General features: G+C 33.1%; 5 protein-coding genes, 1 long non-coding RNA gene and 3 pseudogenes across 13 annotated transcripts; 4 read left to right on the top strand and 5 right to left on the bottom strand.

Annotated features, from left to right (window-relative positions):
* Positions 1–17,296: 17,296 nt before the first annotated feature.
* Positions 17,297–23,212, bottom strand: LOC106425536 (annotated as a pseudogene).
* Positions 23,213–41,083: 17,871 nt separating this feature from the next.
* LOC106425501 (probable disease resistance protein At4g19520) lies at positions 41,084–47,556 on the top strand. 2 transcript variants are annotated; one of them, XM_048747855.1, is made up of 4 exons: positions 45,257–45,524; positions 45,667–45,963; positions 46,048–46,661; positions 47,057–47,556. In XM_048747855.1, exons 1-3 carry the CDS (start codon positions 45,444–45,446, stop codon positions 46,648–46,650), a joined length of 981 nt encoding a protein of 326 aa, XP_048603812.1. In that variant the 5' UTR covers positions 45,257–45,443; the 3' UTR covers positions 46,651–46,661; positions 47,057–47,556. The 2 variants fall into 2 exon arrangements, with proteins under 2 accessions (XP_048603811.1, XP_048603812.1); XM_048747854.1 differs by lacking the exons at positions 46,048–46,661; positions 47,057–47,556 and adding an exon at positions 41,084–41,721 and having other exon boundaries at positions 44,457–45,524; positions 45,667–45,857.
* An 11,453-nt stretch (positions 47,557–59,009) lies between these two features.
* LOC106381700 (cyclin-T1-5) lies at positions 59,010–62,592 on the top strand. 7 transcript variants are annotated; one of them, XM_013821625.3, is made up of 7 exons: positions 59,010–59,261; positions 59,861–60,089; positions 60,454–60,535; positions 60,721–60,855; positions 60,976–61,151; positions 61,245–61,396; positions 61,498–62,592. In XM_013821625.3, the coding sequence occupies exons 2-7, from the start codon at positions 59,863–59,865 to the stop codon at positions 62,397–62,399; spliced, it is 1,674 nt and encodes a 557-aa protein (XP_013677079.3). In that variant the 5' UTR covers positions 59,010–59,261; positions 59,861–59,862; the 3' UTR covers positions 62,400–62,592. The 7 variants fall into 7 exon arrangements, with proteins under 7 accessions (XP_013677079.3, XP_013677080.3, XP_013677076.3 ...); XM_013821626.3 differs by having other exon boundaries at positions 59,018–59,266; positions 59,852–60,089; XM_013821622.3 differs by having other exon boundaries at positions 59,055–59,261; positions 59,824–60,089.
* Positions 62,593–72,638: 10,046 nt separating this feature from the next.
* LOC125581818 lies at positions 72,639–73,422 on the bottom strand (annotated as a pseudogene).
* Positions 73,423–79,096: 5,674 nt separating this feature from the next.
* LOC125581819 lies at positions 79,097–80,812 on the bottom strand. The gene is made up of 4 exons (XR_007319547.1): positions 80,292–80,812; positions 80,075–80,189; positions 79,665–79,738; positions 79,097–79,488 (listed from the first exon to the last, which is right to left on the bottom strand). It is a non-coding gene; the product is annotated as an uncharacterized LOC125581819 (long non-coding RNA).
* A 2,453-nt stretch (positions 80,813–83,265) lies between these two features.
* Positions 83,266–85,586, bottom strand: LOC111203408 (tubulin alpha-2 chain-like). Its single transcript, XM_022697231.2, has 4 exons — positions 85,325–85,586; positions 84,710–84,944; positions 84,171–84,541; positions 83,266–84,088 (listed from the first exon to the last, which is right to left on the bottom strand). The coding sequence occupies exons 1-4, from the start codon at positions 85,415–85,417 to the stop codon at positions 83,435–83,437; spliced, it is 1,353 nt and encodes a 450-aa protein (XP_022552952.1). The 5' UTR covers positions 85,418–85,586; the 3' UTR covers positions 83,266–83,434.
* Positions 85,587–93,725: 8,139 nt separating this feature from the next.
* On the top strand, positions 93,726–95,241 carry LOC125582419 (agamous-like MADS-box protein AGL62). Its single transcript, XM_048749111.1, has 2 exons — positions 93,726–93,731; positions 94,710–95,241. The coding sequence occupies exons 1-2, from the start codon at positions 93,726–93,728 to the stop codon at positions 95,235–95,237; spliced, it is 534 nt and encodes a 177-aa protein (XP_048605068.1). The 3' UTR covers positions 95,238–95,241.
* Positions 95,242–103,929: 8,688 nt separating this feature from the next.
* On the top strand, positions 103,930–114,089 carry LOC106378370 (DNA-directed RNA polymerase III subunit 2-like). Its single transcript, XM_048747852.1, has 38 exons — positions 103,930–104,964; positions 105,044–105,140; positions 105,223–105,344; positions 105,489–105,581; positions 105,656–105,728; positions 105,815–105,905; positions 105,977–106,029; positions 106,293–106,357; positions 106,478–106,583; positions 106,669–106,779; positions 107,093–107,152; positions 107,472–107,504; positions 107,661–107,711; positions 107,793–107,891; positions 108,228–108,287; positions 108,384–108,476; positions 108,814–108,924; positions 109,017–109,127; positions 109,369–109,485; positions 109,604–109,720; positions 109,804–109,884; positions 110,285–110,389; positions 110,481–110,561; positions 110,653–110,784; positions 110,874–110,918; positions 111,129–111,206; positions 111,274–111,413; positions 111,519–111,609; positions 111,782–111,900; positions 111,987–112,122; positions 112,219–112,349; positions 112,716–112,841; positions 112,957–113,012; positions 113,147–113,217; positions 113,287–113,371; positions 113,436–113,539; positions 113,622–113,750; positions 113,851–114,089. Exons 1-38 carry the CDS (start codon positions 104,939–104,941, stop codon positions 113,899–113,901), a joined length of 3,450 nt encoding a protein of 1,149 aa, XP_048603809.1. The 5' UTR covers positions 103,930–104,938; the 3' UTR covers positions 113,902–114,089.
* Positions 114,090–115,367: 1,278 nt separating this feature from the next.
* Positions 115,368–117,115, bottom strand: LOC106425535 (annotated as a pseudogene).
* Positions 117,116–144,179: the final 27,064 nt, after the last annotated feature.

Here is a 144,179-nt window from a genome sequence, read left to right as displayed (position 1 = left end):
ATTCCGACGAACTTGTCGAGTTCGTCGGAATGTCGTCGGTATTTTCCGACGAAATACCGACGACCTTTCCAATTTTCAATGAAACCCGTTGTCGTCGCTATGTCGTCGGTATATTGCGAGGGATTTCCGACGGACCATTTAAAAAAAAAAAAAAAAAAACTAATCAGAATCTTCTGAATCTTCATCAAACTCCCCAACCTCGGCTTCCGGCTCTGAATGTACGACAGCATCATGTCCAAACACAGTCAAATTCTCAACGAGTTGAACATTTTCCAAATCTTCAACTGCCTGGGCGTTGCTGGTAGACTCTGGTTGCAATGGTTCATCATCATCAGAAGTTCCATCCACTCGTCCTCTTGGGTTGATTTGCGTTACAGTAACCCATGGATCGTCTCTGTACGTCACCCGAGGGTAACTGATGTAGCACACCTATACATATCAATTATACAAAGTATTAGTTCAATATATAACATTAATTAATTATATTGGTAAAAAATTATGAATATATTGACATACCTGATCAGCTTGCGAACCAAGAATGAAGGGATCATAATATTGAAGTTTCCGCCGCGAATGAACTGATGTAACACCAAACGCATCAATCTTCACTCCTCTATCTGGGGTGGTGTCATACCAATCACAATAGAATACTACACAACGCAATCCAACCATTCCAGGAAATTGGATTTCCAATATTTCTTTTATGTTGCCGTAGTAGACATCGTCACCAGAAGAAGATGAAACACCAGCATCATATGTTGTCTTAGAATGACCTTTCCTTGTGAATGCATATCCTCGCGTACAAAATTTAGGATATGATTTGACCACATAGTTTGGTCCCTGCACAAATTCGCGTACCCAATCATCGAACACAAGACCTCTGGCCAAACCATCATTCACCTATAAAAAAAAACATATATGATTGCAAAATTAATTAGTTTATATATATTAAATTTAAACTAATCATTTGCATAGGGTAATAGGATATATGACTCACATAACTACGAAGCCACGCAGCAAATCCGTTATCTCTAAGTTGTCGAAGCTCATCTTCTGTTGCATGCCTGTGAGTCATACGCAACTCCGCCATATATACACTATATACAAAAATATTATCAATATGAAATAAATTTATTGAATATTAATCTAACAATAAATGAATAAATATTTTTACCTCTCATATTGTAGAACATCTTCACAGTTGGTGAGCAAATATGTTTGCAAATGAGCGTTCTCAGTGTCCGTAAGTCTCCGCTTCGTGAATTTTCCACTAAGTCGTCCTATTTCCTTGAACATGCTTGGGACAGTAACATGATATGTTGCTCTCTCCCCTCTATCATCATGCCGAGCAGGTCTTCGGTGTTTTGTTTGCACTTCTGGTGGAAAATAATTTTCAGCAAAGATTGCAGTTTCTTCATTGATCACCTGTGCCACTATAGATCCTTCCACCCTGCTTTGATTTTTGACCATCTTCTTCAGATGATGCATATAACGCTCAAAAATATACATCCATCTGTACTGCACAGGACCACCAAGTTCCAATTCTCTTGCGAGATGAATAGCAAGATGTTCCATTACATCAAAGAATGATGGAGGAAATATCTTCTCAAGGTTGCACATGCTGACTGGTGCGTTTGTCTTCAAATTATTAATTCCCTCTTCAGTCAATACTCTACTGCATAAGTCACGGAAAAAAACACTAATCCCTGCAATTGCTTCATGAACATTACGTGGCAATAATGCTGAAAAGGCAAACGGAAGGAGGCGCTGCATAATTACATGACAATCATGACTCTTCAAGCCAGTAAACTTTCCTTCGCTTCTATCGACGCAGTTCCCCAAATTTGATGCATATCCGTCAGGAAATTTCACTTTCTCTGTAATCCAATCAAAGAACTCTTCTTTTCTAGCACCATCTAGCCGATAAATGGGAAAAGGGGCCGTACCGTTCTCATCAACGTGAAGTTCAGAACGATCACAAATATCGACTAAATCCAACCTTGACTTCAAATTATCCTTCGTTTTACCTTGGATGTTAAGGACTGTGTTCATCAGATTATCGAAGAAGTTCTTCTCAATATGCATGACATCTAAATTATGCCGCAATAGATGACTCTCCCAATATGGTAGATCCCAGAAAATACTCTTTTTGTGCCAGTTATGTAGCTCTCCAACCGCATTGACTCGAATGTTTTCATGTCCACCTACATCTGGCGTCCTTTCTGCATCAAAATACCTAAACTGCTTCAACAAATCTTTCCCACTAACTTCCTCAGGTGGACCATCAAACACCTGCTTGTTCTTCGTAAACGAAGTCTTACTCCTGCGGTATGGATGATCAGGTGGTAGAAATCGTCTGTGACAGTCAAACCAACACGTTTTCCTTCCGTTCTTTAGTTGGAAAGCATCTGTGTCATCTTGACAATATGGACATGATAGCTTCCCATGTGTTGTCCATCCAGATAACATACCATATGCTGGAAAGTCACTTATTGTCCACATAAGTACTGCCCGCATCTGAAAGTTTTCTTTGCGCGAAACATCGTATGTCTCAAAACCATGCGCCCATAGTTGTTGCAACTCATATATTAGTGGTTGAAGAAACACATCTAGTGATCTTTTAGGATGATCTGGCCCGGGGACTAGAATTGAGAGAAACAAAAACTCTCGTCGCATGCACAAGCTCGGCCGTAAGTTGTACGGTGTCACAATAACTGGCCATAGAGAATACTGCCTTCCATGCTTTCCAAATGGGCTGAAACCATCAGTAGATAATCCAAGATAAACATTTCTTCTCTCTTCCGCAAATTCTGGATATGTTGACTGGAAATGTTTCCAAGCCTTTGCATCTGAAGGATGTCTAATCTCACCATTTGTGGAATGCTCTGCATGCCATCTCATTGCTTTTGCTGTGCGCTCACACTGATACAACCTCTTCAATCTTTCCGTCAAAGGCAAATACCACATTCTTTTGAATGGGATCGGAACTCTTCCCCTCGTCTCCTGATAACGAGGTTTCCCACAAAATTTGCATACATTCCGTGTCTCATCCGCTCTCCAGTAGATCATGCAGTTGTCAATACATACATCTATCACTTCATACGGTAGTTGAAGACCTGCAACAAGTTTCTGAACCTCGTAGTATGAACCCGGTGCAAGGTTATCCTCAGGTAGAATACCTTTGACAAAATCAGTAATCGCATCCATACATTCTTCAGCCAAATTATAGTCTGTCTTAATACCCATTAATCTAGTTGCAGATGATAAGACTGAATGACCATCTCTACAATTTTGATACAAAGGTTGTTTTCCTGCATCCAACATGTCAAAAAATCTCCTAGACTCGGGGTTTGGTTCTTCCCCTCTATAATGATCATGTACCATCTGCTCAGTACCTACACCATAATCTATATCCGTTCTAGATTCTTCTAACCTAATATCAGGCTGAGGTTCACTAACAGGCTGAGGTTCGCTAGTACTACCATATTCATAACCAGTTTCCCCATGAAGGTACCAAACTTTATAATTACGTGAAAACCCTTTCATATACAAATGAGTCCAAACATCAAATTCTTTTATAACCTTATTATTATTGCAAGAAGAGCAGGGACATCTTAACATACCACTTTTTGCATCCGGTTGCTGTTGAACAAGCCTCATGAATTCTCCAATCCCTTGAACGTATTCTTCCGTAAGCAAATTGGTGTTCGGATCCAAATGAGGTTTATCCATCCACGAACGATAATAAACTTCTGAAGACATGATTTTCACGGAATTGTTATGACTAAAGAGAATGAAGAGAGAATGAAGTGTGAATGAGTTGAATGAGGAGGGGTTGTATTTATAGGAAATTGCTTACGGACCTCCGACGACTTTCCGACGAAATTCCGACGGATGTAAAGAAGTCCGTCGGAATTCCGTCGGAATTGTCCAATCCCAAACGGCTACACAACGGTCATATGTATTTGTCGGCAACGGTCACATGGTTCGTCGGAATTCCATCGGAAAATACCGATGGAATTCCGACGACTTTGCTGTTAATCGGAATGTCGTCGGAATTTCGTCGGAATATACCGACGAACTTCCGACGACTACAACGGTTACATTTTTTATCGGAATGTCGTCGAAAAGTCGTCGGAAAATTCCGACGGACCATATTTCGTCGGAATTTCGTCGGAAATGGCCGACGGAATTCCGACGACTTATTTTTTTTGGATTTGGTCGGAAATTTGTCAGTATTCCGTCACAAATGTCCGACGACCTTGGTGTCCGTCGGAACCTCCGTCGGAATTCGATGTGTTTTCTTGTAGTGAGATCGGCAATACTAACCACACCCATTATGTTCTATAAAAATAGATGTACGACCCTAGTGTTGATATACACGTTTTAAGACTCAAAACGTTGTAAAATCAATTAGTACCAAAAATCACTACACTTTTACCGACTCCTTTATCAGGTTTTAGATTTCTTTAGGTTTTGTGTTTTGCAAATATATCATTGCTTCTGTCATTAAAGTAAATACTGAAATGTGAACTGTTTTTATAATGTGCACTTGCTACTTTAATCAATCAGTAATATTATGATATTATTTGTCTTACGTTAAAAAAGGTCGTGATTTTTGGATTTAGGTCATTTTCCGAATGTTTATTTGATTATCAAGCATGGCCCTGCTCAACATGTAGTTTTCCTTAATCAAAACTTGTTGGATTCAGTTGAATGATCCGTCCCCTAGTCAGACAAAATTATACTCAACATGTAGTTTTCCTTAATCAAAACTTGTTCACATATAAAATGTTTTATGTGTAATAATAATAAACAAAAAATAAGGTGTTGAATGTTGAAAACAATAGATTTTGTGAATTTGTTTTCACAAATGACATCGGCTATGAACATACACATGTAGTTCCGTGTGTAGACTACGGGGCAGGTATAGACTTTTCTGGTCTTCCAAGTTTAAATGTAGCTTCCCACGACAACATATCAAACAAGATTCTCGTTAATCTTTTGGTAAATCAAGAACCTCCATAGATCGGTTTAGGTCATAATGGACGAAAAACAACAATCACCACAGTATCAAGTGTTCTTAAATTTCCGGGGAGCTCAACTGCGCCATAACTTCATCGACCATCTCCTGAATGCCATGAAAGGATGTGGGATAAATGTCTTCATCGACACAGATGAGAGAAAAGGTAAGGATATCAAAATTCTTTTAAAGAGAATTGAGGAATCAAGAGTGGCGCTGGCTATATTCTCGACCAAGTATACGGAATCATCATGGTGCTTGGACGAGCTTGCTACGATCAAGAAGCGTGTGGATCTAGGCATGCTTGAGGTTAGATATGTATTCTGAGTTCATATTTGTTTTGGACATAAATACACATCGAACAAAATCTTCTTGTCTTGTTTATTAATGTTTTAGTTTTTACTATACTGTAAGGTGCTTCCTATCTTCTACAAGGTGTCTACAGAAAGTGTTAAACAACTTGTGGGAGAGTTTGGCGACCACTTTAGGCGTCGTGAGTGGGAATATCGTTGTGAGAAATCTAAAATTGATGAGATTGTGTCTCTGGTAAGATTGGCCTTACCTTGGATGAGAAAAGGTATACAGTTCTATCTGTAGGGTTTTAATAATTTCAAACGCAAATATTGGATAAAATGTTTGATGATGAAATTTTTTTATGTAAATAGCGTCTTGATATATACAAGTAATTTACTTCCGCGGTTGCAAAATATTACCCAGCATGCGTATTAGAAAACTGTAGTGACATTGACAAATAAATGTTTTAAAGCATTATGCACCAAATTGGAATGTTACGGAAACTTATATAGATTAATAGAAGCACCCATCACAAAATGTTTTCTTTTTTAAGAGCCTAGTCGATCCAACTAATCTCATTTTGTTTTACGTCACTCATGTTGTCAGTTCGGAGAGCAATTTTATCGGATTAATCATCACAAATGTCTTGGAATTGCTAGAAAAAGTTTCATCCAAAGAACAAACCACCAAATCCCAAGTAAAGCTCAAAACAACACAGCCTAGAGAGGCAGTTGGTCTCGGTAAAGGAGGCAACTCATCATCTTACTCAACCAATCTATCAGGTTTCGGGAATATACCATCAGCAAAAACTTGCATTAACCCCTCGTGGCTTGGTTCTTGTTCCAGTTTATCAGGAGGCAACTCATTAGGTCCCAATACCACTGTCGTCTCGGGATTTGGTTCACAATCTCTACAAGTTCCATATAGCATCATCTTTCATCTAGGATGGACAACAGGTCCCAGTGGATTTGGTTCACAACAGTCTCTACAACCCCCGATGCAAGGCATCTATAACATGGGCCAATGTGCAGGTTCAGCTTCTGCCACAGGAAATGCATTAGAAGCCCAGACCAATCAATTAATATGTTTTGGACAGCGACCACAACAACCTTATAGCACGGTTCAATCTAGTCTAGCTCCGAGTGGGCTCCAGAACAACTATAATTCTCGATATGGGCCTGGACAAATAACTTATAGCTCGTCCACATCCTACAATGGAGTTCCAATCTCAAAGCATACCTACGTGTGGAATCCTTCACCAGGGACAACAATGACCCCCACATCCCACTTCCCGCCGATGGACTATGGAAGTTTTGATTATGATTCCGACTAAAAGAACTATCCTTAGCCGTCAGAACGTTCGGTCTAAACTTAGGTATACTCATTTAGCACGTGGTACTATATATCGAGTTTCACGTTTGGTTTTTGCTGATCCTGTATCACATCAATAATGAAAGGAAACCATTTTTGTTGCTAGATTTGATGCACAATTGATTATTATTATTATTATTATTATTATTATTATTAGTGCCAACAGTTGATTTTCTTTCACTAAAGTGTATTTTCCCTACATTTCTTATTTATGAGAAATCGTTGGTATAATCTGAGACCATGTGATTCTTAATCCTATTTTTTGTGGTTCTGTTTCGAATTAGTATAATGGTAAGTTTTGGGGTGTTTCTGGTTTATAGTGTTAAAGTATTTCGTTTTCTTTCCTCACAAAGAAAAGTATTTTTTTTTATTCTTTGGTTATATATTTTTTTTTTTCGACATCAAATGGTTGTTCTAGGTAATCAGACCGGAATAGAACAACCAATAAAATAAAATTCTCTGTGAAAAGCTCTCACGGTCCTAGCTAAAGAGTCTGAAATCTGATTATGCGCTCGTGGAATATGTGTGATCTTGAAGTTCGGAAAGCATATCTGCATAGTCTCTATCCTCTCCAGTTCTGTTGCAAAGCTTGGCCAAACATGAGGCTTCTTAATCATGACAATTAAATCCTTACAATCCGTTCCAAAATTCTGACATGTCGAATGCTGAAGCATGTTCTTCATCGCCCATCGCAGTGCTTCCAGTTCTGAATGCAAGGCAGACTCTCGCCGTATATAGTTTCGTGTCCCCATAAGTTGTACCTTCCCCAAGTTGTCCATCCAGACCGATCCACACCCGCTGAACCGTGATGTGCATGTCCATAACCCATCTATCATGCAAATATTATGCTTAAGACTTGAGGTTCCACTAAACTATGTTCTTGTGGATTCGATGGTACCATCTCGCTTGCATTGAACCAGGCTTGACACTCGCTCTCAGCATACCGAACTAACTCTAATGGATCCATGTCTATCCCTCTAAAGAGCTTATCATTTCTAACCCTCCGGATGTACCAGATTATCCATGGATAAGGGTCCATGTCTAGTTCAGGCTCGAAAATGTTGTTTTTCCTCCAGAAAAGATAATCCATATTTGCATAAAGGCTCGGAACCGAGAAGATGTATGGGCTCGTTGGAGTTGCTGATAAGAATCAAGCTTGTAAAGCTGGCGGGTATTCAAAGATTGCATGTGTGACTGATTATTCTGGTTCTCCGCATCGTGGATAGTAGTTATCACATCTCATATTTCGCCGTATGAGATTCCTCGTTACTGTCATATGACATGTTATCAGTTGCCATATCAGATGACAAATCTTTTGAAGCGCCTTTATCTTCCAAGCGGATGCTTGAAGTTTAGTTATACTTATTTCCAGTACCTCCTTTTCTTCCTCATCCTTCAATAAATTCCAAGCAACCCAATATCCTGATTTAACAGTATACTGTCCATTCTTGGTGTAGTTCCAACAGAATGTATCACGGCGATGAGTTGTGCTTATGGTCATACTCCTTATAAGAGGTATATCAACAGAGGCAATATAATTCTCCAATAGCCCAACATCCCACTCCTTCGATTCTTCATTAATGAGGTCGCTAACTCTCATGTTCGGATGCAAAGCTGGGGCTGTAGGTTGAGCCGGCCTAGCCGGTGTTGTAGGGATCCAAGGATCCTCCCACACCTTGACCTCATATCCAGAATGTACTTTTTGTCAAATCCCCAGGAGAAATAGGTTCCGTGCCGCTGAAATGCTGGTCCACACATAAGATGGACTGCTTACTGACATTGTTCGTAAAGGCGAACTCGATCTATAGTATCTTCCCTTCAGAACTCGAGCTACTAAAGATTCAGGGTATTGAACTAGTCTCCATAGTTGCTTTGCTAGTAAAGCCAAGTTAAACTCATGGATCATACGAAAGCCAATTATGCCCTCCTCCCTTGGTAAGCAAAGTTTTTCCCATTTTTCCGAGTGAATTCTTCACTTTGGGGGGTTTGAACTCCACCAGAATTGTGCAATGACACTTGCGAGGTTTTCACATATCTCTAATGGAAGCAAGAATGTAGACATAACGTATGTCGGTAGAGCTAGCAAGATTGATTTTATCAGAACTTCTTTTCCTCCTTTTGATAGCCATATACCCGTCCATCCATTCACTCGATGCATCAATTTGTCATTGAGAAAAGCAAAGAGTTTGCATTTAGATCCACTGATATCTTCTGGAATTCCTAGGTATGTACCAATTCCTCCTATTATGGATCATATATTGTACTTTTTTACGTTTTGGAGTTTATGCTATTTTGGGCTTTCAAATTTTATCATAAAATGTCCACAACATTATGCACTGCTAATATGCTCATCAAATTAGTCCTTAATGAACTACTCTGCAAATTCAGAAGTGCAATCGTAATATATAGAGTTCAAACCTATATATAGAGATTGAAGATCACTCAATAGATATCAGTTTTCGAATCAAACTAAACAAAGATAAATGTAATATGAATAAAACACAAATAAAACGGTTGTAAGTTCGATTAGGAAGATCACGAAACTTAGGGATATTCTCAGGTAAATCAAAATCGTAGATTAGACGAATTGATAAAGGTTTAACTAAGAACTGTACTTCAACTTATAACACAATATTCAAAATACTAAAATTTCGTTGCAGATATTATCAATGTCAATATTCTAGAATTCAATTTTTTTTTGCAAATTCAACAGTTTAGACCAGCATTAAACACATATTTAATAAGCTCACAACATCCCTAAACCTAATTTCTTTGCAGATATGTATTTTTCTTATCTAAGATTAACTTACAAACTGTAGCTCTGTATTGTGATTTTCTCTTCCGAAGAATACAAATAACACACTATTTATGTTATCGCGATAAGGTCGCTTCTCACAAGTACATGGTTCCAGTTTCCCACAAACTATGCAGAAACACCATTTCCTTTAATCTCACTCAATCATCATCGGCCCAGCTGCCAATTCCCCAGTTCTTCATCGTGTTCCATTATTATCTCCACATACATTGAACACAACCGCTTGCTCACTACTGGATCGACCATCTATTTGCCTGTGGTCTATCGTTAAAGACTCAGATCGACCCTCGTCAGCTGTCCCTCTCTTTTTCCTTTGATCTCACTCAATCATCATCAGCCCAGCTGCCGATTCCCCAATTCTTCATCGTGTTCCATCATTATCTCCACATAAATTGATCACAACCGCTTGCTCACTACTGGATCGACCATCTGTTGTCTCGTGGTCTATTGGCAAAGACTCATATCGACCCTCGTCAGCTGTCCCTCTCTTTTTCTCGACCAAGGCCAATTCTCATTTTTCTCTCTCATTATTCTTTTCTTCTTGTCCAGGCTTATCGTGTTCGCCATTGTCCATGAGAATCTTCATTAAAAAGAGTTGGGCGATTTTCTCTCAGCCAAACTGCTCATAACCCCTCCCCACACTATTTCGTATTTTCACTCAAAGAGATAATCGATCCCGTCATTTATTTGATCATTCCTTAGTCAACTGCCTGATGGTAATTCCATAGTTCAATAACTGTCCATGTTAGTTACCTGATCCAGAAAGTGTTAATCCATCAGTTACTTGACTTGGTAACCGATCCGGATAACTGCTGTAATAACTCCTCTAGTAAATGCTCTAGATTACAGATTCAGAAACTGCTCATCCATCAGTTAACTGATGTGTGTTGTTGGAACAAATAAACAGCAAACAAAACATGATGTAATAATGGACATGTCACGCAATTATTATGCAAGACGATTTTTATAGGTAAGTGATTATCTGTTTTTTAGACGTCATGTATCTATTGTAACCGAGAATGATCTTTTTGAAGATAATTTTCTATTCCATGCGGGTCATTTATTTTTTTCCCCAAGGAAAATTATCATTTTATTTTAAAAAAATATACTCGTTTTAATACATAAACTAGCTGATGAAAGAGCAATCCCCAAACTGATAAAGCTAAACCGATGTTTTACTCTATGATCAATCCGACGTTCATAAAACGAGGAATCAAAGTCTACCTGTAGAAAAACGATCTTCAGACTCAACAAACTCAAGAATGACGAGAATTGTATTAGAAAGTATTACAATGATTATGAATGAATGATTAGTACAAACAACACTTTGTTTTATACTCTGTACATCAAAACAATGACTCTAACGTCTTATTTTGATCGTCCAATCAACCGCTGCCAGCTGTTACTTTCGTAACTCACTAGTAAACGACTCTCAGCAGCTCCACTCTCCAATCATCTGATGCTATATGTACACTTTCATTTAGCTTTAACACAACCCTCCTCTCCAAAGAACCTTGTCCGCAAGGTTTGTATGAAAACTGTGGGTACTTCTTTTTCAAATCAAATAAGTATTCCCACGTTGCTTTTTCTTCCAACTGGTTTGCCCATTTCACTAAAACCATTGTAGCAGCTTGACCACGTCTCTGCACCATTTTCCTTTCCATTATGTACTTAGGCGTCTTGGTCAGTGTCTCATAAGCCACTTAAGGCAAAGTCGTTGTAGTAGATACATCACCAACCAATTTCGTTAACTGAGACACATGAAAAACATGATGTATTTGAGAAATTGTGGGTAGCTGAAGCTTGTAAGTCACTAGACTGAACTTGTCCAAGATCTTGTAAGGTCCATATTATTTAGGTGACAATTTCTATGAAGTTCTGTTGACCACCGACTGTTGTCTATATGGTTGGAGTTTCAAGAACACCCAATCCCCAATCTAACTTTCTCTCACTCCTATGCTTATCTGGTAACAGTTTCATTCGATGTTGAGCGCATAAGAGATGGAACCTAAGTATCAACAACATCTTCCCTCGTTCCTCCAAACTCTTCGCGACTATCTGCACTTTCGACTCACAAGCAAGGTATGGTAAATGGATCGGTGGAGGTTAACCATAAACTACCTCATAACATATTGTATTTGTCGAAATGCGGTAAATTTTGTTGTACCAAAATTCAGCTAATAGCAACCATTTTCTCCATAAATAATTCTTGTCACTGGTCATGCATCACAGCTACGTTTCCAGGCAGCGATTAACCACTTTTGTTTGCCCATCACTCACTCTGAGGATGATATATAAGATGTAGACATATTAAAAGAACACCCCTGAAGCTTAAAAAACTCTTGCTAGAAGTCACCGAGAAACACACAGTCTCTGTCACTCACTATTGAGTGTGGAAACCCATTGTAACTTGAAGACATTATACAGAAACGTTTGAGCTACTGAAGCTGCAGGGTAGGGATGAGTTAAAGCCATAAAATGTGCAACTTTGCTCAGCATGTCAACTACCACCAAGATCATAGATTTTCAAAAATAGATTGGTAACCTATCCATATATCAGGTATAGGCAGTGGTTGCAGTAACCCTGGACTCGCAGATGTATCATAGTTGCAGCTCTGACATACTTTGAAACTCTGTAGATAGCTTTGATCTTTGGCCAACCCCTTCTAGTAAAATAAACTCTTCACCCTCTATATTGAAACATCACGACCAGAGTGGCCTCCCTGACCTGAACCGTGCAACCACTCCAATATATCATTCCACAATGCTACATTCTGAGGAATTACAATCTTGTTTTTCCTTCTTAGAGTATATATCCTGAAACCAAGAATAATGTTTCTTGAACTTAGGATTTCTCTGCAAGCTTGCTATTATTTCATGCAATGCGCTATCATTCTCATACTCTTCTTGAATCCTTTCCAATAAATCACATTCCAGCACCATCATCAGCACCTTAAACTTGAGAAAATACGTCCACAGCTACATTATCTTTCCCTTATTTATATTGGATTTCATAGTCAAATTCCAATAAATTTGGTAATCACTGTTGTTGAATGGGAGTGTTCAACCGTTTCTCTAACAGATACTTGAGACTCCTTTGACATGTCTTAATGATGAAATGGTTCGTTAGGAGATAATGAAGCTATTTTTGAACTGTGTAAACCACTACTAAAAGCTCCTTCTCATAGAGAGAAAGATGCAGTTGTTTTCCCTTAAGATGCCTGAAAATGTAAGCCAGAGGATGCCCATCTTGCATGAACACATCTCTTATTCCCACTCCACAAGAATCTGTTTCAACAATGAACTGTTTGTCGAAACGAGAGAAAGCTAAAACTGGCGCATTACACGGCGTTTCATTCAACTCTTCAAAAGATCCCTATGTTTCTTCATTCCAACTGAAAGCATATTTTTTAGTGAGCACAGTAAGTGGTCTGGCTATTGTCCCAAAATGACGAACAAAACGCATGTAATATCCTGCTAAACCGAGAAATCCCCTCAAAGCCAATAGGTTCTTCGTTATAGGCTAGTCTCTTAATGCTTTTAGATTTGCAAGATCTGTAGACACGCCATTTGCTTGGATAAAATTACCTAAATATTCAACTTTATCTGTAGCGAACTCACACTTGCTCCTCTTAACATACAAGTGATTCAGCCTCATCAACCGAAACACTTCCTTTATATGATATAAGTGCTCTTTAATTGATGAAGTGTAAATCAGAATGTCATTAAAAAAAAATCAAGACAAACTTCCTGAGACATTCTGTAAATACATGATTCATGAGCTCTTACAGAAATGTTGCAGGTGCATTAGTAAGGAAAAATGACATTACTAAGTACTCGTAATGGATCTGTGTGTTTAGAAAGCTGCCTTATGTATATCACTCTCTTCCATACGCACTTGGTGATAGCCAGCTCTCATATCGATTTTTGAATACACATGTGACCCTCCCAACTCATCCATAAGATCCTCTATCAAAGGAATAGGGAATATGTCCTTCACTGTCATCTCATTCAACTTCCTATAGTCCACACACAATCTCCAAGTGTTGTCTTTCTTCTTTACTAACACCACTGGGGAAGCATACGGGCTTGAAATTGGTTGCACTATACCCGCTTTGACCAACTCTTGAATCAACTTGTCAATCTCATTTTTTTTGTAGAGCCGCATACATATACGGTCTCTGATTTACAGAGTTAGATTCTTTTTTTAACATGATCTTATGGTTGTGATCTTTCATGAACAGTGGTAGAGACTGTGGTTCTTCCAAGATATCTTTGAACTGTTCAGTTAACTCCTTGATCTCTTCCACACCCTCTTCAGCGTTCGAGTGTGTATGTACCAAACTCAAAGACATATGTTCTTATGCACTATCTTCATACACGTAGATTATATGAAGCTGAATCTCTTCATCTTTAACTGTCTCTACTCGCTTACCTTTTATTTCTCTCACAGAGTTAGATGAAATTCTATGAAGAGAAAATCTCTTAGCTCCCCACTTAAACTCCATTTCCAGTTTCTGAAAATCCCACGTAATAGAACGAGTCTAGATGGCCATTGAACTCCTAGTACTACATCATGAACACCAAGAGGAATAACCATGAAATATGCTTCAAATTGATGTCCATGAAACCTCCACTTAAACTTCTCAATACGCCCACATACTCCAATTTTAGTACCATCTGCAACTGATGTTTTAGCTTCTCATGCTTCCTTTATTCTACATCTAAACATTTCAGCAATTTTTCTATCCAAGAAATTATGTGTAGATCCCAAGTCAATGAACACATAGAGATTTCTTTTCCCATGCATACCTTGCACTTTCATTGTTTTATAATCACTAATGCATGCAATAGCATGAATTGATATTTTAGCAAACTCTTTGCCTCTATGTTCCCCTTCATCCTGAACTTCTCCTTCCTCGTCTGAAACCTCATCATCCTCCTCACAATCCATAGAGTATAGGTTAGTTTTCTTATGTTTTTGAAAGTGCTCAGGTGTAAATTTCTCATCGCAGTAATAGCATAACCCTTTAGCCTTTCTCTCACTTATCTCAGGTTGGGAAAGAAATGGTTTTAATCTACCATTAGGCTCTCGAGGTTTTGATTGTTCCTCCTTATGCACCGTGAGAACTCCTTTCTGTGAAAAGTTACTCACTTGCGGCTTACTAGTTAACCAATTACTCTTCACTTCACGTCTTGGGTGTGCTTTCTCATACAATCTTCCCAGCACTGAACATTGACAAGTAGACTATGGATTAAACATCCTGACATGCATCTGCGTATCGCAATGCAATCTCGCCAAATAAGCACTCAACAAGTCGACTTCAGACATCTTAAGGTGAGTCCTTATAAGCTCAAACTTCTTGTGTTAATCAGCAATACCTTCTGTCTTCTATAATTTCTTCAACTCCGCCAAAGGATCTTCCATAATCTCCTCAAAACGTTCTTTGAGTCTATTCTTATAATTTCTCCAACTACTCTTTGAGTCTATTCTTATAATTTCTCCAACTACTCAATATGGTCGCTTCTTCATCTTTTTGCATTAAAGCTAATGCCAAGTTTGATGCTTCATCATCGAAAAGCATCGAAGCTATTCCCACTTTCTTTTCCTCTGGTGTATTATTGATTGCAAAGAATTGCTCTGCTTTTCCCAACTGTTCCACTCGTCGAGGCATTCATCTTTTGATTGCTAGCCATCTTCACTAATGTTGCGAGCACTTGACGCATATCTGCATATCTCTGTTCGTCTCTCTCCCTCTGAAACATCATCTCCTTCTCGATTGCATCGAAACGACTCGCAATCACTCCATCTATCTCCCGTGTTGTCGCACCTTTCTGCAACGTTTGCAATCTTGTCTCCACCATTAATTCCGAGGATAGAAAGCTCTGATACCATTTCTAGAGTTAAACCGATGTTTTACTCTATGGTCAATTCAACGTTCATAAAACGAGGAATCAAAGTCTACATGAAGAAGATCTCGAAAAAAGAACGTCTTCAGACTCAGCAAACTCAAGAACAACGAGAATTGTATTAGAAAGTATTACAATGATTCTGAATGAATGATTAGTACAAACAACACTATGTTTATGCTTTGTACATCGAAACAATGACTGTAACGTCTTATTTTGATCATCCAATCAACCGCTGCCAGCTGTTACTTCCGTAACTAACTAGTCAACGACTTTCAATAGCTCCACTCTTCAATCTTCTGCTGCCATCTGTACACTCTCATTTAGCTGTAACACAGACAGTAGAGCCCACAAGAAGGCAGCAGCTAGAACCCACTCCGAAGTTACTTACAGCAACAAAATAACAAGCCTGACTTAAAACTAAACTACTAAACAAGTTAATTTAGCAAATTTAAGCCCAAATAGTATCCAATGATCGGGAATTCTCGTTGTTGTCTATAGCCCGCTACGCGACACGACAATCTCCACATCCTAGCACCACGATTGCAGGTCATTTATTAAATATGAATTCAGTGAAATTACATATAACTCATTTGATGGTGTGTTTAAGATAGCATCGTATTATATTGAAATCGAAACTCGGAAAATTTCTAAAAAAATGTGTTTTATTGATCATAGATGAACCTTTGCGTACATATCCCTCAAAAAGGGATTAATCTGTTCGTAGTTGTTTACTAAAGAATTAAATATTTTCTAAAAGTTAGGGAAAATTTTTCTTAGACATTATTTGCAAAGTAAATTTGACACATGTTCTTTATACAATCAATTTGACTAAATAAATGAAACATGGCATATTAGAAATGATGACATAGCTTATAACTAAATGTGACATGCACAGTTTCATTTAATGGTTATTTTTATTTTTGGTAATAATATTATAATATGGTAGTAAATTATACATCATTATTAAAATAAATCTATTTAAATATGATATTAAATAATAAAATAATAGAAACATATTAGTATTTTATAAATTTCAAAATATTATTTATTTTATATTTATAAATATACAATTTTATTAGTAGAAAAGATTTTTAAATTTTTTTAAAAAATAATTATAAATGTTAAAGAAATTCCCTAGGATAGTTTTTTTTTAAGTTTTTGTCACAAAAATAGTCCTCAGTGAAGAAAATAACCAAAATAAGTTTTATTAAATGGTAAAAATGTATTTTTATCCTAAGGTTAACTAATCTAGACTTAGGGTTTAGAGTTAAGGGGTGAGTTTTTGGGAATAGAGTTTCAAATTTTAAAAAATAAAAAATTAAATTAAAATTTTCAAAGTAAAAAGGGGCTATTTTGGTCATTTTCTTTCTTGAAGGTTATTTTCGTAACAAAAACTTAAAAATGGCTATTTGAGAGAATTCCAATTTTATCATAATATCATTAGTTTATTTTATATATCTACAAAATTTAAAAATATTGTTTTGTTTTACATTTTGATAATTATATAACCTTTTATTAATTTATACATGTATATTTAATATATTTTATCCAAAATAAAAAGGTAAAAAAATCCATCTAAGGTTATAATTTTAAATATATACATATATATGTTCTTAAATATAACTGAAATAAAAAAATTAGATTAAAATATAGGTAAAAAATTATAAAATCTAAAATAATAATAAATTTTTATTTTAAATATAATATAAATTTAAAAAAAATTATTATTACACGTAGTGCAAAAAAACACCTAGTAATTATATAAATTTGAAGTCGGCATATTTTCCTTTTCTCTAAGCTTTCCGTCTTCTTGTTCCTTACCGATTTCCGTTTCTGAGCCAACTTTCATTTGTTACCGATGACAAACCCATCTCCAACACAAACCATAAAATTTAATATTCTATTTTACTACTATGAAATGTAGTCGACTAGTTGTAGGTCTAAAGATCTTGTACAATATGACAAAAAATTATTACAGAAAACGTAATGGCTAGATAATGAAGGGATCCATATGGATTCATGTCTATGATGGAGAGTCTTCATCTCTTTCTCTTTCCTAGGATGAAAGCAGCTCCAGCAGAAATGGAGATCATAAGACAAAGAAGCCCAACAGGTTTTATCATCTGCGCACTTGTGTTTTCTGTTACTCTACCACATTCCTGCACATAGCTATTCCCTTGATCGTCTGAAGATACGCAAGAGTTTGTCTCATCTTGTTCATTAATCTCTGATTCGTCACTTTCTTCTGAATCCTGAGACACCATTGATACATCACCTATTGAGATTGTGTCTCCTTGTTGGTTGATCTCTTTCATCCTTTGAGATTCATCACCATCAGTTAATTCGCTATCGTCCGAATACGCGTGTAACAACATCAACGCACCATTGGTATCGTTATTGTTATTACCTATGGATCTTGTTTCTCTTTGTTGGCTCCTCAAAGCTTCTTCATTATCAATTATTCTGCTTGCTAATACACCCTGGGTGCTGTTATTACTCACTGTGCTTGTTTCTCCTTGTTGATTGATCACTTCCATCTCTGAAGCTTCACCATGGATCCTGTTGACCTCCCAAGAAAAACTTTCAGCTTCATCAGATTCATTGACAAAACTGAAACCACACTTTATCACCTGACAATTCTTCACCAGCTCTCTTGTACTATCTATCACTTCAAATCTAAGAGAAGCCTGATCATCATCACTACAACTATAATCCTTCTTATCATCATCATCTGCTTCCTTTTGTTTCTTGATCTGCAACCAGCTCGTGTATCCAACAAATACGTGGTCTGAGTTGATCGTCCGCGGCCGATTTCCTCCTACCATGCAACTAAACTGCCTCAAAGACCCATCTGAAGTCTTGAACTCACAGGTGCATTTCACTAGGACATGATTGTTTTGGTCTTGGTAATCTGTAAAGGAGACAACTGCACATAGAACTACACCAGTGGTCCCATTGTTACTCCAGTGTCGCGACAGTTCTGGTAGTACTATCACTGATCCGTAGGCTTGGTGACTTAACGATGCATGTACTTCACATCCAGGAAAGCAAGCTCCAACAAAAGATTCCACAACAGAGCCCTGCAAAAGGTATGATACATTAAAGAATCTCAAAACTAACGATTTGGTTATTTTAGAGAAGGAAACTTGAGGGAGAGTGAGACCAAATTGTAGCGATCAAGTGCATCTGACATCAACTGGCTCTTCTTCTGAATGTATGAAATGATACCAGTTTTTGCATCTTCATCAAGTTTGTTGCAGTTTGAGAAAATTAGTGTGGCATGGATTTGATCTGTCAGGACAAGATGGGCAAGTGGGTTTCCCAATGTTGTCAGTGACTCACAGCAAGGTTCTTGCAGAACTTCAAGTCAATATATTTTAGATGGTACAGGTCACCAATGTCAGGTTGCAGGCTTTGGATCTTATCGTTTCCTCTTAAGCTGAGGTGTCTCAACAAGGGGAAGCCTTTGACACCACCATGGTGTGGCCATCTTGAGAGGCCAGGGTTTTGCAATCGCTTTGGCACCTCTTTTATCGATGTTCCATCAAGCAGAAATATCCGCAGCCGTCTCATGTTCTCTTGCAGATCAGGAAAGGTCTCCATCTTTTTACAACCTGAGAGTATTACTTCTTGAAGAGCTTTCATATTTCCAAGACAGCCGGGCACGGTCGCTAGCTTTGTGCAGTCCTTGAGGTTCAACAAGACTAGTTTCTGGAGCTTGATCATAGATGGAGGAAGTGTCTTTATGGATGTTCCATCTAAGTATAATGCTTCTAGTTGTTCTGATATTATCTGAAACTCCTCGAGATTCGAGCAGTCACTGAGGATGAGTGTTTTAAGAGACTCCATATTCATCTCTGTGAGTGATACAAGACTTGAGCAGCCTCTCAGATTCAGGAGAACAAGGCTTGTCAAGTTCTCCATCCTCGCGTCTAATGTTTTCAACTCTTTGCAGCCTTCCAGGTTCAATCTTCGAAGATTTTGGGATCCTAATAAGCCCGACAGGTAGCTAAGGTTGACTGAGTGGCTGAGATCGACCCATGTTAATTTTGATGTATCCTGTCATGAAAATAGATTGGACAAAGAGTTAGAATCAGAAAGGAAGGTCTTGCATTCCCATCATATATAGATCAAGTGTGATGCCAATACCTTAACACCATCCCAAAGCCGTTTAATCTTGCTATAAGGCAGCTTGAGGTCAATAAGATTTTTCGGGTTGAAGTCTTGAGGAAGTTCTTCCCCTGGGAATCTCAGCCAATGGAGATACCTGATCTTTTGTAACGGTAACTTAACTCCATTGGAGAAGTGTAGTTTGTAGCCAGCTTCATTTTCTTGAGGAAAATGAGAGTCATAGATTTTGAGATATCGAAGATTGTCCATCCCATTAAAAGCCTCTTTGCTTAATGCTGTGTCAGTGCCTACTTCAGACATGTCCAAAAACATACCTCTGATACCATTGATAGTGCTTTTCCCCTGTGAACCAGTTTCAAGAAGACAAGTTAGCAAAACGTTTTTAGTTTTAATTATTTATTTTTTTAATACCAGGAGGTTCGGGTCAAAACCCGTAATCCCCAGAACCGAAACCACAACATGTAATATTAGTTTGTCCCAGTAATCACAACCTTTGACACAATGAACAGGATCTTTTTTAGTTGAGGTAAGGACCTCTGGTTAAGTTTCAAGATTAGTTGGTCCTTACCATTTTTTTCTTTAACGCTCGGATAATTTCATGATGGTTACGTAGCCTCTTTTGTTGTTTGGAAGCTAGTTTCTTCCCCAGTGTGTAAAGTAAATTATGCATCTCTACTCGGCCACCAGTGATATCTATCAGGAACTTGTCCGCAAGATCTCTGATCTCGCTACTACCCTTGTCAGGCTCAGAATCGACCAAAGCTGTCACAAACCTGTGATTTTCTGATCTGAAGAAACAAGTGACATCAAGAAATGCTTCCTTTTGTTGCTGGCTAAGACCATCGTAACTCACATTCAACACATTGCTTGGACTCTGTGCGAGTTGAAGTAGCTTGGATTCCCAGTGAGCCGTGTCTCTACCACGAAGCTCCGGTCCAAGTACCTTGAGAGCTAATGGGTTTCCTCTAGCGTAATCCACAAACTCTCTTGATTGCTTCATAAAACTTCCTTCATGGACTTTGTGGTCACCAAAGGCATGATAACAAAAACACTCTAACCCTTCCTTCTCGTTCAATCCTGGGACAACGTAAGTATCACTGACGACATCCTCGACCAATGACTTATCACTTGTCACAATAACAACCTTGCTGCCTTGGCTAATCCACCTTCTGTTTCCGAGAAGATGCTCTAGTTGTTTCTTGTTGCTTACGTTATCCAGGACAAGAAAAACATTGCTATCAAGTAGCTCCGTCTCCACGGATTCATGTGTGGTCTCTTCGGTTATCGTCTTATCTGTCTTCTTCAAAAGCTTTCTCAGGAGTCTAACCCGTAATTCAGTAAGCCCTTCTTCCTTTGAGGTTTTATCAATATCATCGAAAAACATTCTTCGATGAAACTTGTTTTTCCCCTCCTCAAACAACTTGTGTGCGATTGTGGTTTTACCAATACCAGCCATCCCAAGAACTCCAATAATACGAGTTTCCTTGGAAACCACTCCATGCATACCTAACTTCTCTTGTAGCTTTTGTAGACGTTGCGTGATCCCAAATAACTTAACATTTTCCTTTGTCTCAAGCTCTTCTCCTTCTCCTGCAAGTTTGTCCCCGTTAGCGAAGACACCTCCTGCTTCTCACCTTCAGATCTCACCGTAGTATTGACGGAAGCCTTCACCTTCTCCTCTTGTTCGATACTGGTTAACACTTTCTTTACTTCCTTGACGATATGTTCTATGAATTCACAGTCAGTACTGCAAAATAGTGTGATGAAACAAAGAAAATCAGTGACTTGAAAGTAAGTTAACCTATTGGCAGACTACTTGGAAAACACTCTTACTGAATCAAACCCATGATTAATTTGATACACTTTCAAGTTTCTAGTATCTTAGATAACAATGTGGTGGATTAGATATATCTAGATAAATTGTAAAATTTTCTTGAGCTTGTTAATTATGAAAATATGGCAGTTTCAAGCAAGCTTAACAAGTCAGAAATTTTGCCTAAAATGTTTAAAGAGTTCCTTCACATGTTCGTGTACTGTATATCCACTATCTACGACACTAGATATTGGTTTTACATGGGTCAAATAAAATCAAAACCTAGCTCTGCCAGTGTAGTAGATAGTGGATATATAGTATACGAACATGTGAATAAACTGTTTACACATTTTAGGCAAAATTTCTGACTTGTTAAGCTTGCTCGAAACTGTCATATATATGTTCATAATTAACAAGCTCAAGAAAATGTTACAATTTATATAGATATATCTAATCCACCACATTTTTATCTAAGATACTAGAAACTTGTGAATGAACTGTTTACACATTTTAGGCAATATCTAGCTAAGAATGTGTGTGGGATCTGAACTCAAGAAATGGGGTCACAAAGGAACATTTTTCCCATATAAAATCAAAACAGGACCTTAACTTACAAATAACTCAACTATTCCTATTTTTCGAAGTCCAAAAAATTAAAATCGAAACGAGAATACATCTATAAACCAAAAATTTATGTTCTACATATCTGATATTTTAAAAAGAACTGAACTACCTAGTATTTTATTTGAACTATACGAAATTATAGAAATTATCCAATATTTTAGTCTCCATAACCCGAGTTATTCGCTATTTTATAGGAAAGATTGCCTGATATTTTCATTCATCTTATCCAAAGTTATCCAAAATACCAGACCGGATCCAATCTGTATCGGAAAAAATTTCTACGTTTAGTCAGTTCCTGATATTTTATCAGATCGGAACTGAAACCAAAAGAGCAACTGAACATCCACCATCAATTGTTTACACGCTGTTTAATTAAACAATAGGAAAAGAACACTATCCCTTTATCAAAGAAACAATTTCAGAACTACTCTGGACTCTGGAGTCACATCTTTTTCTTTTTGTATCACATTACTGGACAAGAGTCTTACCCGTACTCATCAGATCTCATACCCATATGCCTCGTAAGAATCATCAAAGCTTCCTTCACGTTTTTCTCCCTCTCTTCCACTGTCTCTTCTCCTTCTACTCCTTCTGCTTGTTCGCCAACTTTCCATTTGTCCTTCACATCTGCGACTTGGACATTATAGAAGATCGGGATGACCTTCCTTCTTGACTCTGTTATATCCTTAGTCGTCGTGCGCAGCTCTTTGATGCACCAATTCGACTGCATGTAGTTTTCGGACAAGATGATCAGCACGAGCCGCGACTCTTGGATCCTTTGAAGAAGGATGTCAAGAACTTCACCTTTCGTCTCTTTAGTGTCGACATAGTAATTTACGCACGCCCTTTTTAGCCCGTCTGTAAGGAAGCTTAGGAAGTTTTTTCGCACGTCTGCTCCTCTGAAACTAATGAACACTTGGTGGCCTGTTTTGGCCATGGCAGATCAACTGTTTTTAATTTTGGTGCAAATTTGTGCAGTGTTTTTAGATGAATAAATTTGAGCTATCAGATGCACCATAAGCTCAAAGATGATGAATGGGGTGGGTATATGTCCGATACATATTTAAAATTTTGATAATTATGTTTACTTATTATAGAGTTAATTAAAAGTCAGTGGTGTGGGGTACCATGTGAACAAGACTAGCCCTTATCCGAGAGCCGATCCGAGATCCGATCCGAAAATCCGGATATCTAGAGGAACCGAATCCGGATCCATATAGTAAAATGTTGGATCCGTCAAAGCCTGATCTAGATCCGGATATCTTGATTTTTAAATCCGGATCTGTAAGTTTTATTAATAACTATTTCAAAAATATTAATATCTATATATAAAAACTAATTTTATTTAATATATTTTTATTTTTATAATAGTATATATTAATTTTATGTAAATTTTGTAATATTATACATACAAATAATTAAAAACATTATATATATTAATATTATTTTTTTATTTATTTTAAGGATCCAAATCTGAATACAGATATCTGCCGGATATTACAATTTTTAGAAGGATATCCGACGTCAGAATATCCAAAATCCCCGAATCCGGATAAGGATAGTAAAATTATGGATCTGCCGAATAAGGATTCGGATCCAGATACCTTAAAATTTCATGTATACCCGATTAGTCGCTTTTTTTTAAAACGACTTATCAATAATTATTTATTATTTTACTTAATATATAGATTTGTTCAAGATAGACGATCACACGTGAGGGTTTTCGGTGGTGGTGGACCCAAGAGAAAAATTTATTGGGGTTACAGTATAAATATTTCATCCGTTTCAATTTATCTGCAGTTGCAGGATAAAAATTTTGTTACAAAATAATTGTATTTTTATAATAAGAAATTACCACAAATATTACATTTATAGTACCACTTTCATATTTACACGAACCATTTTTACCTTTATTTTTTTATGAATGGTAAAAGACACTTATACCCGTAGAATTAACTAATATAGACTTAGGGTTTAGAGTTAAGGGTAGGATAAGGTTTTTGAAATGTAAAATTTATGATTCTAATAAATATATAAATAAATATTTAAAAAATATTAAAAAAAATTAAAAAATAGTTTCAAACATGATTTTTGATTTTCAAAAAGAAATTTTGAAAAACAAAAAAACAAAATTTGAAAAGAAAAATTCAAAAAAAAAAATTAAAAAAGTTCGAATTTGAAAAAGTATAATTCGACAACATAAAAAAATTATTATTATTTTTATTTATTTAAAAAATGATTTAATATATATATATATATATATAACAAATGTATAAGGAGATGTTTATTGGTACAACCCCATTGGGGTCTCTTAAACAATATTATATCAATTAACTTAACTTAATTGACGTAGTTGGAAACCTTTAATTTTCTATCCTATATTGGTACAATCCTATTGCGGTCTCTTAACCACATCTCCTTCATATTCATCGTGACTTTGAGCTTCAAACATCTTGTACCAATTCGAGCACTCCTTCCTCGATCACCATCATTTCACAAACTTCAATCTTCACCGTGAACTCCTTTAAACTCTGATTTTTAACAAATCAGAAAACAAAATCTGATCAAAACGACCAGAAGCTTTATTCAATCAATCTGAAACATAGATAAAAGAAAACACTTGAAGAACAGCTCTGGTTCAGATTGAAAACACCACAAAAGTCTGCAACTGTGAAAATGAAACCCAAATTTACAGAGAATATTGTCTAGAGCGTCGATCTTGAGAGGAAGAAGAAATCCATTTTTTTACGTCAAAAGAAAATAAAATAAAAAAACAACATATTTTTTAAACCAATAAATGTTAAACATGTGGCAGTAAAAAACCGTCCCTTATAGTCCTTAAATAAGACACGTTCCTTCCATTTTTCCTATTTTTGATTTATTTTAAATATGTTTTCATCTAAGAGATGAGCTTAAGAGACACCAATAAAGATACTCTAAGAGTCTTTTGCAACTTAACGAAGAAAATATTTTTGAAAATGTTCATTTAGTGATGGTAAAAATGAAAAATGGTGCTTTGAAAGTTGTAAACATAAAATTTCTTCTTATATAATTTTAAGGGAAGTTGCTACAAATACTACATTCATAGTACCACTTTTCATGTTTACACTAATCATTTTTACCTTCACTTTTAATAAAAGGTAAAAGACACTTATATTCATAGGGTTAACTAGTCTAGACTTAGGGTTTAGAGTTGAGGGTAGAGTAAGGTTTTTGGAATGTGAAATTTAGGATTTTAATAAATATATAAATAAATATTTAAAAATATAAAAAAAAATTAAAAATAGTTTCAAACATAATTTTCGATTTTCAAAAAACAATTTTGAAAAACAAAATTCAAAAAAAATTATAAAAAAGTTTGAATTTGAAAAAGTATAATTCGAAAACATAAAAAAATTATTTATTTATATAAATAATGATTTATTATATATATAGGTAATAAGGGTATAAGAGTATTTTGTCACTTAATGAAGAATATATTTTTGAAAATGTTCTTTTATTAGTGATAAAGATGAAAAGTGGTACCTTGAGAGTGGTAAACATAAAATTTCTCCTAATTTTAAAGCAAAATTTATTAATTTTATTTGTTATTCTTTTTTTTTTGAAATATGGTTAGGTATATAGGTAATGATATTTTTGTTTAAAAAGTATACAAAATTAAACATTTTTTAATCTACCTGCACAAACCTAAAACGATTAATAAAATGAAACAGAGAGAATATAATTTTTTCAATTGCCAAAGGGAAAAAAATTCAGGGGTCATTAAAGGGACTCAACACGTGTTCATTGATGCATTTTCTAACCAACTGCGCTAGAATTGTTAGTAAAAATAGCTTACAATCTGGGGGCGGTTAGTAAATGATATGAATGCTTTCCACAACTCCTTTTCTTTCTGCAGCCACTTTAATTTACCAATAGTTCTTTTAAAAAATAATATTAAGCTATATAGACCCAAAGTTAAAATATGAAATAAATTGGTTTTGAAAATCAATTTTTCTTAGCTTTATATTTAATGTTTTGAAAGTTATTGATATAATTCTACAACAATAAAAGGTACAGCTACAACAGAAAACTTATGACATATGTTCTAACGGCGAAAAATAAAAATCACAACTTCTACCAATCAAGCCCTCGGCCTATTAATTTATTGGTGTCAATGGATTTCACTTCTCTTCAAAGGGGTCTGCCATTGGTTTTGGTAAAAATAGATGAAAAACTAAACCCATAAATCTTAACCGAATTGAATTGAACTGAATAAAATAAATCTGGACCGAATCTAATAAGACATAAATATCAAATGGAGACTGTTTTACAGTATTATTAATTTTAAGGTTTATACTAACCGAATCAAAACCCAAATAGATATCTAAAAATTAGAAAAAAAATACCCAATCCGAACTCAATTTTGGAATAAGTACCCTAAATACTTGAACATTTAATGAGTTTCTAAAATAATTATAAATAATTATATAGTACATAAATAATTAATTTAAATATTTAATTTGGTGTATATTTTTGATATTTGGCCAATCTACTGATTTTATATTATGACCATTGCATTTGAAGTTTGATTAAGTATAAGTTTGTTTAAAAAATTTTACAGTTTAAATAATGTTTCTTACGTTTATAGGGTTATTAGTTGTTAATATTATTATTTTTTGTTTCTCTACTTTTAAGAACAGCTTTTGAATAATGTTACAAAACTTTTGTTAGTGCAAATTTTGAAGTTGCCACATTTATAAACTAAAATGTATATTTGTAAATCACAAATAAATATTTGGATCACCAAGACTCAAATAAGAATTAAGCATCAGAACATCAAGAGGAACATCAAGCACCAAATTTAAGAATCTGATGTGAAGGACGAGATGAGTAGAGCAAAAAGATCCCTAGAGCACTGTTCGAGAAATCAGAAAACCACTGGAACCTAACCGCATTTCCATTGTCGCCAAACCAACACCACCGGTCAAAAAGGATTTTGAAAACCTTCCAATCCTCATATGAAGAACATAAAGGAAATAAAAAAACGCAAAAGTGTAGTACCTCTGACACCGCCGGAGAAAGCAGTGTTAAAAGAACCGAAAAATGAAATGAACTAGGGTTAGGGTTTCAATATTTCTATGGAGAATGTAGATAAAATCTCTCTCAACCCATTATATCAAGTAATTGTTTTTTTTAACTTTTCTAAGTAGTAATTATTTAATAATAATTTTCCTATGGAGAACAGAAAAAGGCTTTTACGGATTCGATTCCGGATGTAACTACGATGGGAAAAAAACATTGTGGTGGGAATTTTAAAATAGTCACGAATCGTCCAAAAAAAATATGGTTCAAAAAAATAGTCACGATGGATGATCGTATGTTAATCCATTCATTTAGCGTGTGTGGTTAAAAAATACAAGACTTTTACTGACACGGAAATTTTATAATTGTATAACTTTGATATTATCACAAATGTTTTAAATATATGATTTATATTTTAGTGTTATATATTGTATAACTCTAAATCTTATTGATTACATTTTTATTCGACATTATTAAAATATAATGATTTGTTTTATACATTTTACTTTGTTATTACGTACTAATATATTTTCAAGTTCGGTACAAAACATTCATAATATAAATAATCAAATGGAGAACCTTCGTCAAAATGTTTTTATTAAAAAATATTATACAGTTTGTATATAATACATTTTAAATTTGTATTTAGTTATACTATAGAAAGAATATTTTCTTTAGGATAATTATAACTTCATATTGTATTTAAATATACTTTAGCATCTATTATTTTAGTATCGTGTGGGATTTTATAAAGAAATACATTGTTCATTTTAAGTAATTTAGCCTAATTATTTTAGTATATTTTATACATAGAGCATCTATGATATTATTTTGATAAATTTTATTGATGTATGATATTTATTTATTTAATCATTTTAGATAATATGTTGCTGTGATTTTCAAAATAAATAAATAGATAATAGGGATAATTTGTAAATTTTTCCACTAACAGTTTGGAATTTGAAAATTACACCTTTTAATTTAGTTTTTGAAAACTACACTTTCTTAAATGTGAATTGACTTTTTTACCCAGATTAAATATTTCAATAAAATTAAGATATAAATTCGAAATTAAGAATGATATTATTATAATTATTATGTTTAAGATAAATTTGTATGTTGATTCTCTACAAAATGTTCGTTTCATAAAAGTTATTATCTATCAAGCAAGTTCTAAATGTCTATTCATATATGTGTTTAATTTGTTTGACTTTGAATATGATGTGATCCAACAATACTAAGAAACACTGAATTTTTTTTCCGACAACTTGATTTATATTATTGCATATTATTGCAACAGTGTAGCCCTCATGGAGGAAAGTTAAAATTGGTCTGGGTACATAAAAATTATTAATAAAAGAACAAGCTTGAGGTACATTCAATTTCGAAAGATGATCTCCGTCTTTGTTGCTGTTCCGTGATATCCAAGTGAAGTTGCAAATTTTGAATTTTGATGACCAAAAACAAATGTCTTGTACCCAATTATGAAATCTGAAGTTCTTCTTATTCCCAGTAACGAAATCAAACAACTTTTTGCAGTCCCCTTCAAACATGCCTTCTTGATAACCTTTATTCCATGCATGCTGCATAGCACAAATGAGTGCCTGTAACTCCGCTTCTAAATTGTCTGATGCGTGACCAAACATACTTTGACCTGCGCAGATGTATCTTCCATAACAGTCCCTGAATATCCACATGTTTTCACTTGATTCAGTATACTTTACCAACTTGCATCATAATTGCATTTAATAATACCCTCTGGTTGTTTCTTCCATTCTGAAATTGCTGTACTAACTTGATGATTCTTTGATCATTCTCTTTGTAAAGCTGAACTCTATTCACTTGTTTCGACTAAGAAACACTCATTATCATTTATCGGCTTATTCTTTTTTTTTCTACGTGACATGAGAACCCTATAAACCTGTTTGAACCAATGATTTGTTGTTAGATCAACAAACTTCTTAATGAGATGAGAGGAAGAATATATGAAAATAGAGAAAGAAAAAAAAATTCAAAATTTTTAGAAGGAGACGAGACCTTGTCTTGAGTTTTTTTCCCATATAATAAAAAGTTTAAGATATATTAAAAGATATTGTATAGATTTTTACCAAAAAAAAAAGATATTTTATAGATACTCTAAAGATTTTTAAACAATTTTTTTATTTATAAAACTGTTACTTTAAATATATAATAAATTAAGAATTGAGAGATATTAAAATTGGACAATTTAGTAAATTTATATATACCATAAGTGTATTTTTCCAAAAACTTAAATAATAATGTAGTTTTCAAATTATAATCTCATGTGAGTCTATTTCTCCAAATTTTCCCATGATTTTATATCATTTTAATCTACCGACTTAAAGAAAATTGTACCATTCAGAAATTTATAATTTGAAAAATGCTATACTAATAGTTTAAAATTTGAAAATTACACCTTATTTTTTAATTTTTGTAAACTACACTTTGTTAAATGTGAAAATACATTTTATCCAAGTTAAATATTTGAATAAATAAAATACAAATAAAATACAAATAAAAATTCAAAACTATTAATATTATTATTTATGTTAAAATAAATATATATTTGAGATAAATATGTTATTTTACTATTTAGAATTTTATAATAACAATAGTATTATGAAATTAATAAATAATGATGGTTGTGATTTCATGAAGTTTATCTGCGTAATTTTTTTTAATTTTTTAATCTTCTATAAAGAAGTTGTCTGACATTTTTCAGTCTCTATAGAAAAACTCACGTTTTTTTTTTTAAAAATAACTCACGTTTTTTATACAAACATATTCTTTCTACTCTCCAAAAACTCCAGCTATATGCATCATGTTCTTTAAGTTCTTTTTAAAAAGGAACAAAACAGAACTGTTTTCAGAACAAAAAACAAGTAGAATCAGAAACCTAAATCTGATTTTGAAATCATCAAAAAAATCAATTTGATTTTATAATCTTAAGATAACTATAAAAAGCGAGATGTTATAGTTGTAGAGTTCAAATCTATGTTTGAATAGAAAAAGACAAATATGTGAATGAGAAGAGGAATAGAAAGTATGAAACTTGAGAAAAAAACTTTCAAAAATGGAGAATAAAAGGTCATGGAGAAGAAGATCCAGGAGACATCGTGTGTTTTCTTTTTTAAAATGTAAAAATTTAAGATATAGTTAAAAAGATATTTCGTAGATATTTTTTTTAAAAATCTTGTTCTTTTTGAATATGTTAATTTAAACAGTAAATAAATTATGATGAGACAGTAAATTGATAATAATATTAAATATTCATATAGGATAATTTAGTAAATTCATATATGCAAAAGTATATTTTTCAAAAACTTTAAATAATAGCGTAGTTCTCAAATTAGAATTTCATATAAATGTATTTCTCCAAATTTTCCCTAGATAATATATAGTTGTACTTTAACAAAAAAAATAGTTGAAGAGATAAAATTTTAACATATTTTAACAAAACAATTTTGTAATAAAATTTACATAATTTAGGAATTTTAATCCTTTTAAATGTTGGATGATATTTTAATCATTTTAAACGGTGCATGATATTTTATTTATTTATTAAAATGAAAGTATTTTTTAAAAAAGTGTTAATATACAAATTTAGTACAATTTTAAATTTAATTCATATTACTTCTATTTCAACATAATATAGAATATAATTATTTAATTTATATAAAATAGTATATAATCTTATTTTTTCTGTTTTATAATAAAATTTTATTTAAAATTAATCTATAATAGTATTATATTACTAATTACGAAATAAACCAATGCATTAATTTAAAAATATTTAAAAATTTAATAAGATTTTTTAAAAACATTTCTAAACATATTTCATTATAACTAAAATTACATTTAAATATATATTTAAGATTGATTTATTATTGGTATCTTTATACTTATTAAGATTTTTTAGAAATGATATATATTTAATAGATTAATATAAATAATTAAATAGACGCAGTTAATGAAATGGACCTAGTATGACTTTTTATGGTAAATAAAAAATAATACTTCTCTTTTAATAGAAAATATTATATTTTTTGTTTTTTTATTACCATTTATTTCATGCATGCTTTTAGAAAATAACGTATTATTATTTGATGACATTTTTTGATATTATATTAAGCTAATTCTTTAAATTATAAAATAAACAACATAACTTAATATATATTTTCTTGGATAAATATACTTAATATATATTTGATACTTTTTATTTTGGCTTTCGGTATGGTTGCCTAGAAAATAAGTTATATAAATTTAGGAAAGTACTATTAATCAGTGAAAACAAAACATCTTAGCATATAATATTTCTAACACCCTATAATATTTTAAAATAAATTGAGTTTATTGATTTTTTCACTGGTTACAATTATTGGAAACTGATAATTGCAAAACAAAAAAAAATGATACATTTATAATAGTGATTTATGTGTTTTTTTAATATATGTGTAAATATTAGAAAATCTTATTTGAACAAAATTTAAGTAGGTAGTAAAAAAAATATTTTTGTAGAGATCAAATTTTGGAAGTTTTGATTCGTCTTTTATCTTTTCGAGGCGTTTACTAAAAGATTCAACGATAGGTGTCCATCCAGTCTACTAAAAAAACAAAATATCATCGTCAGCCACATGGTTCACAAGTGGATACAATTAACATTTTTTTTTTTTTTGAAAATTAATACAATTAACATTTGATTTCAATGATTTTGAATGATAAAAAATATTCATCTTTCTTATATTATTTGGTCTATCACAAAATGACTGAGTTAACCGTAATAACATTCTAGATATCTTTTAAAATTCTAATGGCATAATTTAGTAATAGCACATGATAAAAGTTTTTTAAAACCTTCTTTTTTGATAAAAGATTAACCTCATAGAGTGATTCTGTTTTAATAAAAGAGTGATTCTGTTTTAATAAAAGAGATAAGTTTTTTCATGTTTAGCTATACCTATTTTAATCAGGTTTACAATAACAAAAATAAAACTTTAAATTTTTAGTGCATTAGAATATAGTATCTTTTATATGATTAAATCATTTATCCAAAGCAGTATGTATTTTAAGTCACATTCTATGCAATTTTGAGTAAAAATTGTAGTGTGCTCCACTACATCTTACAAAGACAATCAATAAAAACCATTAAATCGTATTTTTTTCGTTTCATTTTAGTTATCGTTTTAGGTTTATGCATATAGACTAAAAAAATTAATTTTGTATATTTTCAAAATAAAAATATCATTACTTATATATTTAACCATATTTCATTCAATCAATGAAAAATTAAATTAAAAAATATTGTTAATAAATTTTGCATTGAAATTATAAAACGATATTTATTTTGAAATAAAAATTTGACTATATAACAATAACTAAACTAAAACGGAGAGACTATTTTTATCAGTTTGAACCATGGAGAAAAAACCATGACGATAACTTCATATATTGGGTTGTTGTTGACTATTGAGTATGATAGGCAAGAGAAGAAGATGATTATTTACTTCCTTTTCAAACAAACAAAGCATTTAATGTAGCAAACAGTCTACTAAATCAATTTTTACATTAAAAATAACAGTCAGTGAATTCACATGCTTCACCTATGCACTATTCTGTCAATGATAGTAATTGTTTAGACAATTAACATGTCAGTGAATTCACATGCTTCACGTATAATCCCTTTGTATTTAATAATGTTTTGGGATAGAGAGTGGATAAACAAACTCATCCAAATTTCTCACCCAAGTCTTTTTCTATATTTTTCAAATCTGACTTTCTTGGCCAATTATCATATTATATAAAAGGGACTAAATCTCTGGTTCCTAAACCTGCCACATGGGCAAAAATATTGTGAGCCAATCAATATGTCATGTCACTACCGTTCTGGGTTTTAACCCAATGAATTGGAAACAGAGTTTTGTTATTTTCATTCTCGGACTGGCCCAAATCACTCACTCACTCAAGTCTAAAAAGCCTAAAGTCACTCTCCCATAACCCTAATCGATATCTTCCTCAGAACAGAAAACTCTTTCGCCGGAGATCACCTCCTCTCTCTTGCAGGCAATCGGCATGGACTGGTTAAAATCTGTCAAGAGCTTTATCTTCACCGTTCATCTCCGTGTTCAAGGTAATGACAATCACCACGAAGGCACAGATTCACTCCGGCTTACTTCTCCACCGATTCATCAACGGCGACGTCTCTTCTCCACTCGCTATGAATCTCGTGCTCAACCATCTTTTCCATGGATTTCTTCAAATCCAAGTACAGATCTTATGATTCCAAGGAGAACCAAGGAGAAGAGCATGAAGCCTTCTTCTTCTTCTTCTTCGTCTCTCTTAGTAAGTTCTTCAGTATATATTTTGATTTTCATCTACGTTCAAAGACAAGTCTTTGTGATGATCTAATAATATTCTCTATACACTTTATCTTCGGTGCATTTTCCATGAAAGCATTGGTTCTGAAAGAGAAGGATGAGATGCTGCGTGGAGGTGGCTAAGGGTCGTTGGCATTTTTACGTTTGTTAACGGTGGTGGTAGCTCCAGAAGATATTTTTTTAGGGGTTTGTTTATACGATCATAAGTAGCCCAGTGACTTTCAAAGTTACTCAACAATAATTCAATAGCTTATTATCACTAGCCCAGTTTACAAAGCAGCTTGATAATTGTAGTTCAGAAGGAAAAGAACTCATCGTCAGTTGGCTAGAGAACATAGAGATTAAATTCTTCTTCTCGGTTTGAAAACTTGAATCTGATGTCTTGGAGGTACCGGTACGAAAGAGAGCCAAAGGTTTCCACACATTAAGCATTGATCTTTATGATTTTCTTTTTCCGAAGTTTTTTTTTTAAGAAGATTAGTTACAGATTATTTAATTTGATTTGTTCGTAATATGTTTCTAAACAATATAAAAAGTAATTTTATTTAGAAAATATAATAAGTTTAGACCTACTTTATATTTTAAAACCAAAAAATTAAATTAATATCTTCTAATGAAAATTCACATATATTAGAACAAAGAAAGTTAAATGACTTAAAATCCTAATAAAACCAAAATTTTAACTCTCCCTTATTATCAGTTTTGAATCAAAAACAATAATATTATTGAAATATTAATATATTACTTTAACCCAAAACTCTAATAAAACAATTATACAAGTTGTAAATTCACTACATTGTTTCATCATAGCAGGTGTTTCTTTTATGTTTGTAGTATTTTGTTTATATTAAATGATGCATTTCGCAGTATTTAAACATAAATTTATATTGAAAATTAATCTCTGAAGTTATAATAAAAATTAACATTTAAAGTTCAAAATTTCCTAATTAAAATAATATATAGGTGGGTCAAAAATTTTCCAATTTCAAAATCTTAGCATCCCTTAAAAATAAAGAAAATAAATACATAAATACATAAAATATATAAACATATATGGAACTATAATTTCTATAAAAATAAATTTGAAAAAGGAAAATAATTTTGCCATGTTGTTGTTTATTTCTAGAGTTTGCCCCGTGACCGTACAAATATTTGCAAAGAAAGGATCAAAAGATCGGAAGGGTTAAAAACATAGTCTACAAAGAAATATACAACGGTCTACCTCACTTACCAGGTAATCCATTATTATTTGCAATACAATACCCAACATTATCCAAAAATACTAAACTCCTTTCTCTCCCTCCCCCAGAATCACGATCAGATGCTCACCGAGATCAGGCTCCCCGGAATCACGAACAACTTTCTATACCATAAGATGCAAGCAACGAGTAAGTATGCCGACCAAAAATCTCCAAACTCAATAATGAAGCTGTACTAACAAATTCTTTTTAACAATAGGTCTGCCCCAATAGAAAGTGCCAGCTCTACAAGATTATTCACTGTATACTTCCCAGATATCGTCTACACCTTAACTTATTTTTATTCTTTTCCGTTATCTACCAAATACTATTCTCTTTGGACAATTACTTGATTCTACTGTCAAACTATTTTGTTTTGAACTGTGTGAACTGACTAACGTTTCTTTTAATTTTAAAATTGTCCACAAAAAAAAAAACATTATTCAACACATGAAGACACTAAAATTTTATGAAAATTTAAAATAAATCAATATGCGGCTACCAATCAAAAATAAAAATTTCTTAATTTGAACATACGCGCGGACACCGACTCTAGTAATATATAATTAGATAATAATATGTACTTTGCACATAATGAGATAATTTATTAAATATTTATAAAATAAATAATGATTTTAAAATATTTTTAAATAATATCAAAAATATGTAAAATATATTTTAATAATTTAATTTAATTAAAATTAAAAAATATTTGATTTTATCAATTTAAATATGATACATGTTTTAAAAATTTCAAAAATTAAAATATTTTATATTTTATATGGTATATTAAAATAAATAGATACTTTTAATTTGAATATCTATTAAATGAAATTTTTATCTATATAGTTTTAAGATTCTTTGTGTTTTGTATCAAAATTTTAAACTATTGATCATAAATTTGAATGTGACACTTTTAACACTTTTAGTAGCTTATAGTAATTTAAAATTTTAAAATATAACATATAAAAAATAAGATTATTTATGATATTGCTAATGTGATTGTTTAATTTATTTTAATAACATAAAACTAAAAGTAATAGAGAATACACGTTTTTTATCAATTCTTTATTATTTAAAATGATTAATTTTCATATATATTTTAATCTTATTTTATTTAAAGAAAAATATATATTTATTTATGTAGATTACTAATTAATTTTATAGTTGATCTAGTGAGAAGTATAATATATATTTATATGGACTAATTTATTTTAAAAAAATTAAAAATCGTTCTAGTGAAGACATGATATATTTCATTTGTTAAAAATATTTTTAATTAATATATACTTATTATAAAAGACCGCATGAATCGATGTAACATGTGAAAGATGAAACCTATCCACAGTAATACCAATGATATTTATAACTCAGCATCTGTTTTATTATTATTTAAGTTTTTCCGTACGGTTAACATTTAGTATTATAAGGCTACATGTTCGGAGTCTTAGCACGTTAGAAGGATATATATATTTTTAACATAAATACTAGATTTTGATCCGTGATTTCAAACATGAATTTATTTTCAACAACATTTTATTATAATAAAAATTATTTTTAGTTTTTGTTTATAGAGATTAATTGTTTTCTTTATATTTAACCAAATTCGATGAAATTGTGTTACTTTAAAAGTTTTACTGAAAATAAAACTACACCGAATTTAATTTTTGGAGTTTTATTAGAGTTGGCATAATAAGCATGTCTTCTGTCAACGATACTTTTGTCTGGGCGACTATAATAATATGTCAGTGAACCCAACATGAATCACCTTTAATCGCTTTGCATTTAATAATGTTTTCGATCGAGAGTGGATACAGAGTCATCTAATTTTCTACCGAATTCTTTTTCTATATTTTACAAATTTGACTTGCTTAGCCAGCTAGGATTTTCTCTTTTTTTTATAACAAAAAGGCTATTCTATTAATTAAGTTTGATATAGTAAGAGTAACAAGACCAGAATAGAACAACCAATAAAATGAAGCTTTCTACAGAAAGATATTGTTGTCCTAGCTAAAGAGTCTAAAATCTGATTTTGTGCTAGTAGAATATGAGTAATCTTGAAGTCCGGAAAACATATCTGCAGAGTCTCTATATTCTTCAGTTAAGTTGCAAATCTTGGCCAAACATGAAGCTTCTTAATCATGGCGATCAAATCTTTATAGTCCGTTTTAAAACTCTGACATCTCGAATATTGCAACATGCTCTCCATCGTGCAGACAATTATAAAATTACACAATTATACAAAGATCGTATGAATTGGTTTAACATGTGCAAGATGAAACTTATCCACAATAGTAGCAATGATATTTATCGCTTAATCATATTCTAATTAGTGCATTTACATTTTCGATTCAATTTTTTTCGAAGTTTGATGATTGGTAAACTTTTTAAGGAAATTTATGCAAAAGTCTTTCTTTTTCAAAATAAGTCTCCAATTTTTTTTACGACATCAAACATAAAGAAGGATAAGATAACTAATACTTTTTTTGAACACGGATAACTAAAACCTTTAATATTACTAGGTGTTTGTCCGCAATTTTACGGGTAGTTATATTATATAAAGAAATATATATTATTTTTAGACTGTTATAATCTTTGAATAATAATAAGAAATTTTAATTTTAATTTTTAATTTCAAATATTTGGATAATCAAAAATTTAAGTATATATTTTTAAAAGATATGTGAGATTTAAAATAGTTCAAAAACATAAATCTTAGTCATTAAAAATTTTTCTCTTACAAAAAAGAATATTATAATTAATTCAGATAATTGGTTGTAGAATTACTTTATATTAGCTGATACTATTTATGAATATATATTATAACCGGATAATATATAAATAATCCGGTTATGATGATAATAATTAGAAACTAAGTTTTGTATCTATAGTTTGAATGTGCATTATAACCGGATAATATATCATGTATCTGAGGTGAGTTAATATAAAAGATTGAATAATATGTATGCATAAGTTTAACCGGATATCCCCTATATATTAATTGAGGAACATTTGAAAAGATGTAACCTCAATTTTGTATTAATTAAAATATGCCCCAATGCATAGGTGACACTCAATTAGGTAGTCAATTACATTCAATTGAAAAATAAGTAGGTCCACATTCAATTTTTATATGTTGTTAGATACATAAGTTGGTCAAACTATATGATATAATGATATGATATGTTATTTTATTTCCTTAAATCAAACCTACGGAATTACCATAAATGACTAATATATATATGACAATTAATGATTTTAATAATAAAGATTTGATAACAATTTATATCTCCTCCATCATTTTTTGTTTAATTTTATATTATTAAAATAAATTAAACAATCAAATTAGCTATAAAAGTAAAATTTAGATTTTTTCATATATGTTATATTTTGAATTTTCAAAAACGACAATAAATGACTAAAACTATTAAAATTATTATGTTAAAAATTAATGATCAATGGTTTAACATTTTTATTATAAGAAGATACACATGATTTTAAAACGATAGGAGTAAAAAATATCATTTAATAATAAAATAAATATATATATATATAGATTAAACACTATATACCATAGGATTACATAAATATTTTAATATTAAAAGTTTCAATGAATTTTCAAGAACATTTATAAATTATAAACTTATTAAAGATTTCAGATTGAAAATTTTGTTATCGATGATTTAAATATTTTGTTATAAAATGATATGAATGATCATAGAACCGTATGATTATAAATTCTTATTTAATAAATAACTATATAAAATATACTATTCTTAGAAAAATAGGTTGGTCCATCTTAACTTATATTAAACTTTTTATTAAACTAACTATCGAATAGATAAACAACGTACCAAAAAATGTTTTGCACTTTCCTTAAATAAAAGCTACGATATTACCTAATATGATTAACATATATGTGAAAATTAATTATTATGAATAATAAATATTTGATAACAATTTTTGTATCTTAGTTCTTTTTAAAAAATTTATATTATTAAAAGATATTAAAAATCACATTAAATATATAATAAAAACATTTATATTTTTTTATATGTTATATTTTGAATTTTTCAAAATGTCTTTAAATTATTAGAAATTTGAAGATCACCACTCTTAAAATTTTGTGATCAATAGATTATTTTTTTTGTCATAATAAGTTACAAATGATCATAAAATTGTATTAATATAAACTTTTATTTAATATTATAAGAAGATACACATGATTTTAAAACTATATGAGTAAAAAATATCATTTAATAATAAAACATATATATATATATACTTATATATATATTAAACTATATACCATAAGATTACATAAATATTTTAATATTAAAACTTTCAATGAATTTTCAAAAACATTTATAAATTATAAACCTATTAAAGATTTCACATTGAAAATTTTTTTATCGATGATTTAAATATTCAGTTATAAAACGATATGAATGATCATAGAAGTGTATGATTATAAATTCTCATTTAATAAATGACTATATAAAATATATTATTCTTAAGAAAATAGGTTGATCCATCTTAACTTACATTATATTTTTTATTAAACTAGCTATCGAATATTCGAATTGATAAATAATCTACCAAATATTGTTTTTGCACTTTCCTTAATTAGAAGCTACGAAATTACCTAATATGATTAACGTATATATAAAAATTAATTATTATGAATAATAAATATTTGATAACAATTTTGGTATCTTAGTTCTTTTTTTTATTTTATATTATTAAAAGATATTAAAAAAATCACATTAAATATATAATAAAAACATTTATATTTTTTCTTATATGTTATTTCAAAACGTCTATATATTATTAGAAATTTGAAGATTCTCAGTCTGAAATATTTGTGATCAATAGATTATTTTTTTTTGTTATAATAAGTTACAAATGATCATAAAATATAACGCATATGAATTTTTATTTAATAAATATTCAAACTAAATAATATATATATATATATATATATATATATATATATATACTAATGATTTAAAGCAACAAGATTGGCTGATCAATTTAGTTGTCCAGTTGAAATCTTTCAAAAGTATGTGAAAGACTAAAGTCAAAGTAAATATGGATTTAGAATAGTAGTTATATTTTACTAACCAAAATACAGAAAAAAACCGAACCGAATCGAAACCAACCCGATATCTGGATTGAACACCCCTAATCCAAATGAAGCCAAACTATTGTTTCATTCTCCAAAATATAATAAAAATAATAACTTAATTCCGCGCAAGGCGCGGATCTTATCCTAGTTACAAAGTAATCCACATGTAACTTGTAACAACCATTCAAAAACATTTGTTTGAGGAGATTTGAAATGTTGGATACCTCCAAATAAAACTGATATTTTTAAAGTATTTCGGATATCAAACAAATCAACAAACAATAACCTTCATAAAACTGGAAAAATAAGATTACACTCTGAATCCAAGCACATGAACAATCCACTCTGAATTGAGGAGATCTTATAGCAACAATAACAACAGTTCTATAGCTTCTCCACTGAGACACTCTCTCTTTTTGATTCGATAAAAGAGATTGCATGTGTCTTCAAACGATTCTAAAGATGGAAAATCTGCAAAAAAAAACAATGAAGAGCAGAACATCATTAGCTAAGAGAGCCTAAAGAAAAGGATTAATAATAAAACGTATAAATCATATGTACCTCCTAAATTTCAAAATTTTAAGCAACTTTTCTACTAATTCCATATTTTTGGAATCATAAAATCAGTCTCCAACAATTCTAACTACGAAAAATCTGCAATAAATCAATTAAGAGCAAGAAATCATCAGGTACTTGATTAGCGTTAAGACGTATAAATCATATACAATATAACTCACAGATTTTGAAACTTTACACAAAACCCCAATCATAATCAATGGTAGACCCAACAAAATATGAAACTAGGTTGAAGAACATAGCCATTTTCTCATTGACTTCCACTTGTTGCAAGGAAAGGAAAAGCGCAAGGTTAGTCAATTACCTTTTTTTTCTCCCGGCGTTGATTGGGGTCGAAAACACCTCCCAGAGAAGATCTTATGAGTGAACAATGACGTTTAGAAGCACTAACCATTAATTCTTTGTGACAATAGTGGGATCTGATTAACAGATATTTAAAAATTAGAAAATCAAGATCTATGAAAATGGTTATACGAACTAAAATCATACACACACAAAAAAAATGAAAATGAAAAACTAGTTTCATTTCGTTAAAAAAAATTGGAAAAAAAAACGTTACAGAAAGAAAGAGTAGAAGGAAGAATGTGCTTTCGTAGAAGCAATAAAAAAAACAGAAAGAAAACATTGAAAGAAATAAAAAAACACGGGTTTGTGTATAAACATATGTGTTAGGTTTATGGATTAACGTAGGGGTAGATATGGAATTAAAATTATCAAATAGTGTTATGGTCATTCATCTAATTAAGGTTGTTTTTATAGGCATCTAGTGCAAAAACTCAAAGAAAAAAGGCGTTGAAGAAGAAATGGCAAGAACTAGCGTCAAGACAACAGTAACAGAGCAAGCAAGACTGTCCCCTTTTTCCAGAGGGTCAAGCCACCACGATGTCTTTATCAGCTCTAGCTGCGACGGCACCCGCGACACCTTCGTTAGCCACCTTTCCGCCGCTTTAAAGCGCGTAAACATCACTGTGATGGAGGAAGATGACAAAAACAAGGTGCCTGAAACCAGACAGTATTTACCCAAGAAGACTAGACTGGGGATAGAGAGATCCAAGATCTGTATTGTTGTTCTCTCTGAGGACTTCGCGTCCTCCAAACATAGCCTGACTACTCTTGCGGAGATTATTGAGTGGCGGCATAGCAAAACAGGAGCCACGGTGGTTCCAGTCTTTTATGGCGTAGATCGCTCCTTAGTGGAGCAACAGATTGGGAAATACGGTGAGGCATTTTCTAAGCACGAGGCATCTGAGCCTAAAGATCGTGTGACCGAATGGAGAAACGCTCTAACGGAAGCAGCAAGCATAAAGGAAGGTCTCCACTCAAATGCCGAATCCAGGTTATGAATCTCCTTAATCTGATAGTCTGAAGTGTTCTAAAATACAGTGTATACGGCCGTATTTACGGCACCCTATACGCTACACGATGAAGAAATGTATACAGTAAAGTATGTTTTAAATTATATAGTCAATTAGCTGGCATATATACAGTAAAACATGACGTATATGCAGTAAAAATACGGATGGGACGATTATACATACATTACTGGGATATCGTATAAAAAAATAAAATTTATATTCTTGATCGAATTAATATTTTTTTGTACTTAAACAATTTTTTTTTAAAAAAATTGCTAATTACATAATTTGTGTACCAATGAGCTGATCCCATTTTTAAAAATATTTAAGTTAGAAAATTACTTATCGCATCAGAACCTAAAGTTTAAGCCGAAGAATCTCAGGCCTACTTTTTGGTTATAATAAAACAATGTCAGTTCGGTTTTATATTATGATTTAGCAATTTAAAAGTTAATTATGGTTATGAGAAGTTTACATTCATGTGACAATCATTTCTATCTTCAATATTTTCACATTTTTGTGTCGCTTTTTTTATTTTGGTTATTACTCGATATAAATATTAATTTTTGAGTTTATTCTCATTTCGTTATTTTTTTTGGCCTGAGATTTAGAAAATATTTAAGATTTAAAATTATTAAAGAGATACATACTTAGGTTAAAATCAGTGCCTTGTGCAAAATAAATATTTTATATTAATTACTTATTTTATGTTTTTCTACATATTATGATAAAATAATAATTATATATAAATAAGAAATCAGTTACTATTATGTAATAAATTGGTGTGCATGCGCATATAAATCAAACGACCGCTCTTGTTTACTCGCAATCATTTTAGAGTAAATATATCAAAACAATCAATTTTATCTATCATATATGATATATAATTAAATTTCAATTTTATTAACATAGATTATAGTATACTTTTAATTTAAATATTTATTAAATAAGGTTTCTACTCGTATGATTTTATGATTATTTGCATATTTCTGTAACAAAATTTTACACCAACGATTTTTTTTAATGTGAAATGTTTTGTTGTTTCAATAATTTATAATCATTTAAAAAAAACAATGAAGATTTCAAAATTAAAATATTAACTTTTCAATATATGTTCAACGCAAATATCAAAATATAAGTATGTATTTTCATATGATGTATAGTTTAATTTAAACGATATGAAATTTATATATATATTAACATAAACACTATTAAAATAAAATTATTTATTCATATGATTTTATAATCATTATATCGTATTATAGAAAAAAATTTAAACCTTGATCACAAAAGCATGTGAAGTTTTAACAGTTTTAGTAATTCATACTCGTTTTGAAAAATTCAAAATACAACATATACAATAAAAAATTTATTTTTTTATTATATGATTAATGTAATTGTGTAATTTATTTTAATAATAAATAATTAAACAAAAATGATAGAAAGTATACGGATTGTAAGCAAATTTTTATTATTAAAAATCATTAATTGCCTTATTATCTTAATCACATTAGGTAATTCCGTAAGTTTTATTTAAGGAAAGAATATATAATCATTTCAATTTGATAAATGAATGGTCCATAATGGACATGCTATATAATATAACATTTTCTAACAATTTAATTCTGAACTAACAAAATTTTCAATTGATTCTCAAACCGCCACGTAAGCAAAATTAACTACATGTTATAATTTTTTAATTAGTACAAACTACATGTTATAATTAGTACAAACTACATGTTATAATTTTTTTAATGTTTCTCTATTAATTTATAGGGGATTTATAAATTTTGCTTTTTACTATTTCGTTTATAGAAAAAAAATTATAATAACATCTTAATTTGTATAATATATTTTGGACGATAAACGTACATAACATACTATATATTCACTAATAATACTTAATTTATACTACTATTTCTTATTATAGATTTGATTTAATATATCAATATAAATTATGTATGATATATTTATATTTATATTTTATTTACAATATGCACTAGTTACGATTTTAGTTGTAGTTTACAATGGTATACAAAAGTAGTGTTGTGTATACAGTAAAGTATGTTTACGGCACTGTATACTTTCTGACAGAAAAAAATAGGGTTCGAGTCTTCTAGTTACGATTTTAGTTGTAGTTCACATTGATATACAAAATTACAACCTTTCAGTGTGCTCCAAGAAGTAGTCTTGAACTGCAAGTAAACACAATTTGTACCCTAATTTTTACAAATTCAAACAAAACCAACATGTAAGACTACTTACATTGGTCTACTAAACTCTTTTTATTAAACTGTTGAATTCACTGCAATAAGTAACTGAATTTTTTATGCATATGTAGATTAAATGGAGTTGAATACATTTAACTAGTTGAAAGCAAGAAAAAGTGGGACAACCGACTACACATATCACTTTTTAGAAATTTTTGATATTTTCATATCTTCATAATTGTTTAAAATTAATAAATTTATTATTTTTAATTTTTTTATAAATATAAATTAAGTTTATTTAATTTGAATATATAAAAAATTGTTAATTAGTGAAATAATGTATTGAATTTTATTAAACAAAATTTGCGTAAAAATTGAATGCTTGTTATGATAAATGGAAAAAACAAAAATGATGTGGAAGCTTAAAAGATAAAAAAATGAGAATGTTAATCTTGAAACCATTCTACATATTAACTTATGTTTTTTTTTACCTAATCGTGTTGCAGTGACTTGAAACTTATGGAAGATATTGTCTCATACGTACATGGGCGACTAATTCCAGCGGACAAGATCGGGGTCAGTTCGAGAGTGTTGGAGATAGAAAACTTGCTCAGTAAGCAACCATGGGTTGTCCGCAGCATAGGAATTTGGGGGATGCCCGGTATAGGCAAGACCACCATTGCAAAAGCAGCCTTTGACCAGACGAAAGGGAACTTCAAATCTCGTAGTCGCTTCATCCAAAACTTCGAGAGAGAGTTTGAGAAGGAAGGAATGTCTCGTTTAAGAGGGCAACACTTACCATCACATGTGAAGGAGAAGCTTGACATCAACAGGTCAATTACTAACAACAGCCAAAGAGAAGAAAGTGTGTTCTTAGTTCTTGATGATGTGCGGAACCCTATAAACGCAGAGTCTTTTCTTGGAGGGTTTGAGTGGTTTGATCCAGGAAGTGTGATAATCATTACTTCCAGAAATAAACAAGTGCTTGTTCAATGTAGAATGGTTGAAATATATGAGGTGAAAGGTTTAGATGATAAGGAAGGTCTGAAGCTATTTTCCCAGTGCGCGTTTGGAGAGCCCAAACCTGAAGATGGCCACCTGAAAGTGTCAGAGATGATCGTTAAATATGCTAACGGAAACGCTAAGGCTCTAAGCCACTATGGAAATGAGCTAAAGGGAAAGAAACCAGAAGAAATGGAGATAGAGTTTTGCAAACTCAAGCTAAATCCTCCTGCTGAGATTCTTGAAGTATTCAAGAACAGTTATAATGAACTTAGTGAGAACGAGAAGAACATATTTATGGACATTGCTTGTTTCTTCAAGGGAGATAAAGTTGATCGTGTCATGCAAGTGCTTGATGGGTGTGGTTTCTTCCCGTGTATTGGGATTGATTATCTTGTTGAGAAGTCTCTTGTGACTATTCGTGGAAACAAAGTGGAAATGCATTACAAGACGTGGCCAGGAAAATCCTTTGTCAAGAAGTAACGGTTGGGATGGGTCGCAGACTTTGCGGCGTTAAGAGCATTCAACCTCTTCTAGACAATGAAGAAACCAAACCAAATGGGGAAGAAAATGTGAGTAACAAAAGCACTTTGGTTTGTCACTATACTTATATATCCATGTCAAGATTTAATGATGCCATGTAGGTTACAAAAAAAAAAGATTTAATGATGCCCAAGTTCTTGATGGCTCTGCTTTCTCTTGATTTTATTTCAGGAAAGGGAAGACATTGAGAGCATATTACTTGAAGCATCTGGTTTGAGCTTTGTTGTTGACCCTGGTGCGTTTCAGGATATGTGTAATCTTAGACTGCTTAAAATTTACAGCTCAGATCCTGAAAGGCGTCCTGGACTCGATCTTTCCATGGGTCTACTATATTTGCCTTACGAGCTACGGCTTCTCCATTGGGAGAATTACGCTTTGCGAACCCTGCCTGAAGAGTTTGATCCTGACAACCTTGTGGAACTGAATATGCCTTACAGTCAACTTGAGGAACTTTGGGAAGAATCCAAGGTAAACTGAAATTTTTGACATGTTTTTACTTTGAGTGACATTTTCTGTAACTCAAGTCCTGACAGTGTCACTTTTGTTATCCAGAACCTCAACTCTCTGAAGACAATCAATCTTCATCACTCTGAGAAACTAGTTCACATCCAAGAACTTAAAGACGCTCACTATCTTCAGCTAGTCGATCTACAAGGCTGTACTAGCTTGCAGATCTTTCCAGTCATAGAGCATTTAAATCACCTCCAGGTTCTCAATATATGTGGCTGCATAGGGATCAAAATGTTTCCAGAGGTTCCACAAAACATCAAAGAACTGTCTCTCAAAGGAACCAGCATAAGTGAAATACCCGCATCTATTGAGTCCCTCTCAAAACTAGTCAAGCTGGACCTAGGGAACTGCAAAGAGCTTCTGAATTTTTTAGTAAAGATCTACAACATGGAGTCTCTTCAAAAGCTCAATCTTTCTGGATGCAAAAAGCTCAAGAGCTTCCCTGAGATCCCAAACCGAGTAGAGAATCTCCAGTATCTCGGTCTAAGCGGTACAGCCATTGAGGAATTACACACTTCACTTTCTAACATGGTTTGTCTAAAAGTGCTTGAAGTGAGTAAGAACCTTAAGCCGCCTTTCAGCCTGAAGGACTTAAAGGATCTGAAGGTTGTTGAAATAGATGAAGAGATTCACAAAACCTCTTGAAGATGAATGTGGTACGTATTAGTTTATTTTAGATTTTTAAGAAGTTACCAAGATATCTATTTTACTTACTTCTTTTTGTTGTGCACGTTGGGTTATGTATGAATATAGATAGTTTATGAGATTCATCCAAGCTACGGAGATCTTTGGGACTTGTTTTTATTCTTGTTGACATTGTTCGTTTAAGTTGTGATAAAGAGAATATTGGTTTATATTGTGGTACATAATTCTTAAGACCCAAATCAACAGAATGTGGAGGACCATTAAACTAGGTGTCAACTAGTCTTGTTTCTGCTATGTGATTCTTTGGAACCAAAGGTTGAGGAAATAGCAGTAGCTGCTTGCTCATATTCAAAAATTCAAGTATAAAATTGCATGAAAAATGAGTTGTTTGTTGTGGATTACACAGGTGGTAAAGGGATGCATGCAACTTTGTTTATGAGAGTCGCTCAGTTTTTAAAATTATCAGCAGAGGCCAGTGTTGGCTGTGAAGAGAAAGACATCCGCCATGACTCCTGACATCTTAATGACAGAGTTTAGTGACTGCAGTCTATCCCTTAGTGCAACGAGCTGAGCCCTTAGAACACTGTTCTGATATTCGATGTCCATGTAAGTATTGGAAACTACTACAATCTGGTTAGCAATGTAAGAGTTCTGGTGCACAAGAACACTGTCTCTTGATATATCCATCTGATCTTGACCTCCTCCTGAAAATGGAAGGACCGCAAACTTCCCTTGTGGTTGTAGCATTTTCTCGACCTCCTTAACGATTATCCTGACGAATGTACTCTCATTACTGCGAAAGAAAAAAGATTAGTCAGATATCATTTAGATTTGACCTAATGATAAAATACAATAAAGACAGAGATTGTAACTTTTCCTTTTCCTATCAAAGGTCAGGCCTGTTTTGCAAGAAACAGATGCTAACGCCTCCTTCCAGCTACCGGTTCTTGGTTTATCGCACCGATACTCCCACTCTCGATCCCTGAACTTATCACCGAATGCTCCACGAAGTTGTTTCACGGTAACTGGTTCCACTTTGAAAAAGATTGGAATGACCTGTAATACAATTATATTAGAAATTAGTATATATATTCGTAGAAGCGATCTCTACATGAGATACAAAAGGAGCTCGTCTAAGCACCATCTCGATTCTGTGTACCTCCTGGAGAATATGACTAAAGCGATGGTGGACTCCTCTATCCTCGCGAAGAGGTTGGAGAGATCTTGGCCAACGCTCTCGAGTTTGTCTATGAAAACGTTGATCCCATGTCTCTGAAGCGCTTCCACCAGATGGCTTACGAAACCACACCGAAGCTCCTCTCCTCGGAAACTTACGAACACCTGATGGTTCGTGATCCTGCGGCTGTTGACATCCATTGTATATTGAAGGAGGGCGAAAGGCTCCTGCGGCGTAAACACAACGCGGCAAGTACCAAATCTGTTTTCTCTTTTTGTTATTCAGCTCAGGAAATATTTTTAGACAGAGAAAGTGAGGGAAGTAAGGTCTTTATATAGACTTCTGTTTTTTTTTTTTTGGGCAAAGAAGGCCCTTATATAGACATACCAAAGTTCAAATCCAAAACGGCCATGGCCGTTGAATCAGACACGTCAGACCGATAATGATCCAATGATCAGCATTGGATATGAATCATATGATGATCGATGATGACCTAATGTACGCAATATGTACTATGCAATCAGGCTGTATGTAATATGTATGTTACATTGTCGTCAACGGCGTGGTGAACATGTGGCAACAGCTCATCGGAAAAAGAATATTTAAGGCTTAGAAAATAATTAAAAGACTAGGCCGTGAGCGGAAGCTTCGGTGTAGTTAGTTTACTGAGTAAAAATCAATTTGTAATATACCAATCGATGAAACTAAATCAGTTCGCCTCAAAAATGTATCGTTTAGTAAATATAAAATTTAAAATCTATATTTGGAACTATTTTCAGTCCATTCAACATTACATTTAAATTATTGATTATAAAATCACTCCAAAATCTAAATATCTAAGTAAAAATATGATGTAATATCTAAATTGTTCAAAATCGTATAAAAGAATAGTGTCTGGTAGTTGAAATCTAACACGGTCATGGCCGTTGAATCAGACACGTGAGGCCGACAATAATCCAAATTTCCAATAATTAACATTGGATATGATGATCTCACGATCGTGATGACCTAATCTCATCCAATATGTACTATGCATGTTACATAGTCGGAACATGAAAAGAGAATATTTAAGTAATAAAAAATAATTAATTGGCCCATTTTTTTTTTTTTTGTCACAGAATTGGCCCATTTAATACTAAGACAAACTGGGCCATGAGTACGTGAAATGTGCACGACCAAATAGTAAAGGACTTAACGACGTATGGGCTAGGCGAGTATTCGGTTGGTACCTGAACGATGTTTTTTTTTCTTTGAAACGTCTGGACGATGTCTTATAACTCGAATATGATACACCAATTATCAATTTATTGATGACCTCCTGCATTTTAAGTGAGGTTGGCGTTGACTATCTCCAGTTGTTGTTGGTTTATTATATCCCTTCGTGATAATTCAAAACGTTAGGTGTTTGTATGTCTGTAAGACTGTAACTAAGGTATTTTATAAAATGTTTGAGTGAACTAAATTAACTGTTTTATATGATAGAGTATTAAAAAGTGATGTCCAATAAGTTTAATGACTACTAGGTGGACCGTCCGCACGCATGTGCGGGCATTAACATTAATATTAAATTAATAATTACATATTTACAACTATATAATATTTATGTTACATGTATGTGGTTAATATGAAAAATTGGATGTTACATATTGATATTTATACTATGTTTATATGAACAAAGAATACATTAGAACGTTTAGATTGAAAATTTCAGTTTTTCGTATAAACAATATGAGTTATGGAAAATACAAAGTACCTTAAGTCCATAAAGTAGAGAAACCAGACCTTAAAACCAAGGCTTCGAGTTCTGTCTAGATTAAGATAAAACCCACACATCATATAAGATCATATTTCTCATGTCTTGAGCGCCAGATCATCATGAAGAGTGCACTCTATTTTCTTAGCACCAACATCTTTCCAGTCTATTGAAAGCACTGTCCCATTAGATTCCACCTGTTGATTGTGCAAAACTACAAAAGAATCAATCAAAATGCCAAAAACATTGTAATCTCCATGAGAGAAGAAAGACTAAACAGGAATATAGATAGATAGATACTCACAAATGATTTGCCCTAGCACTCCTCATATCCTCATCAGAATTCAAATATATCTCACGGAAGAATTTGTTCAAAGCAGCGTCTCCTTCAAGCTTATCATCCTTCTATTCTTCTTCACTTCATCTTCAAGCTTGTCATAGTCCTTTACTTTCTTAGAAGAACGATAAGCCGGTCTCATTGAAACCTATGCACAATTACACAAACAAATAATAAATTTTAAAATCTCAAGAGTCTGTGATTCAAACTTCTCGTCAGGTGAAACTAAATAAAAAGAAAAAAGAAAGTAGAACACATGTTTAAGAAATTCGGTTCTGGCAAAACTGCTGGTTGTTTGCCATGTTCAAGAGAGGCCCAAGTGATTATCTCTGCTTTTAAAAGACTTTTCTTAATTTTGGTTGATATTACTTCATATCGGCACTTCACTACTGCTATCTGAATACACACCGCTAGGAAAAAAGGTCAATACAATGTGTACAACTCAGAACATGGCATTGTTTGAGTTTAAAAGGACTGCTTGGTACTATCTAATAAAACGAATCATTTATATCTGATAAATCGTATCCTTTAGATACATAACTCTTTGAACTGCTTATAGGTTAAGCATGATTATTCTGTTAGTTCAAAAAGTTAGAGTTCAAAAGGTTTAAAAGGACTGTTTGGTACTATCTAATAAAATGTATCCTTTAGATGTCAATTATCCAATTACATCTATAAACCAATTACCTTTCCCAACAATCTCAGTTTGAGATGATACGCTTTCTCTCTTGGAACATCAGTCGCAATACTCAGATGCAAAATCACTAACATAATTGACACAATTTACATAGAAGTGTTTATCATGGAGGTGTGTTCTGAGAATGCATTATGCTTCAAACGATCACATTTAACACTAATCTTAAAACATCAGAAAAATATAATTGAGAAAAAACAAATATTTCACGCATAAACCACATAAAAAAATCAGCCATGAAATATAAAAGAGAGATTTGAATTACCTGAGATTTATTATCATTGGTTTCATTGTAACATCACAGATGATTTACGGTTTCCTTGTCTAAGCCTTGAGTCAGAAAAGAGGTAATTCTAATAAAAATATTTAAAGATGTAAACAATCCCCAAAAGATAACAAATTATATAATTGATAGGACAACGTCAATGGGTTTCAAAGTTTTTAAAAAGCTTTGAGATTACCTTTGGCTCTCAGACGTACCGAAGAAGATCACGCACAATAAATAAATTGCACTTGATTAGCATACACATCTTATATTATATTCTTGATAAGTGATTTAACTTTATAAAAAAAAGAATTACCTTTTTCGAAAGGGATGATCAGTTCCTGGATAAACAGAGTCGTCTCTTTTTGTTAGTTGAATCACTACTGATGCAAAAATATAGATAGAGATAAAACATGGAGAGGAAGAGAACTAAATGTTCCCGTCTATGAGTTACTTATTGATTATCATACACCTGCGCAAGATCACAAAAGTAGAATTTAAATTAGAACGATCGAAAACATATGAAAACTTAAAAGATAGATGCGTGAAACTAATGGGGGTGGCGTGATATTTATATAGCAATTTAGTTTAAGTTTCTAAATGATCTAGTTTTCAAGAGAAGCAATGAGATAGAATATCCTCTAATAAATTTTAATTCAGCTATGAGATAGAATATTTTCTAATAAAATTTTTAAGATATTCTGGTTATAATATATACATAATTTTGGTAACTCAAATCTTGCTATATATATATTTAAATATTAAATGCTTGATATTAGGAAAGAAGATATCTCGTCAGTTGATTGCAACTAATTTTTGATAAAACAAATCCCACTATAAGGATTTAAATAATAGATAATAAGGAGAGAATAATGAATTTTAACGTTAAAATCTCTCAACTAAGTTTGTTTTGTTTAATTTTCCCAAGCTAAGTATTTAACGAAAAACCCCATAAACTAACTTTATTTAATGAATAAAACTCTAACAGGTCATAATTATCATTACTACCAGTAAATCTTTAGTTTAGTGGTTTCTACACGAAGTAAACATAGTTGAGGACCATTAAAAATGAAAAAATAAAAAATATTGCAATAGGAGGATAAATTTTCAAAATACATTTTATAAATTAATGTATAAGCTTCTATAAATGACTTAGAACCTCTTATAATAATTTAAAACATCTGATAAGCCAATATAAATAATTTTATAAATTTATTTATAATTTTATAAATGATTTATAAAGCATGCATTAAATTATTAGACATTAATAGTTATTATGATACTTTATATACAAGTATAATTCTTTCTATAAGAATATAAAATCATTATATCAATTCAAATAAACATTTTTGTTTATTATTTTATGTAATTTATAAATATATAAAAAAATGATCGCATTATTACTTTTTCATAGTTTCAACAACTAGTTACCATAAATAATTATTTCTTATATTATGTAGATTATTTGGAAAGTGGCAATTGAATTATTCTTTCCTTTTAGATATAATTATAATAAATAAAATTAAAAATTATCGGTCAATCAAATTATAACAATTTGAAGAGTTAATTTATGATCAACACGTAATAAAAAATCACTTATGTGACTTCTCAATCAACATATAGTAGGATTTATATTTTTATAAATAATTTATAACATTATATAAATAATTTTAAAATTCTGATAAATTAATTCTGTAAACAACGATAAATAATTTAAAAATTATATTAATAAACAAGTTTGGATTTTGTAATATTTAAAATAGTTATTATATAATTATATTCGAATACAATTCATCAAGTAGAGTATAAAAATATTGTAATTATCTTATATAAAAATTCGTTCATTATATTTTATAGTTTATAAATATTAAAAGTAATAAATAAAACATTATTAATCTTTCTATAATTTCGAGAATTAGTTGCCATAAATTGTTATTTGTAATAGCATTTAGATTATATGGCAAGTGATGTTAAATATTTTTAGACTTACCTTAAATTTTTAGATCTAATTTAAATAAATAAAAAATAAAAACAATCGACCAATCAAATTATAACAATTTTTTTGAAACTTCACCTATGAGCGGCACGTCACTAGATCTCATTAAAGTTATTTCTCTTTTAATATACAGGGATTAGAACTAGATTAATGCAGTAATTCTGATTTTTACAGTCATTCAAATAGGAAGTGGAGAAATAAAAAAGCATAAATAAGTTAAAAATAACAAGTAACAACTTTATAAAGGTAGGAAATAGTGGGAGTTAAGTGAAAAAAAAAACTCTCTGATGACAAAGGCGATGCAGAAGGCGATCTAGGGTTTTCAATGGTTTCTCGACGCTGGGATCCCGGAATTGGAGAGGAGGATTCGATTGGAGCAAACACTTATCAAGATAAGTATCATGGAGATACGGATTAGAATTTTTTCTCAAAACAACGGTGGGTTGAGTTGGTAATGGAAAAGGTGATATCTGGGAGATTAAGGAAACCCAGGAATATAGCGGATCGGATCTCGATTTCAATCAACCTCAAGATGGAATCGCAGTTCTATCAAGGTATTAACTCAGATTATTTTAAAACAAGGTATTTGAATACATCAAGGGTTTTCTTAGTTGTGCGAGTAAGCAAGCAAGGGTTAGATTCTGGTTTGGAGCTTTTATATTTTTCAATAAGCTTTATGAGCAGTTTCAGTTTATTTGGGTTTAAAGGTTTTATGGATTTTGTTTCCTTAATGTTCATTGGGTTGGCAAGAAAGTTTTATGTTAAAGTTATGCAATGGAATAATAATGGTTTTCTGGTTTATTGGTACGGAGTTTATTCAGAGCTTCTAGTTATACTTGTCTCCATCTTTGGGTCGTGCTCTATTATAAAGTATGGGAACAGTGGAAATCTGTTTAGGAACACAAGTGTCTTTTGTATTGTCCTTAAAGACACAAACCAAGGAATATTGATTTCAGATTGTGGACAATGGTTGTGGTGGGTCTCTTTAAACCAATCACAAACCAAGTCTTATAGGTATATTATGTACATGTTGCAGCTTATTCTGAAGCAGTAGCAGATGGAAGACGCAGGGATCACGGATTGGAAAACAAGGCCTTTGAGATACGATATTTGGGTATGGAGAATTTCAGGAGTTGCTTTAGTTGTTCAGGCTTTGAGGCTAATACTTCAGGGTAAGGAGTACAATATAGAGCTTGGGAAGAAATCTATTTTGGCTTCCTCAGGTCATACTAGATTTCTTCTCAATATTTTCCAGGGAGTAAATTGGATTTATCATGTCCTTACTTATTGCGAAGTGTTACTTTATTGGGGAAGCAGAGGCCACATTAATCAAGTTGTATTTTATACTACTTCGGGGGTTACGGATACAATCAAGTGGCAGGTACTAAGATTTATCTAGTACCTATATACTTGTGTGTACTTCGTTCGACAAGGCAGGCAATTGGAATATATATTAGAGGCATAATAGTATTTGTAAACATTTTCTTCTGGGTTGATTGGTGGTGCGTGAAGTTTTTGGGTCTTGGTGTTTTACTTTTTGGTGTTGTAATACGATATTTGAGTGTATCATTATGGGGGTTTGATGTGGTTTATAGGTGTTGTGTTGAACTCTTGGTCATTGCAGTCTCTTTGGGTATCTTTAAACTTAAATCTCCTAGTTCTTGGGAGCATAAACAAATGTTTTTTATATGATAATCCTAAGTTGGAATTGTAGAGGAATGTGGAGTAAATGGACCATAAGTTGGAATGTGGAGAAAATGGACCATAAGTTATCTTACGGAAATATGACATAAGCATAAACCTGATTTTTTATTTCTTTCGGAGACAAAGCAAGAGTCCGTATTAGTACATGGATTTCAAGCACATTTTGGTTATGATCGCTTGGTTACTGTGGACCCAAATGGAAGGAGTGGGGTTTAGCGCTTTTTTACAACAATGACTATCAAGTCAAGATCAACTACTCAAGTAATAAAATGATAGATGTAGAGGCAGTGGCACTTGGGAAAACGGTCTATCTCATTTTTGTGTATGGAGAACCGGTCCAAAAGTTAAGGGAACAGGTATGGGAGCGGTTGAATCGTTATGGGTTATCGCGAACAGAATCTTGGTTCATTATCGGAGACCTGAATGAAATTACTGGAAATCATGAAAAGGAAGGTGGCTCTTTAAGAAGCGCAAGCTCTTTTATCCCTTTCAACAATATGATTAGGAATACCGGTTTATTAGAGTTTCCGGCTAGGTGAAACAAAATGTCATGGCGAGGGAGAAGGGGAAAAGGAAAAAGGGCAGTGACGATCCGATGTCGTCTAGATCGTGCTTTGGCAAACGAAGACTGGCATATTCTTTTCCCTTGTTCTTATACAGAGTATTTAGGGATGCTCGCATCGGATCATTGTCCTGTGGTAGCGTTTTTAGAGGATAAGGTTACTCGCAGGAGAGGGCTTTTTAGATTTGATAAACGTTGGATCAGACAGGATTGCCTTATGGAATCGATAGCTACGGGATGGCGGGATCATAATGAGGGACAGTCGGAGGATTTGGTTTCAAAAATTAGCAATTGCCGTCATGAAATTGCAGTCTGGCGGAAAAATAGCCCTCTATATGGAAAGGACAAAATTCAAGATCTTCAGAGAGCATTAGAAGAGGTCCAATATGATAACGATAGGTCGGAAGAGGAGATCCTTGAGGTTTCTAGAAAATTGCAGGAGGCATATAAGGATGAGGAGGAGTACTAGCATCAGAAGAGTCGAAACATGTGGTATTCATCTGGGGAGCTAAACACAAAATTTTATCATGCCTTGACAAAGCAAAGACGGGCTCAGAATAGGATTGTGGGTCTTCATGATGAAAATGGTAATTGGATAACAGAAGAAGAAGGTGTGGAAAAGGTGGCTGTGGACTATTTCGAGGAGTTATTTAGTACCATTTTTCCATCAGGGTTTGATAGTTTTCTGTCGGAGGTAGCTTCGTCTATTACTCCCGAGATGAATCAAAGGCTATTGAGGGCAACAACAAAGGAGGAGGTTCGTCAGACTTTGTTTATGACGCATCCGGAAAAAGCTCAGGGACCGGATGGGATGATATTTCTTTTTTCCCAACATTCATGGCATATAATTAAAGGCGATTTGGTTGACATGGTGAATAATTTTTTGATAACAGGAGATTTGGATTCAAGGTTAAATATCACTAATATTTGCATGATTCCGAAGATGGAGAGGCCTACAAGGATGACAGAGTTGAGACCAATTAGCCTGTGTAATATAGGGTACAAGATCATTTCAAAAGTCTTATGTCAGCGTCTGAAATCTTGTCTCCTACGTCTGATTTCGGAGACACAATCGACATTTGTGCCAGGAAGGTTGATATCAAATAATATTCTTATTGCGCATGAAATGTTTCGTGGATTGAGAACTAATAAGGTTTGCCAAGGTAAATATATAGCAATAAAGACGGATATGAGCAAAGTGTGTGATAGGGTGGAGTGGAACTTCATTCAGTCCCTACTGCTCAAAATGGGCTCTGATCCTCACTGGGCTAAATTAATTATGGAGTATATATCCTCAGTTCAATATCTTGTATTGTTAAATGGGCAGCCACGAGGTCATATATTCCCACATCGAGGGTTACGTCAGGGGGATCTTTTATCCCCTTATTTATTCATCATGTGTACCGAGGCTTTGATTGCAAATATTAAGAAGGCTGAAAGAAGAAAACATTTAACAGGAATGAAGGTGGCCAGAGCTCGCCCGTCAATTTCGCATCTGTTGTTTGCAGATGATATTCTATTTTTTTGTAAGGCACAAAAGGAAGAATGTCAAACCATTCTCAGGATTTTAAAGGAATATAGGGAGGTTTCAGGTCAACTAATTAATTTTCAGAAATCTTCTATCCAGTTTGGACATAAGATTGAGGAGTCAAGTAGACAAGAGTTGAGGGATATCTTGGGGATACAAAATTTAGGAGGAATGAGATCTTAGCTGGGGTTGCCTGAGAGCCTTGGAGGTTCCAAAACACAGGTTTTGGGTTTGTACATGATCGTTTGAATAATAGAGTTAATGGCTGGACTTTTAGATTTTTCTCTAAAGGAGGAAATGAAGTGATTATTAAATCTGCAGTTACGGCTTTACCTAATCATATGTGATGTCTGTTTATCGGTTACGAAAGACAACAGTGAAGAAGTTGACGAGTGCGGTAGCACAATTTTGGTGGAGTCCAGGAGAGAATACGAGGGGTATGCACTGGAAGTCATGGGACAAAGTATGCACAACGAAAGACGCAGGAGGCTTGGGTTTTAAGGACATAACTGATTTTAACACAACTATGCTCGGAAAATAACTATGGCGGCTGTTAGAAAAGCCAAATACTTTATTTGCTCGAGTTTTTAAAGGACGGTACTATAGGAATGCCTCAACCCTGGAACCGATATATTCATATTCTCCATCCTATGGTTGGAGGAGTATTGTATCAGCTAGATTTCTGGTTAGCAAAAGACTAATCAAAAGGGTGGGAACAGGGTCATCTATTTATGTATGGAATGACTCATGGCTCCCAACCACTCGTCCGAGACCAGCAAACAAAAATCATCATAACACTTTTCCGGACCTCACAGTGGATTTTTTCATTGATCCAGTTTCACGAAGTTGGAATACGCAAACAATTCGGGCTCTGGTGGACCCCCAGGATGCTAAAATTATTGAAAGTATACCCCTGAGTAGAAACCAGATGGTGGATAGGGATGAATGACATTTCACAACTAATGGAAAATACTCGGTTAAATCAAGATACCAACTAGAACGGGTCTATCTAGATAAGGGAAAACCACCAGAGGTCTATGGTCCTACGGTGGATATTTTAAAAGCGTTTTGTTGGAAGGTGAGATGCCCTCCGAAAATAAAGCATTTTCTATGGCAAATGGTATCAGGGGGTGTATGGCTGTGAAAAAGAATTTGCAAGCGAGAGGAATACAAGGAGATATATGTTGTGCTCGATGTGGAGCTGATGAGGAATCAATAAATCATGTATTTTTTGAATGTCCTCCTGCGCGTCAAGTTTGAGCGTTGTCAAAGATACGCCAAACCCAGATCTTTTCCTTACTAGTTCTCTCTTCACAAAAAAAATTTGGATCATCTTTTCTGGAGGGTTATCCCGGAGATGGAAGATCATCATTTTTCGTGGATATTATGGTACATTTGGAAAGGTAGGAATAACAAAGTTTTTAGTAATTTGGATATGGATCCACGAGATACACTTAATCTTGCGGAGACAGAATCAAAACTTTGGGTTGAGACTCAGGTGAAGAATATTCAGCAGGCATCACAACAAGTTGAGGTTAGGCACTGTCCGAGGAGGGCAGGTCGCTGGTGCTTTATAGATGGTTCGTGGAAAGATAAAGAGCATTATTCAGGGTAGGGTTGGTATAGTATTCTTGAGGGATTCGATGGTTTGTTGGGTGCAAGGAATATTCAGGCAAGTCTTTTACCCCTCTATTCGGAGATGGAAGCGTTAATATGGGCGATGGAGTGTATGAGGAATTTACATCAATATCAGGTCACGTTTGCTACGGATTGTTCTCAATTGGTGAAGATGATTTCGGAACCAGAAGAATGACCGGCGTTTGAAAGTTATCTAGAAGATATAAAGATGTTGAAGACATGTTTCCTCAGCTCAGAGATCATTCATGTACCCCAAACGGAGAATCAAAAGGCGGATAGTCTAGCACGGAGTGCCAGAAAACAATCGTCTTTCGTCGTTCACATGGATGCAGAGTTACCAGTTTGGTTCACAGAGTCATTATGAGTATGTTCGATGACCAAAAAAAAAACATGTAGGAAATAGTGTTTATAAAATAAATTAGTATGGTAAAGATTTCATAAGAACACTTTGTTCATAATCAAACTTCAAATTTCTATATAAATAGTTATTGAGATTTTTAAAATATTTTAGTTAACTAGTCGGGATTGAGTTTGAGTTTGTATTGACATTAATATTTTTGGATTTTCAAAAATTTTAAGTATTTTTTTTTTATATTCTCGTTCGATTTCAGATTTGGTTCAAATAAAATTCAGAAGTCGAAAATAACACAAAACAGAACCTATTTAAGTGTTTATATTGGATTCAGCCCGGTTTAAGTATTTTTTTTGGGATCGTTTAGGGTTTGGAATTTGGACTCGTTGTTCTCTGGAGTCCTACAAAATACGATTAGCTAAGTAACTGCGACAAAAACGATTATTATTTATTTTGCTTAAACGGAAAAAAGGCAAGAGTCTGTTGTTGCAGCTGTTTGGTCTTTAAATCACCTCTCCATCTTGTTTCGCTTCTCGCGAGTTCTAAAAGTTAGGGTTTGTCCGAGTCACGCCGTATTCTTCTTCTCCGAAGTGATATCATCGCAGGTAAGGTATCATCTCTTTCCTTCATTCCTTCCTTCGTTCGATTACTCTGGTATTGAATTATCTTCTGATTTTGCTTCTTCAATCGATCTGTATTTCTTCTTCCCACCGTCTACTGAATTTTCAACGAAATTTTGAACTTTTCAATTGATTTCTCTACAAACACTTTGGATCTGATCTTTCGGTAGCTAATTCTCTCGGCATGGCTTCGTGTTTTGAGGAAAAAAGTTTCGAACTTTGTACTCAGAATATATCTAATTTGGCGATGAAATTTGCCCGAAATCTAAGGGTATCCGATTCGTGGTGGCTCAGTTCGATAAGTTCGTTTCCGTTTATTTGCAATGCGCAAATGTTTTGTTGTTCTGCATAGTTCATGTTTCTAAGATGATTCATAGATAAAGTTTTTTCCTGCCCCAGTTGCATGTTTGAGAAAAAGTTTCCGACTTGTACTCGAATGTATCTAATTGGCTATAAGATTTGCGAAATCAAGTTGTCCGATTTGTGGTTGACACGTGTGTTAGTCAAATCTGAAGTTGTTAATAGCTAGGTCATTCTGTGTTGCTAGGTTGGGATATTTTTGATTATTTTTTTAGAAGATACAGTAATGGCTGGAGTACTAGCTGGGGAATGTTCGTACGGTGAGAGTGGAGTTTCATCTCACTCGAGGAATTCTCATGAAAAGCAAGACGAGCTTTCCCGCTGGTACTTTGGAAGAAAGGAAATTGAAGAAAATTCACCCTCGAGGCTGGATGGTATTGACTTGAAGAAGGAAACTTACCTCCGCAAATCCTACTGTACATTTCTCCAGGACTTGGGCATGAGATTGAAAGTGTAAGTTCCTCCTCATACTTAGATTCCCTTCTCTTTTCAGTTGCTTCAAGCTTGCCTCTTATATCTTTACTTCAACATAGTATCCGGATTGTATTCATAATGGTTTAGTATAATTGAAGTCTGATGTGCTGCTGATGGTCTTAGGCATACGTTTGTAAAAGTAGTGTTTTACTTAATGTCACTGTTTCTTTTATTACCATGAATACAAGGAACACGTAGTTATTATTGGTGAAGACCGAAGAGATTGTTGCCGTACTGTCTGAATTTTACTTCTTCTAGTCATGGTTTCTGCTATGTGCACAGCTTTCATTTTTTTTTTTTTTTTGTTCTCACTGAAAGTGGCTGATATAGTTTTCCAAATCAGTCCCCAGGTTACAATAGCTACCGCGATTATCTTCTGTCATCGCTTCTTCTTTCGCCAATCACATGCAAAGAATGACAGAAGGGTAAGTTTATTGTTTTCCACCTTAACAAGTTGAATGCTTAAAAATCATAGACTTTACTCTGTGTTCTTGTTGGAATCACCATGTTGTAGTCTGGCTAGTGTAGAATTTGAGATATTGTAGTGTTATGGTCTATCCTTATACCTAGATCCTTACTGAGCGGCCCTTTCTTCATGTTGTTTCCACAGACGATTGCAACTGTATGTATGTTCCTTGCTGGAAAAGTTGAGGAAACTCCACGGCCCTTGAATAACGTTATTTCTGTATCCTATGAGATAATCAACAAGAAGGATCCTGGTGCTGCCCAGAAAATCAAGCAAAAGGTATTCATCTTGCTTACGAATCAAGCTGAAAGTATCTGGTACTTTTGCCAATAAATTATGTTTTATTTGCCGTTGAGGTTGTACTATAAGCACATATATTGATGTATATCACTTTTGCAGGAAGTATATGAGCAACAAAAAGAGCTTATACTAAACGGAGAAAAGATAGTACTTTCTACACTAGGCTTTGACCTCAATGTTCTCCATCCTTATAAACCCCTCGTAGAAGCAATAAAGAAGTTTAAGGTTGCCCAGAATGCTCTTGCCCAAGTTGCCTGGAATTTTGTTAACGATGGGTACGTTTGAAGTCCTGTTTCCTTCTAAAGCTACCAATAAATCTATGTGCATTATTGTATTTTCGTCTTCATACAATGGAAAGTGGCTTGCAGTCTGCGGACATCACTCTGCCTGCAATTCCAGCCTCATCACATCGCGGCTGGTGCTATTTTTCTTGCGGCCAAGTTCCTTAAAGTGAAGTTACCATCGGATGGAGAGAAGGTTTGGTGGCAAGAGTTTGATGTTACACCCCGACAATTGGAGGGTCTGTACATCATTTGACGACTCTTGTTTCCTTTTCTTTGACTCGCGTTCTTTCCCTGTTTGCATATGATTTTAAGAGTGATCGCCTTTTGTGTGTTTCAGATGTTAGCAACCAAATGCTTGAGCTTTATGAGCAAAACCGTGTACCTGCATCTCAAGGAAGCGAAGTAGAAAGTAGTGTGGGTGGAGGGTCAGCTCATCGTCCAGGCTCCAGAAATGCAACGTCAACAGATGAGCATCATGTTGGTTCTAGGCAAGCATCAGCACGTTCAAGCCATGAACCTTCAAACTCTGATAATCATGGGGGTTCATCAAAAGGCGGTTTGGATCAGAACAATGGCAATGGGGATGTTGAGGCAGCTACTGTCAGTGTCGATCACAAAGAGGAGAGCCCACATCATGAAAATCAGCAAGTTAATAAGGACAATGTGAGAGAAGTCCCCCATAACTTTAGACCTTTAGTTGAGGGAGCTGGGAAGGACAATTCAGAAAGAGAGAGTGGAGAACTTCCAGATTATGGCGCTGTTCATAAATCTAGAAATGTTGAAACAGTTGTTGTTGCCCCAATCGGCCAATCGCCAAAAGACTTGAAAATGCTCCGGGATAAGGTGAAGGCTAAGCGAGAGAAGGCTAAGAAGTTGCTAGGTGAAAGAACAATGAAAAAGGATTTGATAGATGAGGATGATTTCATTGAAAGAGAGCTGGAAGATGTGGAACTAGCTGTTGAGGATGAAAACGCCAAGCAAAAGAATGTACCAAAGGCCGAGAACTCTGATCTCATGGGCACAGAACATGGGGCAGTAAAAAATGCAGAAGAAGGTGAAATGGTAAACGATGTGTCTCAGATGATGCATAGCAGAAAGAGAAAAATGGGGAGCCCTCCTGAAAATCAGTCTGAAGGAAAGAGACGCCTCAGTAGCGAGAACGGTGAACAAGGCCACAAGACGAGCAGAGGAAGTAGTAGTAGTCATCATGGTGACAGAGAGCACAGAAGACACTCGTAAGAGAGAAACCATTCATGAGAGGTAATGATTATTAAAACTGCTTCATCTTGTTCTCTTTCTAAGGACCTTTGGCACTTTGATGATGCCTAACCATGTGAACATGACATTCTACATGGGGTCGGTTCAGTCGTTGGAACCATGCTCGGTGTATGTTATGTTTGATTATATAATCTATTCGTGCTGTTTTGCACAATCCCAACGGCTTGAACACTATTATGACTCAACATCCTTTTTCAGATGTTGAGAAGCTCATTAGGTTTTCCTTCACAAGTTCATACTTCCATTTGGTTTAAATATAGCTCATTGGGGAAAAGTTTTGGGGTCATTGCCTGAGAAACTTATCATACGGAAGATTGTGGTCAAGTCCACAATCACTTTGATAGCTTATTTGTACTCATACGTTACTCAAGTGAATTTATTTTTGATAGCTTCTCCAAAATATTTTTTTACTACGATTTTTTTTATTTCCCCTCCCCGAATTATTACAATGTTTACTAAGAGTTAGTATTTGATGTGAAGGAGATACACCTTTGTGCGGTACTGAAGTATGCAACTATTCTCTTATCGCTTATGTATTAAAGCATAAGTTACCTAACCAATCGAATTGTGCCACATAAGATATGTTTATAATTTAAAAAAAATAATCAAACTAGGAGAAAAAACGCTTAAGAAAAAAATTAACCGTATCTATCAACGTTTCTTGAAACAGTCATGATTCACGATCTTATTCTTTTCAATTTTAATTGCTCCTATATCTTCCAGATTCAATACGTAAACAGAAAAAAAACTCCAAATCAGTCATAATAGAGATTTGCTCATTCTTCTATTTCAAAACCTAATGAATGTTTTGAACTAGAGCACGGTTCAATTTCGGAGTAAAGGGATCTCAACAACTCATATATAGCAGTGACGCTATCTTATTGCTCCATCAGAACAGGCCGGAGATTCATGGTAAGACCCGCCAGAAAGCGAGGAGGAAGAAGATAAAAAGCAGACGACGTGGTAAAATCACAGGAAGGCTTTTTTATAAAAATAAAGAGGTTCTATTAATTCACCACCTAAAGGATCAGACTGTTAAAGGATATTTTTACTACAAAGATATATATTGAAAACACTTTTGGAATAACATTATTCCCCTGTAAATTCAATGTTTCAGATTTCCTGTAAATAAACAGGTTTATGGTTGCAGGGACAAGAGAAACGTGAAGTGTTGAAGATGACAATGGTGCTGCTATAGGAACAATGATTAAATTCTAAAACAAAATTAACAGATATCTGTATATGTTAGCTACATGTATGTGTTAATTGTTTCAGTTTCTTGGTAAATTTGTCCATCTCGCTGCATTCAATTTTTTTGGTTGTTTGTTTCGGGTGTTTGATATCTCAAATTATTCTTCAGATTTAGTGCATCCTCTTAAATCCCAGAAAATAGGCGTTCAAACAATCAAATTCATAAATGTTCTTAATCTCAAAGGTATTTTGACGGTTCTCTATGTATATAATTTCTCAACTTTGCTTTCACATCAACATACCATTTATATTTAGAGTATTTACTAGAGTCTGCATGGTTTAGTCAAGTGTAATGTATTGCTTATCAAAACTTGGAGTCAAACAGAAAACTAACCTTTTCTTTTGACTCCTTTTTTTTTGAGATTTTAACCCCACACCTGCACTTTATCTACGAAAATGCCATTAACATTTTTTTTTTTTTTTCGAAAATGGCTTCTTTACTGTCTCAACCTCATCTTCTTCAAGTATTTACAATACTGCCACTGCAATGAATAGTGGCAACAACCTTGTACGAACTGTTTGGAGCTTTTAATGCCCTTTAATGCACGTAAATCTCTTTACACTCTCTCTGTTTCAATTGTTATGAACTAAAAACAACATTTCTTTCACTTTCTCTCTATATTCATCCAAAAAACTCAAGCTTTTGATTCAAAATATGGGCTATGGTTGCAGAGCCATATTTCTTTCGTTTTGACTTACGGTTGCTTTCGTTTGAGGTTCTGGGTGGTTGGAGAAGACCCTGTGTGCAAACGAAGTCATCTCACCTAGTTTAAGGTACGAATTTGAATTTTTTTTCAAGATCTGTTCGCGTAGAAGACTTACTAGTAAGTCATCTGTATGTAGAAGACTTACTGATGAGTCTTCTGGTCAAACGGACGACTTAAATTAAGTCGTCCAGCTTTGTTTGTTAAAAAAAAACACTTCAGACGACTTATATATACGTCGTCTACGAGAAACGGGCTAGTTTTGCATTTGACCGAATCGTGTCAGATCTTTGACTATTTCTGGACGACTTATAATTCAGTCGTCTCTGGGAAAGTTAAAATTTCAATATTTTATGAAAACTTGACGACTTACGTGTAAGTCGTCCTAGGTTAGTTTTGTAATTGAAAAATAAAACTTCATAATTTAACTTTAACCAGACGACTTAATATAAAGTCGTCCCTCCAGAAGACTTAATTTAAAGTCGTCCGGGGAAAGCAAAGTCGTCCAGAATTTTTCCCAATTTTCTGGTCAAACCTTGCTTATCCCGGACGACCTTAAATTAAGTCGTTTAGCTGGACGACTTTCATCTAAGTCGTCTGGAGAAAGTTAAATTTCAAGTTTTATTTTTCAATTACAAAACTAACCTAGGACGACTTACGTGTAAGTCGTCAAGTTTTCATAAAATATTGAAATTTTAACTTTCCCAGAGACGACTGAATTATAAGTCGTCCAGAAATAGTCAAAGATCTGACACGATTCGGTCAAATGCAAAACTAGCCCGTTTCTCGTAGACGACTTATATATAAGTCGTCTGAAGTTTTTGTTTTAACAAACAAAGCCGGACGACTTAGAATTAAGTCGTCCCTTTTAATTTTCAATTGCAAAAGTGACCTCTTTAGACGACTTACCTTTAAGTCTTCTGGACGACTTAATGCTAAGTCGTCTGCGGCAATGTTTATTGAACTTCTTCATTTCCCTTTTCTCTATGTTTACTAATGTGTTTTATTTTGAATATTTGCAGATGATTTTTCAGTTACATGCAGTGTATGGAGAATGGTTGTTGAGAGATTTCCATTGGGATTTTGTGGTTGATGATCTCAAAGGAGGAAGATTGTTTTTATTGAATGAAGATTCAACACATGCTGAACTTGTTGCAATGGCTCAAGAAGATTATAACCTGGACATGAGAACAGTGAGTGTGGAGATTAGCTACTCATTACCAGCAGAAATGATGATGGCTCCAGGCAGTCTTCCCATTCATGTTACAAGTGATAGACAAGTTCGAAACTTGCTGGAGATACTCAAAACCCATAGAGTATGTCTTTGTGTATCAAGCCGCAGCAAGGTCGAAACGGTTTCAGAGAAAAGGGATATTGATGAAGCTGGTGAATGGGAAAAAGATGTTGGTGATAATGATGAAGCTGGTGAATGGGAAGAAGATGTTGGTGATAATGATGAAGCTGGTGAATGGGAAGAAGATGGGGAGGAGGAAAATGGGGAGGAGGATGCTGATAATTCTATTGTTGGTGAAACGGATCAGAATGGTGGGGATTACAGTCTTTATGGAAAGGTTCCAGATGAGGACGAGGAAGATGATGATAATATTTGTTTTGAAGAAATCCAAAAGACATATGCTAAGACAAATGCTATTGAAGGAGGAAAATCGAATGGTACCAGTATCTATGTCAACCAGAGTTTTGTTAGCAAGGGTGCTCTGCTTTCAGAGCTGCGGTTGGCAGCAGTGAGGGGTAAGTTTTCTTTCAAATTATACAAATCAACGAAAACTCTCGTTGTGGCAACATGTCCGGTTAGCTATTGTGGATGGAAGGTCAGAGCGAGTGTCAAACATGGGACAAACACGTTTTGGGTAACAAAGTATGTGGAAAAACATTTATGCTCAGCGGGAGACCGAATCGCTCAGCGGAGACACTGTACTCCGAAGTATGTAGGTAGTCTTTTCATTGATCGTGTTGGAATCATTGATGGGATAACTCCGCAGCATATCACTGATGCAATGAGGAACATGTTTGGCATGGCGCTTGATTACACCACTTCATACAGAGCACTAGCCACTTTAGGAGCCTCTTTACGAGCTTTCTTCCGAGGTCTTGGATTGTCTTCCTCCTCCTCCTCCTCCTCCTCCAACACAACCATCTCTTTGGCCTTCTTTGATGGAGTCACAACCTTAGGTTTTGTATTGACCTTAGTACCAGTGACTTCCCAGCAATCCATGGTCCACTTCCACGGTCTCCGCTCATACATGACTTTAATGATGTTCTCCGCGGGCAGGTCCTCAACCTCAGAGTCCCATTTTGGCCACATTTCACTAATGTCCTTCTCAACAAAGTTGATCACGCGGGTCTGCAGTAAATAGAAGAATCGAGTTAGATATTTGAAAAAAAATACTAAATAGACGACTTAATTATAAGTCGTCTACTATGTCGTCCAGCTGGAAGACCTTCCAGACGACTTATAATAAGTCGTCTAATAAGTCGTCCAGATGGAAGACTTTCCAGACGACTTATAATAAGTCGTCTAATAAGTCGTCCAGATGGAAGACTTTCCAGACGACTTAATTAAGTCGTCCGATAAGTCGTCCAGCTGGACGACCTTCCAGACGACTTATAATAAGTCGTCTGCGCAGTCTTTTGGATTGAAGTAAATACCTGACTCAAGATAGCAGCTTTCATTGATCTGCGGCCTCTGCTGCCCTCGTAAGCCAGTATCGGTGGAGACGGACTGTCTGCTCTGGGACCACCAATACTAGCACCCAATTCCGGCATAGCTGTGTACGTCCAGACCTGAAGAACTTGTATAAACCCATCCACGGTGTAACAGCCAGCAATTTCTTTGTTCCACAAAGAGTCCATCAGCACCTTAAATGCGACTCTCCCCCATGGATAATTCTCAAACCGTTCTAAATCCATCACTAGCCTTGCCAGAGTAGATCGTGTAGCGGTTGAAAACTTTCTCCCTTCAATGAATCCAGTGAAGATGGAGAGGTACGCGAGCCGCTTGCGATCTTCCCTGGACCAATCCCCGCATCTCTGCAGTGCTGCTATTATCTGATCAGTAGTTGGCCCAGCTTCCAGATGAACTCCCAGCATCCCCCAGAAAGAAACCATCTCTGGGGTAACATCACATTTTGGTGTCTCAAGGTCCTCGATGTACTCGCAGTTTAGACCAGTGAGGTTTTCAAACTCTAACAGTGAAAACCTCAAAGGTTCTGGACCAACGAGAGACCACATCTCATACTTCTTCTTAATGTCCAGCTTGAAACTGAGAATGTAGTGAACCAGCCTTGAAGCCCAACCAAATCCCTGCTCCTTGAACTTGATGAAAACTCCCAAACTCGACTCCTTGAGCTCTTCAAATTCGTCATCAGTAAGAGCTTTCCTAAGAGCAGTATGCAACTTGCTGTTATCCGTATGATACGAAATGCTATTGTGGGCTTCTGGTTCTTCCCCTGATGTGTATAACCTACGGGGGAGTTCTGGAATATCCATCCTTTTTGTCTGCAAAATAATCAAAGACAACGATATAAGTCCAGACGACTTAGTAGACGACTTATAATTAAGTCGTCTGGAAAGTCTTCCAAATGGACGACTTATATTTAAGTCATCTACTAAGTCGTCCAGTTGGAAGACTTTCCAGACGACTTAAATTACTTACAAGTCTTCCAGTCGCAGAAGGAGTTGGAGTACTCGTCATTGCGGTTATAGATCTGAAAAAATAAACGTGAAACGGTGAGAATGAGTAAATTGATAGAGACAACGTTTTATGTTCATCTTTTCCTCGAGATTGATGACTTAGCGGCGTTAGGGTTTACAGAGAAACGGCGCTAAGGTTTACAGAGAAGAAGCGGCGGCGCTAGGGTTTAGAAGAAGCGGCGGCGCTAGTGTTTAGAACGTTGGTGACCACGGTGGCGAGGGCGACGGTTTGTTCGGAAATAGTGGAAGCGGCGGCGCTAGGGTTTAGAGGAATCGGCGGCGCTAGGGTTTAGAGGAATCGGCGGCGCTAGGGTTAGAAGAAGCTGCGGCGACAACGGTGAGAATGAAGTGAGATAGATAGCCGATGTTGAGAACGATGGTTTGTTCGGAAATCGTGGGAATTCGAAATCGCCTTTGAGAGAGAACTGTTAGGGTTTCTGAATATCGCGAAAAATGAAACAAAAAAAAAAATCACCTTATATATTGGGTAAATAATCCGGTTAGCTTTAAAATTACATTGGTAAACTTTAAGGTTTGGTCCGGTTTAGACGACTTATTCTGGCTGATAATGTACAACAGACGACTTAATATTTAGTCGTCTGTTTTCAGACGACAAAATATTAAGTCGTCCTAGACCCTAAAATGAACCCCTAAACTAAAATGACTAGATTAACTAACTAACCACGTTATAAAATCAAATTATACTTAAATAGTGTTTACTATACACAGAAATGAACACGCATAAGTAATTTTAAAAATTTTCAAAAACGGTTTTAATGCTTTCCAAAATCTAACCCTAAGAACACATACAATACTACAACATATGTTGATGAAACATAAACTTAAGAATATCATGACTCACTACTTTCACTCATCTATGCTGAAAACAATTGAAATTTGTTATATCTTAATTTATACCTCCTAAGACATATGTTAATTACATAATTCCCATTTTTCGCTTATCAAAATATTTTTTACAAAATTTTTAAATTATGTTTAAGACTAACTGTCCAGACGACTTTAAGTTAAGTCGTCTGGACGACTTATTTTCAAGTCGTCTAAACAGACGACTTGCGAGGGGTAGAAACGTAAAAAGAATTCCGTTTTTTTGTTTGGTCACAAGGGGATAGTTGTAATTTCAATAGCCTTTTAGGTTACTTTTGCATTTGACCCAAGTTGGGGTATTGTTTTGGGTTTGACTCCAAGTTTTGAGTCACACTTGGCAATTCTCCCTTTATCTTATATATTCAGATTTAATTATTTTCCATTGTTTACTGACTTTTACTTCTTGATTTGCTTCATAGATTGATGTTTCTCTGTTACATGCTGATATTTTCAGTTGGATTTGTAAGATTTTTTTCATTTGAAGATGGAATAGTTAATACATTAATGGATATAATAAACCAAAGAAGCCATAAACTACATGTTAAACATGAAAGGCAAGACAAAAATAAATAAAACAGGAAACTTTAAACTAATATTTGTACTCAAAGAGCAAATTTAAATCAATGTGAAATTTTATAAACAGATTTAAGTGATTTTATATGTTTGTGGTTGGTCAATTATAAGTGTGTTAACAATGTATACTCATCTCTTTTTGATAAGCCAAAGTTAGTTATTTTATACATGTAATTTAGTTATCTATGTATAACTGAACTTAGTTTTTATTTTTAACAAAAATAATACCGTGCGAATGCACGGGGTTAATACTAGTTTGATTTTATAAATCATCAAAAAGAGAAAAGAAGAAGAAATCACAACATAAAGTATCAGTGATAAATTGTTTTGGTGTGAATCAGAAGGAAAACAGCAGAGCGTAGCCATGAATGAACCAGCCTTGATGTGAATCCAAATTCATGGTTTCCTCGGATGGGTAAAGATTACAAACCAATTCGGTTTGTAGCCTCCAATACGTGCCGCATGTCCAAATCAGGAAAGTTCAGAACCACCCGATTTAAAACTTCTTCATGTAAAATCGGTTTGAGATGATTTCACAGGACTTTACGCTTCACTGGATTAGGTGTCTGGAACAACTCGATTTGTATCTTTGTTCCTCCTGGTTGAGAAGATATGCTCCTTTAAAGGCACATATATTCTGGTCGAGTCTTGAGTGTGTTGAGTAGCACATTTGACGAGTCTCTACTTTATCAACTTGTCAGATGGCTCCATCAGCTTTGCTTAGCTTTATGCTATTTTATCTATGGCTCCTGGGTCCATGTTCTTTAGCTGATGATGATTTGGTGTTCTCTTTAGTGGGAGAAAATCGAATCTAGGAAACCAAAGATAAGGTATGGTGATGGCAGATGAAGGATATAGAAAGTAGAGTTAGTAAATCAAACTTATAAACATAGAGGGTAAACCAAACAAAGAGTTTGGTAAGAGACGAATCAAAATTATAGATTTAAAGGGCTTTTGTCGTTTTGGAGGAGGAATGGTAAACGTTTAGTGATTTATAGTTTATGCAGACAGAGAACCTTGAATATTAGTTAGTAATTTGCATTAGATCTGATGTAAATGGCTGCTCTAAATTGATGATTGCTCAATTACCTTGTGAGTTGTGACTTTATTTGCTTACATATAAGAGCATGTTCATCGCATGGATTCTTAAAATAGAGTTCTTAACAAATAGTATATTATAAATAAATAATTAAATTTTAATAAAAATTAAATAGCTAAACTAATCGGAAGTTGCCAAATTAAAAAAAAGATGCAAAATTAAGTTAGAGATGTAAAATTAAATAAGAGACATAACTTAGTTCTCTTTTATACTTTTAATTACTTTTTTTATATTTTAACTAGAGCAAATCCATCTTACGGGCGGGTGAATAAATAAATTATTAATAGAAAATTATTTTAAATGTTTAGTTTATTTTTAAATATTTATCTTACTATTCATTTTTAAAATTATATATTTGTCTTTGTCTAACTATAATACTTTTTAACTGTAATGATTTTTCTCTCGGTGTTAATTTTAGTTTAATTATACTGACAACTAACATCAATTTTTTGTAAAATTAATAATTTTTGTAAAATTAATATTTTTTTACAACTTTATAATTTTTTTGTAAAATTACTATCCTCTCTTATTTATATATTTGTTAATTGTTATTTTTATCATTTTTGAAAAATTAATGATTTACGTGATGAAAAAGAAATATTTTTTTTATTATAAATAAAATTTTTTAAGACAGACAAATAGATAATAGAAAAATTCCCCATGATAGTACTAAAAAGTTTTTATCACAAATATATACCCTAAAGATCGAAATGACCAAAATGTTTTATTAAGGGGTGTGTTTTTGGGTTTAGGAGTTATAATTTAGGATTTATGGTTTATGATTTAGGGTTAGAGTTTAGAGTTAAGGGGTGGGGGGTTTTGGGGGTATGATTTCAAATTTTAAAAACTAAAAAAATATTAAAATTTTTAAAATAAAAAAAATCTATTTTGCTCATTTTGTTTTTTGAGATCTATTTTTGTGACAAAAAACTTAAAAAGATCTATTCCAGAGAATTGCCCTAGATAATATGAAACCATTATTATATATGAAAACGAAGTTAATGTTATCAATATTATTGATTAGAAGTTTTGAAATAAATATAACTGACTAACTTAATATTAAAATGTAGAGGCAAAGGTTTGTAATTTTATGTGTAGAATAAATATTTAGCGACTTCACTAAAATTTTTGAGCTTTCCGGGTTAAGAGTTGCTTAACTTGCATCTGAAGTTATTTTTCCTGAGATGTAACCTTAAGAAGCATTGTAAATCATATGTTATTTAAAGTATTGATATAAGACCCAAATTATCATTGTAACGATGCTCCAAGTTTTGAATATCACTACGATAGATAGGATTACCGAAGTTAAAATGTGTAATTCGTTGAGAATGACTTGCGTTAATTTAGGGGTGGGCGTTCGGGTACCCATTCGGGTTCGGTTCGGGTCTATTCGGGTTTCGGGTTTTCGGGTTCAAAGATTTCAGCTCCATTCGGGTATTTCTAAATTTCGGTTCGGATTCGGTTCGGATCTTTGCGGGTTCGGTTCGGGTTCGGATAACCCATTTAAATTATTTTAAAATTTTTAAAATTCATTATATACTTTAAATTTCTCAAAATCTATAAACAAAACAATATATTACTTATAAATTTGAATAGCATATGTCAAAGTACCTAAAATTAACATATAAATTGGTTTGGTTTGAATATTTGGATTGAGAATCAATAAGTATTGTTGGTGTTTTGAGTATACTTTAGCTATTTTAGACATGTTACTTTTGATTATTTGTATATATTTATAAGTATTTTGGATAAGTTAAAAGTATCTTATATATTTTGATGTTCTTAATATATATTAAATCTAAAAATAATTAATATATATAGGTATATAAATCAATTTCGGATATAATCGGGTACCCGAAATACTTCGGTTCGGATCGGTTTCGGTTTCGGTTCTCTAAATACCAAAATTTTGAATCCATTCGGATATTTAATCAATTTCGGTTCGGGTTCGATACTACTTTTTCGGATCGGGTTCGGTTCGGTTTTTCGGATCCGGGTTTTTTGCCCAGCCCTACGTTAATTAAACAGACGGTTCAAACCAAAGTTAATAGACTTAAAAAAAGCACACACTAACAACTCCAAATAAACTATTGGATCTGAAAATGAAAGGTAAAAAGTTATAATGGTCTTCATAAAGTTCATCTGATCCTTTATCTCCAACAATGGAATATTCACCGGTCTAAACGCAGCCGTTGTGTATATTATATCTTTCATCTGTGCAATTGCCTCTGTGCATATGGCTCGACACTATCATACAAAGAAGTTGAATGTTGGAAACTGATCTTTGAAGAACCAACTCTTTCTTTCTTTGTTCTTGGTTTCTTAGACTTCCATTAATTCTCATCGGATATGAGCTTGAAACTTCATCTCTCAGAATCATTGCGAGGATGGTCAACAATAAGGACGTGACTTCCTATCTTGTCTTTATTTCTTTTTAAAGATTTGAGTTTTTGTTGTTCTCTGTTTTCAGGCTTCTGTCATATTGTTGCTGTTCGTCGTTGCTGATAACAAACAATTGGGTGATGATGGATCTATCAAAGTAGCTCTGTTACCAACATGTTGAATCGCACAAATGACCCAAGATCAGGCATGAAACAGCGGCCTAGATTCGTGTCAATGAGTAGGTGGGAAGAAGAACAGAGTTCTTAGCAATAAGCTCATTTCATCCCCACATCAGATGTGATCCTTGATGCTCCATCATTTTGCTCTCTCGGGTCATTCCATAGATAGCTAGTGCGTAAAAGTATTCTAATCCTTCCATTGGATCAAACACAGCCCTGAGAAAACCAACAACGCCAAAGTGAGAAACGGAGCAAGTTTTGCAAAGAGAAATTATCATTTCATGGAATTGATCTCCTTCTATATTCATGGTCATCTCTCTACAGAAACCAAATTTTCAGGATTGTTATAAAAGTAATGGAAAAATATATCTTTATTCATAACATAGAGGTTCATTTTATAGAAGATTACACCGTCATAGATAAATGGAAAGATTACAAATCATAATCTCTTGGTTATGAGTCATCCACAATCTTGTTCATAACACTCCCGCTTAGATGCCATAACCATTTAGAGCTTGTAATGTCTTTTAATGTTGCCTCATTAAAACCTTACTAGGAAAACTCAATTGGGACAAAACCATGGTGAATGAAAAAGAGTACAACACACATTACTCCCTCTGATTTGGACATTACTGAAGGTCCATTGGACCTCTCTAATTTTCTGCAATCCATGGGTGATGAAGATCTTGGGCATAATATGCTTCGTCCTCGAACATGATAGTTGGTTCTTCGTTACCATCGGCCATGCCACAATCTGATCGAACATATTGAGTCATCGACCTCAAATACACACACACGAAATCTTGGATGATGTTGCTGTGATATGCATGTACCACCATGTGTCAAACATAACCTGTCTGAAAACAAATCAACAAAACCAAATAACCCCTCTTTGGGCTGGTTATATAAAATAAACCAAAATCAAAGGCTTCTTCATCGTCCTTCTTATGGACCAATCAGATTAGTGTCTAAAACAAGACTTCTGCATCGTCCATCTCAGGGTTAAATGGACTTCTTTATCGTCCACATTTGGACTGAATGGATCAGTGTCCAAAACAAGTGATCTCACGCTCATGTACTAGATAATGAGTGAGACTGGTCCATATTAAATCTTTTGAGTACCCTTTTCTATATATACTATTTGATGCACAATGATTTCATTGTTAATGGACTCAAGCTGTAATCCCAAACAAAACTTTGTTTTCCAAGATCTTTCATCTCAAACTCTTTCTTGAGATATTCAACTGTTTGGAAAATTGTATCCAGAGGTTACTAGGATATTCAGATCATATACTTTGATGATTATCAATATTGTCCTCGAAAACTTGCTGTACTTTCATCTCAATACCCTCTAGTACTTTCATTATCCAGTGGACCATATAAATATGCAGTCACTACATCAACTTGCTGCAAGTCTAATTTTCTATCTTATATAGCCAGACTTATGAGAAACCTAAAAGTAGTTGCTTCCACCACATGAGAGTATGTCTCCTCATAATCTATTACTGCTCTCTGTGAGAATCCTTGTGCAACATCAGCTTTATATCTCACGATTTCTATTCCTCACAAGACTCATTTATATCCACTGGTTTTAACATCATATGGCGTCTTAATCATCTGGCTAAATACGTCTTTCTTCCTTAAACTATTTAACCCCACGTTTCCATTCAATTCAATCTGTTCTACGAGTGCACACTCTTATATTGACGTGGGTTCATGATCCTCGCTTATATTCATAAATTCAAGTGCTACCTTGTATGCAAATAAATCATCTTATGTCGACATTCCTTATTGGTTCCATTATGTTTCAGACATGATATAATCGATATTGAGATTCATTATTATCAGGACCTCAGCTTGGCGTCCCAAGCTACATTGTTTGGTACCTGTACCCTTAGAGCAGGCTGTCCTTATCTCCATGTCTGGGATGGTTTCTTTAGTAACCTCGGATTTGGATTTTGATTATCATTCTCTGCACCTTTCTTTTGTTTCCGAGGATTCTTATCTTTTGGAACCTATTTGGTCTACCACGTTTCATACGTTGTCTAGACTCTGTAGCAACTTGACTGTGTCTCTTCTTGGACATCAAATTCGTTGGTACTTTACAAGCTGGTTTATATATGACTTAGTCATTCTTTTTCGGGTCAGCAAATGTGTGTGGCATTTGATTAGCTTGCTTTGTAAATGTATTATCTTTGGACATCTATTTCACATTCTTTAGTCTGAGGATCTTGCCAAGACATTGATGGTTGATTTCATTCTATTTGTTTTACCATTCTTTTAGCATCTTTATTATTTTTCTCCTCCTGGTCTTAAAATAATCCGTGTACCTGGCCTCAAATATAATCACCCATAGTTGGCTCAAAGTACTTTATTATTGTGGGAGAATCATATCCAACATATATTCCCATCCTCCTTTTGAGGTCTCATCTTAGTTCTCTGTGGTGGAACAGTTAGTACATAGACAGCACATCCAAATGTCTTATGATGGGGTATGTCTGGCTCTTGACCCGTTATAATTGTGATAGGGGATATCTATGCTCACTAAATGGTCTGATGCGTATTAACTTAGGTGCATGTAAATTTCGTGTGGCCCAAGCTGTGAATGAGAGTTTTGACCTCATAAGTTATGGTCTATCAATCAGCTATTTGCGTTTTAAAAGATTTCGGCCAAGCCGTTCTTGGTATGAACATGTATCACAGAATTGTCCACACTTACCTCCATGGACATACCATAATCATTTAAACGCTTGAGACCTGTATTCACCAGTATAGTCTTTATTATGAAAAAGGAGCTCGTAGCCGTTTTACTGGTGATGGCTTAATGAGTTTCCCTTGTGTACATGCTACACACGTGAGATTCTTTGGGATAACTCTTCTTATCTTTTAATGTGTGACTTTTGAATATCAATTTTCGCATCATGTTTGGACCAGGATGGCCAATCCGGTCGTGCCATAAAGTGTATATTTTCGCAGGCTTTTAGCCTCTATCATACTGATCTATGCACAGTCTAGGTCAGTAGAGAATGCAGGTATAGTCTTTAGGACTTATTATGGTCTTGGGCGATTGTGTACATATATCTGAAGGAACTCTTTGTTTCCTTCGCCCATTGTTTCAATATGGAAACCATTCATTCTTATATCTTTAAAACTCAATAGGCTGCTCTTGCTCTTAGAGCTGAGTGAATATAAGACATCACTGATTTCTAGATGCATACCCTTAGGCAATAATATAATAGCTTAGCCATAGTCTTCTTTCAGACTGGCGATACCTGCTTTAGTACTTATATTGGCGTTTTTCAGTGTACTCATATAGAAAAATCATTCATTCATTTAATCTAAGCAGACAATGTAATAGAAATAAATTCAAGGAGATAAAAATCAGAGAAATCATACAAGCAAAGCAATCACACAAGTTTGATGTCGAAATCAGATTATCAACTTGATTCTTTTAGGCAATCATAAGTCTCATATTCCATAAGATCATCTTGATCATGTTCGAAATTATTTTCACCATCTTTATAGACCAAGTGGGTTTCAAGATTCTTCCCTTTCAGACTCTCTTTGATAGAGGTCACAAAAATGTTTGGGAGTCCTTCATATCTTAGCCCAATGGTTCCCCATTCCACATCTATGATACACTGATTTGGTCGAGCTTTGTGGTTTAAAGGATATACCACGGCCACTGCCTTGACCATGTCTCAAATTGGGTTGATACCCACGGCCTCTGCCATAGTGATTCTCACGGCCGAATGTGTTATAGTGGCCATGGCCACGTCCTCTCCACCCTCCACGACCATGACCGTGTGGTCTATCATTTTGGATGTGGTTACTTTTTTTTTTTCTGCGGCCTTATTGTTATCAGGTAATGGGGTTAATCCAGGAGGTCTCAATTTACTGTTTCTCATCAGTAATCCATTATTTTGCCCAGCAAGCAATAGACTCATCCACAGACTTATAGTCCTGGATTCTGGGATTCCTCCAATCAAATAGGAACTTTGATAATAACACCGTTCTTTGGTGATCATATCTCGATTTTTAACTCTGTCCAAAGGTCTAGAAGATTCTCTATAGTCAGATACTGATCTTTGAGACTCTTAATAAGATGATGGCTAATAATTAATATTGCCCGGTATCAATCATTCTCATTGGCATTATTGCCTTCTATGATACATTCACCAAGTCTTTTTTTTGACTTTAGGATAATCTTTGTATCCAATGCCCACTGTAAATAATTATATCCAGAGAGATTTAGGGCAGCAAAATCCAGGTTGATTTTCGACATCTCAAATCATATATCACTCAATATTTAGGTATAATTTTCATGCGGCCTTACTCTTAAAAACAATCAATTCGGATTCCAATCTTGTGAGGACAATGAGACTATCAATCTTAAAGGCATTTAATCAATCAGTCAATTTCTAGCAAGTCTCAGCAATACTATTTCTATATGCTCATAATATTATGGTTTATCAAGACTAGCAAAAATGGATTCAATTAATCATGCAATTAGGGTTTAACAATCAATGAATTTTAGCAAGACTAGTAAAAAGATTTATTAATCACTCAATCAGTTTCAATGCTGATTTTAGTAATACTAGAATATAGATTTCAAGCATGAATTTCAATGAATCAGTTTCAAGGCTGATTGGTATTTAGCATAAACCATGTGTAAATAATTTATCTAGTATCCAAATTTATCAAACCTCAAAAACATATAATCAGATCAATCAATTTAATCGAACTTAGCACACAATCTTAAACATCAAGACATTAGATTTTATCATGAATCTATCAACCTAGCATATGGATTCTCAATTCTCAAAGATATCCAAATCAGATCAATATAACCTATCATACAGATTATTTAGGGTTTCTATTTAAAACAGACCAGATTACAAAACTATCAATCTTAGCAGATGATATTAAACCTCAAGAATCATGCAATCAGATCATTCGGATTTTAAACAAGTAAACCTCAATCAATCTATCAACCTATTGGATTATATAAGAAAAGCAAGCTAGCAACCTATCGGATTCAATCAATGTTTTAACAGGCTGGTCGGTTTAAACAATTTTAAATCAGATGAACAATTAACCAAGCATGATGAGAAAATAAATCTATCAATTTAACGGTCAAACAATTCTAGCAACATAGCATCATATTCAATCAGATTTAAAACCTCAATGATCAAAATCGAAAACAGTTTGGATTTCAAAATATTCGATTAGGGTTTTAATATGTGATTTGATAATTATAGTATAATTAATTCTGATACTTATATTATTTAGGGTTTATAGATATATGGTTAGGGTTTATCGGATTTTAACTTGTAAAAAACCGATTTGGGGTTTTAATCATATAGGAACATGATTTAGGGTTTGGGGTATCAAACTTTTAGAGCTTCGATTTACTCAATTAGGATTTTTGATCTATTACCCTATGGTTTTGATTCATAAAGATTAGGGTTTTAGGGTTTCATTCTTTATCAATCAATCCATGTTCGATTATGGGTTCTTAGGTTTTGAATTACCTTTTAACCTTAGATGATTGTTGAATCGGACCACCAAAGGAGTTGAGCCGCGAGCTGGACACGAACGGGACGCGAGCCGGAATGGATCAAGTCGCTTCTATCGGGTCGTGGACGTCCTTTGTTGCTTGATCGGGAACGCGAGCTATCTGATGCTGTCGCGAACGTCTGAGCTAGGATCAGGAACGCCTTGGGCTGAAGCTGATCGGGGACGCGAGCTGGAACAAATGCGGGAACAAGAGACGCGATTGGGGTTTAGGGTTCGTCGGATCGCCGGCTAGGGTTAGGGTTTTAGGGTTTTTCGATTTGGGTATTAGCTTAGGGATTTAGAGTTTCGTGCTGATAATGTGTTATAAAAGTAATGGAAAAGTCTATCTTTATTCATAACATAGAGGTTCCTTATATAGGAGATTACACCGTCATAGATAAATGAAAAGATTACAAATCATAATCTCTTGGTTATGAGCCATCCACAATCTGGTTCATAACAAAGATCAAAATTTTTCTTAAGATTAATATATGTCTTGCATACATATATGTAATGTTCGTGGTCATACCTTATTTGCAGCCAAGATAGAAGGGAGTAATGGTAGGGGAAACGTCATTGGCAGACTTGAACTCCTGCGACTCCTTGAAGTTCAACCTTGGCTTCATCCACACTTTAGCTGCATAAAGCTTCTTCTTCCCAACACCAATGATCTCCAGGGCGAGATGATGCATCGTTTCGCTTCAAAGCTAACATAAACCAAATATTTTAAATTAACATCACCACAACAACATCACAGACAATAATATGAATCGAGAACAAAATTTGGTTAGTGTAAGAATCGAAATTAAAACTTAAAACTAAGAGCTTAAAACAACTCTTACGGAAACAGTGACCATGTACATAAACTGATATAAGATTTTACCATCAAACCGTTTCCACTGCTCTGTGAGCTTCGTGTAATTGAAGCATCGTGAGCTTCGCCGGCATCATAGTCGCCTGAAATATAAGCAACGAAATCATCAAAGCTGAGAATTCCTCAGTTGAAAAAACAAAAAAATAGGTACACAAGAAGTTTGTAATATGGATCCAGCATGGTTGAACATATATAAACATCAACTAACTGTCTGAAACGGTTTATTTTCTCAGCCATAAAAATACGAAGATTAGAAAAAAAATATATCAAACTGGGAAATGGGTCAGCCATTATTCTACAGCAAGAACTCCAAAACACAATGAATTATTACTATCTGGAATCAAGACAGTGACGATTTGTATAGAATTTAACCGGAGATATAATCAAAAATCTAAACAAAATAGTAGTAAACAGATAACCTGAGAATCTAGAAGGAGCATGTCGACTTCCATAAGCTTCTCCCCCACGCCGGACGTTTCTGGCCTCCCAAAATCGGAGCAGGCGAACTTGAACAGAGGAGGAGGAGCGGCCAGTCTGAAGATCGGAGAGGAAGACCATACCGTTAGCCATGACTCAAAATTTTTGTATACTGATTGGTTTAGAACGAAGGATGATTACGAAAGCATGAACTCGTACCTTTTTATAGCAGAGCCTCCACCGCCTTGCACTCTCCAGGGTCGCACTGAATGGAAATCGTGTGTAATTGATTAAGGAGGGTTTTATTAGGGGGTATCGGTTACTGCTTCATCTCCCACCGGAAGGAGGAAGACGAAAGATTGGCAATGGAGGAAGGGTGGAGATGCGAGAGAGAGAGAGAGAGACACTGCGAACACTAATTGAAAACGCGACGTTTAGTGATTGTAGAGCTAGACGGGCCTGATCACGTGGAGGCAGCCCAACAGAATTAGAAAAGAAACCCGTGATCAAATAAATGGAACGTAATGTTTAAAGTAAGGGGACATGTGTCGCAACGTGGTTAACCGATTTTCTGACGTGTCTCCTTCCCGTGAGAGAATCCTTCTTCTTTATAGCATAAGATAGTTAGAGACTTGATAAGAACCTTGCAATAAACATGCTCTAAGCAGTACTTTAGAAACCAAAAAAAATAGTTTTTTTTATATATTAACGCAATCTATACTAATAAAAGGAACCTTTTGAGGCTCCGTAGAGCGTCCACATCAGCGAAAAAAACTTCTTCCGAAAGATGACACGTGGCATAAAATATAGTTTTACATTTTAATATTACTAATTTTCGAAAATTATAAATAATATGTAAACATACAGCATAAAAAATAGAAAAACTACATTAAACATATGTAAAATTATCATTTTTCACTTTAAAAAAAAAATGGCTTATCTCCATAATGTAACATTACCGTTTTATAAAAAAAAAACAAAAACATTATATATAATTTCGAAAATAATAAATATATGTAAACATACAACATAAAAATAGAAATACTACATTAAACATATGTAAGATTACCATTTTACATTTTTAATTTAAAAAAATAATATGTAAACATACAACATAAAAAATGGAAAAACTACATTAAACATATGTAAGATTACCATTTTTCACTAAAAAAAGACGGCTTATCTCCATAATGTAACATTACTATTTTGTAAAAAAAAAATATTATATATAATTTCAAAAATAATAAATTCTATACTAATAAAAGAGACCTTTTGAGGCTCCGCAGAGCGTCCACATCAGCGAAAAAAACTTCTCCCGAAAGATGACACGTTGCATAAAATATAGTTTTACATTTTAATATTACTAATTTTTGAAAATTATAAATAATATGTAAACATACAGCATAAAAAATAGAAAAACTACATTAAACATATGTAAAATTATCATTTTTCATTTAAAAAAAAAAGACGGCTTATCTCCATAATGTAACATTACCGTTTTATAAAAAAAAAACAAAAACATTATATATAATTTCGAAAATAATAAATATATGTAAACATACAACATAAAAATAGAAATACTACATTAAACATATGTAAGATTACCATTTTACATTTTTAATTTAAAAAAATAATATGTAAACATACAACATAAAAAATGGAAAAACTACATTAAACATATGTAAGATTACCATTTTTCACTAAAAAAAGACGGCTTATCTCCATAATATAACATTACTATTTTGTAAAAAAAAACATTATATATAATTTCAAAAATAATAAATAATATGTAAACATATAACATAAAAATAGAAATATTACATTAAAAATAAGCAAGATTACCATTTTACATTTAAAAATAACAATAATATGTAAACATACAACATAAAAAAATGAAAAAACTACATTAAACATATGTAAGATTACCATTTTTCACTAAAAAAATGGTTTATCTCCATAATGTAACATTACCATTTTATAAAAAATGAAAAAAAAACAAAAATATAACTATTTGATTATTTGTCTAAGTTCTTCTATTAAACATTGCCGTTTTACATTAAAAATGGAAAAAAACATTAAGATTTAAACATCTATCTTAAAATATAAAATATAGATATTAACTAAATATAAAGTATAAAAAAGAGAAATACTCAATATATAGAAAAATATATTAATCTATACTAATAAAAGAGACCTTTTGAGGCTCCGTAGAACGTCCACATCAGCGAAAAAAACTTCTCCCGAAAGATGACACGTGGCATAAAATATAGTTTTACATTTTAATATTACTAATTTTCGAAAATTATAAATAATATGTAAACATACAGCATAAAAAATAGAAAAACTACATTAAACATATGTAAAATTATCATTTTCCACTTTAAAAAAAAAAACGGCTTATCTCCATAATGTAACATTACCGTTTTATAAAAAAAACAAAAACATTATATATAATTTCGAAAATAATAAATATATGTAAACATACAACATAAAAATAGAAATACTACATTAAACATATGTAAGATTACCATTTTACATTTTTAATTTAAAAAAATAATAAGTAAACATACAACATAAAAAATGGAAAAACTACATTAAACATATGTAAGATTACCATTTTTCACTAAAAAAAGACGGCTTATCTCCATAATGTAACATTACTATTTTGTAAAAAAAACATTATATATAATTTCAAAAATAATAAATTCTATACTAATAAAAAGGACCTTTTGAGGCTCCGTTAACCAGCACCAGACAAATGAATTAATCCGAGTTCAGTTGATTTCAAATCCTGGAGGCTTAACATATTTTCAAGTCCGCCGTACCATTCGACCACGCTTATGTGATTAATATGTATAAATTGAAAAAGCATATATATATAGAGAACACAATATGAATAGCCTTTAATTTTATTATTTTGGAGCATTGTGGAAACTAAAACAAAATTTGGATAGGCTTTAAAGTTAAGAGGCATTTTATACCCCCGATTAATTATATAGAAGTTTTCACACCAGGGATCGATCGTAGTTAAATTCGCACCAAGAACGTGTTATTTCTGCTCCACACAAACATTAGTTAATATATATATTGCTGCACTAAGTATATATTTTCAATTTCAATTTATTCTATCTTCTTTTTGAACTAAGCTAGTATGAATATCTGGAACACAGTTTTAGGTTTAGGAAATGAGAACGAGATTTAACACACTGATAGAGTAAATAAAACCATAGTAGAACTTCAAACACCGAGACAGGACATGTAGTTTAAAGAAAACACAAACTTAAGACTCGTCGAGAGAGTGTCTTGAGCCCATTCACGCAACAAACAAAAGGATAATAGAAAACCCATTTTTCGAAACATTCTTAGTACTCCTCGCCTTCGTCATCCTCATCATCACCGCCTTCAGCACCAACCTCCTCATAATCCTTCTCCAACGCCGCAAGGTCCTCACGAGCCTCTGAGAACTCTCCTTCCTCCATACCCTCACCGACATACCAGTGAACGAACGCACGTTTCGCGTACATGAGATCGAACTTGTGATCAATCCTCGAGAACACCTCAGCGACACTCGTCGAGTTGGAGATCATACACACAGCTCTCTGCACCTTAGCGAGATCTCCTCCTGGGACAACGGTCGGTGGCTGGTAGTTGATACCGCACTTGAACCCAGTCGGACACCAGTCAACGAACTGGATGGTACGTTTGGTCTTGATCGTTCCGACAGCCGCGTTCACGTCCTTGGGGACGACATCACCACGGTACATCAAACAGCAAGCCATGTATTTCCCGTGACGTGGGTCACACTTGGCCATCATGGAAGCTGGCTCGAAAGCGCTGTTGGTGATCTCAGCAACAGAGAGCTGCTCGTGGAAGGCCTTCTCAGCAGAGATCACTGGTGCGTAGGAGGAAAGCATGAAGTGGATTCTTGGGTATGGGACCAGATTGGTCTGGAACTCAGTGACATCCACGTTCAATGCACCATCGAACCTAAGAGAAGCAGTCAAGGAAGAGATAACCTGAAACAAAAATCAAGAAATTAACATTAAACATCAAGATTAGTGTTAAAAGAGTTGTTCTTGTGGGCTGGTGTTATAATACCTGAGAGACGAGACGGTTGAGGTTGGTGTAGGTTGGCCTCTCGATGTTTAGGGAACGTCTACAGATGTCGTAGATAGCTTCATTGTCGAGGAGGATAGAGACATCAGTGTGTTCCAAGAGCGAGTGAGTGGAGAGGACACTGTTGTAAGGCTCAACGACAGAGGTAGAGACCTGTGGAGATGGGTAAACAGTGAAACCAAGCTTGGATTTTTTCCCATAGTCCACAGAGAGTCTCTCAAGGAGGAGAGACCCCAAACCAGACCCAGTTCCTCCACCAACAGCGTTGAAGACGAGGAAGCCTTGGAGACCAGTGCAGTTATCAGCGAGCTTTCTGATTCGGTCCAAGCACAGATCAACAATCTCCTTCCCAACTGAGATTAACATTACAAAACCAAATCAGTATGATCAACACAAACCCCAACAACATTGAAAGCAACTCCTCAGCCCAAGCCCATGACCCACTTTTGGAGGCCCATGGGCTTGGGCTGAGGAATAGTTGGGCTTGTGTTGATAGAGGCAATGGGATGAGAATCTCTTACTGGTGTAATGGCCACGGGCGAAGTTGTTAGCTGCGTCTTCTTTACCGCTGATGAGCTGCTCAGGGTGGAAGAGCTGACGGTAAGTACCGGTTCTGACCTCGTCGATCACGGTGGGCTCAAGGTCGACGAAGACGGCGCGTGGGACGTGCTTCCCCGCGCCGGTTTCGCTGAAGAAGGTGTTGAAAGCGTCGTCACCTCCGCCAACGGTCTTGTCACTCGGCATCTGGCCATCAGGCTGTGACAATTCCAAATCGCAAAAAACAACAAATCAGTTACACAATCAATAGAATCAACAGATCTAATCAATGAAGACACGAGAGGATCCCAACGAATACCGTTCAAGAAACGGATCTGGCATCAGCCATAGCAGTCAAACGCAGATCTATACGAGTCCACGTTCTATAAGAGATCTAATTCAACGGATCTTGAATCAACAACACAGATCTAAACACTTAGGTAGAGTAGATCTGGAGATCGCTAAGATACAATGTAAAATGTAGCTTATACGTCAGATCTGATCAAATCAAACACAGATCTACAAGATTTTCTCAACGAACGAATCTTTTCAAAATGGAGATACGGATCTTGAAATCAGCCACAGAGATCGACACGAACCTGAATGCCATGTTCAAGGCAGTAAAGCTCCCAGCAGGCGTTTCCGACTTGGATACCAGCTTGACCGATGTGGATCGAGATGCACTCCCTCATTTTCGTTTTCGGAGAAGAATAGATCTGTAGAAAACAAGATTCGCGAGGAGGAGGAAGAGACGGAAGGGCGTGTATGAAGACGCTCTCCTTAAGGTGGATCTAGATCTGGCTTTTTTCGAATTCTTGTTTTTGCGGATGAAGGTTTAAAGGTTTATTTATATGGGAATAAGAACTGGTAACCCTTGAATTGCGGAAAGAAACGGGTGGACGTGCGCTCTCGTCTCTTTGTTTTTTTTTTTAAACTAGGGATTAACCCGGGCTACGCCCGGAATTTTTATTTTTTTCTAATTTAAGTTGTTAAATTATTTATATTTAGGTTATGATATATATTTATATAAATTTTAAGATGCATGTCATAATTAAAATTTATTTTTAAATTTTAACACGTTAAATTAACATATTTTTTACTATTTAAATATTTTTTTGTAATTTTGTTGGCTATCTAGTTATCTTATTTAGCAAAACTATCTGTTGAGTGTTGGCTATCTAGTTATCATATTTTTTAATTAATCTGCAGAGTATTTTCAGAGCGACCACATGCTAAACAATCGATCGATCCGTAAAAAGATGGTCGATCTCCTTGGCCAGGTAAGTACAATTTTAGCAAAAATATCTTTGATTTTCAAATATTAAGTATATAACTATTCTTTTGAATTGTATTTTTTGATTAAATTATTGTATTATAATGTTTATGTAGATATTTTTTGTGATGTTTGAATTTGTGATGTTAGTATACTTAACCTAGATGATATTGATGTTTAACAATTTTTTTTTTTTGAAATAGAATATAATGATATATCAAAACATATCTAATACTTGTTAAATGATAGTATAATGTAAATTACATTCATTATTTGAAAATAACCATTTGTTTTTCTTGTTTAATTTTAAATCCGAAATTATTTTTATTTTAAAACATTATTCATATATAATATAATAGTTTAAGTTTGGAAGATTAATCTATATATATAAATTATGTATATTTTTTAAAAAATAATTTAAGATATTATATATTGAGTAACTGAATAAAAGCTGAATTTGTTTTCTTGAAAATGAAATATTTATATTTTTGTCTTCATGATATACTCACCAATCCAGCATTGATATTTATAACTCAGTATGTTTTTAAAAAACTTTGTTTTAAGTAATAAACGAATTTAATAAATTAAATTCATCACCTATAATGTTCTGTAAACTATATTTGAAAACTCTCTAAAATTATATTTTAAGCATAATATTACTATTATTTAATTTAAGTTATTTTAAACATAATATATGCTAAACTAACTTAAATTATATTTACAATAAGACCATCCTAAACCGGTTAATAAACCAAAAACAATATTAAACCAACATGAACCAATACCTAATTCGGCGAGGAAAGAAATGTTTCAGGATAAACGCTTGAATGGTTATTAACTGTAATGGTTTGATCATGAAAGAGTTAGTAATGAATATTAACAATAAAATTATGGATTAGATTAATTTAAATTTGTAAGAATACCTTTGAGTCTATGAAAATCAATTCAATTCCCATGAATAAGTTTGGCTTTTGGATGTTGCGGGTTTTCCAACAATGAATCCACCTAACAAAAAGTTCATTGTTACAAAAAATATCCTTCAAGATCATTAAAGGTGTTTGGGACGGCAAGAGTAGATGGTAGAACCATTTTTTTGCACGAGTGCTTTGAAGTTTTTCTTGATAGTGTGAGGTTGATGTTGATGGAATAATGAATTTTATAGGGACTTTCTTGATGTAAAACTATACATTTTTTTTTTTTGTTTAATGTAGTATTTCTATTTTTATATAATTTACTACTATTTTAAGATAGATGTACATTTTAAGATAGATGTTCAAATCCTAATGTACTTTTTCCATTTTTTAAAATGTTTATTTCCATTTGTTATATTTTTTATTTACGTAATATCTATATTTTATATTTTAAAATATATATTTAAATCTTAATGTACTTTTTCTATTTTTTTAAATTGTGTATTTACTTATATTATATATATTACATTTTAAGATAGATGTTTAATGCTTAATAAACTTTTTCCATTTTTTTTTAAATTGTGTATTTACTTATTATTAAAATTATAAGTAAATAATAAGTTGTTAAATTATTTATATTTAGGTTATGATATATGTTTATATAAATGTTAGATGCATGTCATAATTAAAATTTATTTTTAAATTTTAACACGTTAAATTAACATATTTTTTACTATTTAAATATTTTTTTGTAATTTTGTTGGCTATCTAATTATCATATTTAGCAAAACTATCTGTTGAGTGTTGGAATAAATGTTTTAGATATTTAATTAAACTGCAAAGTATTTTCGGATCGACCACATGCTCAACAATCGATCGATCAGTAAAAAGATGGTCGATCTCCTTGGCTAAGTAAGTAAAATTTTAGCAAAAATATCTTTGATTTTCAAATATTAAGTATATAACTATTCTTTTGAATATTTTTTTTTAATTGTATTTTTTGATTAAATTATTGTATTATAATGTTTATGTAAATATTTTTTGTGATGTTTGAATTTGTGTTGTTAGTATACTTAACCTAGATGATATTGATGTTTAACAATTTATTTTTTCTGGAAATAGAAAATAATGATATATCAAAACGTATCTAATACTTGTTAAATGATAGTATAAAGTAAATTACATCCATTATTTGAAAATAACCATTCGTTGTTTTTATTTTTTTTTTAAATAAGAAATTATTTTTTATTTAAAAAAATTATTCATATATAATATAATAGTTTAAGTTTGGAAGACTAATCTATATATATAAATTATGTACATTTTAAAAAAAAAAAATTAAGATATTATATATTGAGTAACTGAATAAAAGCTGAATTTCTTATCTTGAAAATTAAATATTTATATTTTTGTCTTCATGTTATACTCACCAATCCAGCATTGATATTTATAACTCAGTATGTTTTTTAAAAAAACTTAGTTTTAAGTAATAAACGAATTTAATAAATTAAATTCATCACCTATAATGTTCTGTAAACTATATTTGAAAATTCTCTAAAATTATATTTTAATCATAATATTACTATTATTTAATTTAAGTTATTTTAAGCATAATATATGCTAAACCAACTTAAATTATATTTACAATAGGACCATCCTAAACCGGTTAATAAACAAAAAACAATACTAAACCAACATGAACCAATACCTGATTCGGCGATGAAAGAAGTGTTTCGGGATAAACGCTTGAATGGTTATTAACTGTAATGGTTTGATCATGAAAGAGTAATATGAATATTAACAATAAAATTATGGACTAGATTAATTTAAATTTGTAAGAATACCTTTGAGTCTATGAAAAATAATTCAATTCCCATGAATAAGTATATTAAATTAAAGAAGAAAATTAGAATAAGTAAATATACAATTAAGAATTGAAAAAACTAAATTAAACATCTATACAATAATAACTAAATACAAAATATAAGAAATATAAATATTATACTAAACATTTTCTTACTATTAGAATAAGTTAATATAAAATATAAGAAAAATAAATAATAAGTAAATATAGTATATAAGAAATAAAAATATTACATTAAATATATATCGTAATATTATCATTGATATAAAAACAAAACAATTAGAATAAATAAATATAAAAATAAGAAAAGATAAACAGTAAGTAAAATACACAATATAAAAAATAGAAAAACTAAATTAAACATATATCTGAAAAATGTATGGTTAAATAAATAAATAAAAGTAAATTTACATTATAAAAATATTACACTAAACATCAATTATAATATTAGAATAAGTAGATATAAAATATAAGAAAAATAAATTATAAGTAAATATAAATCTATACTAATAAAAGAGACCTTTTGAGGCTCCATAGAGCGTCCACATCAGCAAAAAAAAATTCTCCGAAAGATGACACGTGGCATAAAAGATAGTTTTTCATTTTAATATTACTAATTTTTGAAAATTATAAATAATATGTAAACATACATCATAAAAAATGGGAAAATTACATTAAACATATGTAAAATTACCATTTTCTTAAAAAAAAGACGGCTTATCTCCTTAATGTAACATTACCGTTTTATATAAAAAAAACATTATATATAATTTCGAAAATAATAAATATATGTAAACATACAACATAAAAAATGGAAACACTACATTAAACATATGTAAGATTGCCATTTTACATTTTTATTTTTAAAAAATAATATGTAAGCATACAACATAAAAAATGGCAAAACTACATTAAACATATGTAAGGTTACCATTTTTCACTAAAATAAAGACGGTTTATCTCCATAATGTAACATTATTATTTTATAAAAAAAATATTATATATAATTTTGAAAATAATAAATAATGTGTAAACATACAACATAAAAAATGGAAATACTACATTAAACATATGTAAGATTACCATTTTACATTTAAAAATAACAATAATATGTAAACATACAACATAAAAAAATGGAAAACTACATTAAACATATGTAAGATTACGTTTTTCACCAAAAAAACGGCTTATCTCCATAATGTAACATAACCATTTTATAAAAAAAAAAAAAAAACATAAATATAACTATTTGACTATTTGTCCAAGTTCTTCTATTAAACATTGCCGTATAGAGCGTCCACATCAGCAAAACAAAACTTCTCCCGAAAGATGACATGTGGCATAAAATATGGTTTTTCATTTTAATATTACTAATTTTCGAAAATTATAAATAATATGTAAACATACAGCATAAAAAATGAAAAAAACTACATTAAACAAATGTAAAATTACCATTTTTTACTTAAAAAAAAAGACGGTTTATCTCCATAATGTAACATTACCGTTTAATAAAATAAACAAAAACATTATATATAATTTCGAAAATAATAAATATATGTAAACATACAACATAAAAATGGAAACACTACATTAAACATATGTAAGATTACCATTTTACATTTTTATTTTTAAAAAATAATATGTAAACATACAACATAAAAAATGGAAAAACTACATTAAACATATGTAAGATTACCATTTTTCACTAAAAAAAGACGGTTTATCTCCATAAGGTAACATTACTATTTTGTAAAAAAAACATTATATATAATTTCGAAAATATTAAATAATATGTAAACATACAACATAAAAATGGAAATACTACATTAAACATATGTAAGATTACCATTTTACATTTAAAAATAACAATAATATGTAAACATACAACATAAAAAAATATGGAAAAACTACATTAAACATATGTAAAATTACCATTTTTCACTAAAAAAACGGCTTATCTCCATAATGTAATATTACCATTTTATAAAAAAAAGAAAAAAAAAACATAAATATAACTATTTGACTATTTGTCCAAGTTTTTCTATTAAACATTGCCGTTTTACATTAAAAATGGAAAAAAACATTAAGATTTAAACATCTATCTTAAAATATAAAATATAGATATTAACTAAATATAAAGTATAAGAAAGAGAAATACTCAATATATAGAAAAATAAATAATAAGTAAATATTATAAATATATAAATATATGCATTATATATACAATAATAAGTAAATGCATAATTTTTAAAATATGGAAAGAGTACATTAATATTAAACATCTATCTTAAAATGTAAAGTATAGATATTAAGTAAATAGAAAGTATAAGGAAAAGAAATACACAACTTGAAAACAATGGAAAAAGTATATTAATATTTAAACATCTATCTTAAAATGTAAAATATAGATATTATGCAAATATAAAGTATACGAAAAGGAAATACACAATTTAAAAAAATGGAAAAAGTACATTAGTATTTAAACATCTATCTTAAAATGTAAACTATCTTAAAATATAAAATTATTAGTAAATAGAAAGTATAAGAAATAGAAATACACAATATAAAAAAATAAAAATAATAAGTAAATATATAATATAAGTAAATACGCAATTTTAAAATGAAAAATTACATTAAGATTTAAAAATATATCTTAAAATTTAAAATATAGATATTACCTAAATAGAAAGTATAACAAATCGAAATATACAATTTAAAGAAAATGGAAAATGTACATTAAGATTTAAACATCTATCTTAAAATGTAAAATATAGATATTAAGTAAATAAAAAGTACAAGAAATGGAAATACATATACAGGAAAATAAATAATAAGTAAATAATGTAAATTTATAATATATGAATTATATATATAATAATAAGTAAATACACAATTTTTTTTAAAAAATGGAAAAAGTTCATTAAGCATTAAACATCTATCTTAAAATGTAAAATATATAATATAAGTAAATACACAATTTAAAAAAAATGGAAAAAGTACATTAAGATTTAAACATCTATATTAAAATGTACATCTATCTTAAAATGGTAGTAAATTATATAAAAATAGAAATACCACATTAAACAAAAAAAATAAAAATGTATAGTTTTACATCAAGAAAGTCCCTATAAAATTCATTATTCCATCAACATCAACCTCACACTATCAAGGAAAACTTCAAAGCGCTCGAGCAAAAAAATGGTTTCACCATCAACTCTCGCCGTCCCAAAAACCTTTAATGACCTTGAAGGAGATTTTTTACAACTACAAACTTTTTGTTAGGTGGATTCATTGTTGGGAAACCCGCAACTTCTAAAAGTCAAACTTATCGGAATTGAATTGATTTTCATAAACTCAAAGGTATTCTTACAAATTTAAATTAATCTAATCCATAATTTTATTGTTAATATTCATACTAACTCTTTCATGATCAAACCATTACAGTTAATAACCATTCAAGCGTTTATCCCGAAACACTTCTTTCCTCGCCGAATCAGGTATTGGTTCATGTTGGTTTAGTATTGTTTTTGGTTTATTAACCGGTTTAGGATGATCCTATTGTAAATATAATTTAAGTTGGTTTAGCATATATTATGCTTAAAATAACTTAAATTAAATAATAGTAATATTATGCTTGAAATATAATTTTAGAGGGTTTTCAAATATAGTTTACAGAACATTATAGGTGATGAATTTAATTTATTAAATTCATTTATTACTTAAAACTAAGTTTTTTTAAAAACATACTGAGTTATAAATATCAATGCTGGATTGGTGAGTATAAGATGAAGACAAAAATATAAATATTTCATTTTCAAGATAAGAAATTCAGCTTTTATTCAGTTACTCAATATATAATATCTTAAATTATTCTTTAAAAAATATACATAATTTATATATATATATTAATCTTCCAAACTTAAACTATTATATTATATATAAATAATGTTTTTAAATAAAAATAATTTTTGATTTAAAAAAAAATAAAAACAACAAATGGTTATTTTCAAATAATGAATGTAATTTACATTATACTATCATTTAACAAGTATTTGATACGTTTTGATATATCATTATTTTCTATTTACAAAAAAAAAAAATTGTTAAACATCAATATCATCTAGGTTAAGTATACTAACAGAACAAATTCAAACATCACAAAAAATATTTATATAAACATTATAATACAATAATTTAATCAAAAAATACAATTCAAAAAACAATATTCAAAAGAATAGTTATATACTAAGAATAGTTATATACTTAATATTTGAAAATCAAAGATATTTTTTGCTAAAATTGTACTTATCTGGCCAAGGAGATCGACTACCTTTTTACGGATCGATCGATTGTTGAGCATGTGGTCGATCCGAAAATACTATGCAGTTTAATTAAATATCTAAAACATTTATTCCAACACTCAACAGATAGTTTTGCTAAATATGATAACTATATAGCCAACAAAATTACAAAGAAATATTTAAATAGTAAAAAATATGTTAATTTAACGTGTTAAAATTTAAAAATAAATTTTAATTATGACATGCATCTTAACATTTATATAAATATATATCATAACCTAAATATAAATAATTTAACAACTTAAATTAGAAAAAAAATAAAAATTCCGGGCGTAGCCTGGATCAATCCATCCGCACTATTTAAAAATTATAGGTATGAAAGATCAACTAATTTACTGGATTATACTCTCTTGTTTTGTTTGAGTATTTTACAATATCTACAATACTTTCTATTTAACTAATAAGCTATTAACATCAGTTGGAAAATACAATTTTCCGCCATCTTTTAGAGTAACGGTCATGATTTATCTTCTTTAGAATTTATTAAGCCTATTCGGATTTTAAAACCTCTTCAAATGAATATTTTATAGATTTATCATGAGTTTAAAATGATTAATATGGTCGAGTGCATATAAACAATGTAAACCGTAAATGACAGTATATATAGATAATGTATCTATTTTTATTTATTATAAAGATTTAGTATATAACTGTTTAACTTTTTTGTTGAAGTACTCTCTGATGTTGTTATGTGGCTTTAATAAAATGATACAAAAAGAACAAAACTTAGGTTCACCCCATAGGGTGAATTTTTAAATTCACCTCTCATTCTAGAACCAATCAAATTGCCACGTAGATAATTAATTAAAAAATATTAAATTTATTTTAAAATAACTAAAAAAAATAATGCTAATTTTAACAACGCTGACACCGCCATCTAAACCGTAAACCCGAAATCTTAATTTTTTAACCCTAAACCGTAATTCTAAAACCCAAACTCTATACCCTAAACCCAAATCCTAAACCCTAAAACCAAACTGTATATTCTAAACCCAAATCCTAGACCCTAAACCCAAACAGTAAATCTTAAATCCAAACCTTATACCCTAAACCAAATCCTAGACCCTAAACCCAAACCATATACCCTAAACCTAAATCTTAGACTTAAAACCCAAACCGTAAACCCTAAACCCAAACCCAAACCCTAAACCTAGATGCTATAAGGTTTGGGTTTAGGGTCTAAGATTTGGGTTTATGGTTTGGGTTTAGGGTTTATGGTTTGGGTTTAGGGTTTATGGTTTAGGGTTTATTGTTTGGGTTTAGGGTATACAATTTGAGTTTAGGGTATATAATTTGGGTTTAGGGTATAGGATTTGGGTATAGGGTTTAGGGTTTAGGGTTTGAGTTTAGGATTTAAGGTTTAGGGTTTAGAATTTAAAATTTAGGGTTTACGGTTTAGGTAACGGCGTCATCGGCATTAAAATTGACATTATTCTGTTTTTTTAGTTATTTTTAAATAAGTTTAATATTTTTTAATTAATTATCTACATGGCAATTTGATTGGTCATAGAAAGAGAGGTGAATTTAAAGGTTCACCCTAGGGGGTGAACCTAAGTCTTGTTCTACAAAAAATAGGTAACAGAAGAATTCGAAATTGAGAAAAAGAGGACTGAAGACTTAAAGCAAAAGAGGAAAAACAGTAACATGCCTGAGAATTGGTGGGAAGAACCTATAGAAGATTTGAACTTAAGCCAGCTCACTGAATTCAAATGTGGTTTGGAAAAGTTGAGAAAAACAGTGACTACTGAAGCCTCCAAGAATTTTCAAGCAATTGTTCCGCGTCATAACTTCTATGGTGGAAGTTCAAATAATTCTACTTTTGGGATTTGTGATGATCATGCAGGTAATATCGACACCGATTTAGATCTGTATAATCATCAAAGAATGGTGGCAACGAACACATTCGCTTGCAATCTCAACAACATGATGGTTCCTTATCATATTACAACACCATTTGGGAATATTGGTAATAGTAATATTATTGAAGGGTTCACTCCAGAATACAATCAAAACCCAAACAAATTATGTTTTAAGCAAGAACACATGTCTGAGTGTGACCACCATTCAGCTCATCCTCCTCGTTTCGGACATGGTTACTATTAATTTTTGTTCTTTTTGCAATAAACACAATGTTTTATTTATTGTAATCTTTTAAACAAAAAGATGTTATTTAAAAGATGACACGTGGCATTAACAAAAAATAAAAATACATATAGAGAAAAATAAATAATAAGTAAATATATAATATAAGAAATAGAAATATTATATTAAACAATAATAAATAAATATACAATATAAGGAAAATAAATAAAAAGTAAATATACAATATAAGAAATAAAAATATTACATTAAACATCTATCATAATTTTAATCTGATATAAAAGCAAAAAAATCTATACTAATAAAAGGAAGCTTTTGAGGCTCCATAGGGCGTCCACATCAGCTGAAAAAACTTCTTTTAAAAGATGACACGTGGCATTAACAAAAATTAAAAATAAAAATACATATAAAGAAAAATAAATAATAAGTAAATATATAATATAAGAAATAGAAATGTTATATTAAACAATAATAAATAAATATACAATATAAGGAAAATAAATAAAAAGTAAATATACAATATGAGAAATAAAAATATTACATTAAACATCTATCATAATTTATAATCTGATATAAAAGCAAAAAAGTTAGAAAACGTAAATATATAATTAAAAAATGAAAAAACTAAATTAAACATCTATCTAAAAAATGTATCTATACTAATAAAATGGAGCTCTATACTAATAAAATGGAGCTTTTGAGGCTCTATAGGGCGTCCTCATCAACGGAAAAGATTTCTTCTAAAAAATGACACGTGACATTAACAAAAAAAAAAATATATACATATAAAGAAAAATAAATAATAAGTAAATATATAATATAAGAAATATAAATGTTACATTAAACAATAATAAGTAAATATACAATATAAGGAAAATAAATAAAAAGTAAATATACAATATAAGAAATAGAATATTACATTAAACATCTATCATAATTTATCATCTGATATAAAAGTAAAAAAATTAGATTACGTAAATATATAATTAAAAAAATGAAAAAACTAAATTGCTTTTTATAGACTCAAAGGTATTCTTACAAATTTAATTTAATCTAATCCATAATTTTATTGTTAATATTCATACTAACTCTTTCATGATCACACCATTATAGTTAATAATCATTCAAGCATTTATCCCGAAACACTTCTTTCCTCGCCGAATCAGGTATTGGTTCATGTTGGTTTAATATTGTTTTTGGTTTATTAACCGGTTTAGGATGGTCCTATTGTAAATATAATTTAAGTTGGTTTAACATATATTATGCTTAAAATAACTTAAATTAAATAATAGTAATATTATGTTTAAAATATAATTTTAGAGAGTTTTCAAATATAGTTTACAGAACATTATAGGTGATGAATTTAATTTATTAAATTCGTTTATTACTTAAAACTAAGTTTTTTCAAAAACATACTGAGTTATAAATATCAATGCTGGATTGGTGAGTATAACATGAAGTCAAAAATATAAATATTTCATTTTCAAGATAAGAAATTCAGATTTTATTAAGTTACTCAATATATAATATCTTAAATTATTTTTTAAAAGATATACATAATGTATATATATAGATTAATCTTCCAAACTTAAACTATTATATTATATATGAATAATGTTTTTGAATAAAAATAATTTCTGATTTAAAATAAAAAATAAAAACAACAAATGGTTATTTTCAAATAATGGATGTAATTTACATTATACTATCATTTAACAAGTATTAGATACGTTTTGATAAATCATTATTTTCTATTTCCAGAAAAAAAATTGTTAAACATCAATATCATCTAGGTTAAATCTAGGTTAAGTACACTAACATCAAAAATTCAAACATCACAAAAAATATTTACATAAACATTATAATACAATAATTTAATCAAAAAATACAATTCAAAAAAACAATATTCAAAAGAATAGTTATATACTTAATATTTGAAAATCAAAGATATTTTTACTAAAATAGTACTTACCTGGCCAAAGAGATCGACCATCTTTTTACGGATCGATCGATTGTTGAGCATGTGGTCGATCTGAAAATACTCTGCAGTTTAATTAAATATCTAAAATATTTATTCCAACACTCAATAGATATTTTTGCTAAATATGATAACTAGGTAGCCAACAAAATTACAAAAAAATATTTAAATAGTAAAAAATATGTTAATTTAAGGTGTTAAAATTTAAAAATAAATTTTAATTATGACATGCATCTTAACATTTATATAAATATATATCATAACCTAAATATAAATAATTTAACAACTTAAATTAGAAAAAATAAAAATTCCGGGCGTAGCCCGGTTAATCTCTAGTCTATACTAATAAAAGGAACCTTTTGAGGCTCCATAGAACGTCTACATCAGCAAAAAAAACTTCTCCCGAAAGATGACACGTGGCATAAAATATAGTTTTACATTTTAATATTACTAATTTTCGAAAATTATAAATAATATATACTGATAAAAGGAACCTTTTGAGGCTCCATAGAGCGTCAACATCAGCAAAAAAAACTTCTCCCGAAAGATGACACGTGGCATAAAATATAGTTTTACATTTTAATATTACTAATTTTCGAAAATTATAAATAATATGTAAACATACATCATAAAAAATGGAAAAACTACATTAAACATATGTAAAATTACCATTTTTCACTTAAAAAAAGACGGATTATCTCCATAATGTAATATTATCGTTTTATAAAAAAAACAAAAAACATTATATATAATTTTGAAAATAATAAATATATGTAAACATACAACATAAAAATGGAAATACTACATTAAACATATGTAAGATTATCATTTTACATTTTTATTTTTAAAAAATAATATGTAAACATACAACAATTTATACTAATAAAAGGAACTTTTTGAGGCTCCATAGAGCGTCCACATCAGTGAAATAACTTCTCCCAAAAGATGACACGTGACATAAAATATAGTTTTACATTTTAATATTACTTATTTTCGAAAATTATAAATAATATGTAAACATACAGCATAAAAAATGGAAAAACTACATTAAACATATGCAAAATTACCATTTTTCACTTAAAAAAAAAGACGGCTTTTCTCCATAATGTAACATTACCGTTTTATAAAAAAAACAAAAAACATTATATATAATTTCGAAAATAATAAATATATGTAAACATACAACATAAAAAATGGAAATACTACATTAAACATATGTAAGATTACCATTTTACATTTTTATTTTTAAAAAACAATATGTAAACATTTAACATAAAAAATGGAAAAACTACATTAAACATATGTAAGATTACTATTTTTCACTAAAAAAAGACGGCTTATCTCCATAATGTAACATTACTATTTTGTAAAAAAAACATTATATATAATTTCGAAAATAATAAATAATATGTAAACATACAACATAAAAAATTGAAATACTACATTAAACATATGTAAGATTACCATTTTACATTTAAAAATAACAAAAATATGTAAACATACAACATAAAAAAAAAAGAAAAAACTACATTAAACATATGTAAGATTACCATTTTTCACTAAAAAATGGCTTATCTCCAAAGTGTAACATTACCATTTTATAAAAAAAAAGAAAAAAAAACATATATATAACTATTTGACTTTTGTCCAAGTTCTTCTATTAAACATTGCCGTTTTACATTAAAAATGGAAAAAAATATTAAGATTTAAACATCTATCTTAAAATATAAATATAGATATTAACTAAATATAAAGTATAAGAAAGAGAAATACTCAATATATAGAAAAATAAATAATAAGTAAATATTATAAATATATAAATATATGAATTATATATACAATAATAAGTAAATGCACAATTTTTAAAATATGGAAAGAGTACATTAAATATTAAACATCTATCTTAAAATGTAAAATATAGATATTAAGTAAATAGAAAGTATAAGAAAAAGAAATACACAACTTAAAAACAATGGAAAAAGTATATTAATATTTAAAATCCTATCTTAAAATGTAAAATATAGATATTACGCAAATACAAAGTATAAGAAAAGGAAATACACAATTTAAAAAAAAATGGAAAAAGTACATTAATATTTAAACATCTATCTTAAAATGTAAATCTATCTTAAAATATAAAATTATTAGTAAATAGAAAATATAAGAAATAGAAATACACAATATAAAGAAAAATAAATAATAAGTAAATACGCAATTTAAAAATGGAAAATTACATTAAGAATTAAAAATATATCTTAAAATTTAAAATACAGATATTACGTAAATAGAAAGTATAACAAATGAAAATATACAATTTAAAGAAAATGGAAAATGTACATTAAGATTTAAACATCTATCTTAAAATGTAAAATAGAGATATTAAGTAAATAAAAAGTACAAGAAATGGAAATACATATACAGGAAAATAAATAATAAGTAATAATGTAAATATATAATATATGAATTATATATATAATAATAAGTAAATACACAATTTTTTTTTTTTTAAATGGAAAAAGTTCATTAAGCATTAAACATCTATCTTAAAATGTAAAATATATAATATAAATAAATACACCATTTAAAAAAATGGAAAAAGTACATTAAGATTTAAATATCTATTTTAAAATATAAAATATAAATATAGATATTACGTAAATAAAAAATATAAGAAATGGAAATAAACATTTTAAAAAATGGAAAAAGTACATTAAGATTTAATAATCTATCTTAAAATGTACATCTATCTTAAAATAGTAGTAAATTATATAAAAATGGAAATACCACTTTAAACAAAAAAAAATGTATAGTTTTACATCAAGAAAGTCCCTATAAAATTCATTATTCCATCAACATCAACCTCACACTATTAAGGAAAACTTCAAAGCACTCGAGCAAAAAACTGGTTCCACCATCAACTCTTGCCGTCCCAAAAACCTTTAATGACCTTGAAGGAGATTTTTTATAACAACGAACTTTTTGTTAGGTGGATTCATTGTTGGGAAACCCGCAACTTCCAAAAGCCAAACTTATTCATGGGATTTGAATTACTTTTCATAGACTCAAAGGTATTCTTACAAATTTAAATTAATCTAATCCATAATTTTATTATTAATATTCATATTCCTCTTTCATGATCAAACCATTACAGTTAATAACCATTCAAGCGTTTATCCCGAAACACTTCTTTTCTCGCCGAATCAGGTATTGGTTCATGTTGGTTTAGTATTGTTTTTGGTTTATTAACCGGTTTAAGAGGGTCCTATTGTAAATATAATTTAAGTTGGTTTAGCATATATTATGCTTAAAATAACTTAAATTAAATAATAGTAATATTATGCTTAAAATATAATTTTAGAGAATTTTCAAATATAGTTTACAGAACATTATAGGTGATGAATTTAATTTATTAAATTCGTTTATTACTTAAAACTAAGTTTTTTTTAAAAACATACTGAGTTATAAATATCAATGCTGGATTGGTGAGTATAACATGAAGATAAAAATATAAATATTTCATTTTCAAGATAAGAAATTCAGCTTTTATTCAGTCACTCAATATATAATATCTTAAATTATTTTTTTAAAAAATATACATAATTTATATATATAGATTAATCTTCCAAACTTAAACTATTATATTATATATGAATAATGTTTTTAAATAAAAATAATTTCTGATTTAAAAAAAATAAAAACAACAAAGTGTTATTTTCAAATAATGGATGTAATTTACATTATACTATCATTTAACAAGTATTAGATACGTTTTGATATATCATTATTTTCTATTTCCAGAAAAAAAAAATTGTTAAACATCAATATCATCTAGGTTAAGTATACTAACAGCACAAATTCAAACATCACAAAAAATATTTACATAAACATTATAATACAATAATTTAATCAAAAAATACAATTCAAAAAAAAAATATTCAAAAGAATAGGTATATACTTAATATTTGAAAATCAAAGATATTTTTGCTAAAATTGTACTTACCTGGCCAAGGAGATCGACCATCTTTTTACGGATCGATCGATTGTTGAGCATATGGTCGATCTGAAAATACTCTGCAGTTTAATTAAATATCTAAAACATTTATTCCAATACTCAACATATAGTTTTGCTAAATATGATAACTAGATAGCCAACAAAATTACAAAAAAATATTTAAATAGTAAAAAATATGTTAATTTAAGGTGTTAAAATTTAAAAATAATTTTTAATTATGACATGCATCTTAACATTTATATAAATATATATCATAACCTAAATATAAATAATTTAACAACTTAAATTAGAAAAAATAAAAATCCCGGGTGTAGCCCTGGTTAATCTCTAGAGAAGATGACACGTGGCATTATTATTTAAAAAATAGAAAATATATAATAAGTAAATTTGCAATATAACGAAAAATATATAATAATTAAATAAACAATATAAGAAATAGAAGCATTGCATTAAACAATAATAAGTAAATATACAATATAATAAATAGAAATATTACATTAAACATCTATAAAATAATAACTGAATACAAAATATAAGAAATCGAAATATTATTCTAAACATTATCGTATTAAACATTATCTTATTAATATAATAAGTAAATATAAAAGATAAGAAAAATAAATAATAACTAAATATAGTATATAAGAAATAAAAATATTACATTAAATATATATCGTAATATTATCATTGATATAAAAATAAAAAATAAGAAAAGATAAACATTAAGTAAATACACAATATAAAAAATGGAAAAACTAAATTAAACATATATCTGAAAAATGTAAAGTTAAATAAATAAAAGTAAATTTACATTATAAAAATATTACACTAAACATCAATTATAATATTAGAATAAGTAAATATAAAATATTAGAAAAATAAATTATAAGTAAATATACCATATAAAAATAAAAAAAATACATTAAACATTTATCTGAAATTATATAATAATGTAAATAATAAGTAAATACATAATGTAAGAAATATAAATATAACATTAAACATTTATCGTAATATTATGATTTGATATAAAACAAAACAGTTAGATAAATAAATATACAATATAAGAAATAAAAAAACTACATTAAAAGTCTGTCTGAAAATGTATAGTTTAACATTTTATTATTTTCAAATATTTTTGTAAGTAAATATACAATATAAGAAAAATAAGCATAGAATATAAGATAATATTTTTATCACATTAAACATCTATCATAATATTATCATTTGATATAAAAACAAGAAAATTAGAATAAGTAAATTTATAGTATAAGAAAAAAAAGGTAAAATACAATTAAGAAATGAAAAGACTAAATTAAACATATCTCTGAAAAAATGTATAGTAAAATAAATAATAAGTAAATATACTATATAAGAAATACAAGTATTATATTAAACATCTACCGTAATATTAGAATAAGTAAATATACAGTATAAGGAAAAATACAAAATAAGTAAATATATAATATTAGAACTGGAAAAACTAAATTAAACATCTATCTGAAAAATGTATAGTAAAATAAATAATTAGTAAATATAGACTATAAGACATAAAAATATGGATCATTTTTTTTGGAGAGTTAATCCAAAAATGGAGGATCACCAATTTGCGTGGATATTATGGTATATTTAGAAAGGTCGAAACAACAAAGTTTTTAGCAATTTGGATGTTGATCCAAGAGATACGCTTAAACTACCGGAATTAGAATCAACACTTTGGGCGGAGACACATGTAACAAATAATCAGAGGGTTGCAAATCAAGTACATGAAAGAATTGTACCAACAATACCAGGAAAATGGTGTTTCATAGATTGCTCATGGAGAGATAAGGAACAATTCTCAGGACAAGGCTAGTACATCACTTTAGCGGGTTTTGATGGATTGCTAGGGGCACGGAATGTCCGGGCAAGTCTTTCACTTCTTCATTCGGAGGTAGAAGCGCTAATATGGGCAATGAAATGCATGAGAAATTTACGGTAATTTCATGTCACATTTGCGACAGATTGTTCTCAACTGATAAAGATGGTTTCGGAATCAGAAGAATGGCTAGCGTTTGATAATTATCAGGAAGACATTAAACTGCTGAAAAGAAGCTTTCTAAACTCAGAGATCGTTCATGTACCTCAGACAGAAAATCAAAAGGTGGATAGCTTAGCACGCAGTGATAGGAAACAACCGTCTTTCGTCGTTCACATGGACATAGTTACCTGTTTGGTTTACAGAGTCAGCATAAGTTTGTAGATGATTGATGTTAAAAAAAAGACATAAAAATATTAGTATAAAAATAAATAATAAGAAGTATTATTATGATATTTTATTTTTATTCTAATATTATAATAGATTTATAATTTAATATTATGTATTATTTTAATAATATTGTTAGTAATATTAATCATATAGAAATGTTATATACTATAATAAGTAAATATAAAATATTAGAAAAAATAAATAATAAGTAAATATAGTATATAAGAAATAAAATATTATATTAAATATATATCGTAATATTATGATTGATATAAAAGCAAAAAAATTATAATAAATAACTATACAAAATAAGAGAAGATAAACAGTAAGTAAATATACAATATAAAAAATAGAAAAACTAAATTAAACATTTATCTGAATTAAACATTTATTAAAGAGTTAAAATACATCTATGCTCAGGGGCGGATCTAGAGTGATATTTAGTATGGGGCACATATTGAAATAGATATATAAACTAAGGGTATGTAAATAAATTTTGGTTAAATTCTCAAGGAAAAATAAAAAAGAGTGTGGGGCCCATGCCACACCTTTCTTCAACCTGGGTCCGCCCCTGTCTATGCTATAAGGTTAAATAAACTATACTTAGTTAGAGTTATGAGGTGGCGTTTTGTGGATATGATTTCAAAGTTTGAAAAATAAAAAAGAAATATTAAAATTTTCAAAATAAAATGGGTTATTTTGGTTATTTCCTTATTGATGACTATTTTGTGACAAAAACTTAAAAACGACTATTTGAAAGAGTTGTCCTACAAATTAAGAAAATTTAAATAATAAGTAAATATATAATATAAAAAATGGAAAACTATATGAAACATCTATATGAAAAATGTATAGTTTTTTGGTTTTTTCTAAAGAAATTACTATTCACACAAAGATACAATTTAGAATTTCGTTGTTGTTCAGAATACAACGTCCAAATGAATAACTATATAGTTAACATTTAAAAATCAAAATAGTCCCGCGCGTAGCGCGGATTAACTCCTAGTTCAAAAATATACATAGTTCAGTTATTTGAATTTTTGGATACCCATTTGAACTCAGCTGGTTCTAATAGTATTCATAATCTGAAATACCAACTTACTAAATTATACAAATTCGGTTTTGGGTTTAAATTATTAAGTTATATACAGTATTGCATAGAGGAAGGGGACTGTTTTGCAATTTTATAGTTGCGAATGGGTGATTTGATAAATAATAGTAGTATTTAACTTTTCCCAAATAACGATCGGGTGGTTAAGTATTTAAAACCCTTTAATTGTTTAAATACACCACCCCTCGCTTCGCCGTCTCTTGACCCCTTCCCTAAACCTCCGACTGTACTAGAATCTATCAATCCTCGTCGCCGGTAAGTTCTTCACTCATCATTCCGTTGATGAAACTCCAAACGGAACTAGAATTAATCGTATTTCTCCCTCGATTTCAGATAACTGACAATCTAAAGAGCGATGGTACTCGATCACGAAGACTTAGAGTACGTTTCTTCCTCATCAACTCTTCATCGATTACAGATTGTGATGTTTACAGATGCTTTAAATGTTACTCTCTTACAGCTTGATGAACGATGACAACTTCGTCGACAAGAAGAAGCTTTCAGCTCCTATCAAGTCTACAGCAGATAAGTTTCAACTCGTCCCTGAGTTTCTCAAGGTTCACATAACACACCCAATATAATCATTTTGTGTATTTATGCCCTCCTGGTATATGTGTGTGTAATTGTCTTGTTGTTTAGGTGAGAGGACTTGTGAAGCAACACCTTGATTCATTCAATTACTTCATCAATGTCGGGATCAAGAAGATTGTTCGTGCGAATTCTCGTATTACGTCCACTCTCGACCCTTCCATTTACCTATGGTCGTCTAATCTTCTTATCGTATTTCTGATAAAAATATATATTATTTTTTTGGAGTGAGATTCTGCTAAAGTTGAATACTTGATGGCTGGCTTTTTCAGTCCTTTGATATGTATATTAAATTGAGATTGTGCTGTTTGATGCAGGTTTAAGGATGTCTATGTTGGTGAACCCTCTATTTTAAATGTTGGTACGGCGGAAGTAATCAATCCACACATGTGCCGACTAGCTGACATGACGTAATATTGGCTTCTTCTCATTATGTTGGCTCTTTGAGAATATCTTTACATTCTTCGCTTTTCTAAAACATCAGGTATGCTGCTCCGATATATGTCAACATAGAATATGTTCATGGAATTCATGGAAAGACGACGATAAGTGCAAAGGTGAATCGCAAAAATATTATACATTAATCCTGTTCATCAAATAAAGTTCAGGACTTCGGGATTAATATGTTGTTCATTTGTTTCAGGATAAGGTTGTTATCGGAAGGATGCCTATTATGTTGAGGAGTTGCCGCTGTGTATTACACGGAAAAGATGAAGAGGAACTTGCAAGATTGGGTTTGTAAACCCTTATCTTCAAGCGTTGATTTTGTTCATCACATTTATTGTATTCCTGTGTTGGTTTCCAGGTGAGTGCCCACTTGATCCTGGAGGATATTTTGTCATCAAAGGAACCGAGAAGGTAATCACACTTCATGCTTCTTATATATAATCTTCTTAGAGCCATCTTTTATGAAGTCTATAGATTGGCTACTTGTCTGCACTTTTGACTTTGGGATATCAGTCGTATATTATTCTCTCTTTACTCCAAAGTCCAGACTCAATTGTGTGTATGTGTAGCCGTTGAGCAGCCGTTTATCCCATTCTTCATGGACTCCTTTATTCCTTTTTACTTGATCTGAAGCCATGATATTGATTCTGTTGGTATTGCTATATTCTTTTCAGGTGTTGTTGATACAAGAACAACTTTCTAAGAATAGGATTATTATTGATTCTGATAAAAAAGGGAAGTAAGTGATCCCGTACATGATTTCAGTCCTTGTAGCATTTGCATTCCATTATTTACTCGCCCACTATTTACATACCAATTTCTCTGTTTGCTGATTCTGTCTCTTACTGCTTATTGCCAGCATAAATGCATCTGTCACAAGCAGCAGTGAAACAACGAAAAGCAAAACAGTTATTCAGATGGAGAAGGAGAAGATATATTTGTATCTACATCAATTTGTAAAAAAGGTGAAGATACATCATCACGTCCTTCTCTTTAGTTGTCGATCTTTCAGGGTTGGAATCTATTGGCTGAGCATGTAATCTGTTCTAGATTCCAATAATAATCGTCCTAAAAGCTATGGGAATGGAGAGCGACCAAGAGATCGTACAGATGGTTGGAAGGGATCCCCGTTTTAGTGCATCACTTCTACCTTCTATGGAGGCAAGTATTGTAGCCACCTGTTTTTTTTTTGTGACTAATTTTTTTGGCCTTTTTAAATGGTAAAGCTTTCAAGTTAGCATAACTCGGGAATTAGCTGATTAGTTCTGTCGATAAAAATGTTCTGCCAAAGTAAACTTGCCACGCATAAAGCTTGCCATAAGGAACCAATTTCTTAGCTTGTCCGTTTTGTTAAATCTAGAAGTTTGATGCATTTCATTTTCTTCACATGTCATTTTGTTCAACCTGTGGGTTCTGATGAGCCTTGATCTGTGAAGCGCCATATTTATCCCTCGAAATGCTTTTCTAATTTCAGGAGTGTATTAGTGAAGGTGTGAATACACGACAACAAGCACTGGACTATCTTGAAGCAAAGGTGCAGTGTTTATCCTCTTAGAGATTTATTTCAAAGTTACCTACCTAGAAAACAGAAAAAATGTTGCTACCCTGTGAAAAAATCTATTTCTAGTGTTTAAAAAGCCATACCTCGTGGCTATCTTTGCTGAAAAGTAATGGGCATAGACTTTATGCTGTTATAGTTAGTTGGATCCACCTCATTTTGTGATGCAACTAGAGAGATAAAAACCCTGCTGAAGAAAAGACTAGACTACCAGCCTATGGTAGTTTAACGGTAGTTTCTGACTTGTGTGAATTTGCAACAAGATTGATATTCTTTTCGTTATTAACTTCTGTAGGTGAAGAGATCATCGTATGGACCACCTGAAAAGGTTTGTATTATTTACTCTGCTGTTACACTCTCTAATTCAACTTCAGACAGATGGGTGATTTGTTTTTATCCTGCAAAATTGAATATGAAAGTTATCTTGCTAAGTGAAAATTCCACATTGTGTATTACATACATTGTGTATTACATGATCTACTAGGATGGCCGAGCTCTATACATTCTGAGAGAATTATTCCTTGCACATGTACCTGTAAGTATCTCAACTTCTTTTGGTTCTTGAAATTTTAGTCTTTACTCTTTGCTTACTGCTTGCTATATTCTTCTCTCTAAGGTGCGTGATGACAATTATCGCCAAAAATGTTTCTATGTTGGGGTGATGTTGAGAAGAATGATTGAAGCAATGTTGAACAAAGATTCCATGGATGACAAGGTAATACCGTAGCCTTCTATCTGGAAATTTCTTTTTGTACATGTTGAATATATTTGAAGTCTGCCTTTTTAACTTTTAGGATTACTGCTGCATGACATATTAGATTACCTAAAGCTGGCAAATTAAAAAACAGGGTGACATTCTGAAATGGCTTACAAAATGTCGTGAACTTCACTTAAAAGAGCCAATGATATTTAAGAGTTGAGTTGACGTGATGATGATGACTATAACTTGTAGTCCAGAGAATAAATTAATATAATCTGGAGAGAAGTCTAATTATAACCCAGAAATTCATATTGCTTGGATCTGTGTTCTCAAATGTGTATCTCCTTGTAGGACTATGTTGGTAACAAGCGGTTGGAGTTGTCTGGACAACTAATATCTCTTCTCTTTGAGGTATCACTGAAACATATTACCAGACGCAGTACTTTCTCTTCCTTTTTCTTGTAAGGTTTTTTCTAGTAATTATTTTCCTCCTTGACGCTGCTACAGGATTTGTTCAAAACGATGACCACCGAGGCCATTAAAAAAGTAGATGCTATCCTTCAAAAACCTAACCGGGCAAGCCGATTCGATTTTTCTCAAGTAAGTGAAAAATACTGCCCTGCTAGTTCAGGTGTTGTTATAACTATGAACCAGTTTCCTTTCATATTTCTGAAGTAAGTATGCTGGCAGTAGGCTCATAACTAGTTTTTAGCTAGGTGCTACTGTTATGATGTCGTTTGGTAATTGCTTTATGAACTTGCATCTCCCTTGGATATCGCACTACAACTTGAATTTCTACAGTTAGAATATTTATTGTTCTCTCTATAGCTTTTGGCCTTGGAATAACATGGATGGAGTCGATTTTCAGAAATAGTTACTTTATTGAAAAAAAACGATAGTACAAACAACTTCAGTATCTTTTGTGATGTGCTTGCAGTGTCTCACTGGAGAAAAGAATCATAATATTTCTTTTGGATTAGAAAGAACTCTTTCCACGGGAAACTTTGATATTAAAAGGTTCAGAATGCATAGGAAAGGCATGACACAGGTCAGTCTTACTCTCTCTGTATACATATATGTGTATGTCATTGTCTCTAGCCTCCTTCGTGCTACAATATGTTAAGAAATCTTTTGATATAGGTCTTGACAAGGTTATCTTTCATTGGGAGCTTGGGGTCTATTACGAAAATTTCGCCACAGTTTGAAAAGTCCAGAAAAGTTAGTGGGCCTAGATCCTTGCAACCCAGCCAGGTAATGCTACTGTCTTTTTTTTTTTTTTTTTGAATTATACAGAGGTATCCTGCCCCACAGAAGTTATCCAGACTAGTCACGTGTTGACACGTGTCGGTCCTCTGTCTCTGGCGATGCCGAAATGTTAATTCCCCAATGCTACTGTCTTTTATCAGTCTTGCTGTGATCTTGTGATGAGAATTACTGCTTCTCTTTGAACATTCACTTAATCTGATTTTGGCATTGTGGTTTGCTTTATAAGTGGGGCATGCTCTGCCCATGTGATACCCCTGAAGGAGAATCTTGTGGGCTTGTCAAGAATTTGGCTTTAATGACTCATGTCACAACGGATCAAGAGGAAGGCCCATTGGTTGCTATGGTATTTGGTTGCTAATTTTTTCTCCGTTGTCATTTCTTTGGTTAGTCATCTGTATTTTCGGTGGGTTTTGTCAATTAAGTACTGAATCCGTGTGTTTTAATTGATTTTCCGGAAACAGTGCTTCAAATTGGGTGTTACAGATCTGGAAGTATTGTCAGCAGAGGAGCTGCATACTCCAGACTCGTTTTTGGTCATATTTAATGGGCTAATACTTGGCAAACATAGAAGGCCACAGGTACTCTTTCATAAACACATGGATCTGCAACAGACGGAATACACATCTTTGCACGTCTTCACTAATTTACATTGTTGTTTCAGTACTTCGCCAATTCACTTAGAAGGCTGCGTAGAGCTGGGAAAATTGGCGAATTCGTCAGTGTATTCATAAACGAAAAGCAGGTATTTCGTCCATTTTTGGCATTCTACGTTTGGCCACATGCACCTTATAGCTTGTGTTCATTCGTCCATCAAGCATAACCCAATTTACTGCTGTGTTCTTGTGTATGTATTATCTAAACGTTATATAAGGTAATATGCATTGGTAAAGCTTGGAATCACAATTAAGAATTCTGAATTGAAAATAGATTGAGGAAGCTCCTGATATTTATTTGATAACTCTCCTTCTTTGAGTGATTTCCAGAGAAGAGTTACAGCTGAGTGATGATTTCATTTTTTTTTAAAATTCAACTTTTTACATTGTTGTTAATGAAGGCAGGAAACGATTATTTCCTAAATCCCTGCCAAGTTTTTCTCTTGAATACACAAATGTTCACTGGGACTGACGGTGTGTGTTTATCAGCATTGTGTTTACGTTGCTTCTGATGGTGGGCGGGTGTGTCGTCCACTTGTTATAGCAGAGAATGGAGAATCAAGAGTTAAACAACACCACATGAAAGAACTAAAGGTACATGTGTTATACTCCCGCAGATTCATGTACACTTGTCTTAGTGGTATCAGTTAAAGACATTGCTTGACTGATTTCTATTTCCTTGAAGGATGGTGTTCGCACTTTTGATGACTTCATTCGTGAAGGTTTGATCGAGTATCTTGATGTTAATGAGGAAAATAATGCGCTGGTTCGTGCCAGTCTCCATTTTCTAGATGTATTATATTCTATTGCACCATAGGCAGTTGAAAATAACCCCTGTTATTTTTCCTTGTTTTAAGATTGCTTTATACGAAAGTGAAGCCATGAAAGACGTAACCCACATTGAGATTGAGCCTTTCACCATCTTAGGGGTTGTTGCTGGTCTTATCCCCTACCCTCACCATAATCAGTCGCCTAGAAATACTTACCAGGTTTGTGTGTCTAGACATTATGACATAAGATGCTGCAATTTCAGTTTGCATCACGTTTATACTTAATAGTCCTGTTACTTTGTGTGCAGTGCGCTATGGGAAAACAAGCGATGGGAAATATTGCTTACAACCAGGCAAGTCATTTGTACTCTGCCATATCATTTCATTGAATCGTAGCGTACTGTTTTCCATTTTTGATGACTTAATTAGATCAATTGTTTCCTGTTGTGCTATCCAAGGCTTTGCTTACTTAAGTTGGTCATGTGAAGTCTAATTACTTTAACGCCTCTACCTTGCTCTCTCTCTCAGGCACTGACTTTGCTTTTTACAACCTTTGTATATAGTTAAACCGGATGGACTCTTTGCTTTACCTATTGGTGTATCCTCAACGACCCCTGTTGACAACGAGAACAATTGAATTGGTTAGTGTCTTTGCTATAATCGGGATGTGTTAATAATATGGTACTAATAAATTATGCTTATTAACAGGTTGGATACGATAAACTTGGAGCAGGTCAAAATGCAACAGTTGCTGTGATGAGTAATACTGGGTACGATATTGAGGATGCAATTGTGATGAACAAAGCTTCCTTAGATCGTGGTTTTGAACGCTGCATTGTTAAGAAAACGTAATGGATTTCTTTTTGAGGCAAAACTCCGTTCCTTTTGAGATATCGTATCTTGCATTAACTGTTATGTTTTCTTGCTTGTATTTGTATTGTCTTGTGAAACAGAGTTGTTGCTACTTGCCAGAAGTATGGTAACGATACAGTGGACAGAATACTAAGGCCAGAAAGAACAGGTCCAGATGCTGAAAAGATGCAGGTAAGTACATTTTCTTGCATGTGTCCTCAGCCTAACAGTTCTTATTGTGCTTAACCAATCATAGGCATTTTTTTTTCTCTACCTTTTCGTTGTTTATTTCTTGTGTGCTTGACTGTGGCCTTTCCCTTCACGTTGAATATGTTTTCATGTTGACTATTGTTTTCTTATTAAGATACTGGATGATGATGGAATCGCTGCTCCAGGGGAAATTATTAGACCGAATGATGTGTATATAAATAAACAAATCCCTGTTGACACCAGAGATAACATTACATCTCCGCCATCAGACACGTAATCCACTAACTTTCCCCCATATTTATCATGATTGTTTTTTATAACTGTAAGCAAAACTGTACAATCTCTTGTTCAATTTCCAGTCAATATCGTCCGGCCAGAGAGTATTTTAAAGGTCCTGAAGGGGAGACACAAGTGGTCGAAAGAGTTGCTCTCTGTTCTCACAAGAACGGTAATTTATGCATAAAGTATAACATCCGACATACTCGTCGACCAGAGGTGACAAATTTTATCTTCAATACTTTTATATTTCTAGCCCCAAGCCTCATATTCTATCTACAGTGATAATCCTGTCTTGCTGTGGCTCTTATTTAGCTTGGAGACAAGTTCAGCAGTAGGCATGGGCAGAAAGGTGTTTGTGGTACAATCGTTCAGCAAGAAGATTTTCCATTTTCTGAACGTGGAATTTGCCCTGATTTGATCATGAATCCTCATGGGTTTCCAAGGTCATAGAATATACTCTACATAATATTTCTTTTAATTTCTATGTGCATGTGAAATGCCGTTGTATAGTGAAGAGCCAAATGAAAAAGAGTTCTTCATTTTGTTTGCGAGTTCATGTGTGTGGGGTGTTAATCCTCACACTGCCAGGGCCTCTCGTGGAAGTTTTGCTCTATTGTTACCCTTGCATTTCCCCTACTATATGAACTTTATAGTTAGGACCAAGTCGTTTTATATTTTGCTACCCAACTTGGAGCAACGTATATGTTTAATCCCTTCAGTTCAAAATTTTGAAGTTTCATCTGAAGTTTTTGTACTTACGATTATGTATTATAACTGGTGAATTTATCAACATTTTTTTCTTGTCACAGTCGTATGACAGTAGGTAAGATGATGGAACTTCTTGGAAGTAAAGCTGGGGTGTCTTCTGGTAGATTTCATTATGGTAGTGCTTTTGGAGAAGAAAGTGGTCATGCTGACACGGTTGAAAATATAAGGTACCGTTTCTCTCTCTCTCTCTCTCTCTCTCTCTCTCTTAAATATGAGGATTCTTCTTCTATGTTGAAACTTTTGTTCTGGCATTGAATGTTGTCGAATGTTGTATTATTTCAGTAAGACCCTTGTGAAGCATCGCTATTCCTACTGTGGGAAGGAGTTGTTATACTCAGGTACAGCTTAATGATACTTCATAACATCGCAGAATATATGTTAAAATCCATACCCAGTGTCGGTTATCATGTTCACTGAAATTTGATTCTTTCTTTGTACAAATTCTGCGATGATGACCTTGAGTGTCTCGCAGGTCTCAGTGGCGAGCCATTGCAAACATACGTCTTTATGGGGCCAATATATTACCAGAAACTGAAACACATGGTGAGGCTTCCTCTAACCTATCTAAACCATTTTTTTAAACAAACATAACACTTATATGTTGACGAGTAGGTCATGGACAAAATGCATGCGCGAGGGAGTGGACAGCGTGTGATGATGACAAGACAGCCAACTGAAGGGAAATCTAAAAATGGAGGTATGCGCTTCTTCAACCATGAATTGTTGTTTTCTTAAAATTGCAATCTCTAATGCTGTCGCAGGTTTACGAGTGGGAGAAATGGAACGAGATTGTCTTATTGCTTATGGAGCCAGCATGTTGATCTATGAGCGTCTCATGCTCTCTAGTGATCCTTTTGAAGTTCAGGTAATATAAATCACAATGCACTATATATTCTTGATAAGTGGCAAAATCTGTGAATATTTGTTAACAAAAAATATAAATGCAGGTTTGCAGAGCTTGCGGTTTATTGGGATATTACGATTACAAGCTGAAGAAGGCAGTTTGTTCAACTTGTAAAAATGGTGATAGCATTGCTACTTTGAAACTCCCTTACGCATGCAAGCTCCTTTTCCAGGTAAAACGTTTGATCCCCACTGTTTTTCGCCTTGTTTTGCCTCTCAAATTGAACTCTCCGCTCAATATAACGACGCTCTCGTGTAATTCATTGGTTACAGGAACTGCAGTCGATGAATGTTGTTCCGCGTCTTGTTCTAAGGGAAATGTAGATAAGCTCTGAAGACTGTTTTAACCTTTACGACAGTCTCGATGGCTTTTTTAATATCCTTCTCTGGTCCTCCGAGTCCTTGAGATTGGACCATATTAGTGTAGATGACTAAGATGTTAAGAATCGTATGTTTTGTTCTCACTGTTCTGAAACTAACAAATAATGGGAGAATCTCCATTCTTACTCCTATAAACATTGTCTCCATCAACACAAGACGATCTTAGAGCACAAGCACAGAAACTGTCTTCTGCTACAGAAGCTAACATACATAAACGATGATTGATCAGATCAGAATAACAAGATAAACAAAGCAATCCAGATCGTAAAATCCAATAAATATACAACCTTTTTACTCCAAAACCTAGTTTTAATACTTTCATAATAATTGCAATTTTTTAAGCTATAACGATTACAAATTACGTTGAAATTTGCCCGATTGGGGATTAACGATCCAATCAAAATTCTCCAAAATTTGTCAGTCGAATTCACTACTTGAGAATAAACAAAAGAAGAGCCCAGAAAGAATCTCTACAAAACAGGGAAATGACAGAGACCAATTTGGCGTTGATGTTCTTGTTTCCAGGGGTGGGCATGATCGTTGATGAAATGAAGCTCTGTGATCAAAATATATATATGGCAGATGGGAAACGTGTTACTCTATTGAAAAGACGGAGAAAAGTTTCAATGGACGACGAGTAGAGAGAACCAACCAAGAAGAGCTTCCTCAATCCAAATATATTACTCTCACAAAAGAAGCAGGAAAAAAAAACAAAACTAAAATATTACACGGCTCGTGATTACGACATGTGTGACTGACTTGTGATTAAAACATCGAAATTACTACGGAAACACTGATTAATTTATCTATAATTCTTGAAAAGCCCCATAACAAATTGAGGTTCACGCTGAACTTATTAATAATTTATTACCGTAGACTTTTTTTTTTTTTAAATGTCTCAAATTGGTATTATTGGTTGTGAGTTATTATAAAATATTATAGTCTAGGTTGCATGGAAACTTCATTCACCGGATTAGAAGGACGCAGAAAAGACCATGTTCTAACAGATATTTGGGTGGTGCAGTTGAGGATAGCTAGCTAATGTTGATGCATTACTGAACTCAATAAAGTGACCTTTAAGACTAACTGAATAATGCTCAGCAAATTGTTATCCACTTATCTGCCCCTCCTGGTCTGCTCGATACCCATATCTTCAATGACCAAAGAATTCAGCTAACATTTATTTACTGGGACTTACCAGTGACAGTTCTTGTTCAGAATGCATTATTACAGGTTGCTGTTTGGAATTGGAACAGTGGTTCTTGTCCACCATTAGTCTCTTTCTCTTGCAACTATGTAAATATACATCTATGAAAAAAAAAATCATGTTTCTCATCTATTTTTGTTTTAGTCTCATGTATCTGACAGTGTCTGTATAGTCTAAAAGCATATACCAATATATAAAACAAAAAAATACAAAAGGTTGCATGTAGTTAGAATGTTTTGGGTTAATGAGCATTCCTATGTTTATTGTTGTACAAGTAACTCTATCCATCATCTTTAGTAAAACTGAACCTATAAGTATCTGAGCAGACATATCTAATCATATTCAACTTATTTTCATGCTGAGTTCTCCAGACCATCTCTTAAAGAAGAAGACGAAGGAGAGGATGACGCAGAAAGACAAGACTCTTTGTCTTTTCTATATGCCTTTTGGACATCATCCTTAAGCTCTCTATATCTCATTCTCTTCAGTCTTCTCTCCAGAGGAGATCCTTTCTCAATATGCAAGTCATCGAGAATATCATCATCTATATACTCTTCCATGTACTTATCTAAAACCTCTAAGCCATATGGAAAATACCTTCTACCTGTCTCAACTGCATTGTGAAACGTGTAGTGGAGTCAGCCAAGAGAAAAATAAAAGAAGAGCAAATCTTTTTTTCTTCTTACCTGTTTTCATTAGAGCCTCCATACGAGTAAGAAGTCTTTTGGTTTGCATGAGGAGTTTCGTTTAAATCAACCTGACTCAAGTTTCCTGTTAACCCATGTGAAGGCGGGGGAGGACCAGTGAACTCCCTTGTACCTTCTACATTAGCAATGTCCATAGCCACATTAGCTTCTGTTGGAAAGAACAACCGAGCAAGCCCCACTGCAACAAAAAAAAAAGCTCAATGGTTCAACAGAAATGTCACAAGAATCTGCCAATTATCAGTCATTTACCTCTCTTTTCTAGGTATAACAGTCTCATCTGTAGATCTTCAGGCATAGAGAGGGAACACATTGGCGAATCAGCAACCATAAGTATCTCTGCAATTACTTTGGGATCACTATACACCACTGAGTAATGCAGACCATTGGCTTCATCTAGAGTGATATCTGACTCGGTCAAAAGAAGCTTCACAAACTCAACGCATCTGAATCCAAGGGCTTGAGGATTTTCCCGACTCTCTCAAGCATTTTATCTGAAACCTTGGGACTGTTCTCTTCTTCCTCTTGTGGAGACTTGAGACTAATCTGTTTGATTCTCTCAGCTACTTCTAAAGGAACCTCTTTTTCGATACAGAACCTATAGAGACCTGACCTAGCCACTCTCTCAATACATTGATCAAGCAGCTGAGTCAACTTACAATAGAAAGCAACCAAAAGAATAGGAATAACATTCTCAACCAGAGACTTCTCCACAAAGTTACAAAGCCGCCGCTGAAAAGATGAAACAAGCTCAGGCACTTGGAGAATAGATGAAGCATACAACAACGAAATCAATAGCAGGTCGACAAGAATCATGAGCACAAAGAGAGTCAACACAAGTAGAAACCTCCAAAGGATACGGCTTTAACCTCCCAGTGTAGACATAACTCAGGAAGTGAACAAAAGCTTCCTGCCCAACAACAGCTCCATAAGGCACAACCTCTTTCAAATGGTACTTTGGTCTCTCAATCTTGGAACGTTTCTTGTCTTTCTTGAACAGTTCCTCGAAAAACTTGCTCCTTTCAGCCAAAATGCATCTGTGAACACCAACGGGAACACCCTCGACAATGATCTTTGCATCTGTGTAATCACAGTCTGGGCTACTGGGAAGCTGCTCAAGATTGGAGCTGAGTTTGGTTAGACTGATCACTTGGAGGTTAGAAGCTGAGCTTGGTGAGATATGGTTAGACCCAGTAGAGACGTTAGAGAAACGAGAAGATGTGAAGCTTAAAGATGATGATGGTAAAGTCGATCAAGACACAAAACTTATAAAACGTTTCTTTGTTTTATTTCTTTCTTTGCTTTCTTCCTATAATATTGTAGAGATCATCTTTCATTAGATCTCTTTATACATAGGACTCTCTTAGCTTATCCTATTACAAGTATATCTATGAATCTTATCATTATCCTAAACATATAAGTTATTCTACTTATCTTTAATGAATAACTTGTTTCCTAAGCTATCTTTCTGTGAAACTTATCCAACATTCTCCCTTCTAAGCTTCACACCATTTTCACTTAGATCTTGTACTTTGATCAGTTCCCTCATCTCCTTGAACTTGATCCTTGCTAGTGCCTTTGTTAGTATGTCTGCACGTTGCTCTGCTCCCAGTACATGTTCCACATCAATGAGCTCTCTTTCAACACATTCTCTGATGAAGTGAAACCGCTTGTGAATGTGCTTGCTGCGTCGATGGAATACTGGGTTCTTGGCTAATGCTATAGCTGATTTGTTGTCCACGCGTATCAGTGTTATTTGGACTTCTCTTCCTGTGATCTCACTCATTAGCTCTTGAAGCCAGATGGCCTGTTTAGCGGCTTCTGTCGCTGCCAAGTATTCGGCTTCATCGGAGGATAGAGCCACCACGTCTTGTTTCTTCGAGCACCAAGATATTGGTGAGTCACCGAGACAGAACAGATGTCCAGTTGTGCTTCTTCCATCGTCTGGATCAGTATTATGGCTGCTATCGCTGTATCCTATAACTTCTTTAGATCCTCCATGAGAAATTGTATGAATTTGGTGATTAATATTTGAGGAGAATGTGATATAGATCCGTGAGAGAGAGTGAGAGAGATATGAGTTTGTTTGCTTTAGAGAAAGAGTAAAGAGGAATCATATTTTCTTGGATTAATTCTGAACATGTTACAACCTATTTAAAGACAAACCAGATCACAAGTTGCCAAGAGAGAAACAATAACCAAATTCAAGGAAGTACAAATAAGAATAAACAAAGAGGAGAGAGGTCTGGCCGGTCAGGCTCGTCCAGCCAAGTAGAAAGCGACAGTTCACAATGGTCCACTCTGATCTGATCTTCCTTAACCAACCCTTGACTCTCCTCCAACGTCTCTCTTTCCTTTGTGTCGGCATTCTTCACACTTCTAGCTGATTTAAATGAGCTTCCTTGACTAAGTCCGTCTCTTGTCTTGCAAGTTACATTAGGGTTAGGGTTTTTCTCTTGTACGGACAGTACCAACTCCAAACCCTTGTCTTGCCTTGCTATCTTGCTGCTGTCTCTCATAGATTCATGTTCAACCTTTGCAACTCTTATTTGCTTCATGTCAACACTCCCCCTCAAGCTTGACCATAGGGACTGGCCAAGCTTGGAAGCCATGAAGCATTCCCTCATTAAAACCTTTAGCTTGAGAAAAACCACATGGGAGAAAACTCAAACCAAGGAAAAAGAGTAGAACACTTCATGGCTAAGAGGATTAGTGACAAGTGAGGTCTATGAGTCCAAGCTTAGGATGAATGAACTCACAGACCTTGCTGCTGGCTGCCTTGGTAAAGATGTCAGCTACCTGATCTTCACTTCTTGTGTAGCATGGACGTATCACTTGCTGCTCAACTGCTTGTCTCACCTTGTGGCAGTCCACCTCTATATGCTTTGTTCTTTCATGGAAGACTGAGTTGGATGCAATATGAATTGCTGCCTGGTTGTCACAGTGCATGGTCATGGGCGTGGTGATCTCAATACCCAAGTCCTTCAGCAGTCCCTTGATCCTAAGCTTGGACTGTATTCTCGATCTGTATCACATGTATCAAATGATCTCAATGAAATGCATCAAAATGATCTCATCGATCTGTATTCTGCTTCAGCACTTGAACAAGATACAATTTTCTGCTTCTTGCTTTTCCATGTGACCAGATTCCCTCCAATAAATGTGCAATAGCCTGTGGTTGATCTCCTATCAACTCTATCTCCAGCCCAATCAGCATCACAGTATCCCACAACTTCAGTATTCTTGTTACATGCCATCCAAACTCCTTGACCTGGCGCCTCTCTTAAGTATCTCAAGATTCTTTCCACCATGTTCCAGTGATGAACCTTAGGAGCTCCCATATGTTGGCTTACTTGATTCACAGCAAAGCAAACATCTGGTCTGGTGATTGTCAAATAGATGAGCTTGCCCACCATTCTTCTATACATCTTGACATCTTCAAATAGAGTAGCTTCATACTCCCCCTCTCGGAGCACCTTGTAGCTTTCTTCTAATGGTGTTTTAGCCTGTCTACTTCCAAGGTTTCCTGTCTCATTTAAAATGTCAAGTGTGTACTTCCTTTGGGATAAGAACAGCCCCTCTTTAGATCGACATATTTCAATCCCAAGGAAGTACTTTAACTCTTCCAAATCCTTGATATCAAAAACATTTTTAAGGAAAGCTTTGGTTGAGAGAATACCTTCCTTGTTGCTACCAGTGATGATTATATCATCTACATATACCAAGATCACTATAATACCTTTCTTGCTGGTGAGGGTAAAGAGTGAGTGATCTGCTTGTGACTTCACAAAGCCTCTCCCATTGAGGGTTGTGCTTAGCTTATGGTACCATGCTCTTGGAGATTGTTTCAACCCATAGATCGCCTTCCTAAGCCTGAGCACATTTCCTGGTTTCACCATGCCTTCAAGACCAGGAGGAGGCCTCATGTATACTTCATCCTCTAGTTCTCCTTGAAGAAAGACATTCTTCACATCCATCTGCCACAAATCCCACTCCAAGTTGACAGCAAGTGATAGTAGAATCTTTATGGTATGTAGCTTGGCCACTGGAGCAAATGTATCCAAGTAATCTTCACCATATACTTGAGTATATCCTCTTGCAACCATTCTGGTCTTCTTTCTTTCTGGCTTCCCATTGGCTCCATACTTAATGGTGTAGAGCAGTCGGCTTGTCACTGCTTTCTTTCCTTTGGGAAGTTCAGTCTCAAACCATGTATCATTCTTGATCATGGCTCCCATCTCATCTCCAACATATTCTCTCCACTCCTTATCTTGCATAGCTTCTTCATATGTTTTTGGAATGTATTCTTGATCCAACTCACTAATGAAGACTTGATGTTCTTCTGGATAGTGGGCAAGTGAGCATACTGCACTGATGGGATGAGCTACAGCCTCAGCATTGAAGTATACTCTTGTATTACTCCAGTTAGATGCCGGTTTCCTGAGCCTTGCACTTCTTCTAGGTTGAATCTGTTCAGGTTCAGCTTCATTCACTTCACTTGGCTCACCCATTTGTGTCTCAGCTTCTGATATCTCATCTTGATCATGAGAGACTGAGCTCTCTTCAGGTGGAACTTGCGCAGGCTGCTCAGTACTATCACCCCCTTCAGGATCAAGATGAGTGATCTCAACATCCTCCACTGTCTCTTCTACAGTTTGTGTTGGAACCTCTCTGACCGGGGCTGGTGAGTTTGGTAAACTGATTCCAAGCCTCTCCATAATAATTCTCAGGTTATTGGCTCTGTCCGAGACAGATGTGGATAGATCCTTAAGTTCTTCCGAGCTCCTCTCAGCATAATAACCTCTAGACTCCATGAACTTAACATCCCTTGATACTAGAACCCTTCTGGCCTCTGGAACATAACATTTGTACCCTTTCTGATGTGTAGAGTAGCCAATGAACATTGCCTTTGTGCTCTTGGCCTCTAGCTTGTTTCTTAGCCCTCCTGGAACAAAAACAAAACACACACACCCAAACACACGCAAATGATCAATAGATGGTTTAGTCTTGTTCAGTACCTCATATGGAGTGGAATCAAGAAGGACTCTTGTAGGTGTGCGGTTGATTAGGTAAGTGGCAGTGAAAACTGCATCTCCCCAAAATCTTTTAGGTACATTAGCGTGAAACATGAGGCTTCTGGCCACTTCCATGAGATGTCTATTTTTCCTTTCAGGCACACCATTTTGTTGTGGAGTGTAAGGGCAACTAGTTTGTTGTATGATTCCATGGGCAGCTAAGTGTTGTTTGAAGGCTATGCTAGTATACTCACCACCATTATCTGATCTAAGAATTTTAATCTTGACATTAAAATGGTTAGTGATGTAATTTTGAAAATTTTTAAAAGCTTCTAGCCCCCTATCTTTAGATTGTAGCAGAGTGATCCAAGTGTATTTAAATTTTTCATCTATGAATGTCACAAAGTACTTATATTGCTCTCTAGATGCACAGGGAGCAGTCCACACATCAGTATGAATTAAGTCAAAGCAATTATCATAGATAGTCTTGGATTTAGGAAATACACTTCTACAATGTTTCCCTAAGATGCAAGCTTCACAATCACTTTTAAAATTAATACTAGGCAACATGATGTTCAAGGCATGAGAATGAGGTTGTCCTAATTTAGCATGCCACATTACATCTTCAGGGAATTCAGAAACATAAATAAAAGCACTAGATAAATCAGAAGCTGGTCTTGTGTCCTCAAGCAAGTACAAGTCTCCCTTGGTAACACCTTTTCCAAGCAACTTACTAGAATCAATATCCTAAAAATATACACTGTTAGGAGTGAAAGTAACTTGACAGTTCAAATCAGTAGTGACTTTCTTAACAGATAACAGGTTTGAAGCAAAGGTTGGCATATAAAAAGCTTTAGATTCTCTATCAAATAGCTTAAGATCTCCTACACCTTTTATTGGAATTTTATCTCCATTTGCTATCATCACATTTTCTAAGGCTGGTTCTATGTTTTTAATCAGGTTTAAATCACTAATCATGTGATGAGAGGCACCAGAGTCTATTATCAATGGTTTAACTGATTTTAAAACATTTAAAACATTTCCAGCAGTGTGAGAAGCATTAAGAGAGATACCAAGAGTTCTAGAGATACCAGATTCTTTTAAGGCCTAGATGAGAGCTTCCAAGTCAGATTTCTTGAGAGTATCATCTAGGTTGACCCTTGGTGTGGTGTACACTGACGTGGAGGCCATTGCACTTCCTCCACCATGATTGTTGGAGAAGCCTGAGGTTGGGGTCGCCGGCTCAACACCATCAGATGAGAAGTTAGCTCTTGCATCCTGGTACTGAGATCTTGTCTCCTTGAACTTGTTTGGCTTCAGGTGAGGATGCAGGATCCAGCACTTGTCTTTCAGATGACCCTTCTTCTTGCAGTGATCACAGATCACGGACATTATATCCTCTTGCTTGTAGGCGGCCTTGTTAGCTACCATTCCCTCAGCCTGGTGAGCCATGTTCAGGTCTCCCTTGCTTCCAAATAGGCTCACAGACCCTTCTTCCTTCTGGATTTGAGCACAAACATCATCTAGATCAGGGAGCTTGTCAGCTCTTAGGATGTGCTTGATAAGTCCTCCATAAGATGAGTTGAGAGTGAGCAGCATCCCAAAGACTTTATCCTCTTCACGCCTGGATAGGAGGACATCAGGATCCACAGTGTGTGGTCTCAGTATCTCCAGCTCTGCCCAAAGGGATCTGAACTTGCCAAAGTGGGGTTGAAACTCTATATCTCCTTGGCTAAGACCATTGAGTGCTTTCTTCACTTCAAAGACCTTAGTTAGGTTGGAAACATTTCCATAAACCTTGTAGAGAGTGTCCCACAGTTGTTTGGTGGTCTCACAGTATGAGTAAGACTCCATGATTGCTGGTTCAAGGTAGCTGAGGAGAGCTGAGAGCACCATGAGATCTTCTTGACCCCATTTCTCTTCATCAGCAGCTACTACCATCTCCTTTCCATCTTCTCCTTGGATAGTTTGTTTTGGAGCTGCATCTGTTGTGGCATACTTCCATAAACCTTTTCCTCCGAGGGCTCTCTTCACCATCCTTGTCCAAAAGAGATAATTAATCCCTTTCAAGGTCACAGGTATGTTGAGATGTTTGTTGTTGTTGTTGTTGTTGTTTTCCTCCATCTTCCTTCCAAATCGCCAAGAACAGGAGAGAGAAAGATTAAAGGATGAATTGAAACAAGAACAGAGTGTTTGCGGAAGTTGAAGTAGGTTTCAAGAGCTGTGCTGCTCTGATACCATGAGAAATTGTATGAATTTGGTGATTAATATTTGAGGAGAATGTGATATAGATCCGTGAGAGAGAGTGAGAGAGATATGAGTTTGTTTGCTTAAGAGAAAGAGTAAAGAGGAATCATATTTTCTTGGATTAATTCTGAACATGTTACAACCTATTTAAAGACAAACCAGATCACAAGTTGCTAAGAGAGAAACAATAACCAAATGCAAGGAAGTACAAATAAGAATAAACAAAGAGGAGAGAGGTCTGGCTGGTCAGGCTCGTCCAGCCAAGTAGAAAGCGACAGTTCACAATGGTCCACTCTGATCTGATCTTCCTTAACCAACCCGTGACTCTCCTCCAACGTCTCTCTTTCCTTTGTGTCGGCATTCTTCACACTTCTAGCCGATTTAAATGAGCTTCCTTGAATAAGTCCGTCTCTTGTCTTGCAAGTTACATTAGGGTTAGGGTTTTTCTCTTGTACGGACAGTACCAACTCCAAACCCTTGTCTTGCCTTGCTATCTTGCTGCTGTCTCTCATAGATTCATGTTCAACCTTTGCAACTCTTATTTGCTTCATGTCAACACTCCATTCTTGAACTTCAAACCGAGACCACATGAGCTCTTCAAATATCTCAGAACTTGCTTTAAGGCTTTCCCATGCGACTCTCTTGGTGACTGCATGAACCTACTTAGTATGCCGACACTAAATGCCATGTCTGGTCTTGTATGCATCAAGTATCTTAAGCACCCTATCTTTCTTCTGTATTCGCTTGCATCAACCTCAGGTTTTCCCATTGCCTTTGAGAGATGCACGCCAAACTCCATAGGAATGTGCGTTAAGTTGCAAGCGTCCATGTCAGCCTATTCCAGTATACGTCGAGCATAAGCTTCTTGCTTGATCGTGATGCCTTGCGAGCTTTGCTTCACCTCTATACCAAGATAATGGGCCAATAGGCCCAAGTCCGACATCTCAAACTTCTGAGACATTGCATTCTTGAATTCTCTTATCTTCTGAGATGAGTTTCTTGTAACAAACAGATCATCAACATATATAGCCACTATAAGTAGCTTGTCTCCTTCTCCCTTGCGATACACAGAGCTTTCTTTAGTACACTTCTCAAACTTTAAACTCTTCAGGATCTGATCCAGCTTTGTGTTCCATGCCCTAGGGGCTTGGCGTAGCCCATATAAAGCTTTCTTAAGCTTGAATACTTTGTGTTCTTCTCCTTTCTTCTCAAATCCCTCTGGTTGAGACACATATACTTCTTCAACTAGCTCTCCGTGTAAGAAGGCTGTCTTAACATCTAGATGATGGATCTCCCATCTACACGCAGCAGCCAATCCAATCAACAATCTTATTGTCTCTATTCGAGCTACTGGTGGAAAGACTTCATCGAAGTCAATCCCTTGTTCTTGAATGTAGCCCTTTGCCACAAGTCTTGATTTGAACTTGTTGATGCTGCCATCTGCGTTACGCTTGATCTTAAAGATCCACTTGAGACCAATCACCTTTACTCCTTGTGGTTTCTCAACTAGGATCCAAGTCTCATTCTTAACTATAGACTCGATCTCATCCAGACATGCTACTTTCCACTTCTTGTTCTTAAGTGCCTCTTGTATACTGGCCGGTTCATCGTTTAAGGCAAGTAGTAGAACCTCACATTCAGCTTCAACCAGTAGGATATAATCTTCGAGGTAGCCTGGTCTCTTGACTTGTCGAGATGAACGTCTTACTTCTTGTATAGGTTCATGTTCATCTGCTTCAGCTTCGATGACTACATCCTCTGTTTCCTCTGTCCCAATAGGTTGAGCCTCTGGTTCAGTCACTCCCTCTTCGTTGCTTGCTCCGACAACAAACGGAACACTTCCATTGTCTTCTGTGCTTCCCCATGTCATATGGAACATTCCAGGCTCAGTTTAGACTTGCTTACTTCCTCCCTTCCAATTCCAACGAGCATTTTCATCAAAGACAACATCTCTACTTACAATAATTCTCTTCGAAGTAGGATTGTACAGTCTATAAGCCTTTGAACCTGGTTCAATGCCTAAGTGAACCGCAGCCTCTGATCTGTCATCAAGCTTTCTCAGTTTACCTGAGTCTATCTTTGCATATGCAACACACCCGAATACTCTTATGTGTGATAGACTTGGTTTCTTCCCTCTTATACATTCATAGGGAGTTTGATTCTTTAGAGCTCTGGTGGGAACTCTATTAATCAAATACGTTGTGTGACGAACGGCCTCTCCCCATAGATAGTTTGGCACACTCATTGCTTTTAGTATAATCCGAGTCATCTCCATTAATGTGCGGTTTCTACGCTCAACCACACCATTCTGTTGGGGTGTATAAGGCGTTGTCAAGTGTCTTCTTATTCCATTGTCGTTGCAGTAGCTCTGAAACTCTTGTCAGGTGAATTCTCCACCTCTGTCTGTGCGTAACGTCACTATCTCTTTGTTGAAGTCTTTCTCAACAAGTTTCTTGAACACTTTAAACTTGTCAAATGCATCACTCTTATATTTCAATAGTATGGACCACATGTACCTTGTGCAGTCGTCAATGATGACAAAGATGTACTTGTTGAGAGATAGAGTTAATGGAGAGAATGGACCGCAAAGGTCTGCGTGTAAGAGCTCGAGTGCTTGCTTTGCTCTAAACGCCGTTGCTTTTGGGAAAGATTGTCGAGTTTGCTTGCCAACCAAACAAGAGTCACAAAGCCTTCTTTCTTCATTTATCTCCGGCAGGCCAAGAACCATTCCTTGAGTTGCCATAGCTTTCATTGTCTTGAAGCTAATGTGGCTAAGTCTCGCGTGCCATCTCCATGGTTCCTCATCTATCTTAGCGTGTAGACATGTTGCTCTGCCGACTTGTAACTTTATCTTGTAAAGTCGATTTGCGTAACAAAGTACCTTGACAATCAATCTTCCTTCAGGGTCTCTTAGTGTTAAGAAGTTGTCTCTCATACGCACATCACACCCTTGTTCTGTTGCTTGTCCTAAGCTTAGGATATTGCTCTTTAGCTCAGGAATGAAGTAGATATCCGTTAGTAGCTTCTGTTCTCCTGTCTTAGCTTCAAAGAGAATTGAACCTTTTCCACTTATATCAACGAATGATCCATCTCCAAACTTCACTTTGCCTTTGATGTTCTCGTTTATCTCAGAGAAGTAGGACTGTTTTCCAGTCATGTGATTAGAGGCGCCATTGTCTAGATACCATACACCATCTTCTTTCTTGTCGGTTTCAAGTTTCTTAGGCATAACCTTCTCTTCATTGAGAAACACCACCTCATGTAAGTACAAAGCTGCCTCTGCAACTTCAGTTTCTGCTTTGTTAAGTTCTTCATCATCTTTCTTTTCGGTACACACTGATGCAAAGTGTCCCCTCTTCTTGCAGTTGAAGCAAACGATCTGCGAGTAGTCCCTTTTCTCTTTGATTCTCTCGCCATTGTTGCTCCTGCCATGACCTCTTCCTCTGTTACCTCGGCCACGGCATCTGTTCTGTCCTCTTCCCCTTCCTGAATTGTCTGATCCTCTTTGATCATAAGACTTCTCAGTCTTTGAGTACAGAAGACTTCCTTGTTGCTCAATAGGTTCAAAACCTTTTATTCGTTCTTCATAAGTTTTGAGCCTTCCAGTAATGTCTTCAAAGCTAGTTGTATCCAAATCTAACAATTGTTCCAACGAGGCTGTCATATGGATGAACTTTGGTGATAGACTATTAAGAAACTTCTTCACAACTTTAGGTCCATCAATACTCTGTCCTAATGAGGTTGCTTTTGACGCAAGCTCCGATATCTTTCTGAGAACGTATCAATCGAATCTTAGTCATCCATCTTCAAATGTTTAAATTCATTCAACAGCATCTGAAGACGAGCTGATTTAACACGCTCTGCTCCTAGGTTTCTTGATTGTATAGCTTCCCAAATCACCTTAGGGGAACCTAAGTCTCCAACTTGCAAGATCAATGATTCAGGTATGGATTGAAACAAAAGAGCTGTAGATAGATCATTCTTCTCTTCTTCAACTGTTCCAGGCTCTATCGTTTCCCAAACCTTGTGCACACGCAGAAGCACCTTCATCCTCATTGCCCACACCGTGTAGTTTGATGTCGTCAACATCGGACACACAACAGCACTAGGTACGCCTTCCTTAAACTTTACCAAAGCTTTTGAATCCGCCATTGTTTTGTATCTCAAGAACCAGTGATCTATTCTTTATAACGACAAGCTCTGATACCAAATAAAGTCGATCAAGACACAAAACTTATAAAATGTTTCTTTGTTTTATTTCTTTCTTTGCTTTCTTCTTATAATATTGTAGAAATCATCTTACATTAGGTCTCTTTTTATATAGGACTCTCTTAGCTTATCCTATTACAAGTATATCTAGGAATCTTTTCATTATCCTAAACATATAAATTATTCTACTTATCTTTAATGAATAACTTGTTTCCTAAGCTATCCTTCTTTGAAGTTTATCCAACAGATGGTTCAGTTAAAGTAGCCATCTTTTCATGGAACCATACATATTTTAAGATTACAGATTCAGGAGTTGTGTAATTTACCTTTCAAATAGAGAATCAATCAAACCCTGCAAAACCCAAAACAGAAAGATGAAAAAGGATTGTGCTTTGAAGAGGGTATTATGATCTATAAGGACAAGACAAAACAAAAGTTTCAAATTTTCAGACAGAGCATCATTACTCTTGCACCTCTGAATCAATGTAATATCAAAGTCAAAAGGAAAGGGGCAAGCTTTGGAATCTGTAGAAAGAAGGGGCATAGATTGAAGAATGAAGTTGAGAAGATCAAAGATGTTGAGATGAAGAAAAAAATGTTGAGTATTAAAATAAAAGGAAGAAGCTTTCAACCAGCAAGGTCTGCCAAAGTGAATGCTAGCTAAGCTTACCAGTATGAACAGTTTCGCGGAGCTACAGTAAAAACGATCATATATTTTATTGTATCTTCCCTAGTAAGCCAAGTGTGTTTGGCTTCTTGAGTAAGATTGTTCTGGTTATTTTCCTCTTTCATATAATGTTTGTAATAACATTTTTCCAGAACTAAGGAAATAATTCTCTCTCCTTCTCTCTCTTACACTTTGAAATCTCCATCTCTCTCTTTTGTTCTTCAAGTTCTTCATTCTCCAGAAATAAACTCTCAAATAATTATCTTATTCTAACATGGTATCAGAGCTTTAAGCTCCTGAACCTCACAAAAGCTTCCGCAAATCTACTTTTCTCAGATTATCTTCAAAATCTGTTGGATTCATCCTTTTATCTTTTGGGAGAATTCAAACATGTTTTTAATTCCAGAGTACAAAAAGGCTAAGGAACAACATAAGAAGCGCAATATGCCAAGAAGAAGTGACTTGAATCTAGCCAGGAATGTAATCAAGGAGTTTGAGCATCCTGTGACTCAAGGAAAAACCATGTATTCATCTTTTAGTGATGATTCAAATGAAGGAAGAACGTTGAGAAGTATTGATAGTGCAGCCAACATTGATGGCCCAGCAACCATGAGTGACCTTCATTCCCTTATCAAAGCCTTTATCTCATCCAAGAAGGCTGGTACACACTCTCTTGATTCTAAACATATCGTTATAGATTCAGGAGCAAGCCATCACATGATTAGTGATGTCCAGCCTGCCTCAGGGAATGTTCTTATAGCAAATGGTGATAAGGTTAAAATAGAAGGGATAGAGAACCTTAGGTTGTTTGATAGGGAATCAACTGGCTTGTATATGCCTCAGTTTACATCAAACTTGTTATCTGTGAGAAAGGCTACGGTTGATCTTGGTTGTCAGGTTGTCATCAGACCAGATGAGGTTGAATTTCAAGACTTAAAGACATGCCAGGTGATTGGAAAAGGGCACGTTCACAACGAACTCTACCATCTTCAGAAGACAGGGATGTCCAGACCATCTAATTCTCATTGTTTGGCCAGTACATCCAGCGGAGTTGATAGCACATTATGGCATGCTAGGTTGGGACATCCTCATACCAAAGCCCTAAACCTGATACTTCCAGGTGCAGTCCTCAAAAATGATGATTGTGAAGCTTGCATATTGGGGAAGCATTGTAGTACAATTTTCTCACAGTCTAGCACCATATATGAAAGATGTTTTGACAATGTTCACTCTGATGTATGGACTGCTCCGTGTGTGTCCAGAGAGAACCAAAAATACTTTGTCACCTTCATTGATGAGAAGTCCAAATACACTTGGGTGACACTGATTCAGTCTAAAGACAGGGTGTCAGAAGCTTTTAAGAATTTCCAGACCCATATCTGCAACCATTTCAATGCCAAGCTGGAAATTTTAAGGTCAGATAATGGTAGAGAGTATACAAGTCAGGCATTCAAGCAATATCTTGCTCAACATGGGGTTACTCACCAGACAAGCTGTCCTTACACTCCTCAACAGAATGGAGTTGCTGAGAGGAAGAATAAACACTTGATGGAGGTAGCAAGATCAATGATGTTCCACACCAATGTTCCAAAAAGATTTTGGAGTGATGCTGTGATGTCTGCTACTTATCTGATCAATAGGACTCCAACTAAAGTCCTCAACGACCTGTCTCCATTTGAGGTCCTAAACAAGACCAAACCATCTTTGGATCACTTGCGTGTGTTTGGGTGCCTCTGTTTTGTGATGATACCTGGGGAGATGAGGAACAAGCTTGATGCTAAAAGTTCAAAGGCTATGTTCATTGGTTACTCTCCAACTCAAAAGAGGTATAAGTGCTATGATCCAGAGTCAAGAAGGGTTCTTGTCTCACACGATGTGAAGTTTGTGGAATCAAAAGGGTACTATGATGAGAAGAATTGGGAAAACCTTCAAGATCTCTCACAAGGACCTTCAGATAGGGCAAACAACTTAAGAATTATTCTGGAGAGTCTAGGCCTCAATCAGCCTCGGAGCAGTGAAGTGCCAAAGACTTCTCCTTCACCACCAGCTGTTGAAAACAATGAAGAAGCAACACCAGTTGTGGAAACAGTCCATCATGATCCTGAGGAGGGCAATGCACCTGAATCACAGCCACAAGAAAGAGATGATTCAGCAACTACACATGATCAAGATGGAGTTGAATCTGATCAGTCAAGTGAAGATAAATTTAATGGAGATCAAGGACAGGAAGAGGCAGTGGTAGAAGAGCAGCCGATTCAACCATTGAGAAGGAGTACAAGAGTGAAGAAACCATCCAAGTGGGTCGACAGCAGAGTGTACTTCAACAACAATGCAGTGGCTCGCCCTATCCAAGCAACCTGTTCTTTTGCGAGTTATCCTCAAGAGCATGTACTCTTCATCAGTAGTCTGGATCAAGAGTATGTTCCAAAGACTTATGAAGAAGCCATGGAGCATAAAGAATGGAGAGAATCAATTGGAGATGAAGTTGGTGCCATGATCAAGAATGATACTTGGTATGAAACTGAGCTTCCCAAAGGAAAGAAAGCTGTTACAAGCCGCCTGCTCTTCACCATCAAGTATCTTGCCAATGGAAAACTAGAAAGGAAGAAGACAAGGCTGGTTGCAAGAGGATACACTTAAGTCTATGGAGAAGACTATCTGGATACCTTTGCACCAGTAGCTAAACTCCACACCACAAGGATTCTTCTCTCCTTGGCAGTGAACCTTGAATGAGATTTATGGCAGATGGATGTGAAGAATGCTTTGCTTCAAGGAGAGCTGGAGGATGAGGTTACATGAGGCCACCTCCGGGTATGGAAGATATGGTTAAACAAAAAAATGTTCTAAGGTTGAAGAAAACAATCTATGAATTAAAACAGTCACCAAGAGCTTGGTATCACAAACTGAGTACAACTCTCAATGGAAGAGGTTTTGTAAAATTAGAAGCTGATCATACACTCTTCACTTTCACAAGCAAGCAAGGAATTGTGGTGATACTGATTTATGTTGATGATATTATCACTGGCAGCGACAAGGAAGGTATCATCGTGACTAAAGCTTTCCTTAAGACATCCTTTGATATTAAAGACTTGGGGGAGTTAAAGCACTCCTAGGGATTGAGATATGTCGATCAAAAGAAGGACTATTCTTATCCCAAAGGAAGTACACTCTTGATTTGTTGAGTGAGGCAGGTGAGCTTGGATCAAGAGTAGCAAAGACTCCTTTTGAAGATGGCTATAAAGTGTTGCGTGAGGGGGAGTTTGAAGACACACCCTATGAAGATGTCAAACACTATAGGAGAATGGTTGGGAAGCTCATTTACCTCACCATCACCAGACCAGACGTGTGTTTTGCAGTCAATCAAGTCAGCCAACACATGCGAAAACCCAAGATACACCACTGGAATATGGTGGAAAGGATCTTGAGGTATCTAAGAGAAGCACCAGGTCAAGGAGTCTGGATGGCATGCAATGGAAGCACTGAGATCACTAGATATTGTGATGCAGATTGGGCGGGAGATATAGTTGATAGGAGATCAACTACTGGGTATTGCACCTTTATTGGAGGCAACTTAGTCACTTGGAAGAGCAAGAAGCAGAAGATAGTATCATGCTCAAGTGCTGAGGCAGAATATAGAGCAATGAGGAAGCTCACTAGTGAATTCATTTGGATCAGGAATTTGCTAAGAGACTTGGGTATAGAGACTACAACTCCTATTACAATGCACTGCGATAACCATGCTTCCATTCATATAGCATCCAGCAGTGTGTTCCATGAGAGGACTAAACACATAGAAGTTGACTGCCACAAAGTGAGACAAGCAGTGGAGCAACATATCATCCTACCTTGCTACACTAGAAGTGAAGACCAGCTGGCTGACATTTTCACAAAGGCAGCAAATACCAAAGTCTGTGAGTTCATTTATTCAAAGCTTGGACTCATAGACCTTACATCTCACTGACTTACCTATCATGGAGATTTCTACTCTTTTTCCTTTGTGTGTTTTTGTCCCATTGAGTTTTGCACATTAAAGTTTTAATGAGGGAAGTTCTTCATGATTCCAAGCTTGACTGATTCCCAAAGTCAAGATTGAGGGGGAGTGTTGAGATGAAGAAGAAAATGTTGAGTATTAAAATAAAAGGAAAAAGCTTTCAACCAGCAAAGTCTGCCAAGGTGAATTCTAGCAAGGCTTGCCAGTATGAACAGGACTCGCGGAGCTACAGTAAAAACAGTCATATATTTTATTGTATCTTCCCTAGTAAGCCAAGTGTGGTTGGCTTCTTGAGTAAGATTGTTCTGGTTATTCTTCTCTTCCATATAATGTTTTGTAATAACATTTTTCCAGAACTAAGGAAATAATTATCTCTCCTTCTCTCTTACACTTTAAAATTTCCATCTCTTTTGTTCTTCAAGTTCTTCGTTCTCCAGAAATAAACTCTCGAATAATGATCTTATTCTAACAAAAGAGAATGGAAAGAGGAAAGAACCAAACTGAGAGATTTATCAAGGGAAGTCAAGAAGGAGGGGATATATAGAAGGATATATGAGTTTGAGAACACAAATAGGCGAATTGACGGTGAAAGAAAGAAAGAGACAGCTTCTTTGTGAAGATGAGATGAAAAAGAAAACAAATGACTTTTAATAATGACGACTTAAGTCTAGATTGAAATCATCATGGTCCAAAGAATGCATAAAGAAACTCAAATAAGTTAAGACATATATGTGAAAAGGTTTTTGGCATATTTGTAGGTTTATATACTAATACTAGGTTAAGAACCGCGCAAAAAAACGCGGGTGAGTTTAATATTACATTATCAAAATAACTTAAATTTTATTAGAAACATTTTGTATTTTAATGATCATATACAAATTGAAAAATATACTATAAATTTCATGGCTTACCTCAGTTCAAAAAAAAAAAAATTACATGCATAACACTTTACCAAAAAATTGTGGGTTGACAGAGATTTTATAAAGCCATCTCAGGGTTTAGTTATTTTAATATATTTTTTATCTACGCGTTTTATAAATTGGGGTAATGAATTAAATCCTAGAAGCCCATACTAATTTTTGTTTGTATTTGTCTCAGTAAACATACATACATATGTACTTTAAAAGTCAATAGATAGATGGTGTTACTTCATTCTAAAGCCATATTCAAACAATTACCCTTATCTTCAACGTAGACTTGAAAGGCTTCAAATCTCTAACTAAATCAAAACCATCCATTTTATATTTAAGAACAACTAAATCGTATAGAGAGATAAGAGTTTATGCTTGGGAAGAAATGTATTACAGAATAGGTTACTTTTTGTATTTAAGAACAAATCGTTAACTGCAACAATAAATATAAATAAATTCCATATATACGATATTAAATGTAAAAAACTTTGATAGGAAAACTGCTATAATTTTGGTACATAATTGCTTTTGACTAAAACTTTATATACTAATTTTTCCAATAGTAATTGGTTTTGACTACATAATTTCTATACTGCCATATACATCGTTGTGCATTCAATGATTAAAAGCGTTATTCAAATATTCAAGAATATTTGAATGCAAGATTGTGATCCTGTGAATCAATAAATTAATATCTACGATTTTCATTACATATTTATCTTAGGCAGATCTTTGAGTGCAGATCAAGAATGTGTGTTCATTATTTCACATGATATATATGAACAAATTTGAAAATTACCAATTTAAGTTGCCCGTCAAACATTTAACTGATGTTTAAAATGATGCAAGGCAGTAATGGACCAATATACAAAATACTGAAGTAATGGACCAAGATTTACTGATTTGAAGCCATTCAAACATTTTACTGATTTTTTGACACCTGTTTCTTGATCAGGTGTTTCTCATGAGGAATAACAACTTGGAAATCTTAGGACATTTGATAAAAAAAAAACAAATCTTAGGACGTTTCTTGCAGAGAAAGACCATGTTACATAACTCCAAGTTAGATAATATCAAAAGAACGTTATACAAATGTTTTACATGAGAACTTTTTATTTTCACATGTAACGTGTAACTGTTGTAAGAAGTATTTTTCCACAGTAATTAATTAATTATCACATAAGTATATCCATCTAATAACATTAATAATGGTAAGGTATGTCCAATGGCATAAACATGTAAATATTCTAGTAGAATATGGGTTTTTGTATAGAGGGGTTGAGAAGCCCTCTTGTGTTTTCACCCCAGCGTAGTATTCTTGTGAATATATTACATTTCAAAGTTTATTTATTAAAAATGTTCCTCTGTTGATAACAAGGGGATTGTTTTCACCTGGAGAAGTAGCCAAAGTCAAGATAGTATTATTAGAAGAAAGAGCCAATCGTCACGAGTGATGACGGAGCGAACGGCATACGAATATGATGCGGATGCTGTGATGTGATGACGTCGTAAATGATGTCGGTTTCGAGAAAGGTAGATAAATCATTAAATTATAGCTACTGGTTCTAATATTATCGGTTTTATAATGTTGTGATGTCTATAAAGTCATTATTTACATACTTTTATATATTCTCCTCTAACTATCCAAAAGACATAACATGCGTAAAACTATACTGTTAGAATATTTTAAATTTTGTTCCCATCATTTTATAATAAAGTTGAATTTGAAAGTGTTTTTTTGATAAAATCCCCTGTATACTAAAAAAGAAACATTTGAAATTAATGTGTTCACACTATATTTACCGAGTGGCAGTTTCACAGCGATTTAAAAATGAATACGCAGATGTGTCACATGTAAAAAGTTTCTCAAGCAAACTCTACATAAATATGTTTACATAATGTATTAATTTACGGTTTTTAATATAAAACTCACATGGAAAATTCCATAGGTTATACAAAGTTTTCACATAGAAATACAATTTGCAAAAAATATTACTAATGTCTAGGCCTAATTTATTTTTACTTAATTTTATTTTAATCATTTTATCTTTCATGTGTTATTTTGAATAACAATATCTTTTAATGTTAATTAACGATATTTTCATTTATTTATCAATCACCTTTATATATTTTTACATACATATATACATGTGCATATTCACGTGTGCACCTATATAATTAAGCATTTACCACAAGTGAGGATTCAAATTCTTTTGGAAATTGGAATATTCTTTTTAATGTTTTCTTTCACCAGCGACCAAATTGTAATGAAATGATTTGTCTTAATAATTTTTTTCTTCAACTATTATCTAGATTTTAATTGATTTTGCATTTAAAAATTATAATATGAAACTATTGGTTAGACATCAAGACTGCCTAAAAATTATAATATGAAACTATTGGTTAGACATCAAGACTGCCTAAAATTCATATAACATGAAACAAAACAAAATTTAATAGTTTTTGGTTATTACCGAAAAAATCAAAGCCTCAAACATTGTAACCGGAAAAACAAAATAAATATGGATTTATAATGTTAGTTATATTTTAGGAGATTAAAAACCAAAAAACGAACGTAAAACCAAACCGTTCTCCAGATTAAACAAACCTAATGTCTTTTATTTTAAAAAATAACAAAATTAATAATCTCATCTCGCGCAAGATGCAGGTTATTACCTAGTGTAAATATATAACCAAATAAAAGATGGTTACATTAGCTGCATAAGCCGGTTGCTTCTATGGCCAAAAAAAAAGAATTTGAATGTTCATGTTAAGATAATTGTAATATCATATCTATTTTTTATTCTGTTAATTCTATCATTTATGCTAGTCTTGGGCATTCCGATATTTGGTTCGGGTTCGGGTAAGATCCGTTCGGTTCCGGATCTACCGGATAAATGATTAATATACTCAATAAGTACAAATAAAATTTTGGTTCGGGTTTCGTCGGTTTCAGGTCTATTACGGATACCCGTTTAATATATGAATCAAATGTGTATATATATATATATACACAAAAGGTATTAGTTAATATGTTATTGAAGTAGTTTAGTGGTTATACACTTGCCTATTCGTCCATCTAGCCAGGGTTCAAGTCACAAAAGTATAAATTTTATAAATATTTTAATATATAAATATTATATACAGTATATATTTTTAAGTAGATGATGGTTCGCACCTCGTGCGGACTAATCTGTATCCAACTAATTTTAATTTTAACATAAATTTTTATTTTAATCTAAATTATTTAATTAATTTCAAATATTAAATTAATCAAATATATAATTTGAATTTTCTATTACAATGCAACTTAGATAACGGTTTGGTATTTACAAAATCTTTTATTTATTCTATTACCAAACTACACATATAAAAAGAATCATCATCATAACAACCTAATAAAGTCTTATTAATACTTTAAATTAACATAAAAGATAATCTACAAAATAAAACTATAGTCACCAATTATCAGTGAAATATATGAAAGCAAACTCGTCTTCATCAAATAATAGTATGATTTAACTTTTTTTTTCCGATGATTCCTACAAACATTAGTTTAATTATATTTTAAATGACCGACAAAATAAAAAATGTATTTTAAATGAATTTCCTCGTCAATGGAGTTTATAGTGACACCTATTAACAAAATCTACAGTAATTAAAACATGCTTCTATTTAACTAAAATTTTATAAACTAAAAATAATAAATTATATACATCTAGTAAAAGCTGGATTTTTTAACTATAACAGCAAGAGATTATATTCTTTGGAGTCGTAGCTTTTGATTGTAAGCCTGATGTTAAACCATAACATAATTCTTTGGTGATATAAAAGAGAAGAAAGCTTCTTTTAAAAAATAATAAAAAATATTATACAATTTAATATTACTAAAGCAAACATACTATGAAGATAGATATAAAATTATAGCTAAAATTTAATAATACCGTTAATAATTATCCTGATTATAATTAAAAGTATTTATTAGATAATCACTATTTTTTTTTAAAGCTAACAATTCATAAAATTATTTATTTAAACTAATGATTCAACCTAAGATCATGGAAAATATGACAAATAAACTTCTAAAATTAATAAAAACATGACAAATAAGCAAAATAACATGAAATAAGTAAAATAATCTAAAATCATGGAGAACATGATAAATATTATAACTGATGATTCAACCTAAAATTAGGGAAAATGTGACCAATAAGCTTCAAAAACTTAATAAAAATGATAAATAGGAAAAATAACCTAAAATCATGTAGAACATGACAAATAAGCACAATCACTTCTCAAATAAAATTTAAAATTGTCTGGTGGCAACACTGCTCTCACTCTTCTTATCTAACCCGGGTTCGAATGGGGTTGATTACATTTTACCCTATATTCTGGATTTGAAGGATGAATTTCTATTTAATCAGGTAACCCGATCAGTTCTGGGTAAGAATCGGAACCGAACCGATATTTATGGGCAAAAGGCTGTAAAACCCGATAGGCATATATGGCATTTCAGGTCGGTTCCGGTTTGGGTTTTCAGTTCCCGTTTTTTTTGCACACGGCTAATTTATGCTATCAAAAGAATATTTTTATTTTATCTTTAGATTTCTACCATTTATACAATTTTTTATATTTTGAATGCTCAAATAAGAGTCTTTGCAAAAATATTGTCTAGAATTCAATTATTTGATTCATTGCTTTGTTTTGATTTCATCTTTAGATTTCTAAGTGTGTGAAACATTAGTAGTTGTTAGACATAACCTTAACCTTCGTTTTTTTGTGATTAAATCATATTTAAGTTTTCACATATTGAAAGAATCAATTAACCTACCAGATTGAGTGAGTCCATCAACTCAACCAGATTGAAAATGTCGATCGCCTATCATCACTACCACCTTTAACATTCATCAATTTTTATCGATGATTATTGATCTCTGTTTGTAAAATTGTGGAGTGATTTTGAATCTTGCATCAGTTTTTTCTACATAATATATAGAATAAATATTTACCTCCATATCATACAAAATTATAGTAAACAATTATTTTTTAAAAATAGTATATAATCTTGATAAACGTCATATTAATTAATATGAATCTTTTTTAGAAAAATCATACCCCATATAGAATACAAAAAAACCCTTTAAATTCTTAAACTTGACCAAATGGTTTCCACATTTACTCGTTAAATGTATAAATTGTAAAAATAGTTTGACTTCAAAAAATATCTTTAACTTAGTGGTTGCAATTTCACATATGTAGCCTCTCACCAGAGTTTGACTCCATTTGTTTGCAAAATATTAATGAAAAGAATGATATGATCAAGCTTGGGAACATATTTAGTAACGGATGTATGGTACGCTCAGTATGGAAGAGAAATAAAAATATTCTTTGATTTTTGTACAAGAAAGAGCCAATATTCAAATGGTAAGTTGATAACTAAACAAAAACTGATGCAACTACCATAGACTGATGTCGACTAAATTTCAGTATGGTAGACAAATACCGTAGTCAACCTTGATTCGGAGCTGACAAGAAGGTGGATAATAACTAGCAGTGGCTGTCGACTAAAGGTGCATAACTTGGTTGATACAATGCGAGTTGCACGAAAAGTATCACGTTACATGTGCAAAACTGATGCCAAAATGCAGATGGGACAATGTAAGTGTTGCATAGATTACATATAAGATAGTTCCTTTCTAACACCTTTTTCTTATCAATAGATGACTTTGTCATTGTATGCCCTTTAGATGCATCCTCGAAGTTCCCCTGTGAAAAGACTAATCCAAAAATAAAAGAAATGTTAAGTTTTTATGTACATTATTTCTTTTTATACTATCATTTAAAATATTTCTTTTTATACTATCATTCAAATAGTCATTTTTAAGTTTTTGACACAAAAATAGTCTTCAATGAGCAAAATAGCTTTTTTTTTTATTTTGAAAATTTTAATTTTTAATTTTCAATTTCTTAAAATTTGAAGCCTATCCTCAAAAACCCACTCCTTACTCTAAACCTTAAGTCTAGATTAGTTAATCATAGGGTATAAATGTATTTTTACCCTTTAATAAAACTTATTTTGGTCATTTTTCTCTTCGAGAGCTACTTTTGTGACAAAAACTTAAAAATGACTATCTTAGAGAATTTTTCTATATTGTATATTTATTTATTCTATTTTTTTGTTTTTATGTCAAATGGTAATATTACGGTAGATGTTTAATCATTGGAAATGTATGCATTGAAAATCATGGGATAAATTATGTGTTCCTAAAGATAATGGTGGACTAGGGTTTAAGGATCTCACTGATTTTAATACGGCGATGCTTGGAAAGCAATTGTGGCGACTGATCGAGAAACCGAATACTCTATTTTCTCAAGTTTTTAAAGGACGGTACTACAGGAATGTTTCACCCCTGGAACTGATCCGCTCTTACTCCCTATCATATGGCTGGAGGAGTATTATATCTGCTAGATCTCTAGTTTGTAAAGGACTAATTAAACGGGTGGGAACATGGTCATCTATCTCTTTGTGGAACGACCCCTGGATCTCATTCACTCGCCCGAGACCAGCAAACAAAAAACCTTCTTCACAATTACCCGGATCTCACAGTGGATTCCCTTATTCATTCGGAATCCCGTACTTGGAATCTATCGGCAATCAGGACCTTGGTAGAACCTGAGGATGTTAAAATCATTACAAGTATTCCGTTGAGTAGGAACCAGATGGAAGATAGGAACGGATGACATTTCACTAACACTGGAAAATACACAATACAATCTGGGTACCAAGTGGAACGTGTCTATCCGAATAAGGAAAAACCACCAGAATTTTATGGACCAACAGTTGATGCCCTTAAAGCCTACTGCTGGAAATTGAAGTGTCCTCAAAAGATAAAGCATTTCTTATGTCAGCTACTTTCAGGTTGTATAGCGGTCATGAAGAATCTAAAAGCAAGAGGAATACAAGGAGATACATACTGTACACGATGTGGAGACCAGGAGGAATCAATTAACCATGTGTTCTTTGAATGTCCTCCAGCACGACAGGTGTGGGCGCTATCTAAGATACCATCGAATCCTAATATTTTTCCTATAGGCTCTTTTTTCTCTAATATGGATTATCTTTTTTTGAGAGTTAACCCAAAGATGGATGACCACCAGTTTGCATGGATATTATAGTATATTTGGAAATGTCGGAATAATAAGGTGTTTAGCAATATTGATATTGATCCGAGGGAAACCCTCAAGATACCAGAACTGGAATCAACACTTTAGGTTGAAGCTCAGGTTTTAAGGAATCAGCGGGTGGCACAGGATGTACAGATTAGTCCCATCCAAACGAATTCAGGAAGATGGTGCTTTATAGACGGCTCCTGCAAAAATAAGGACCTGTTCTCAGGGCAAGGATGGTTTAGTACTTTACCAGGTTTTGATGGTTTGTTAGGGGCAAGAAATGTACGAGCATGTCTGTCACCTCTCCATTCGGATGTGGAGGCATTGACATGGGCAATGGAATGCATGAGGAATTTAAGACAGTTTCAGGTTACGTTTGCAACAGATTGTTCTCAATTGGTGAAGATGGTTTTCGGAACCCAAAGAATGGTCTGCATTTGGAACCTATCTGGAAGACATTAAGCTTTTAAAAAAAAGTTTCCTCAACTCAGACATCGTTCATGTACAAAGGACAGCGAACCTTAAGACGGATAGCTTAGCACGCAGTGCCCGACATCAACCGTCTTTCTTCGTACAAATGGATGCAGAGTTACCAATTTGGTTTACAGAGTCAACATGAGTCTGTGACTGTTTGCTGTCAAAAAAAAAAAACGATAGATGTTTAATGTAATATTTTTATTCTTATATTGTAATTTGCTTATTATGTACATTATTTCTTTTTATACTATCATTTAAAATATTTTTGAATTAAAAGAAATGGTAATTTTTTTATGTACATTATTTCTTTTTATACTATCATTTAAAATATTTCATTTTATACTATCATTCAAATAGTCATTTTTAAGTTTTTGACATAAAATAGTTCTCAATGAGGAAAATGACCAAAATAGCCCTTTTTATTTTGAAAATTTTAATTTTAATTTTTTATTTTTTAAAATTTGAAACTCTATCCTCAAAAACCCACTTCTTACTCTAAACCCTAAGTCTAGATTAGTTAATCCTATGGTATAAATGTGTTTTTACCCTTTAATAAAATTTTATTTGGTCATTGTTTTCATCGATGGCTATTTTTGTGACAAAAACTTAAAAATAACTATCCTAGGGAATTTTTTGATATTGTATATTTATTTATTGTAATTTTTTTGTTTTTATATCAAATGGTAATATTACGATAGATGTTTAATGTATTATTTTTGTTCTTATATTGTTTATTTTCTTATTATTTATTTAACTATACATTTTTTCATTTAACTATACATTTTTCAGATATATGTTTAATTTAGTTTTACGCTCAATAAAACTTATTTTGGTTTTTTTAGGGCTATTTTTGTGATATTTTTTTTAAAAAGGCTATGATAGGGAATTTCTCCCAAAACTTTTCCACTTTAATTATGTTTGTTTTCAAAGAATAAATATATATTCTATGTCTCCATATACTTCCAAAGAGTTATTCGAAATTTGCTTTTGTCAAAAATTTAACAATATACGACATACACAATACAAATCCAAATGATCAATAAACATATAGTTAAGTTTCAAGGGTGTTAAAACTTATCCAATAAAAAACACTTCCCTTTAAACGACATCAAACGAATTAAAATACCTTTAAAATTTTTTTGTCAGATCATCGATCTTTTTGTAAACCGGTGATTTATTAAACAAAAACATAAATTACAAGATAGGCCTAAAAGAAATGATAAAGCATGAAAAAACTAACTAGTTAAATAGCCCAAGAGGCCCAACTTTACAATACAACTTGCAGCCTTAAGCCTAGCAAAAGGAACCGTCGGGGAAGGGAAGAAGAGTCACCTACCACGTGTTCAATCGACACATGATTTAGAAACACACGTCAAGGAAACAGCCATCGTCTTCCTCTGGAGCTAGAGAGAGGCGTGCGATGACGGAACTCCACAACCAATAAAGACGAGCCGGAGAAGAAGCCGCTCAAACAGAGCAACCCTCACCACGATCGGCGTCATTAAACCTAAACTAATGGATCTAACGTTTCCAAGAAGAAATTCAACCGTCTTCAATCGAGATTATCAACTTCGATTATCTTACATGAACGATCTTTCATCCTAAATGATAAGGATAAGCTTGAGAATGAAACTACCCGGACAGAGGGGAAGGAAGAGCAATCAAAGGATTAGCTCAAGAGGTGGTTGCAACAGAGAACCACAAAAAATGTCGATCAAACATAAAACCGGAGAAAAAAACTCCGGGGGGAAGCCAGCAAAGATGATGCGACGGAAGCCATCACTTCCAGGAGGCAAAAGCCGGTGAAGATGTTGCTAGAGAGACACCGCTTCCCAGAGTCAGGGTCCAAAGGACAGAAGTCTATGCCGCGAGAAACCATCGGCAATCAAAACAAAAAAATATACAAAAAAAAAAAACAATAGCTCTCTCTCTTCCTTGTGAAAGATCTTAGAGAGGGAACAAAGATGAGAGAGAGCTCTCCAACTAACGATTTGTTTTCCTTCTCTGTCATATCATAATCTAAGTATTAAATTATAATATCAAAAATCTTATGATAAATATTAAACATGTTATGAAATAAACATTATCCTTTCGCGGGGGGGGGGGGGGGGGGGGGGGGGGGACTATTATTAGTAGTTCGTTCAAATGTAAACAGATTCTATAATATAATAGTTGAGTTCTTGCTCACTCTTCAGCGCGGCACGTCAGCCTTTTGTGGGTCATACTTTTAAAACGTGTGAAAAAATGTCAAGCTCATGGCTCGAATCAAGATTATTGAGATATAAACACCAACATTTATACCACTAAGCTAAATGGTACTTTGTATATTGATGGCCGAACCTACTATATATTTATGACGGTCAGAAGCCCTTTCTTCTTCGGCGTCCTGTGAGGGTTGGGCCAACAAGTGTATTATGGGTTTCATTTTTAAATGGGATTTATCAAATTTGCAACAATTATAATTTTCTCATATTGTAAACTGTTGTCGTTTAGAGTTTGGGTTCTTTTCATCATTGTCTCAAACAAATATGAGTTACAGAGTTGCGCCGTGTGTCTGTTCGTAATCTATTTTTTCACCGGTGAACTCTTCATGTCTCCATCTTAAATCGCTTGATCATAAATGTTCCTGATTTGTAGCCCCTCTGTAAACCATATATATATGATTCTCATCTTTGATGAACCCAATTTGCTTCTCCACAAAACTCATTGATTCCTCTTAGCTTTAACCATCTTTTAGAAAATGTTTCTCTATGCCTCTCCAGTTCCTCAAACCGGCGTCCCGGTGTCCGTCACTCAACCTTCGAGTCTCTCTGTCTTGGTCGTAGTAGTCAGAGCATAGCCTCTGGCTTCCTCCATTTTTGGGATTCTCTGAACTTCAAGAAAGACAGGGAGTTTGTGGGAATCACGGTTCTCTTCCTTGATGAAAAGGAAAGTTAATCTTTGATCTATCACACTTATTTAATATAATTGTTTTAATTGATTTCCTGATTCTTTGTTGAATAATACTATTTGCAGATTCCGTGATTCATGGGTTTACTCCCGTCGGACGTACTAATCATTACATGTCATCTTTGAAAGCATGTTCCATTGTGAAAGTCGATCGTTTTGAGGTTGCTAGGTGCTCAAGCATGTACAATATAACTGATCATCTATTTCTCATTCGTTTCATCTCACTAACCATTATTGATGAAGTCATCACGGGTGCTCCTGAGATCAATCTCTTGTCAAAATTAGACTGTTCGACAAACTCCAAGTGATTGCGAACACAAACCTAGAACTCCCAGGTATATTATCATATTGCATCTGGGTTTATATTATGTTTCGATAACATAATTGATATTCAAACTCACATATATGGTTGGAAAAATCCGTTCTGTCCAGGGCTCTTACCTCACCAAAGAAACAATTCGAGTCGTTATTCATCTCCTCATTGATCCATACGAAACAATCAACACATAATTCACTTTATATTACTGTCTATATTGTGCTAACATCAATAATCAAAAATATTTCTTACCCAAAATTTGTGGTCGTCTATTTATCTCCCTTACTTATCAATCTAATTTTACAAAAATCTTTATTTTACAGCTTAAAAGAAACCACAATAACTCAAATAATAAAAA

The sequence above is a fragment of the Brassica napus genome, chromosome C2 (genome assembly GCF_020379485.1).
Source record: "Brassica napus cultivar Da-Ae chromosome C2, Da-Ae, whole genome shotgun sequence".
In the NCBI taxonomy this organism is placed as follows: domain Eukaryota; kingdom Viridiplantae; phylum Streptophyta; class Magnoliopsida; order Brassicales; family Brassicaceae; genus Brassica; species Brassica napus.
The sequence above is the reverse complement of the archived record's forward strand: the minus strand, read 5'-3'. Positions and strand labels throughout refer to the sequence as shown.

Coding starts and splice junctions, on each gene's coding strand:
- LOC111203408 (XM_022697231.2), bottom strand. CDS start 85,417: ATGAGGGAGTGCATCTCGATCCACATCGGTCAAGCTGGTATCCAAGTC. Junction 84,945..85,324: donor GCCTTGAACATGGCATTCAG/GTTCGTGTCGAT, acceptor GAATTGTCACAG/CCTGATGGCCAGATGCCGAG. Junction 84,089..84,170: donor TCAACCGTCTCGTCTCTCAG/GTATTATAACAC, acceptor TTTTTGTTTCAG/GTTATCTCTTCCTTGACTGC.
- LOC106425501 (XM_048747854.1), top strand. CDS start 41,189: ATGGCAAGAACTAGCGTCAAGACAACAGTAACAGAGCAAGCAAGACTG. Junction 41,722..44,456: donor CACTCAAATGCCGAATCCAG/GTTATGAATCTC, acceptor ATCGTGTTGCAG/TGACTTGAAACTTATGGAAG.
- LOC106378370 (XM_048747852.1), top strand. CDS start 104,939: ATGGTACTCGATCACGAAGACTTAGA. Junction 111,901..111,986: donor ACATCTCCGCCATCAGACAC/GTAATCCACTAA, acceptor TTCAATTTCCAG/TCAATATCGTCCGGCCAGAG. Junction 113,540..113,621: donor GTGATCCTTTTGAAGTTCAG/GTAATATAAATC, acceptor ATATAAATGCAG/GTTTGCAGAGCTTGCGGTTT.
- LOC106381700 (XM_013821625.3), top strand. CDS start 59,863: ATGGCTGGAGTACTAGCTGGGGAATGTTCGTACGGTGAGAGTGGAGTT. Junction 60,090..60,453: donor TTGGGCATGAGATTGAAAGT/GTAAGTTCCTCC, acceptor TTTCCAAATCAG/TCCCCAGGTTACAATAGCTA. Junction 61,397..61,497: donor TACACCCCGACAATTGGAGG/GTCTGTACATCA, acceptor TGTGTGTTTCAG/ATGTTAGCAACCAAATGCTT.